The sequence below is a fragment of the Salmo salar genome, chromosome 28 (genome assembly GCF_965601325.2).
Source record: "Salmo salar chromosome 28, fSalSal1, whole genome shotgun sequence".
NCBI lineage: Eukaryota > Metazoa > Chordata > Actinopteri > Salmoniformes > Salmonidae > Salmo > Salmo salar.
In genome coordinates this window covers 44,006,748-44,114,799 of record NC_138318.1, presented here as the reverse complement: position 1 = coordinate 44,114,799, position 108,052 = coordinate 44,006,748, and the positions used below count along the sequence as shown (strand labels likewise).

The 108,052-nt window shown below is 40.2% G+C and overlaps 1 protein-coding gene across 1 annotated transcript; it reads left to right on the top strand.

The window, feature by feature from the left end:
• The first annotated feature begins 4,134 nt into the window (after nt 1-4,134).
• On the top strand, nt 4,135-99,845 carry LOC106610792 (pecanex-like protein 2). Its single transcript, XM_014210398.3, has 34 exons — nt 4,135-4,565; nt 9,657-9,859; nt 10,007-10,124; nt 11,086-11,122; nt 11,500-12,636; nt 16,393-16,522; nt 16,654-16,796; nt 16,985-17,063; nt 17,187-17,322; nt 18,173-18,315; nt 18,402-18,555; nt 18,842-18,874; nt 19,003-19,174; nt 19,722-19,832; nt 19,952-20,043; nt 20,507-20,616; nt 20,716-20,824; nt 20,964-21,056; nt 21,816-21,966; nt 22,371-22,512; nt 24,431-24,608; nt 24,898-25,006; nt 25,181-25,310; nt 26,074-26,132; nt 26,305-26,520; nt 29,777-30,030; nt 30,275-30,508; nt 30,767-30,870; nt 94,619-94,763; nt 96,939-97,169; nt 97,766-98,040; nt 98,461-98,636; nt 98,893-99,341; nt 99,577-99,845. The coding sequence occupies exons 1-34, from the start codon at nt 4,413-4,415 to the stop codon at nt 99,709-99,711; spliced, it is 6,141 nt and encodes a 2,046-aa protein (XP_014065873.3). The 5' UTR covers nt 4,135-4,412; the 3' UTR covers nt 99,712-99,845.
• Nucleotides 99,846-108,052: the final 8,207 nt, after the last annotated feature.

Here is a 108,052-nt window from a genome sequence, read left to right as displayed (position 1 = left end):
TAACCCCTTTAGACCATATTTTTCAACAATTGCATGTACTTTTTAGGCCCTGTAAGAATTTTTTTTTCGTGGGTTTTGAAGAATATGGCTAAGACCTGAAATAGCTTAGTTGGTTCTAATAGCCTAATAAAAAAATCAATTGAAGGAATGTCAAGTAGTTATATATTAGTGTTTTATAACCACCAAAAATGACCAGTTATAAATAGGGCCAAGAGCTAGGCTTTAGCTCAGCAAGCTAACACAGGCCTGTGGCACACATTTGCTGACAACACGGCGGTGGTAGGACTGATCACCGAAGGGCGATGAGGCAGTGTGGTGCCAGGACAACAACCTCTCCCTCAACATCAGCAAAACAAAGGACCTGATCGTTGACAACAGGAAACGGAGGGGAGAGCACGTCCCCATCCACATCGATGGGGCTGTAGTGGAGCGGGTTGAGAGCTTCAAGTTCCTTGGTATCAACATCACTAAGGAATTAACATGGTCCACATACACTGTACACCCACACAGTTGTGAAGAGGGCACGTCAGTTCCTCTTCCCCCTCAAGAGGCTGAAAAGATTTGGCATGGGCCCTCAGATATTCTATAAGCTCTACAGCTGCACTATTGAGAGCATCTTGTCAGCAGCTGCAAGCCACCCATCCACAAGGCGCCACAGAGGGTGGTGAGTATGGCCCAGTACATCACTGGGGCCAAGCTCCCTGCCATCCAAGACCTCTACACCAGGCGATGTCAGAGGAAGGCCCAAAAAATTGTCAAAGACTCCAGCCACCCTAGCCATAGACTGTTCTCTCTACTACTGCACAGCAAGCATTACCAGTGCACCAAGTTTGGAACCAACCGGACCCTGAACAGCTTCTACCCCCAAGCCATAAGACTACTAAACAAGACTGCTAAATAGCTAATCAAATGGCTACCCGGACTACCTGCATTGACCTTTTTTTGCACTAACTCTCTTGTACTGACTCTATTAACACACACTGGACTCTATCCACACACCTACACATAGTTACACTGACACCCCAACATACACATACACATACACATACACATACACATACACACACACACACACTACATATGCCCACACGTGCATAGCATGTGCAGACATGCATACTGACGCCATACTCACGCACACACAGACACATTCCCACTCATCACATATGCTGCTGCTACTCTCTATTATCTATCCTGTTGCCTAGTCACTTTACCCCTACCTATTTGTACATAGCTACCTCAATTATTCATTATTCACTGTGTATTTATTCCTTGTGCACATTTCTATTATATTTTATATCTTTATCTTAACCCTGTATTGTTGGGGGCCTCCTGAGTGGCGCAGTGGTCTAAGACACTGCATCGTAGTGCTTAAAGGCGTCACTGCAGACCCGGGTTTGATCCCAGGCTGTGTCACAACCGGCCGTTTCCGGAGATACATGAGGGGGCGAAATTTCCTTGCCCCGTCGTGCTCTAGCGAATCGTTGTGGCGGGTCAGGTGCCTGCAAGCTGATTTCGGTCGCCAGCTGGAAGGTGTTTCCTCCGACACATTGGTGCGGCTGGCTTCCGGGTTAAGCGAGCAGTGTGTCAAGAAGCACTGCGGCTTGACAGGGTCGTGTTTCGAAGGACGAATGGTTCTCGACCTTCGCCTCTCCCGAGTCCGTAGGAGAGTTGCAGCGATGGGACAAGACTATAACTACCAATTGGAGAGAAAAAAAGTGGTAAAAGTACAAAATAAAAAAAAATGCATTATTGGAAAAGGACCCATAAGTAAGCATTTCACTAGTCTACAACTGTTGTTTATGAAGCATGTGACAAATACAATTTTATTTGACATACTGTACCTGGAGTTGAACCCAGTCTTTCATACCTACAAATGGCTTCAAAACGGCATACATAAAAGTATATCTTGTAGGCATATCTCATGGGATTTGGGTGACTTGTCAAAGACTCCAGTCACCCAAGTCATAGACTGTTCTTTCGGCTACCGCACAGCAAGCGGTACCGGAGCACCAAGTCAAGGTCCAAAAGGCTCCTTAACAGCTTCTACCCCCAAGCCATAAGACTGCTGAACAATTAATCAAATGGACTGTTTACATTGACACCCCCTCCCCCTTTGTTTTTACACTGCTACTACTTGCTGTTTATTATCTATGCATAGTCACTTTACCCCTAACTACAAGTACAAATTACCTCGACTAACCTGTACCTGTGCCACATTGACTCGGTACCGGTACCCCCCCTGCATCTAGCCTTGGTATTGTTATTTTATTGTCTTACTTTTTATTTTATTTTTACTTTAGGATATTTAGTAAATATTTTCTTAACTCTATTTCTTGAACTGGATTGTTGGTTAAGTAAGCATTTCACGGTAAGGTCTACACCTGTTATATTCAGCGCATGTGACAAATAACATTTTATTTTATTATTTTACTTCGTAAATACATTACCAGTCAAAAGTTTGGAGACACCTACTCATTCAAGGGTTTTTCTTTATTTTTACTATTTTCTACATTGTAGAATAATAGTGAAGACATCAAAACTATGAAATAACACATTTGGAATCATATAGTAACCAAACAAGTGATAAACTAATTAAAATATATTTTAGATTTTAGATTCTTCAAAGTAGCCACCCTTTGCCTTGATGAAGGCTTTGCACACTCTTGGAAATCTCTCAACCAGCTTCATGAGGTAGTCACCTGAAATGCTTTTCCAACTGTCTTGAAGGAGTTCCCACAATGCTGAGCACTTGTTAGCTGCTTTTCCTTCACTTTGCTGTCCAACTCACCCCAAACCATCTCAACTGGGTTGAGGTTGGGTGAGGCCAGGTCATCTGATGCAGCACTCCATCACTTTCCTCGGTCAAATAGCCCTTACACAGCCTGGAGGTGTCTTTTTGGTCATTGTCCTGTTGAAAAACAAATGATAGGCCCACTAAGTGCAAACCAGATGGGAATTGCGTATCGCTGCAGAGTGCTGTGGTAGCTATGCTGGTTAAGTGCCTTCAATTCTAAATAAATCACAGACAGTGTCACCAGCAAAACACCCCCACACCATCACACCACCTTCTCAATGCTTTCCACCGGTCTAATGTCCATTGCTCATGTTTCTTGGCCCAAGCATGTCTCTTCTTATTATTGGTGTCCTTTAGTACTAATTTCTTTGCAGCAATTTGACCATAAAGGCCTGATTCATGCAGTCTCCTCTGAACAGTTGATGTTGAGATGTGTCTGTTACTTGAACTCTGCAAAGCATTTATTTTTGTACTGCAAGATGAGGTGCAGTTAACTCTAATGAACTTATCCTCTGCAGCAGAGGTAACTCTGGGTCTTCCTTTCCTGTTCTTGCCAAAATACGGACTTGGTATTTTACCAAATAGGGCTATCTTCTGTATACAACACTGATTGGCTCACATGCATTAAGAAGGAAATACATTCCACAAATTGACTTTTAAGTAGGCACACCTGTAAATTGAAATGCATTCCAGGTGACTACCTCATGAAGCTGGTTGAGAGAACGCCAAGTGTGTGCAAAGCTGTCATCAAGGCAAAGGGTGGCTACTTTGAAGAATCTCAAATATATCATATATTTGAATTAGTTTATCACTTTTTTGGTTACTACATGATTCCATATGTGTTATTTCATAGTTTTGATGTCTGACGCTATTATTCTACATTGTAGAAAATACTAAAAATAAAGAAAAACCCTTGAATGAGTAGGTGTGTCCAAGCTTTTCACTGGTAATGTATATTATAGACATTATGTAAGCCTATTATTATTATTATTATTATAAGAACTCATGCGTTAATTTTGATTTGCATCACTGCAAGGCTACTGTCATTGACACGTTCCACATTTTCTGAAATGCATTATGTACATATATGCACGAATTGAATGTGAGACTGTGTTGTCCATTGGGACATTGCGTGATTCATGGCCTATTTATGCTTTATATTCAATCATCAGGATAGTACTTTAAAAAAAAAATCAACATTGGTTATTTAAAATGTTCGTCCCAAAGAAGTGAAAAACATTTAATGTTGATTTACAGTCAATTTTAAAGGGGAAATTACGTCAATAACCATAAGGTCGATTCAATTCGGTTCAGGATCAGCTCATACACCGCATATGAGTGTTAGTAACGCAGCACGGTATAACTGCTCGCGCTCTCTCAGGATTAAAACAGCTCGTGCTCTCTCAGGATCTGCGCATCTTGGACCCACGAAGAGAGGATTAGAGACAGCCGTCCACCATGTAAGACCTGACATTCGGATGGAATGATGCGGCGAGTAAATCGCGAATGATAGTTTGATAGAACCTGAAGGCTTAGATTTTCAACATGGTAGAGGCGTAATAAATGGGCTACATATGCACTGGTACATCGTTTGTAGAATCCATCGCAGTTGAGGAGGATGGGCTCGCAACTGGTACAGACTTTGAGTCAAGGGGTTTGGGCATCATTGACCGGAGGATGGTACCATGACCCGGACCAGAACAAATTCAATAACTCCTGTCACCTCTATTTGTGGATGTTCCTTCTTATGTTGCCACTATTACTACATTTGGTGAGTAAATTAAATCGAAGGCCCAGATCTTGTGTAGTCTAGGCTATAAGGTTTTAGTGCGCTGCCGCATCACGGAGAGCCCTTTTAGTTTTAACAAACACGGTTCTCGTGGAGAAACATTCCAGTCTCATTTTTTATTTAGAGCGATATTTTTATCTTCAGCACTGAAACTTTTCCGCTTATTTATTAATTAATTGTATTGGCAGAAAATGGAATTGTCGCATTTGGGACGTATGTCTGCCACAGTGATGAAAAATCAGAGAATTCCAAGCATTGTAACACTGACTACACAGCGTTCGTAAAGACAAGCGGCAGCACAGCTAAACCGTTTCTCCCTTTTGGATGTGATATTAAGCCTACAGCAGGCACTCATTCGCATTTGAGCCAATTTGTATCTAGTAGACCTAGGTCATGAAGGCTGTTTGGTTTTGGTTTAATTTAGTCAAGATAGCCTATATAATTATTTCGGGCAACAGATGTGGGCTCTTTAATGTGTCCCTTTATTGCCATCGTAATGGAATTGCATCTATTATCTTGCAGGAATGCTATACACTTATCAGACCTACTATGTTTCAGAATAGTACCGCTTGTCTGCATAAATAAATGAGTGGTTTCAATTAGTAAAAAGCCCACAAAGTTTGTTTCATAGTTTATTTAGAATTCATTTGATAAAAAAAGGTCCAACAACATATGAACTGTTCTGAAGACCAAAAGCCTTCTGGTTATTTGTGCAGATGTTAAAGTGATGGGGTACTGTCATTGTTATGTAATGGTGTAATATTGTCCCACCACTAGCCATTTTCAAGCAGATTAGTTTTGTCCTCTATTTCAAGTTCTTATTTTATTCTCTATATCATAGAATGTGAGATTGTGTCACTTCATAAGGGCCAGCATTTCTATTCTCTTGATTTCTCAGAAAATAGTTGTAGAAGTTGATAGGTCGACTTGTCGAATGACTCTTCTCAGAATGTAGCTGAGCCAAATGACCACATTATATGGGTGGAGCATTGACTTGTCAATCAGATCATCATAGGCAATAGTTTTTCATTATCGCCTTTGGCTGTTTGAGCATAATGTTACATACAGTTGAAGTCGGAAGTTTACATACACTTAGGTTGGAGTCATTGAAACTCGTTTTTCAACCCCTCCACACATTTCTTGTTAACAAACTATGGTTTTGGCAAGTCGGTTAGGACATCTACTTTGTGCATGACACAAGTAATTTTTCCAACAATTGTTTACCGACAGATTATTTCACTTATAATTCACTGTATCACAAATCCAGTGGGTCAGAAGTTTACATACACTAAGTTGACTGTGCCTTTAAACAGCTTGGAAAACTCTTGAAAATTATGTCATGGCTTTAGAAGCTTCTGATAGGCTAATTGACATGATTTGAGTCAATTGGAGGTGTACCTGTGGATGTATTTCAAGGCCTACCTTCAAACTCAGTGCCTCTTTGCTTGACATCATGGGAAAACCTTCGGCGATGTCATCTACAAAATAGCCTCCAACACCCTACTCTGCAAACTGGATGCAGTCTATCACAGCTCACTGGTCACGATAACAACACCCACCCGTAGCACGCGCTCCAGCAGGTATATATATCTCACTGGTCATCCCCAAAGCCAACACCTGCTTTGGCCGCCTTTCTTTCCAGTTCTCTGCTGCCAATGACTGGAATGAATTGCAAAAATCACTGAAGCTGGAGACTTATATTTCCCTCAGTAACTTTAAACATCAGCTATCTGAGCAGCTAACCGATCGCTGCGGCTGTACATAGCCCATCTGTAAATAGCCCATCCAATCTACCTACCGCATCCCCATATTGTTTTTATTTACTTTTCTGCTCTTTTGTACACCAGTATTTCTACTTGCACATTATCATCTGCTCATCTATCACTCCAGTGTTAATTTGCTAAATTGTAATTACTTTGCTACTATGGCCTATTTATTGCCATACCACCTCATGCCATTTGCACACACTGTATATAGACTTTCTTTTTTTCTATTGTGTTATTGACTGTATGCTTGTTTATTCCATGTGTAACTCTTTGTTGTTGTTTGTGTCACACTGCTTTGCTTTATCTTGGCCAGGTCGCAGTTGTAAATGAGAACTTGTTCTCAACTAACCTACCTGGTTAAATAAAGGTGAAATAAAAAATAAATTAAAATAAAAAATAAAAATATATCAGCCAAGACCTCAGAAAAAAAATGGTCGACCTCCACAAGTCTGGTTCATCCTTTGGAGCAATTTCCAAACACCTGAAGGTACCACGTTCATCTGTACAAACAATAGTACGCAAGTATAAACACCATGGGACCACGCAGCTGTCATACTGCTCAGGAAGGAGACGCATTCTGTCTCCTAGAGATTAATGTACTTTGGTGCGAAAAGCGCAAATCTATCCCAGAACAACAGCAAAGGACCTTGTGAAGATGCTGGAGGAAACAGGTACAAAAGTATCTATATTCACAGTAAAATGAGTCCTATATCGACATAACCTGAAAGGCCGCTCAGCAAGGAAGAAGCCACTGCTCCAAAACCGGCATAAAAAAGCCAGACTACAATTTGCAACTGCACATGGGGACAAAGATCGTATGTTTTGGAGAAATGTCCTCTGGTCTGATGAAACAAAAATATAACTGTTTGGCCATAATGACCATCGTTATGTTTGGAGAAAAAAGGGGGAGGCTTGCAAGCCGAAGAACACCATCCCAACCGTGAAGCACGGTGGTTGCAGCATCATGTTGTGGGGGTTCTTTGCTGCAGGAGGCACTAGAGCACTTCACAAAATAGATGGCATCATGAGGCAGGAAAATTATGTGGATATATTGAAGCAACATCTCAAGACACTAGTCAGGAAGTTAAAGCTTGGTTGCAAATGGGTCTTCCAAATGGACAAAAAACCCACGCATACCCCAAGCATAAAGTTGTGGCAAAATGGCTTAAGGACAATAAAGTCAAGGTATTGGAGTGGCCATCATAAAGCCCTGACCTCAATCATATAGAAGATTAGTGGGCAGAACTGAAAAAGTGTGTGCGAGCAAGGAGGCCTACAAACCTGACTCAGTTACACCAGCTCTGTCAGGAGGAATGGGCCAAAATTCACCCAACTTATTGTGGGAAGCTAGTCGAAGGCTACCAGAAACGTTTGACCCAAGTTAAACAATTTAAAGGCAATACACTCAATTAGTATTTGGTAGCATGTAAACTTCTGACCAACTGGAAATGTGTTGAATGAAATAAAAACTGAAATAAATCATTCTCTCTACTATTATTCTGACATTTCACATTCTTAAAACTTCTTAAGGACAGACGTTCCGCTAGCGGAACGCCTCACCAATATCCAATGGTAGAGCGTGGCGCGAAATACAAATACCTAAAAAATGCTATGACTTCAATTTCTCAAACATATGACTATTTTACACCATTTTAAAGACAAGACTCTCGTTAATCTAAACACATTGTCCGATTTCAAAAAGGCTTTACAGCGAAAGCAAAACATTAGATTATGTCAGGAGAGTACCCTGCCAAAAATAATCACACAGCCATTTTCAAAGCAAGCATATATGTCACAAAAACCAAAACCACAGCTAAATGCAGCACTAACCTTTGATGATCTTCAACAGATGACACTCCTAGGACATTATGTTATACAATACATGCATGTTTTGTTCAATCAAGTTCATATTTATATCAAAAACCAGCTTTTTACATTAGCATGTGATGTTCAGAACTAGCATACCGGTGAATTTCCGGTGAATTTACTAAATTACTCATGATAAACGTTTACAAAATACATAACAATTATTTTAAGAATTATAGATACAGAACTCCTTTATGCAATCGCGGTGTCAGATTTTAAAATAGCTTTTCGGTGAAAGCACATTTTGAAATATTCTGAGTAGATAGCTCGGCCATCATAGGCTAGCTAATTTGACACCCACCAAGTTTGGTGCTCACTAAACTCTGATTTACTATTAGAAAAATTGGATTACCTTTGCTGTTCTTCATCAGAATGCACTCCCAGGACTTCTACTTCAACAACAAATGCTGTTTTGGTTCCAAATAATCCATAGTTATATTCAAATAGCTCAGTTTTTGTTCGTGCGTTCAGGTCACTATCCGAAGGGTGACGCGCGAGCGCATTTCATGACAAAAAATGTCAAAATATTCCATTACCGTACTTCAAAGCATGTCAAACGCTGTTTAAAATCAAGTTTTATGCTATTTTTCTCGTAAAATAGCAATAATATTCCAACCGGGCGACGTTGTATTCATTCAAAGGCTGAAAGAAAAAAATTGAGAATTTTCATGAACGGGCATCTCCAGTGTCACTGTTCCCAGGCTGACCACTAACAAAATCTCCTGCTGTTCTTCGCCCAGAGACAGCAGACACCTCATTCCACTTTCTGGCGCCTTCTGAGAGCCAATGGAAGCCTTAGAAAATGTCACGTTACAGCATAGATGCTGTATTTTTGATAGAGATGCAACAGAAGGAAAACAAATTGTCAGACAGGGCACTTCCTGTATGGAATATTCTCAGGTTTTGGCCTGCCATATGAGTTCTGTTATACTCACAGACACCATTCAAACAGTTTTAGAAACGTTAGAGTGTTTTCTATCCAAATCTACTTATTACATGCATATTCTAGTTTCTGGGCAGGAGTAGTAACCAGATTAAATCGGGTACATTTTTTATCCGGCCGTGAAAATACTGCTCCCTATACCATAACAGGTTAAAATATAGTGGTGATCCTAACTGACCTAAGACAGGGACTTTTTACTAGGATTAAATGTCAGGAATTGTGAAAAATTGAGTTTAAATGTATTTGGCTAAGGTGTATGTGAACTTCCGACTTCAACTGTACATTACATTACAGCCTCAAATAGCTCCTCTTGTGTTAAGTCTACACCCAAGATGAAGGGTTATGTTTCAGACTTCTTGTCATATTATTGAGGAAAGGGTGGGATGCACTCTGCCCAATGTGATGAAGAAGAATAAGAAGTCTTTTTGAATTATTATCATTATTTGGTCAAGATTGGTTTTATGAGATATTGAGGGAGTTGGTGTGTTCTTTCCTCAGGCTCTTCCGCCCACCACCATGGCACTTAGTATATACTGCACCTCAGTCACCATTTTCTTCATCACCATAAAGATGGTCAACTATCGCCTCCATGTGATGTTTGATGAAGGCAACGTTGTGACCCCAAGCAGTCTCTCTGATGTCATCCAAGGTGCAGAGAATAAAAGCAACACCTCAGATTCATGTCTTCCAGCTAAATTAAGGTGAGCATGTTTATAAAAACAAAATGTATAACCAATATATTCCAAAGTATATATAGTTTGAAGTAGTGCTTTTGTCTTGAAAAACGTCATCCTTTGATAAAGGAACTACCACAGATGACCAAATACTCTCTACATCTTTCCAAATAGGAAAAGCAGCACGGTTCCTGACAGTGTTGCCATGACAATGTTGACCAGAAACAGGCCGAATCCAGTCATCCAGGTTACAGTAAAACAGACAGAGACGGACCCTGGGTTGATTGGAGTGGTTAGTGTACCATTTTAACTACTCTTGAGCTACATTCTACCCCTTGTTATACTAAACTAAAATATAAATGCAACATGTAAAGTGTTAGTCCATGAGCTGAAATAAATATTTCATGAGCTGAAATAAAAGGTCCCAGAAATGTTTCATTCGCACAAAAAGCAAATTTCTTTCAAATTTTGTGCACAAATCCGTTTATATCCCTGTTAGTGAGCATTTCTCCTTTGCCTTGATAATCCATCCACCTGATGGCTATGGCATATCAAGAAGCTGATTAAACAGCATGATCATTACACAGGTGCTCCTTGTGCTGGGGACAATAAAATGGCCACTCTAAAATGTACAGTTTTGTCACACAACACAATGCCACAGATGTCTCAAGTTTTGAAGGAGTGTGCAATTGGCATGCTGACTGCCGGAATGTACACCAGAGCTGTTTCCAGAGAATTTAATGTTCATTCCTCTACCATAAGCGTCGTTTTAGAGAATTTGGCAGTACGCCCAACCAGCCTCACAACCGCAGACCACATGTAACCACGCCAGCCCAGGACCTCCACATCCGGCTTCTTTACCTGCGGAATCATCTGAGACCAGTCACCTGGGCAGCTGATGAAACTGAGGAGTATTTCTGTTCGTAATAAAGCCCTTTCGTGGGGAAAAACGAATTCTGATTGGCTGGGCCTGGCTCCCTAGTAGGTGGGCCAGGCTCCCAAGTGGGTGGCCCACCCATGGCTGCACCCCTGCCCAGTCATGTGAAATCCATAGATTAGGGCCTAATGAATGTACTTCAATTGACTGATTTCGTTATATGAACTGTTAACTCAGTAAAATCATTGAAATTGTTTCATGCTGTGTTTATATTTGTGTTCAGTATATATTATGGAATAGACATTTTTTGTTGTTTAATGAGCACCATTTCCCCCCTTTTTCTTTCCACCATCATCCATATCTCTTGCCCTTACAGGAGTGCCCAAAATCAGAAAACATAAAGAATTCTGAAGGTACTGTACTCTCATATGTTTTTAAAACTGGTCTGATTCCCTATAGCAGGAAATTGATTTTCTATTCTCAAATCTCACTGTGAGAATGAAATGTTCTTCCTGGAATGCATTGTATGGATGTAGTGATATATTGATTAGCACTCATTATGCTAGTCTAGGACATTATTCAAATTCAAATATGCTCAGATAAGCATGCCATCAGCTTCCAATAAATGTTGTCTCATCATGTTGGTTTTGCAAAGTGTTGCTGAGAAGACTAATATCCTTTATTGTTAGTTAAGAGCAGAAATTGTAACGACAGAGATGTCATTTTTTGGTATTTATGAGTCTAAATTCCTGCCAATATGCTCTTTGTAACGTTAGTGTATCTGTTGCAGCCCAGAGTGACATTATCCCTGAGGAGAAACAACCCACAGAGAGCCTGCAGCCTGAGGAGGAGCTCTCCCCAGAGGACCTGTCTAGCCCCAACCCTGACCAGGCCACCCCTCTCCTGCTGGGGGAGCAGAAGCATGTGGCTCATAGGGAGATTGCTGATGAGGGATTTCCCTCCTCCAAGGGGAGTGATGAAGAAAGAAGAGAGCAGAAGGAGCTGGAGAAACAGCCCCAACAGGACCCCAACAACAACTCTCTAGAGGTCATTCAGGAGCATGATGACCCCCTCCCACCTCCTCCTCAGAATGACCAGCCAGAGGAGACATACTGCTCGGACGAGATAGCTGTTGTCTTGGTTGACAACTCTGGCCCATCAGACCGCCTGGACGAGAACGACACAGTCAAGATCATCATCACAATGAGCTGTGATGCCCAGACGGCTGCGGAGCTGGAGGAGTCGGTCAAACAGAGCATCCTGGAGTCTGCCCAGGCACAGATGGTCATCGGCCACCATGGAGGGGCTGCTGGCGACTGCCTCATCAAAATTCCTGTTATCACCTTTGACTCGCCTGAGGATGATGAACATACTGGTGCAGAGAATGAAGGGGAACCGTTATCTGAGGTTGACCCTGCTCAGCTGCAGACTCCAAGCCCAGACGGCCAGATCACCAAAGAGTTGAGCTCTGACTCTGCCGCTCTGGACTGCCGGGACTTAGATTACAACGAGGCAGACCTGGAACACCCCACCCCCCTGTTGACCACAGCTGACAACAGCTCCTCTGGCATCGACGTTCACTCCCACCCTGATGAGAACGACCCTCCAGACCTCAATGTGGATGCAGATGGCTTCCTGCGAATCCCGTCTACGTTCAGGAAGTACGGCCCGGGGGGCAGGACACACGTGCGTGGCCTGAGCATGGACAGTGGGAAGGATGCAGTCCTCATTGCGGACAGATCACAGAACAGACAGACTACCATGACCTCGTCTAAGTCAGACCTGGAGGCCAAGGAGGGCCAGATCCCCAACGAGTCCAACTTTGTGGAGTTTGTGTCACTGCTGGAGTCCATTAACAGCACCAGGGGAGCCAGTGGAAACCCACCAGAGGAGGCGACAGAGGAGGGGGACAGAGCCGTGAAGGAAGGTGAGTTAAGCCATATGCATGGTTTCCTGTCTTTCCTGAAATGTATCTTCACGGGGGGTTCTTCATATACAGCGCATTCGGAAGTATTCAGATCCCTTGACTTTTCCCACATTTTGTTAGGTTACAGCCTTATTCTAAAATTGATTACATCGTTTTTTTACTCTCATCAATCTACACACTATACCCCATTATGACAAAGCAAAACAGGCTTTTAGACATTTTTGCAAATGTATTAAAAATAAAAAATACACAAGTCTGGTTCACACAGACCCTTTACGCAGTACTTTGTTGTAGCACCTTTGGCACCGATTATAGCCTCAAGTCTTCTTGGGTATGACGCTACAAGCTTGGCACACCTGTATTTGGAGAGTTTCTCCTATTCTTCTCTGCAGATCCTCTCAAGCTCTGTCAGGTTCGATGGGGAGTGTCACTGTGTAACACCTGTCTGGAAGAGGGAACCAAGGTGCACCAGAGGATGTGTTCATCATTAGAATTTTAATTCAAATAAACAAGAGAACACTACAAAATGAACAAAAACGACAGCAAACAGTCCTGTTAGGAAAATACTCAAAACAGAAACAATTACCCACAAAACCCAAAGGAAAAACATGCTCCTTATGTGTGACTCCCAATCAGCAACAACGAGCTTCAGCTGTGCCTGATTGGGAGCCACACACACACGGCCCAAAACAAAGAAATACCAAAACATAGAAAAAGGAACATAGAACGCCCACCCAATGTAACACCCTGGCCTAACCAAAATAAAGAACAAAAACCCCCTCTCTATGGCCAGGGCGTTACACACTGCACAGATATTTTCAGGTCTCTCCAGAGATGTTCGATCGGGTTCAAGTCCAGACTGTGGCTGGGCAACTCAAGGACATTCAGAGACTTGTCCCGAAGCCACTCCTGCTTTGTCTTGGCTGTGTGATTAAGGTCTTTGTCCTGTTGGAAGGTGAACCTTTGCCCCAGTCTGAGGTCCTGAGCACACTGGAGCAGGTTTTCATCAAGGATCTCTGTCTTTGCTCTGTTCATCTTTCCCTCGATCCTGACTAGTCTACCAGTCCCTGCCGATAAAAAAACATCCCCACAGCATGATGCTGCCATCACCATGCTTCACCGTAGGGATGGTATTGGTCAGGTTTAGAGGTCGACCGATTATGATTTTTCAACGCCGATACTGGTGCCGATTATTGGAGGGCCAAAAAAAGGGCCGATACCGATTAATCTGCCGTTTTTTTGTTGTTGTTGTAATAATGACAATTAAAACAATACTGAATGAACACTTATTTTAACTTAATATAATACATCAATCAAATAAATTTAGCCTCAAATAAATAATGAAACATGTTCAATTTGGTTTAAATAATGCAAAAACAATGTGTTGGAGAAGAAAGTAAAAGTGCAATATGTGCCATGTAAAAAAGCTAACGTTTAAGTTCCTTGCTCAGAACATGAGAACATATGAAAGCTGGTGGTTCCTTTTAACATGAGTCTTCAATATTCCCAGGTAAGAAGTTTTAGGTTGAGGTTATTATAGGACTATTTCACTATACCATTTGTATTTCCTATACCTTTGACTATTGGATGTTCTTATAGGCATTTTAGTATTGCCAGTGTAACAGTATAGCTTCCGTCCCTCTCCTCGCCCCTACCTGGGCTCGAACCAGGAACACATCGACAACAGCCACCCTCGAAGCATCGTTACCCATCGCTCCACAAAAGCCGCGGCCCTTGCAGAGCAAGGGGAACAACTACTCCAAGTCTCAGAGCGGGTGACGTTTGAAACGCTATTAGCGCACACCCCGCTAACTAGCTAGCCATTTCACATCGGTTACACCAGCCTATTCTCGGGAGTTGATAGGCTTGAAGTCATAAACAGCACAATGCTTGAAGCATTGAGATGAGCTGCTGGCAAACGCACGAAAGTGCTGTTTGAATTAATGCTTACGAGCCTGCTGCTGCCTACCATCGCTCAGTCAGACTGCTCTATCAAATCAAAGACTTAATTATAACATAATAACACACAGAAATACTAGCCTTTGGTCATTAATATGGTCGAATCTGGAAACTATCATTTCGAAAACAAAACGTTTATTCTTTCAGTGAAATACGTAACCGTTCCGTATTTTATCTAACGGGTGGCATCCCTAAGTCTAAATATTGCTGTTACATTGTACAACCTTCAATGTTATGCCATAATTATGTACAATTCTGGCAAATTAATTCTGGTCTTTGTTTGGAATAAATGGACTTCACACAGTTCGCAACGAGCCAGGCGGCCCAAACTGCTACATATACCCTGACTGCTTGCACAGAACGCAAGAGAAGTGACACAATTTCCCTAATTATAAGAAATTCATGTTAGCAGGCAATATTAACTAAATATGCAGGTTTAAAAAGATATACTTGTGTATTGATTTTAAAGAAAGGCATTGATGTTTATGGTTAGGTTTGGTGCAACGACAGTGCTAAATCATCACCCGTTTGGCGAAGTAGGCTGTGATTCGATGAGAAATTAATAGGCACCGCATCGATTATATGCAACGCGGGACACGCTAGATAAACTAGTAATATCATCAACCATGTGTAGTCAACTAGTGATTATGTGAAGATTGATTGATTTTTATAAGTTTAATGCTAGCTAGCAACTTACCTTGGCTTCTTGCTGCTCTCGCGTAAGAGGTAGTCAGCCTGCCACGCAGGCTCCTCGTGGAGTGCAATGTAAGGCAGGTGGTTAGAGCGTTGGACTAGTAACCGGAAGGTTGCAAAAACGAATCCCCGAACTGACAAGGTAAAAATCTGTCGTCTGCCCCTGAACAAGGCAGTTAACCCACCGTTCCTAGGCCTTCATTGAAAATAAGAATGTGTTCTTAACTGACTTGCCTAGTTAAATAAAGGTGTACATTTTTTTATTTTTTTATCTGCCAAATCGGTGTCCAAAAATACCAATTTCCGATTGTTATGAAAACTTGAAATCGGCCCTAATTAATCGGCCATTCCGATTAATCGGTCGACCTCTAGTCAGGTGATGAGCGGTGCCAAACTGAGGAGTGGCTTCCATCTGTCCACTCTACCATAAAGGCCTGCTTGGTGGAGTGATGCAGAGATGGTTGTCCTTCCGGAAGGTTCTCCCATCTCCACAGAGGAACTCTGGAGCTCTGTCAGAGTGACCATCGGGTTCTTGGTACCTCCCTGACCAAGGCCCTTCTCCCCCGATTGCTCAGTTTGGCGGGCAGCCAGCTCTAGGAAGAGTCTTGGTAGTTCCAAACTTATTTCATTTAAGAATTATGGAGGCCACTGTTTTCTTGGGGACCTTCAATGCTGCAGACATTTTTTGGTACCCCTCCCCAGATCTGTCCCTCGATACAATCCTGTCCTGGAGCTCTACGGACAATTCCTTCGACCTCATGGCTTGGTTTTTCCTCTGACATGCACTGTCAACTGTGTGACCTTATATAGACAGGTGTGGCCTTTCCAAATCATGTCCAATTAATCAAATTTGCCACAGGTATACTCCAATCAAATTGTAGAAACATCCCAAGGATGATCAACGGAAACAGGATGCACCTGAGCCCAATTTCGAGTCTCATAGCAAAGGGTCTGAATACTTATGTAAATAAGGTATTTCTGTTTTTTCTGTAAGTGGCTCTGGATAAGACTGTCTGCTAAAATGTAAACAACATTTTATCAGAGAAGCTATTGTCTCTGTTGTGTTTTTACTGGTAAAATTGAAAAGGGAAGTTGTTTTTTCAGAGGACGTCACTGACGCTAACACAGAGACAGAGAGCCAACAGGAGCATCCAATCCCTCCCAAAACTCTGGCCACAACAGAAACCCTCCACACCATCCCTGAAACACAGATCCCCATTGTGTCTCCAGACAGGTAAACCTTTTCAAATGTCTCTTAGATTTTAAGGCCATCATCACAATTGACATTCTTTTGTTCTTTAATCTGATCTTTATTGTAAATGAATAAATGTTTTGATCATTGTACAGTTTGTCCTCTACTCTCAGTCCCCAGACAGACCAGGATAAAGAGCCAGACTACGACTCCCTGCCCTCCCAAACATCTCAGTCAGAGAGCTCCATGCTCCAGGTCATATGCAGACCAGAGGCCACTAACAAGGAGGACACCTATACTTTCCATACAGTCCACAGTAAGTGCAAAATGTTGTGGTGTGACGTAAATTCACTGAAGACTACAAACTCGTTACAAACCCTGGATAATGTAGTAGTGAATTGTCTGTGCTATTATTGCCCAGCTATTGTATAACATAGTGCATATGACTTATGTCACATCAGGTAGGTGTTTTAAACTTGAAGTTCTCTCTGATCTCTATTCAAGGAGACAGACCTCATAAGCTGTATGCTGAGAGAGCGCTAAACCTACCCCTTGGAGCTGAACTTATCACAGGCAACATGTGGTACATTTTTTTATTTGATATGTAATATTTGTATAAAGTTCTTGTTGTGTTCTATCCATATTTGACATTTTAGTATTTTAAAACTTCAGGTACCTTTACATGTCGTCCTTGTCGTGTACCCAGTGATCTCCTGTCCACTTCCTCCACCTCGGAGTACCAGGACGAGCTGGCGGGCCCACACACAGACTGCCCCTTCCAGCGCCGCATCATCCCTGCACACAGGCTCCGGCCTCGGAGAACGCACCCCGAAATCTTTCAGGTGACCACACCCCTTTCTCCCCCTCCCTTCTTGCCCTCCACCCATTCCTCCTCCCCTTCCCCCTCACAAAATCTTCCAAGTGACGTTACCCATCCTCCACCCCTTCACCCCCCCCCCCCCCTCCCCTCTCCTTCCCACTCCACCCATAAACCAGTATTCGTCCCAGACAGTGGGCGCAGACAGCCAAGGCCAAGCAGTGGTCTGACTCAGCACTGCAAATCAGAGTGCTGGCCATTCATCACACTATAGCAGGGATTCAGCCACGGCAGATTGTTTCTTGAGTGGATGGTCAGCGGGCCGGAACATAATTACAAATCATTTGTAGACTGCAAATTGACCGCAAGAAGTCCAAACAGATATCATGTTTTACTAAAACATCATCATTTCAAACCTTGCTTCAAACCTAGTGACTCTGTGAGCTGAACAGTGTCTGTCTGCCTGGCTCAGACATCACATAGCTCACCGTCCCTCTCAGCAGCTAATTCACAGTATATGGTTCACAGAACATGCACACGCGCAAACATACACACGCACACACCAGGTTTGAGTTATCGGATGGCCGTTAAGGGATATAATGCCAGCTGCACATGGCTGGAAGTTGATTGATGGACAGGAAATACACTGGGTGAAATGCACTGATGATTATTACTGAAATGTTGTAGCTGTATGAGAACTGATCTAAACATTATCTGTGCCTTGACAGTGTGTAGTCAGTTGTCATAAGCTGAAACCAACAGTCATGACAGTTTCATCTATTATGTCAATGTTATGTAACCCTTATGACTAAAGATTAAATTCAAGTGTTATTGAGATCGCTTTTACACTGCAACCTGAATTGCACCTCTGACAGGAGGAGGACTCGATCGATGAGTCGTCAGAGACCTCCACACAGGAAAAGCCTTCTCCTAAGCTGTACTACAAGCTTAAGCTTTTTCCTGGGAAGTGGGTGAACATCTTGTATGACCGGCTGACCTTGTTGGCGCTATTGGACAGGTAAGATAGAATTTTATCTTTCCTTTTCCATCTCTCAGCGATTGATCAACTGGTTGACGGAGACTTTACTTAGATTTTGCCCTTAGGAACCAGGATGTGGTGGAGAACATAGTGGCTGTGTTCCTGGCCTTCCTGGTGGCCTTCCTGGGGTTTATCCTGCTCAACCACGGCTGCTTCAAAGACATCTGGGTTTTCCAGTTCTGCATGGTCATAGCTAGCTGCCAGTACTCGTTGTTAAAGGTAAGGAAGGTATCTATTTTTGTAACAAGGGATAAGGCCTAATCAACCGTAACAATTGCTTATCTGTGTTGACAGAATTCAGATTGGTGATAGGGTGTGATAATACCATGCCATTGTCACTGCCCCACCCATTTCACTGCCCCGCCCATTTCACTGCCCCACCCATTTCACTTTAGCTAAGTACTTCTTATCCGACACATTACTGATGGAAACATTTCTCTGTCAGTCATTGACTGTATCAGTTAGTCACATTAATAATGCTTGGAACAAATTGTTTGTCTTACAGAGTGTGCAACCTGATGCAGCCTCGCCAACACATGTGAGTTTAAGTGGAACATACTGTATTCTAAAAGTGTGAAGATACATTTTTTCTGGTTGTTTAGTATCCACGTTTTTTCCAAGTAGACGGTTCAAGGTTTCATTTCTGTCCCCTCTTGTGTTTTCCAGGGACACAATCAAATTGTTGCCTACAGCCGGGCAGCTTATTTCTGTATTTTCTGTGGCCTTATTTGGATTCTGGAACAGATGTTAAGAAGGAAGGACCTGCCTGTGTCCACTGTATATGGCATTCCGATAGTATTAGCAGATGCTCTCAAATTCCTGAGAGACATTTTAGTGGGTAAGTCATATACAGTAAATCCTTTCTATGACCATTTCCAGTCATCTCAAGGAAATTATTTGTATTATTTTTTTATTTTTTTATTTTTTCATGATAAAATCTTAGTGTCACGTCCTGACCAGTAAAAGGGGTTGTTTGTTATTGTAGTTTGGTCAGGGCGTGGCAGGGGGTGTTTGTTTAGTGTGTTTCGGTTTTTTTGGGGCTATGTTCTATGTTAGTATATTTCTATGTCTGTGTCTATTTAGTCTATTTCTATGTTCAGGGTTTTTGGTTTGGCCGTCAATTGGAAGCAGCTGTTCTTCGTTGCTTTTAATTGGAGGCCATATTTTAGTAAGGGGTTTTTGTCACTGTGTTTGTGGGTAGTTGTTCCGTGTATAGTGTTTAGCCTTACGGGACTGTCTTCGTCGGTGTTTGTTATTTTGTTCAGTGTTCACGGTCCTTCTCAATAAAAGAAGATGAGTATACACATTCACGCTGCGTTTTGGTCCCATTAATACGACAAACCTTACACTTAGTTGTAAAGTCCTGTCTGTTTCATGTTCCACAGGCCTCACCTTCTGCTTTCCTATCACATTTCTCCTTGGCCTGTTCCCACAAATCAACACTTTTATGATTTACCTGCTAGAACAAATAGACATTCATTTCTTTGGTGGAACAGGTGAGTAGCACTCTCTTCTCTGTTAACGTTGATCTTCATAATATCATGAACTAATGCATACTGTACCACCAAAGTCTTACGTCTCAACCTGATGCCTGTGTATCCACTTCCTGTGTCAGCTGCAACTGGACTCCACTCAGCAGTGTACAGCATATTCCGTAGTCTGACGGCATTATCTTTGCTGTACGGGTTCTGTTTTGGAGCTCTGAAGGTAGGATTGAATTCATTGTTGAGTAAAGACGTGTGTGTGTGTATATGATTACGTGCAGGATATGCTTTGCACTGCGACAGAACAGTTTCTTGCTGCAGAGGCAGCTAAGTCAAGCATGAGAAATCAAATAGCTTTTTGGGTAGCAGCTCTCTCTTCCTCCAGGCTAGTGAAAGCACTGTTCTGCTTGGGTGATGATTTAGTATTCCAAACTGCTGGTAAGACGGGTTTAAGTCAAACATTGTAAATAGCCTTAAGAAGGCTCTCTGATGGGAAAAGGTATGCCACTATGCCTGCAGGAAAGCAATGTGTCCATATTCATCCTTACAAATATTAGGCCTGAATGAGGCAACCATTTGCAGTTCTCTGTTTTTATGGAGGATGGTTGGCCATCAACATTTTTAAATAGATGTTCTGCCTAGGTGCCATTATCATAATTTCTATTTGATTCTATTCTATTCTGAAGGAGCCCTGGGATGAACAGCACACCCCAGCCTTGTTCTCTGGGTTCTGTGGCTTGCTGGTGGTTCTCTCCTACCATCTGAGTGGGCAGAACAGCGACCCGACTGTACTGATGTAAGCTGCCTAATCCTCCTCCTAATGTAATGCCTGCTAACATGCTGACTTTATGAGAGGTGGTGGTGCAAAGACATTCTCTTTTGTTGACCACGACAGGTCTCTGATCAAGTCCAAACTCATGCCCACTCTTGTGGACAGTGAGGAAGAGGGGGAAGACTCAGAAGACATCAAGGACCCTCTTCCTGAGAAGCTCATGAATTCAGTGGTAAGTCAAGAGACTTGCATTGTCTCCTATACTTCTAAATGGATTTGTTCCACTCAAACGCTGTCCCCCGTTTTAGTTTGACTTTAACACACTATTACATTCCGTTGTGATATTGGATGATTTGATTTGGCTTTTGCAGAAGGAGATTCTTCTTTCGGATCTTGTGGTCTGCTCCATTGCCTACATTTTAACCTTTGCTATTACTTCAAGCACTGTCTTCCTGTCCCTAAAGGTGGGTTTCCTACTGCCAAACACCATCCCTAAACTATGTGTCATAAATGTCTTGCGTCATAAAACAATGTTGTTTCATCAGGAAATAATTACTGTGCTGTCGTAAATAAAATGTTTTTGCATCGGTTTGGTATTCAGTCAACCACCCTGGCGCTCCTTCTCTCCCTCTCTCTCTCTCTCTCTCTCCCTTTCTCTCCCCCTCCTTTCTCTCCCCGCTCCGTTCTCTCCCCGCTCGCTCGCTCGCTCTCTCTCTCTCGCTCTGCCTCTCTCTTCCCCTTTCTCCCCCCTCTATCTCTCTCTCTCCCTCCCTCTCGCTTCCTCTCTCTCCTTCTCTCCCTCTCTCCCCCCTCTTTCGCTCCCTCTCGCTTCCTCTCTCTCCCCTCTCTCCCTTTCTCTCCCCATTTATTTCTCCCTCTCCCCCTTTCTCTCCCTCTGTCTCTCTCGCCCCTTTCTCTCCCTCTTTTTCTCCCCTCTCTCTCCACCTCTCTCTCCCCTCTCTCTTTTCTCTCGCTCCCTCTCTTCTCCCCATCTCCCCCTCTCTCGATCTTTCCCTCTCGCTTCCTCTCTCTTTCTCTCCCTCTCTCCCTTGCTCTCCCCATTTATGTTTCTCTCTCCCCCTTCTCTCTCTCTCCCCCTCCCTCTCTCCCTCTTTCCCCCCCTCTCTCTATCTCTCCCTCTCTCTTTCTCACCCACTTTCTCTCTCTCTCTTTTTCTCTCTCTCATTCCCCCTCTTTCTCCTTCTCTCCCTTTCTCTCCACAGCCCTTTGTGACCATAGTACTGTATGCTCTGGCAGGGACTGTGGGCTTTGTCATCCACTATCTCATACCTCAGTTACGGAAGCACCACCCTTGGCTCTGGATCTCTCACCCAGTACTAAAGAGCAATGAGTACTCCCAGTATGAGCCCAGAGGTCAGTCCTGGCTTATTTATTGGATGTTTGAAATGTTTTCTGACACAATGTGTCTTTCTTACAGTAGGCCTTTTGTGTCTCTCTAGCATATGTCTCTGTAGCATATTTTATAGAACATTTGATGAAACACTACATTTAATAGCCTATAGTTCTATACACATATGTGGGCCCAGTTATTTGGGCCACCTCCTGCCTGTGCCTTCATCTTGGTATAAGGTTGCCTTTAGGTTATTTCCCATTTTATATCAGTTTTCATTCCCCCTCTTAAAATCCAAAACTAAGGCATGCAGTGTAGTCATTGATCCATATTCACATGCCAAGAAGGACTATAAAGATGTGTCAAATGCTGCAAATATAATGAACAGCTCTTACGTTTTGTGATTAAAGTTGATTTCATTTTCCAGACACTGCTCAGTTGATGTGGTTCGAGCGTCTGTACATTGGCCTGCTGTGTTTTGAGAAATACGTTGTTTACCCAGCCATCATTCTGAGTGCTCTCACCAATGATGGCTTCTTACTCAGTCACCGCAAGAAGCTAGGCATCCAGTGAGTTCCTTTCTCCTATACACATACTGCCTCCTGTCCCTGTCCATGACACCCAGACCTGGGTCAAATTCAACACACACTCCCTCCTTTCATCAAGACCCAGACCTGGGTCAAATTCAACACATACTCCCTCCTTTGCCTGACACCAAGACCCAGACCTGGGTCAAACTGAAAGTAAAACAAATCCAAATCAAAGTTTATTGGTCACATGCACAGTTTGGCAGGTGTTACAGAGGGTTTATTGGTGACATACACAGTTTGGCAGGTGTTACAGAGGGTTTATTTGTCACGTACACAGTTTGGCAGGTGTTACAGAGGGTTTATTTGTCACGTACACAGTTTGGCAGGTGTTACAGAGGGTTTATTTGTCACGTACACAGTTTGGCAGGTGTTACAGAGGGTTTATTGGTGACGTACACAGTTTGGCAGGTGTTACAGAGTGTTTATTGGTCACGTACACAGTTTGGCAGATGTTACAGAGGGTTTATTGGTGACATACACAGTTTGGCAGGTGTTACAGAGGGTTTATTGGTCACGTACACAGTTTAGCAGATGTTACAGAGGGTTTATTGGTGACATACACAGTTTGGCAGGTGTTACAGAGGGTTTATTGAAAGCAGACACAGTTTGGCAGGTGTTACAGAGGGTTTATTGGTCACGTACACAGTTTGGCAGGTGTTACAGAGGGTTTATTGGTGACATACACAGTTTGGCAGATGTTACAGTGGGTTTTTTGGTTTCATACATGGTTTGGCAGATGAGGGTGCAGCGAAATGATTGTGTTACTTGCTCCTACAGTGCATAAAAAATTTCTAACATATATTATAATAATCAAACACTAGAAACAATAAATCACAAATGTCAGAACAAATCCAGTTTTTCAGGAGCTCTGGGTTTAGCTTGGGGTTTCCACTTTTGGAACTATTCCAGTGGTTCCATTGTACCGAGACTAAATCAAATATTTGACCCAGGTCTTCTAAGAACCATTTTCAGTTTAAAACCAGTTTGTTTAGACAATCTGTAGAGTTAATGTTTTTCCAGATAGACAGTGTGAAATACTTTAAACTTGCCTCTGTCCCACTTATTCGATTAACTTAAAATGCCAAACTTCATGTACTGTAGCACCTGGGGAAACCATTTTACAGAAACACAGTTCCACATAGGTTTATACTATATAGTCTTCACCAAGGTTATTATAGTTTTATTTCTCTTATTCTTTCATCCTGATTTACTAGTTTTTACTTAGTTTGAGTTGGATTAAAAGCTATTTTGTTTTGATATTATTTAGTTTCAGTTTTAGTGTTTAGAAAGTGGCAGATGTCTTCCCTGTTAACTAGTGATAGATAGTGATGCTTGGCCTATTTGAAACATCGCCACCTACTGGCAGCTTTTTTTCTGCCAGATTCAGAGGTTAAAAACCCCATTAGAAATAAGCTTGAAAAACCCATTAGATTTTTGCCCAAAGTAAAAAATAAAAAAAGGAAATAATTCATGATGGTTTTATTTCATTTGAGGTAGTTTTCGAGTCAAAGATAATAGTTTCAGTATCATTTTAGTTTTTCAAACAGGTTTGTTAATGATTTTATTTCCGTTGACAAAATGAGTTTTTTCATGATTCGTTTTCATTTTAATGTCAGTTTTCGTTTACTATAATAACCTTGGTCTCCACCACTCCCCTCTGTGCATGTTGGAGGTGCAACAAAACCCTGAGTACCTTCATCAATCAAAGAAATATCACTTTGTCAGTCACTATGCATGACCTTTGCTAGGGAAGAAAGTGTGATGTATATACAGTATTAGCTAGTATTGGTGCATTTGTTTCCCCTGCCTCCCTCCCCCTCCATGTCACCCCTTTGCTTTGCTCCGCTGTGTCCCGTCTGTGCGCCTGAGTTGCTCAGGTCTCTGTGTCTCGCTCCAGCTGTGATGTCTTGTTGATGACAGTTGCTGGGATGAAGCTCCTCCGCGCCTCCTTCTGCAATCCCAGCTTCCAGTTCGTCACTCTCATCTTCACTATCGTCTTCTTCGAGTTTGACTGCAGCAGAGCCTCTGAAACCTTTCTGCTGGACTTTTTTATTATGTCCATTGTCTTCCACAAGGTCAGTCTGTGATGTGACTAGAGACTGGTACACACTCTCCCGACCTCTGAATACCATAAAATAAGGAAATGAATGCAACTCACTATGTTTGCGGTTCCCAAACTTCCTACAATTGATTAAAAACATGTACAGTAGTATTATTCGGGGTCTGTGAAGCAGCAGACACAGCTGCTCCGTATGTAGAGTGGCCTTCTTTCTTTTGACTATCTTGGATTTATTTTTAGAATCTAAAAAAGAACTGTCTTTGTTGTCTGTCAGTGACTCACAGCAGGTGTTTGTTCCTCTACAGCTCAGCGATCTTCTTCACAAGCTCAACTTCATCATGGTTTACATCGCACCGTGGCAGATCGCATGGGGCAGTGCCTTCCACGCGTTCGCTCAGCCCTTCGCTGTGCCCCGTATCCTTTGGTTTTGACGTGTGTATGAACTACACATGCTTCCACATGTTTTGACGTTGCTCTGACTGAAACTGTGACAGCGAATTTGACAGCAGGTATGTGAGTATGGTAAATCTGTTGATACCTGATGGTTGTTCCTTGGTTGTGGGGGTTCTCCTTCATGATGCAGCTCAGACTCAGCCATGTTGCTGCTGCAGACGTTCATCACAACTCTTTTCTACACCCCCCTCAGCCCCTTCCTGGGCAGCGCTATCTTCATCACCTCCTACCCGCGGCCCGTCAAGTTCTGGGAGAGGAACTACAAGTAATGACCTTTCATCGCCCGCAGCATGAGAGAAAGCACCATTAAGCCCTTTAAAGCACTTACTTTAAAGGGATACTGTAAGATTATCTACTTCCCCAGAGTCAGATGAACCTGTGGATACCATTTTTATGTTTCTGCATGCAGTATGAAGGAAGTTAAAGGTAGTTTCGCTAGAAAATGCTAACTAGTGTTAGAGCAATGACTGAAAGTCTACAGGTACGGTAGCAAATGAGTTCATCTGACACTGGGTAAGTAGAAAAACGGCTTATTGTCTGAATCTCGCAATATTCCCTTAAACCACCACAGTATGTCGACGGCCACCCATCTATCCAGCCTCAGAAATGAGACAAGGGAAAGTCCATTATCAATAGAGAGGGGGATGAGGGACGTCCAAATCAGTTTGTCTATGACCAAACCATTGAGTGAGGTCACTGTCAATAATTAAATGTTAGTCCGTTTCTAATCTACTCAGAAAATATGCAAGTGGCCTCCTAGAGCCCCTGTTGACATCCATATAAGGACATTTCCGTCTCAGAGATGATGTCATACACTCAGCTGACAGCGAAGTGGTCTAGGCGTAGCCACATAGAGTTTAGCACCTCTACTCCAGTTACTGAGTTATTGTTGAGGATTTATATAACTATTTTAACTATAACTAACACAGGTCCTAAGAAGAAACCAGAATTCTCGTATGTTAGACTTTGTTTGTTGTATGTAAATGAATGTACTGTCTCCCTAATCTTGGTTTGGTACCATTTTGCAGCACCAAACGTATTGACAACTCCAATAGCAGACTGGTATCTCAGGTTGATAAAGAGACAGGTAAAATATTATTTATTTAATAAATATGATCATGCTGTCCTCCCTAATTGACATTAACCAGAGAAGCTGATTTCGAATTTCTCAACTCGACAATGATCTTCTCATGGTTAATACATGTTGTTTTGTTGGTCATGTCAATCAGTGTATTTTACATAAACTTTTATTCCTCCAGGATGTGACGACAACAACCTGAACTCCATCTTCTATGAGTATCTGACGCGCTCTCTGCAGCACTCTCTGTGTGGTGACCTGATGCTGGGCCGCTGGGGGAACTACAGCTCTGGGGACTGCTTCATCCTGGCCTCTGACTACCTCAACGCCTTCGTTCACCTCATCGAGATCGGCAATGGCCTGGTCACTTTCCAGCTCCGAGGCTTGGAGTTCAGAGGTCAGATACTGACTAATACACAATGAGGAGCACTATACCACACCCAGAGCCATATACACCTACACTGCCTTCGGAAAGTATTCAGACCCCTTGAGTGTTAGATTTTGTTACGTAACAAAATGGATAACATTTAAAAAAAATGCTCAGCAATCTACACACAATACAATATAATGACGAACTGGAAACAGGTTTTTCGAAATTTTTGCAAATGTATTACAAATATAATTTATTTATAATTTAAGTATTCAGACCCTTTGCTATGAGCTCAGGTACATCCTGTTTCCATTGATCATCCTTGAGATGTTTCTACAACTTGATTGGAGTCCACCTGTGGTAAATTCAATTGATTGGACATGATTTAGAAAGGCACACACCTGTCTATATAAGGTCCCACAGTTGACAGTGCATGTCAGAGCAAAAACCAAGCCATGAGGTCGAAGGAATTGTCCGTAGAGCTCCAAGACTGGATTGTGCCGAGGACAGATCTGGGTAAGGGTACCAAGACTTTGGAACCACCAAGACTTTTCCTAGAGCTGGCTGCCCGGCCAAACTGAGCAATCGGAGGAGGGCCTTGGTCAAGGAGGTGACCAAGAACCCGATGGTCATTCTGACAGAGCTCTAGAGTTCCTCTGTGGAGATGGGAGAACCTTCCAGAAGGACAACCATCTCTGCAACACTCCACCAATCAGGCCTTTATGGTAGAGTGGCCAGAAGGCACATGACGGCTTGCTTGGAGTTTGCTGAATGCCAAGCGTCACGTCTGAAGGAAACCTGGCACCATCCCTACGGTGTAGCATGGTGGTAGCAGCATCATGCTGTGGGGATGTTTTTTAGCGGCAAGGACTGGGAGACTCGTCAGGATCGAGGGAAAGATGAACGGAGCAATGTACAACGACCATAAGCACACAACCAAGACAACGCAGGAGTGGTTTTGGGACAAGTCTCTGAATGCCCTTGAGTGGCCCAGCCAGAGCTCGGACATCTGTGGAGAGACCTGGAAATAGCTGTGCAGCAATGCTCCCAATACAAACTGACAGCGCTTGAGAGGATCTGGATAGAAGAATGGGAGAAACTCCCCAATTACAGGTGTGCCAAGCTTGTAGCGTTGTACCCAAGAGAACTTGAGGCTGTAAAGCGCTGCCAAAAATGCTTCAACAAAGTACTGCGTAAAGGGTCTGAATACTTATGTAAATGTAATATTTCATTTTTTTTAAAATAAATTAGCAAACATTTCTCAAACTTGTTTGGCTTAGTCATTATGGGGTATTGTGTGTATATTAATGAGGGGGAAAAAACTATTTCATACATTTTAGAATAAGGCTGTAACCTAACAAAATGTGGAAAAAGTCAAGGGGTCTGAATATTTTCCGGTTGCACTATATATACCTGTAGGTACTCTGTGGCTATGATGACTCTACTGATATGGGGAATATCTTGACTGTGTTGAATGTTACAAGTTTCTTAAAAAAAAACAATATACACTGCTCAAAAAAATAAAGGGAACACTTAAACAACACAATGTAACTCCAACTCAATCACACTTCTGTGAAATCAAACTGTCCACTTAGGAAGCAACACTGATTGACAATACATTTCACATGCTGTTGTGCAAATGGAATAGACAACAGGTGGAAATTATAGGCAATTAGCAAGACACCCCCAATAAAGGAGTGGTTCGGCAGGTGGTGACCACAGACCACTTCTCAGTTCTTATGCTTCCTGGCTGATGTTTTGGTCACTTTTGAATGCTGGCAGTGCTTTCACTCTAGTGGTAGCATGAGACGGAGTCTACAACCCACACAAGTGGCTCAGGTTGTGCAGCTCATCCTGGATGGCACATCAATGTGAGCTGTGGCAAGAAGGTTTGCTGTGTCTGTCAGCGTAGTGTCCAGAGCATGGAGGCACTACCAGGAGACAGGCCAGTACATCAGGAGACGTGGAGGAGGCCGTAGGAGGGCAACAACCCAGCAGCACGACCACTACCTCCGCCTTTGTGCAAGGAGGAGCAGGAGGAGCACTGCCAGAGCCCCGCAAAATGACCTCCAGCAGGCCACAAATGTGCATATGTCTGCTCAAACGGTCAGAAAAAGACTCCATGAGGGCCCGACGTCCACAGGTGGGGGTTGTGCTTACAGCCCAACACTGTGCAGGATGTTTGGCATTTGCCAGAGAACACCAAGATTGGCAAATTCGCCAATGACACGCTGTGCTCTTTACAGATGAAGCAGGTTCACACTGAGCTCATGTGACAGACGTGACAGAGTCTGGAGACGCCGTGGAGAACGTTCTGCTGCCTGCAACATCTTCCAGCATGACCGGTTTGGCGGTGAGTCAGTCATGGTGTGGGGTGGCATTTCTTTGGGGGGCCGCACAGCCCTCCATGTGCTCGCCAGAGGTAGCCTGACTGCCATTAGGTACCGAGATGAGATCCTCAGACCCCTTGTGAGACCATATGCTGGCGCGGTTGGCCCTGGGTTCCTCCTAATGCAAGACAATGCTAGACCTCATGTGGCTGAAGTGTGTCAGCAGTTCCTGCAAGAGGAAGGCATTGATGCTATGGACTGGCCCACCCATTCCCCAGACCTGAATCCAATTGAGCACATCTGGGACATCATGTCTCGCTCCATCCACCAATGCCACGTTGCACCACAGACTGTCCAGGAGTTGGCGGATGCTTTAGTCCAGGTCTGGGAGGAGATCCCTCAGGAGACCATCCGCCACCTCATCAGGAGCATGCCCAGGCGTTGTAGGGAGGTCATACAGGCACGTGGAGGCCACACACACTACTGAGACTCATTTTGACTTGTTTTAAGGACATTACATCAAAGTTGGATCAGCCTGTAGTGTGGTTTTCCACTTTAATTTTGAGTGTGACTCCAAATCCAGAGCTCCATGGGTTGATAAATTGGATTTCCATTGATTATTTTTGTGATTCTGTTGTCAGCACATTCAACTATGTAAAGAAAAAAGTATTTAATACGATTATTTCCTTTATTCAGATCTAGGATGTGTTATTTTTGTGTTCCCTTTATTTTTTTGAGCAGTGTATATATATATTCAAATTTTCTTTGAAATTGTTTTCTAATAATCATAAGCCCCACATCTCGACCACAGATGTACAATCACCATTAACATGGTCTGTGGTCCTTCTCCTTCTGATTCAGAGGGGTTGGGTTAAATGCGGAAAACACCTTTCGGTTGAATGTATTCAGTTGTGCTACTGACTAGGTATCTCCTTTTCCCTTCTCCTCCCCAGGTACATACTGCCAGCAGAGGGAGGTAGAGGCCATCACTGAGGGGGTGGAGGAGGACGATTCCTGTTGCTGTTGTGAGCCGGGCCACCTGCCACACGTCCTGTCCTGCAATGCGGCCTTCAACCTGCGATGGCTGGCCTGGGAGGTCACCACCACCAAGTATCTGCTGGAGGGCTACAGCATCAGCGAGAACAACGCTGCCACCATGCTTCAGGTGTACGACCTGCGCAAACTGCTTATCAGCTACTATCTGAAGGTTGTATACCTTTTGACTTCTTATGGAAATGTAACAGACAAAGACTTGAGTTTAACCTATGATCTAAGCAGTTTAATATTAATTTATTTTTATACTTTTAACATCTTTGTAATTCATTACTGCTTTTATTTGAAAAGCAATTATGTCTGAGCTTAACTGCTGAGCTTCAAAACCTTTGCAAGGAGTAGGCCATAAAAATATATATTTCATCATCAATCCTTATTCCCTCTTGTTTCACCTCTAGAGCATAATCTACTACCTGATCCAGTCCCTGAAGCTGCAGACGTGGATAAAGGATCCCTCTATCACGAAGGCTCTGGTGTCCTACACCAAGTGGCACCACATAGAGAGAGACCCGGCCGTGTTCAGCGTTAAGATAGACGAGGACTATGTCCACTGCCTCCAGGGTGTCACCAGGGCCAGCTTCTGTAACGTCTATCTGGAGTGGATCCAGTACTGTGCCAACAAACTGGAGGAGGTGAGTGGAGATGTGAGATTGCAATGCACAGTACAATCATGCATGTAGTAAGGAAAACTCCAGGCCCTTGTCTAGTTCATTTTTCCTTGTCAGGAAAACTCTAGGAACTAGTTTATTCTTCCTGATAAGGTCATGGAAAAAACAGGGCCCTATCAAGACATGCAGTCTTGATGACCCCATGTTGTACCGTTTGGTTTCCTTGCTGCTGGTCATTTCAGAGGATGTGAACACTGACCTTTGACCCTTGTGTTTTGCCAGCCTGTGGACTGTGACGAGGACTCCCCTCTGATCACTCTGTGCTATGCCTTGTCTGTGCTGGGCAGGAGATCCTTGGGGACAGCATCTCATAACATGTCCAACAGGTGAACCTTCCATAACTGTCAAATAATCATTCCTTTCATGTTATGAGGTTTTACTACCCTCCAGGGATGTTGTGTTATATATGGGGTTTTATTGCCCTCCAGGGATATTTTCTTGTGTTATATATGGGGTTTTATTACCCTCCAGGGATGTTGTGTTATATATATGGGGTTTTATTACCCTCCAGGGATGTTGTGTGATATATATATGGGGTTTTATTACCCTCCAGGGATATTTTATTGTGTTATATATATGGGGTTTTATTACCCTCCAGGGATGTTGTGTTATATATATATATATATATATATATATGGGGTTTTATTACCCTCCAGGGAAGTTGTTATATATGGGGTTTTATTACCCTCCAGGGATATTTTATTGTGTTATATATGGGGTTTTATTACCCTCCAGGGATGTTGTTATATATATGGGGTTTTATTTCCCTCCAGGGATGTTGTGTGATATATATATGGGGTTTTATTACCCTCCAGGGATGTTGTGTTGTGTTATATATTGGCTTTTAATGACCTCCAGGGATGCTGTGTTATATATGGGGTTTTATTACCCTCCAGGGATGCTGTGTTGTTATATATGGGGTTTTACTACCCTCCAGGGATGTTGTATTGTGTTATATATGGGGTTTTATTGCCCTCCAGGGATGTTGTGTTGTGTTATATATGGGGTTTTACTACCCTCCAGGGATGTTGTGTTATATATGGGGTTTTATTACCCTCCAGGGATGCTGTGTTATATATGGGGTTTTATTACCCTCCAGGGATGCTGTGTTATATATGGGGTTTTATTACCCTCCAGGGATGTTGTGTTGTATATATGGGCTTTTATTACCCTCCAGGGATGTTGTTGTGTTATATATGGGGTTTTATTACCCTCCAGGGATGTTGTGTTATGTTTTACATGGGGTTTATTACCCTCCATGGATGTTGTGTTATATATGGGGTTTTATTACCCTCCAGACATGCTGTGTTATATGGGCTTTTATTACCCTCCAGGGATGTTGTGTTATATATATGGGGTTTTACTACCCTCCAGGGATGTTGTGTTATATATGGGGTTTTACTACCCTCCAGGGATGTTGTGTTTTGTTATATATGGGGTTTTATTACCCTCCAGGGATGTTGTGTTTTGTTATATATGGGGTTTTATTACCCTCCAGGGATGTTGTGTTATATATGGGATTTTATTACCCTCCAGGGATGTTGTATTGTGTTATATATCGGCTTTTATTGCCCTCCAGGGATGTTGTGTTGTTATATATGGGGTTTTATTACCCTCCAGGGATGTTGTGTTATATATGGGGTTTTACTACCCTCCAGGGATGTTGTATTTGGTTATATTTGGGGTTTTATTACCCTCCAGGGATGCTGTGTTATATATGGGGTTTTATTACCCTCCAGGGGTGTTATATTGTGTTTTATTACCCTCCAGGGATGCTGTGTTATATATGGGGTTTTATTACCCTCCAGGGATGTTGTGTTATATATATGGGGTTTTACTACCCTCCAGGGATGTTGTGTTGTGTTATATATGGGGTTTTACTACCCTCCACGGATGTTGTGTTTTGTTATATATGGGGTTTTATTACCCTCCAGGGATGTTGTGTTACATATGGGGTTTTATTACCCTCCAGGGATGTTGTGTTATATATGGGTTTTAATTGCCCTCCAGGGATGTTGTGTTATATATGGGATTTTATTGCCCTCCAGGGATGTTGTGTTGTGTTATATATGGGGTTTTATTACCCTCCAGGGATGTTGTGTTGTATTATATCTATATATATATATATATATGGGGTTGTATTTCCCTCCAGGGATGTTGTGTTGTTATATATGGGGTTTTACTACCCTCCAGGGATGTTGTATTTGGTTATATATGGGGTTTTATTGCCCTCCAGGGATGTTGTGTTATATATGGGGTTTTATTACCCTCCAAGGATGTTGTGTTAAATATGGAGTTTTATTACCCTCCAGGGGTGTTGTATTGTGTTTTTATATGGGGTTTTATTACCCTCCAGACATGCTGTGTTATATATGGGCTTTTATTACCCTCCAGGGATGTTGTGTTATATGGGGTTTTATTACCCTCCAGGGAAGTTGTAATATATATGGGGTTTTATTACCCTCCAGGGATGCTGTGTTATATATGGGGTTTTATTACCCTCCAGGGATGTTGTGTTATATATGGGTTTTATTACCCTCCAGGGAAGTTGTTATATATTGGGTTTTATTACCCTCCAGGGATGCTGTGTTATATATGGGGTTTTACTACCCTCCAGGGATGCTGTGTTTTGTTATATATGGGGTTTTATTACCCTCCAGGGATGTTGTGTTATATATGGGGTTTTATTACCCTCCAGGGATATTTTATTATGTTACATATAGGGTTATATTACCCTCCAGGGATGTTGCGTTACATATGGGGTTTTATTACCCTCCAGTGAAGTTGTGTTATATATGGGGTTTTACTACCCTCCAGGGATGGTGTATTTGGTTATATATGGGGTTTTATTGCCCTCCAGGGATGTTGTGTTATATATGGGGTTTTATTACCCTCCAAGGATGTTGTGTTATATATGGGGTTTTATTACCCTCCAGGGATGTTGTATTGTGTTTTATATGGGGTTTTATTACCCTCCAGGGATGCTGTGTTATATATGGGGTTTTATTACCCTCCAGGGATGCTGTGTTACATATGGGTTTTAATTGCCCTCCAGGGATGTTGTGTTATATATGGGATTTTATTGCCCTCCAGGGATGTTGTTGTGTTATATATGGGGTTTTACTACCCTCCAGGGATGTTGTATTTGGTTATATTTGGGGTTTTACTACCCTCCAGGGATGTTGTATTTGGTTATATATGGGCTTTTATTACCCTCCAGGGATGTTGTGTTATATATATATATGGGGTTGTATTCCCCTCCAGGGATGGTGTATTTGGTTATATATGGGGTTTTATTGCCCTCCAGGGATGTTGTGTTATATATGGGGTTTTATTACCCTCCAAGGATGTTGTGTTGTTATATATGGGGTTTTATTACCCTCCAGGGATGTTGTATTGTGTTTTATATGGGGTTTTATTACCCTCCAGGGATGCTGTGTTATATATGGGGTTTTATTACCCTCCAGGGGTGTTATATTGTGTTTTATATGGGGTTTTATTACCCTCCAGACATGCTGTGTTATATATGGGGTTTTATTACCCTCCAGGGATGTTGTGTTATATATGGGGTTTTATTACCCTCCAAGGATGTTGTGTTGTTATATATGGGGTTTTATTACCCTCCAGGGATGTTGTATTGTGTTTTATATGGTGTTTTATTACCCTCCAGGGATGCTGTGTTATATATGGGGTTTTATTACCCTCCAGGGATGTTGTGTTATATATGGGGTTTTATTACCCTCCAAGGGTGTTGTGTTATATATATATATATGGGGTTTTATTACCCTCCAGACATGCTGTGTTATGTTATATATATATATGTATATATGTGGTTTTATTACCCTCCAGGGATGTTGTGTTATATATGGGGTTTTATTACCCTCCAGGGATGCTGTGTTATATATGGGGTTTTATTACCCTCCAGGGAAGTTGTGTTATATATGGGGTGTTATTACCCTCCAGGGATGCTGTGTTATATATTGGGTTTTATTACCCTCCAGGGGTGTTGTGTTATATATATATATATATATGGGGTTTTATTTCCCTCCAGGGATGTTGTATTGTGTTTTATATGGGGTTTTATTTCCCTCCAGGGATGTTGTGTTATATATATATATATATATATATATGGGGTTTTATTACCCTCCAGGGATGTTGTGTTATATATATGGGGTTTTACTACCCTCCAGGGATGTTGTGTTGTGTTATATATGGGGTTTTACTACCCTCCAGGGATGTTGTATTGTGTTATATATTGTGTTTTATTGCCCTCCAGGGATGTTGTTATATATGGGGTTTTATTACCCTCCGATGCTGTTGTTATATATGGGGTTTTATTACCCTCCAGGGATGTCGTGTTGTGTTATATATTTATATGGGGTTTTATTTCCCTCCAGGGATGTTGTATTGTGTTATATATGGGCTTTTATTGCCCTCCAGGGATGTTGTGTTATATATGTTTTATTACCCTCCAGGGTTGTTGTGTTATATATGGGGTTTTATTACCCTCCAGGGATGTTGTGTTGTGTTATATATCGGCTTTTATTGCCCTCCAGCGATGTTGTGTTATATATGGGGTTTATTACCCTCCAGGGAAGTTGTGTTATATATGGGGTTTTATTACCCTCCAGGGATGTTGTTATAAATGGGGTTTTATTACCCTCCAGGGATGTTGTGTTATGTATGGGGTTTTATTACCCTCCAGGGATGTTGTGTTGTCATATATGGGGTTTTATTACCCTCCAGGGATGTTGTATTGTGTTTTATATGGGGTTTTATTACCCTCCAGGGATGCTGTGTTATGTATGGGGTTTTATTACCCTCCAGGGATGTTGTGTTATATATATATGGGGTTTTATTACCCTCCAGGGATGTTGTGTTATATATGGGGTTTTATTACCCTCCAGGGGTGTTGTGTTATATATGTTTTATTACCCTCCAGGGTTGTTGTGTTATATATGGGGTTTTATTACCCTCCAGGGATGTTGTGTTGTGTTATATATCGGCTTTTATTGCCCTCCAGCGATGTTGTGTTATATATGGGGTTTATTACCCTCCAGGGAAGTTGTGTTATATATGGGGTTTTATTACCCTCCAGGGATGTTGTTATAAATGGGGTTTTATTACCCTCCAGGGATGTTGTGTTATGTATGGGGTTTTATTACCCTCCAGGGATGTTGTGTTGTCATATATGGGGTTTTATTACCCTCCAGGGATGTTGTATTGTGTTTTATATGGGGTTTTATTACCCTCCAGGGATGCTGTGTTATGTATGGGGTTTTATTACCCTCCAGGGATGTTGTGTTATATATATATGGGGTTTTATTACCCTCCAGGGATGTTGTGTTATATATGGGGTTTTATTACCCTCCAGGGGTGTTGTGTTATATATATGGGGTTTTATTACCCTCCAGACATGTTGTGTTTTATATGGGGTTTTATTACCCTCCAGACATGTTGTGTTTTATATGGGGTTTTATTACCCTCCAGGGAAGTTGTGTTATATATGGGGTTTTATTACCCTCCAGGGATGCTGTGTTATATATGGGGTTTTATTTCCCTCCAGGGATGTTGTGTTGTGTTATATATGGGGTTGTATTGTGTTATATATTGTGTTTTATTGCCCTCCAGGGATGTTGTTATATATGGGGTTTTATTACCCTCCTATGCTGTTGTTATATATGGGGTTTTATTACCCTCCAGGGAGTTGTGTTTATATATGGGGTTTTATTACCCTCCAGGGAGGCTGTGTTATATATATGGGGATTTATTACCCTCCAGGGATGTTGTGTTATATATATGGGGTTTTACTACTCTCCAGGGATGTTGTGTTATATATGGGGTTTTATTGCCCTCCAGGGATGTTGTGTTATATATGGGATTGTATTACCCTCCAGGGATGTTGTATTGTGTTATATATCAGCTTTTATTGCCCTCCAGGGATGTTGTGTTATATATGGGGTTTTATTACCCTCCAGGGATGTTGTGTTATATATATGGGGTTTTATTACCCTCCAGGGATGTTGTGTTATATATGGGGTTTTATTACCCTCCAAGGGTGTTGTGTTATATATATATATATATATGGGGTTTTATTACCCTCCAGACATGCTGTGTTATGTTATATATATATATGTATATATGTGGTTTTATTACCCTCCAGGGATGTTGTGTTATATATGGGGTTTTATTACCCTCCAGGGATGCTGTGTTATATATGGGGTTTTATTACCCTCCAGGGAAGTTGTGTTATATATGGGGTGTTATTACCCTCCAGGGATGCTGTGTTATATATTGGGTTTTATTACCCTCCAGGGGTGTTGTGTTATATATATATATATATATGGGGTTTTATTTCCCTCCAGGGATGTTGTATTGTGTTTTATATGGGGTTTTATTTCCCTCCAGGGATGTTGTGTTATATATATATATATATATGGGGTTTTATTACCCTCCAGGGATGTTGTGTTATATATATGGGGTTTTACTACCCTCCAGGGATGTTGTGTTGTGTTATATATGGGGTTTTACTACCCTCCAGGGATGTTGTATTGTGTTATATATATATATATGGGGTTTTATTACCCTCCAGGGATGTTGTGTTATATATGGGGTTTTACTACCCTCCAGGGATGTTGTATTGTGTTATATATTGTGTTTTATTGCCCTCCAGGGATGTTGTTATATATGGGGTTTTATTACCCTCCGATGCTGTTGTTATATATGGGGTTTTATTACCCTCCAGGGAGTTGTGTTTATATATGGGGTTTTATTACCCTCCAGGGATGTCGTGTTGTGTTATATATTTATATGGGGTTTTATTTCCCTCCAGGGATGTTGTATTGTGTTATATATGGGCTTTTATTGCCCTCCAGGGATGTTGTGTTATATATGTTTTATTACCCTCCAGGGTTGTTGTGTTATATATGGGGTTTTATTACCCTCCAGGGATGTTGTGTTGTGTTATATATCGGCTTTTATTGCCCTCCAGCGATGTTGTGTTATATATGGGGTTTATTACCCTCCAGGGAAGTTGTGTTATATATGGGGTTTTATTACCCTCCAGGGATGTTGTTATAAATGGGGTTTTATTACCCTCCAGGGATGTTGTGTTATGTATGGGGTTTTATTACCCTCCAGGGATGTTGTGTTGTCATATATGGGGTTTTATTACCCTCCAGGGATGTTGTATTGTGTTTTATATGGGGTTTTATTACCCTCCAGGGATGCTGTGTTATGTATGGGGTTTTATTACCCTCCAGGGATGTTGTGTTATATATGGGGTTTTATTACCCTCCAGGGATGTTGTGTTATATATATGGGGTTTTACTACCCTCCAGGGATGTTGTGTTGTGTTATATATGGGGTTTTACTACCCTCCACGGATGTTGTGTTTTGTTATATATGGGGTTTTATTACCCTCCAGGGATGTTGTGTTACATATGGGGTTTTATTACCCTCCAGGGATGTTGTGTTATATATGGGTTTTAATTGCCCTCCAGGGATGTTGTGTTATATATGGGATTTTATTGCCCTCCAGGGATGTTGTGTTGTGTTATATATGGGGTTTTATTACCCTCCAGGGATGTTGTGTTGTGTTATATCTATATATATATATATATATATATATGGGGTTGTATTTCCCTCCAGGGATGTTGTGTTGTTATATATGGGGTTTTACTACCCTCCAGGGATGTTGTATTTGGTTATATATGGGGTTTTATTGCCCTCCAGGGATGTTGTGTTATATATGGGGTTTTATTACCCTCCAAGGATGTTGTGTTAAATATGGAGTTTTATTACCCTCCAGGGGTGTTGTATTGTGTTTTTATATGGGGTTTTATTACCCTCCAGACATGCTGTGTTATATATGGGCTTTTATTACCCTCCAGGGATGTTGTGTTATATGGGGTTTTATTACCCTCCAGGGAAGTTGTAATATATATGGGGTTTTATTACCCTCCAGGGATGCTGTGTTATATATGGGGTTTTATTACCCTCCAGGGATGTTGTGTTATATATGGGTTTTATTACCCTCCAGGGAAGTTGTTATATATTGGGTTTTATTACCCTCCAGGGATGCTGTGTTATATATATGGGGTTTTATTTCCCTCCAGGGAAGTTGTTATATATGGGGTTTTACTACCCTCCAGGGATGTTGTGTTTTGTTATATATGGGGTTTTATTACCCTCCAGGGATGTTGTGTTATATATGGGGTTTTATTACCCTCCAGGGATATTTTATTATGTTACATATAGGGTTATATTACCCTCCAGGGATGTTGCGTTACATATGGGGTTTTATTACCCTCCAGTGAAGTTGTGTTATATATGGGGTTTTACTACCCTCCAGGGATGGTGTATTTGGTTATATATGGGGTTTTATTGCCCTCCAGGGATGTTGTGTTATATATGGGGTTTTATTACCCTCCAAGGATGTTGTGTTATATATGGGGTTTTATTACCCTCCAGGGATGTTGTATTGTGTTTTATATGGGGTTTTATTACCCTCCAGGGATGCTGTGTTATATATGGGGTTTTATTACCCTCCAGGGATGCTGTGTTATATATGGGTTTTAATTGCCCTCCAGGGATGTTGTGTTATATATGGGATTTTATTGCCCTCCAGGGATGTTGTTGTGTTATATATGGGGTTTTACTACCCTCCAGGGATGTTGTATTTGGTTATATTTGGGGTTTTACTACCCTCCAGGGATGTTGTATTTGGTTATATATGAGCTTTTATTACCCTCCAGGGATGTTGTGTTATATATATATATGGGGTTGTATTCCCCTCCAGGGATGGTGTATTTGGTTATATATGGGGTTTTATTGCCCTCCAGGGATGTTGTGTTATATATGGGGTTTTATTACCCTCCAAGGATGTTGTGTTGTTATATATGGGGTTTTATTACCCTCCAGGGATGTTGTATTGTGTTTTATATGGGGTTTTATTACCCTCCAGGGATGCTGTGTTATATATGGGGTTTTATTACCCTCCAGGGGTGTTATATTGTGTTTTATATGGGGTTTTATTACCCTCCAGACATGCTGTGTTATATATGGGGTTTTATTACCCTCCAGGGATGTTGTGTTATATATGGGGTTTTATTACCCTCCAAGGATGTTGTGTTGTTATATATGGGGTTTTATTACCCTCCAGGGATGTTGTATTGTGTTTTATATGGGGTTTTATTACCCTCCAGGGATGCTGTGTTATATATGGGGTTTTATTACCCTCCAGGGATGTTGTGTTATATATGGGGTTTTATTACCCTCCAAGGGTGTTGTGTTATATATATATATATGGGGTTTTATTACCCTCCAGACATGCTGTGTTATGTTATATATATATATGTATATATGTGGTTTTATTACCCTCCAGGGATGTTGTGTTATATATGGGGTTTTATTACCCTCCAGGGATGCTGTGTTATATATGGGGTTTTATTACCCTCCAGGGAAGTTGTGTTATATATGGGGTGTTATTACCCTCCAGGGATGCTGTGTTATATATTGGGTTTTATTACCCTCCAGGGGTGTTGTGTTATATATATATATATATATGGGGTTTTATTTCCCTCCAGGGATGTTGTATTGTGTTTTATATGGGGTTTTATTTCCCTCCAGGGATGTTGTGTTATATATATATATATATATATGGGGTTTTATTACCCTCCAGGGATGTTGTGTTATATATATGGGGTTTTACTACCCTCCAGGGATGTTGTGTTGTGTTATATATGGGGTTTTACTACCCTCCAGGGATGTTGTATTGTGTTATATATTGTGTTTTATTGCCCTCCAGGGATGTTGTTATATATGGGGTTTTATTACCCTCCGATGCTGTTGTTATATATGGGGTTTTATTACCCTCCAGGGAGTTGTGTTTATATATGGGGTTTTATTACCCTCCAGGGATGTCGTGTTGTGTTATATATTTATATGGGGTTTTATTTCCCTCCAGGGATGTTGTATTGTGTTATATATGGGCTTTTATTGCCCTCCAGGGATGTTGTGTTATATATGTTTTATTACCCTCCAGGGTTGTTGTGTTATATATGGGGTTTTATTACCCTCCAGGGATGTTGTGTTGTGTTATATATCGGCTTTTATTGCCCTCCAGCGATGTTGTGTTATATATGGGGTTTATTACCCTCCAGGGAAGTTGTGTTATATATGGGGTTTTATTACCCTCCAGGGATGTTGTTATAAATGGGGTTTTATTACCCTCCAGGGATGTTGTGTTATGTATGGGGTTTTATTACCCTCCAGGGATGTTGTGTTGTCATATATGGGGTTTTATTACCCTCCAGGGATGTTGTATTGTGTTTTATATGGGGTTTTATTACCCTCCAGGGATGCTGTGTTATGTATGGGGTTTTATTACCCTCCAGGGATGTTGTGTTATATATATATGGGGTTTTATTACCCTCCAGGGATGTTGTGTTATATATGGGGTTTTATTACCCTCCAGGGGTGTTGTGTTATATATATGGGGTTTTATTACCCTCCAGACATGTTGTGTTTTATATGGGGTTTTATTACCCTCCAGACATGTTGTGTTTTATATGGGGTTTTATTACCCTCCAGGGAAGTTGTGTTATATATGGGGTTTTATTACCCTCCAGGGATGCTGTGTTATATATGGGGTTTTATTTCCCTCCAGGGATGTTGTGTTGTGTTATATATGGGGTTGTATTGTGTTATATATTGTGTTTTATTGCCCTCCAGGGATGTTGTTATATATGGGGTTTTATTACCCTCCTATGCTGTTGTTATATATGGGGTTTTATTACCCTCCAGGGAGTTGTGTTTATATATGGGGTTTTATTACCCTCCAGGGAGGCTGTGTTATATATATGGGGATTTATTACCCTCCAGGGATGTTGTGTTATATATATGGGGTTTTACTACTCTCCAGGGATGTTGTGTTATATATGGGGTTTTATTGCCCTCCAGGGATGTTGTGTTATATATGGGATTGTATTACCCTCCAGGGATGTTGTATTGTGTTATATATCAGCTTTTATTGCCCTCCAGGGATGTTGTGTTATATATGGGGTTTTATTACCCTCCAGGGATGTTGTGTTATATATATGGGGTTTTATTACCCTCCAGGGATGTTGTGTTATATATGGGGTTTTATTACCCTCCAAGGGTGTTGTGTTATATATATATATATATATGGGGTTTTATTACCCTCCAGACATGCTGTGTTATGTTATATATATATATGTATATATGTGGTTTTATTACCCTCCAGGGATGTTGTGTTATATATGGGGTTTTATTACCCTCCAGGGATGCTGTGTTATATATGGGGTTTTATTACCCTCCAGGGAAGTTGTGTTATATATGGGGTGTTATTACCCTCCAGGGATGCTGTGTTATATATTGGGTTTTATTACCCTCCAGGGGTGTTGTGTTATATATATATATATATGGGGTTTTATTTCCCTCCAGGGATGTTGTATTGTGTTTTATATGGGGTTTTATTTCCCTCCAGGGATGTTGTGTTATATATATATATATATATATGGGGTTTTATTACCCTCCAGGGATGTTGTGTTATATATATGGGGTTTTACTACCCTCCAGGGATGTTGTGTTGTGTTATATATGGGGTTTTACTACCCTCCAGGGATGTTGTATTGTGTTATATATTGTGTTTTATTGCCCTCCAGGGATGTTGTTATATATGGGGTTTTATTACCCTCCGATGCTGTTGTTATATATGGGGTTTTATTACCCTCCAGGGAGTTGTGTTTATATATGGGGTTTTATTACCCTCCAGGGATGTCGTGTTGTGTTATATATTTATATGGGGTTTTATTTCCCTCCAGGGATGTTGTATTGTGTTATATATGGGCTTTTATTGCCCTCCAGGGATGTTGTGTTATATATGTTTTATTACCCTCCAGGGTTGTTGTGTTATATATGGGGTTTTATTACCCTCCAGGGATGTTGTGTTGTGTTATATATCGGCTTTTATTGCCCTCCAGCGATGTTGTGTTATATATGGGGTTTATTACCCTCCAGGGAAGTTGTGTTATATATGGGGTTTTATTACCCTCCAGGGATGTTGTTATAAATGGGGTTTTATTACCCTCCAGGGATGTTGTGTTATGTATGGGGTTTTATTACCCTCCAGGGATGTTGTGTTGTCATATATGGGGTTTTATTACCCTCCAGGGATGTTGTATTGTGTTTTATATGGGGTTTTATTACCCTCCAGGGATGCTGTGTTATGTATGGGGTTTTATTACCCTCCAGGGATGTTGTGTTATATATATATATGGGGTTTTATTTCCCTCCAGGGATGTTGTGTTATATATATGGGGTTTTACTACCCTCCAGGGATGTTGTATTGTGTTATATATCGGCTTTTATTGCCCTCCAGGGATGTTGTGTTATATATGGGGTTTTATTACCCTCCAGGGGTGTTGTGTTATATATATATGGGGTTTTATTACCCTCCAGGGATGTTGTGTTATATATGGGGTTTTATTACCCTCCAGGGGTGTTGTGTTATATATATGGGGTTTTATTACCCTCCAGACATGTTGTGTTTTATATGGGGTTTTATTACCCTCCAGACATGTTGTGTTTTATATGGGGTTTTATTACCCTCCAGGGAAGTTGTGTTATATATGGGGTTTTATTACCCTCCAGGGATGCTGTGTTATATATGGGGTTTTATTTCCCTCCAGGGATGTTGTGTTGTGTTATATATGGGGTTGTATTGTGTTATATATTGTGTTTTATTGCCCTCCAGGGATGTTGTTATATATGGGGTTTTATTACCCTCCGATGCTGTTGTTATATATGGGGTTTTATTACCCTCCAGGGAGTTGTGTTTATATATGGGGTTTTATTACCCTCCAGGGAGGCTGTGTTATATATATGGGGATTTATTACCCTCCAGGGATGTTGTGTTATATATATGGGGTTTTACTACTCTCCAGGGATGTTGTGTTATATATGGGGTTTTATTGCCCTCCAGGGATGTTGTGTTATATATGGGATTGTATTACCCTCCAGGGATGTTGTATTGTGTTATATATCAGCTTTTATTGCCCTCCAGGGATGTTGTGTTATATATGGGGTTTTATTACCCTCCAGGGATGTTGTGTTATATATATGGGGTTTTATTACCCTCCAGGGATATTGTGTTATATATGGGGTTTTATTACCCTCCAGGGATGTTGTGTTATATATATGGGGTTTTATTACCCTCCAGACATGTTCTTTTACATATTGGGTTTTATTACCCTCCAGGGATGTTGTATTGTGTTATATATTGGGTTTTATTACCCTCCAGGGATGTTGTGTTATATATGGGGTTTTATTACCCTCCAAGGATGTTGTGTTATATATGGGGTTTTATTACCCTCCAAGGATGTTGTATTGTTTTATATATCGGCTTTTATTGCCCTCCAGGGATGTTGTTTTATATATGGGGTTTTAATACCCTCCAGGGATGTTGTATTGTTATATATGGGGTTTTATTGCCCTCCAGGGATGTTGTTATATATGGGGTTTTATTACCCTCCAAGGATGTTGTGTTATATATGGGGTTTTAATACCCTCCAGGGATGTTGTTATATATATGGGGTTTTACTACCCTCCAGGGATGATGTGTTATATATGGGGTTTTATTACCCTCCAGGGATGTTGTGTTATATATATATATGGGGTTTTACTACCCTCCAGGGATGTTGTGTTATATATGGGGTTTTATTGCCCTCCAGGGATGTTGTGTTATATATGGGGTTTTATTACCCTCCAGGGATATTTTATTGTGTTATATATGGGGTTTTATTACCCTCCAGAGATGTTGTGTTATATATATGGGGTTTTATTACCCTCCAGGGATGTTGTGTTGTTATATATGGGGTTTTATTACTGTCCAGGGATGTTGTGTTGTGTTATATATCGGCTTTTATTGCCCTCCAGGGATGTTGTTATATATGGGTTGTATTACCCTCCAAGGATGTTATATATGGGGTTTTATTACCCTCAAGGGATGTTGTATTGTGTTATATATCAGCTTTTATTGCCCTCCAGGGATGTTGTGTTATATATGGGGTTTTACTACCCTCCAAGGATGTTGTGTTAAATATGGGGATTTATTACCCTCCAGGGATGTTGTATTGTGTTTTATATGGGGTTTTATTACCCTCCAGACATGTTGTGTTTTATATGGGCTTTTATTACCCTCCAGGGAAGTTGTTATATATGGTGTTTTATTACTGTCCAGGGATGTTGTGTTATATATTGGCTTTTATTGCCCTCCAGGGATGTTGTTATATATGCGGTTTTATTACCCTCCAGGGAAGTTGTGTTATATATGGGGTTTTATTACCCTCCAGGGATGTTATGTTATATATGGGGTTTATTACCCTCCAGGGATGTTGTTATATATGGGGTTTTATTACCCTCCAGGGATGTTGTGTTATATATATATGGGGTTTTATTACCCCCCAGGGATGTTGTGTTATATATATATGGTTTTTTTTTTCCCTCCAGGGATGTTGTTATATATATATATATATATATATATGGGGTTTTATTTCCCTCCAGGGATGTTGTGTTGTTATATATGGGGTTTTATTACCCTCCAGGGATGTTTTATTGTGTTTTATATGGGGTTTTATTACCCTCCAGGGATGTTGCGTTATATATGGGCTTTTATTACCCTCCAGGGATATTGTGTTGTGTTGTGTTATATATATATATGGGGTTTTATTACCCTCCAGACATGTTGTGTTTTATATGGGATTTTATTACCCTCCAGGGAAGTTGTGTTATATATGGGGTTTTATTACCCTCCAGGGATGCTGTGTTATATATGGGGTTTTATTACCCTCCAGACATGTTGTGTTGTGTTATATATGGGGTTTTATTTCCCTCCAGGGATGTTGTGTTATATATATATATATATGGGGTTTTATTACCCTCCAGGGATGTTGTGTTGTGTTATATATGGGGTTTTACTACCCTCCAGGGATGGTGTATTGCTTTATATATTGTGTTTTATTGCCCTCCAGGGATGTTGTTATATATGGGGTTTTATTACCCTCCAGGGATGCTGTGTTATATATGGGGTTTTATTACCCTCCAGGGATGTTTTGTTATATATATGGGGTTTTATTTCCCTCCAGGGATGTTGTGTTATATATATGGGGTTTTATTTCCCTCCAGGGATGTTGTGTTATATATTTGGGGTTTTACTACCCTCCAGGGATGTTGTGTTGTGTTATATATATATATGGGGTTTTACTACCCTCCAGGGATGTTGTGTTGTGTTATATATGGGGTTTTATTGCCCTCCAAGGATGTTGTTATATATGGGGTTTTATTACCCTCCAAGGATGTTGTGTTATATATGGGGTTTTATTACCCTCCAGGGATGTTGTGTTATATATGGGGCTTTATTACCCTCCAGGGATATTTTATTATGTTATATAGGGGGTTTTATTACCCTCCAGACATGTTGTTATATATGGGGTTTTACTACCCTCCAGGGATGTTGTATTGTGTTATATATGGGGTTTTATTGCCCTCCAGGGATGTTGTGTTATATATGTTGTTTTATTACCCTCCAGGGATGTTGTGTTATATATGTTGTTTTATTACCCTCCAGGGATGTTGTGTTATATATGGGGTTGTATTACCCTCCAAGGATGTTGTTATATATGGGGTTGTATTACCCTCCAAGGATGTTGTGTTATATATTGGGTTTTATTACCCTCCAGGGAAGTTGTGTTATATATGGGGTTTTACTACCCTCCAGGGATGTTGTATTGTGTTATATATTGTGTTTATTGCCCTCCAGGGATGTTGTTATACATGGGGTTTTATTACCCTCCGATGCTGTTGTTATATATGGGGTTTTATTACCCTCCAGGGAAGTTGTGTTTATATATGGAGTTTTATTACCCTCCAGGGAAGTTGTGTTTATATATGGAGTTTTATTACCCTCCAGGGAAGTTGTGTTTATATATGGGTTTTTATTACCCTCCAGGGATGCTGTGTTATATATGGGGTTTTATTACCCTCCAGGGATGTTGTGTTATATATGGGGTTTTACTACCCTCCAGGGATGTTGTTATATATATGGGTTTTATTACCCTCCAGGGATGTTGTGTTATATATATGGGGTTTTATTACCCTCCAGGGATGTTGTGTTATATATATGGGGTTTTATTTCCCTCCAGGGATGTTGTGTTATATATATGGGGTTTTATTTCCCTCCAGGGATGTTGTGTTATATATATATATATATGGGGTTTTATTACCCTCCAGACATGTTGCGTTACATATGTGGTTTTATTACCCTCCAGGGATGTTGTATTGTGTTATATATTGGGTTTTATTACCCTCCAGGGATGTTGTGTTATGTATGGGGTTTTATTACCCTCCAGGGATGTTGTGTTGTTATATATGGGGTTTTATTACTCTCCAGGGATGTTGTGTTGTGTTATATATCGGCTTTTATTGCCCTCCAGGGATGTTGTGTTATATATGGGGTTTTATTACCCTCCAGGGATGTTGTTATATATGGGTTGTATTACCCTTCAAGGATGTTGTTATATATGGGGTTTTATTACCATCCAGGGATGTTGTGTTATATATTTGGGGTTTTACTACCCTCCAGGGATGTTGTGTTGTGTTATATATATGGGGTTTTACTACCCTCCAGGGATGTTGTATTGTGTTATATATGGGGTTTTATTGCCCTCCAGGGATGTTGTTATATATGGTGTTTTATTACCCTCCAAGGATGTTGTGTTATATATGGGGTTTTATTACCCTCCAGGGATGTTGTGTTATATATATATATATATATATATATATATGGGGTTTTACTACCCTCCAGGGATGTTGTGTTATATATGGGGTTTTATTGCCCTCTAGTGATGTTGTGTTATATATGTTGTTTTATTACCCTCCAGGGATGTTGTGTTATATATGGGGTTTTATTACCCTCCAGGGATATTTTATTGTGTTATATATATATGGGGTTTTATTACCCTCCAGGGATGTTGTTATATATGGGGTTTTATTACCCTCCAGGGATGTTGTGTTATATATATGGGTTTTTTTCCCCTCCAGGGATGTTGTGTTATATATGGGGTTTTATTACCCTCCAAGGATGTTGTATTGTTTTATATATCGGCTTTTATTGCCCTCCAGGGATGTTGTTTTATATATGGGGTTTTAATACCCTCCAGGGATGTTGTATTGTCTTATATATCAGCTTTTATTGCCCTCCAGGGATGTTGTGTTATATATTTGGGGTTTTACTACCCTCCAGGGATGTTGTATTGTTATATATGGGGTTTTATTGCCCTCCAGGGATGTTGTTATATATGGGGTTTTATTACCCTCCAAGGATGTTGTGTTATATATGGGGTTTTAATACCCTCCAGGGATATTGTGTTGTGTTGTGTTATATATATATATGGGGTTTTATTACCCTCCAGACATGTTGTGTTTTATATGGGATTTTATTACCCTCCAGGGAAGTTGTGTTATATATGGGGTTTTATTACCCTCCAGGGATGCTGTGTTATATATGGGGTTTTATTACCCCCCAGGGATGTTTTGTTATATATATGGGGTTTTATTTCCCTCCAGGGATGTTGTGTTATATATATGGGGTTTTATTTCCCTCCAGGGATGTTGTGTTATATATTTGGGGTTTTACTACCCTCCAGGGATGTTGTGTTGTGTTATATATATATATGGGGTTTTACTACCCTCCAGGGATGTTGTGTTGTGTTATATATGGGGTTTTATTGCCCTCCAAGGATGTTGTTATATATGGGGTTTTATTACCCTCCAAGGATGTTGTGTTATATATGGGGTTTTATTACCCTCCAGGGATGTTGTGTTATATATGGGGCTTTATTACCCTCCAGGGATATTTTATTATGTTATATAGGGGGTTTTATTACCCTCCAGACATGTTGTGTTATATATGGGGTTTTACTACCCTCCAGGGATGTTGTATTGTGTTATATATGGGGTTTTATTGCCCTCCAGGGATGTTGTGTTATATATGTTGTTTTATTACCCTCCAGGGATGTTGTGTTATATATGGGGTTGTATTACCCTCCAAGGATGTTGTTATATATGGGGTTGTATTACCCTCCAAGGATGTTGTTATATATGGGGTTGTATTACCCTCCAAGGATGTTGTGTTATATATGGGGTTTTACTACCCTCCAGGGATGTTGTATTGTGTTATATATTGTGTTTATTGCCCTCCAGGGATGTTGTTATACATGGGGTTTTATTACCCTCCGATGCTGTTGTTATATATGGGGTTTTATTACCCTCCAGGGATGTTGTATTGTGTTATATATGGGTTTTTATTACCCTCCAGGGATGCTGTGTTATATATGGGGTTTTATTACCCTCCAGGGATGTTGTGTTATATATGGGGTTTTACTACCCTCCAGGGATGTTGTTATATATATGGGTTTTATTACCCTCCAGGGATGATGTGTTATATATATGGGGTTTTATTACCCTCCAGGGATGTTGTGTTATATATGGGGTTTTATTACCCTCCAAGGATGTTGTGTTATATATGGGGTTTTATTACCCTCCAAGGATGTTGTATTGTTTTATATATCGGCTTTTATTGCCCTCCAGGGATGTTGTTTTATATATGGGGTTTTAATACCCTCCAGGGATGTTGTATTGTTATATATGGGGTTTTATTGCCCTCCAGGGATGTTGTTATATATGGGGTTTTATTACCCTCCAAGGATGTTGTGTTATATATGGGGTTTTAATACCCTCCAGGGATGTTGTTATTTATATGGGGTTTTACTACCCTCCAGGGATGATGTGTTATATATGGGGTTTTATTACCCTCCAGGGATGTTGTGTTATATATATATATGGGGTTTTACTACCCTCCAGGGATGTTGTGTTATATATGGGGTTTTATTGCCCTCCAGGGATGTTGTGTTATATATGGGGTTTTATTACCCTCCAGGGATATTTTATTGTGTTATATATGGGGTTTTATTACCCTCCAGAGATGTTGTGTTATATATATGGGGTTTTATTACCCTCCAGGGATGTTGTGTTGTTATATATGGGGTTTTATTACTGTCCAGGGATGTTGTGTTGTGTTATATATCGGCTTTTATTGCCCTCCAGGGATGTTGTTATATATGGGTTGTATTACCCTCCAAGGATGTTATATATGGGGTTTTACTACCCTCCAGGGATGGTGTATTGCTTTATATATTGTGTTTTATTGCCCTCCAGGGATGTTGTTATATATGGGGTTTTATTACCCTCCAGGGATGCTGTGTTATATATGGGGTTTTATTACCCTCCAGGGATGTTTTGTTATATATATGGGGTTTTATTTCCCTCCAGGGATGTTGTGTTATATATATGGGGTTTTATTTCCCTCCAGGGATGTTGTGTTATATATTTGGGGTTTTATTGCCCTCCAGGGATGTTGTTATATATGGGTTGTATTACCCTCCAAGGATGTTATATATGGGGTTTTATTACCCTCAAGGGATGTTGTATTGTGTTATATATCAGCTTTTATTGCCCTCCAGGGATGTTGTGTTATATATGGGGTTTTACTACCCTCCAAGGATGTTGTGTTAAATATGGGGATTTATTACCCTCCAGGGATGTTGTATTGTGTTTTATATGGGGTTTTATTACCCTCCAGACATGTTGTGTTTTATATGGGCTTTTATTACCCTCCAGGGAAGTTGTTATATATGGTGTTTTATTACTGTCCAGGGATGTTGTGTTATATATTGGCTTTTATTGCCCTCCAGGGATGTTGTTATATATGCGGTTTTATTACCCTCCAGGGAAGTTGTGTTATATATGGGGTTTTATTACCCTCCAGGGATGTTATGTTATATATGGGGTTTATTACCCTCCAGGGATGTTGTTATATATGGGGTTTTATTACCCTCCAGGGATGTTGTGTTATATATATATGGGGTTTTATTACCCCCCAGGGATGTTGTGTTATATATATATGGTTTTTTTTTTCCCTCCAGGGATGTTGTTATATATATATATATATATATATATATGGGGTTTTATTTCCCTCCAGGGATGTTGTGTTGTTATATATGGGGTTTTATTACCCTCCAGGGATGTTTTATTGTGTTTTATATGGGGTTTTATTACCCTCCAGGGATGTTGCGTTATATATGGGCTTTTATTACCCTCCAGGGATATTGTGTTGTGTTGTGTTATATATATATATGGGGTTTTATTACCCTCCAGACATGTTGTGTTTTATATGGGATTTTATTACCCTCCAGGGAAGTTGTGTTATATATGGGGTTTTATTACCCTCCAGGGATGCTGTGTTATATATGGGGTTTTATTACCCTCCAGACATGTTGTGTTGTGTTATATATGGGGTTTTATTTCCCTCCAGGGATGTTGTGTTATATATATATATATATGGGGTTTTATTACCCTCCAGGGATGTTGTGTTGTGTTATATATGGGGTTTTACTACCCTCCAGGGATGGTGTATTGCTTTATATATTGTGTTTTATTGCCCTCCAGGGATGTTGTTATATATGGGGTTTTATTACCCTCCAGGGATGCTGTGTTATATATGGGGTTTTATTACCCTCCAGGGATGTTTTGTTATATATATGGGGTTTTATTTCCCTCCAGGGATGTTGTGTTATATATATGGGGTTTTATTTCCCTCCAGGGATGTTGTGTTATATATTTGGGGTTTTACTACCCTCCAGGGATGTTGTGTTGTGTTATATATATATATGGGGTTTTACTACCCTCCAGGGATGTTGTGTTGTGTTATATATGGGGTTTTATTGCCCTCCAAGGATGTTGTTATATATGGGGTTTTATTACCCTCCAAGGATGTTGTGTTATATATGGGGTTTTATTACCCTCCAGGGATGTTGTGTTATATATGGGGCTTTATTACCCTCCAGGGATATTTTATTATGTTATATAGGGGGTTTTATTACCCTCCAGACATGTTGTTATATATGGGGTTTTACTACCCTCCAGGGATGTTGTATTGTGTTATATATGGGGTTTTATTGCCCTCCAGGGATGTTGTGTTATATATGTTGTTTTATTACCCTCCAGGGATGTTGTGTTATATATGTTGTTTTATTACCCTCCAGGGATGTTGTGTTATATATGGGGTTGTATTACCCTCCAAGGATGTTGTTATATATGGGGTTGTATTACCCTCCAAGGATGTTGTGTTATATATTGGGTTTTATTACCCTCCAGGGAAGTTGTGTTATATATGGGGTTTTACTACCCTCCAGGGATGTTGTATTGTGTTATATATTGTGTTTATTGCCCTCCAGGGATGTTGTTATACATGGGGTTTTATTACCCTCCGATGCTGTTGTTATATATGGGGTTTTATTACCCTCCAGGGAAGTTGTGTTTATATATGGAGTTTTATTACCCTCCAGGGAAGTTGTGTTTATATATGGAGTTTTATTACCCTCCAGGGAAGTTGTGTTTATATATGGGTTTTTATTACCCTCCAGGGATGCTGTGTTATATATGGGGTTTTATTACCCTCCAGGGATGTTGTGTTATATATGGGGTTTTACTACCCTCCAGGGATGTTGTTATATATATGGGTTTTATTACCCTCCAGGGATGTTGTGTTATATATATGGGGTTTTATTACCCTCCAGGGATGTTGTGTTATATATATGGGGTTTTATTTCCCTCCAGGGATGTTGTGTTATATATATGGGGTTTTATTTCCCTCCAGGGATGTTGTGTTATATATATATATATATATGGGGTTTTATTACCCTCCAGACATGTTGCGTTACATATGTGGTTTTATTACCCTCCAGGGATGTTGTATTGTGTTATATATTGGGTTTTATTACCCTCCAGGGATGTTGTGTTATGTATGGGGTTTTATTACCCTCCAGGGATGTTGTGTTGTTATATATGGGGTTTTATTACTCTCCAGGGATGTTGTGTTGTGTTATATATCGGCTTTTATTGCCCTCCAGGGATGTTGTGTTATATATGGGGTTTTATTACCCTCCAGGGATGTTGTTATATATGGGTTGTATTACCCTTCAAGGATGTTGTTATATATGGGGTTTTATTACCATCCAGGGATGTTGTGTTATATATTTGGGGTTTTACTACCCTCCAGGGATGTTGTGTTGTGTTATATATATGGGGTTTTACTACCCTCCAGGGATGTTGTATTGTGTTATATATGGGGTTTTATTGCCCTCCAGGGATGTTGTTATATATGGTGTTTTATTACCCTCCAAGGATGTTGTGTTATATATGGGGTTTTATTACCCTCCAGGGATGTTGTGTTATATATATATATATATATATATATATATGGGGTTTTACTACCCTCCAGGGATGTTGTGTTATATATGGGGTTTTATTGCCCTCTAGTGATGTTGTGTTATATATGTTGTTTTATTACCCTCCAGGGATGTTGTGTTATATATGGGGTTTTATTACCCTCCAGGGATATTTTATTGTGTTATATATATATGGGGTTTTATTACCCTCCAGGGATGTTGTTATATATGGGGTTTTATTACCCTCCAGGGATGTTGTGTTATATATATGGGGTTTTATTACCCCCCAGGGATGTTGTGTTATATATATGGGGTTTTATTACCCCCCAGGGATGTTGTGTTATATATATGGGTTTTTTTCCCCTCCAGGGATGTTGTGTTATATATGGGGTTTTATTACCCTCCAAGGATGTTGTATTGTTTTATATATCGGCTTTTATTGCCCTCCAGGGATGTTGTTTTATATATGGGGTTTTAATACCCTCCAGGGATGTTGTATTGTCTTATATATCAGCTTTTATTGCCCTCCAGGGATGTTGTGTTATATATTTGGGGTTTTACTACCCTCCAGGGATGTTGTATTGTTATATATGGGGTTTTATTGCCCTCCAGGGATGTTGTTATATATGGGGTTTTATTACCCTCCAAGGATGTTGTGTTATATATGGGGTTTTAATACCCTCCAGGGATATTGTGTTGTGTTGTGTTATATATATATATGGGGTTTTATTACCCTCCAGACATGTTGTGTTTTATATGGGATTTTATTACCCTCCAGGGAAGTTGTGTTATATATGGGGTTTTATTACCCTCCAGGGATGCTGTGTTATATATGGGGTTTTATTACCCCCCAGGGATGTTTTGTTATATATATGGGGTTTTATTTCCCTCCAGGGATGTTGTGTTATATATATGGGGTTTTATTTCCCTCCAGGGATGTTGTGTTATATATTTGGGGTTTTACTACCCTCCAGGGATGTTGTGTTGTGTTATATATATATATGGGGTTTTACTACCCTCCAGGGATGTTGTGTTGTGTTATATATGGGGTTTTATTGCCCTCCAAGGATGTTGTTATATATGGGGTTTTATTACCCTCCAAGGATGTTGTGTTATATATGGGGTTTTATTACCCTCCAGGGATGTTGTGTTATATATGGGGCTTTATTACCCTCCAGGGATATTTTATTATGTTATATAGGGGGTTTTATTACCCTCCAGACATGTTGTGTTATATATGGGGTTTTACTACCCTCCAGGGATGTTGTATTGTGTTATATATGGGGTTTTATTGCCCTCCAGGGATGTTGTGTTATATATGTTGTTTTATTACCCTCCAGGGATGTTGTGTTATATATGGGGTTGTATTACCCTCCAAGGATGTTGTTATATATGGGGTTGTATTACCCTCCAAGGATGTTGTTATATATGGGGTTGTATTACCCTCCAAGGATGTTGTGTTATATATGGGGTTTTACTACCCTCCAGGGATGTTGTATTGTGTTATATATTGTGTTTATTGCCCTCCAGGGATGTTGTTATACATGGGGTTTTATTACCCTCCGATGCTGTTGTTATATATGGGGTTTTATTACCCTCCAGGGATGTTGTATTGTGTTATATATGGGTTTTTATTACCCTCCAGGGATGCTGTGTTATATATGGGGTTTTATTACCCTCCAGGGATGTTGTGTTATATATGGGGTTTTACTACCCTCCAGGGATGTTGTTATATATATGGGTTTTATTACCCTCCAGGGATGTTGTGTTATATATATGGGGTTTTATTACCCTCCAGGGATGTTGTGTTATATATGGGGTTTTATTACCCTCCAAGGATGTTGTGTTATATATGGGGTTTTATTACCCTCCAAGGATGTTGTATTGTTTTATATATCGGCTTTTATTGCCCTCCAGGGATGTTGTTTTATATATGGGGTTTTAATACCCTCCAGGGATGTTGTGTTGTGTTATATATGGGGTTTTATTGCCCTCCAAGGATGTTGTTATATATGGGGTTTTATTACCCTCCAAGGATGTTGTGTTATATATGGGGTTTTATTACCCTCCAGGGATGTTGTGTTATATATGGGGCTTTATTACCCTCCAGGGATATTTTATTATGTTATATAGGGGGTTTTATTACCCTCCAGACATGTTGTGTTATATATGGGGTTTTACTACCCTCCAGGGATGTTGTATTGTGTTATATATGGGGTTTTATTGCCCTCCAGGGATGTTGTGTTATATATGTTGTTTTATTACCCTCCAGGGATGTTGTGTTATATATGGGGTTGTATTACCCTCCAAGGATGTTGTTATATATGGGGTTGTATTACCCTCCAAGGATGTTGTTATATATGGGGTTGTATTACCCTCCAAGGATGTTGTGTTATATATGGGGTTTTACTACCCTCCAGGGATGTTGTATTGTGTTATATATTGTGTTTATTGCCCTCCAGGGATGTTGTTATACATGGGGTTTTATTACCCTCCGATGCTGTTGTTATATATGGGGTTTTATTACCCTCCAGGGATGTTGTATTGTGTTATATATGGGTTTTTATTACCCTCCAGGGATGCTGTGTTATATATGGGGTTTTATTACCCTCCAGGGATGTTGTGTTATATATGGGGTTTTACTACCCTCCAGGGATGTTGTTATATATATGGGTTTTATTACCCTCCAGGGATGTTGTGTTATATATATGGGGTTTTATTACCCTCCAGGGATGTTGTGTTATATATGGGGTTTTATTACCCTCCAAGGATGTTGTGTTATATATGGGGTTTTATTACCCTCCAAGGATGTTGTATTGTTTTATATATCGGCTTTTATTGCCCTCCAGGGATGTTGTTTTATATATGGGGTTTTAATACCCTCCAGGGATGTTGTATTGTTATATATGGGGTTTTATTGCCCTCCAGGGATGTTGTTATATATGGGGTTTTATTACCCTCCAAGGATGTTGTGTTATATATGGGGTTTTAATACCCTCCAGGGATGTTGTTATTTATATGGGGTTTTACTACCCTCCAGGGATGATGTGTTATATATGGGGTTTTATTACCCTCCAGGGATGTTGTGTTATATATATATATGGGGTTTTACTACCCTCCAAGGATGTTGTTATATATGGGGTTGTATTACCCTCCAAGGATGTTGTGTTATATATGGGGTTTTACTACCCTCCAGGGATGTTGTATTGTGTTATATATTGTGTTTATTGCCCTCCAGGGATGTTGTTATACATGGGGTTTTATTACCCTCCGATGCTGTTGTTATATATGGGGTTTTATTACCCTCCAGGGATGTTGTATTGTGTTATATATGGGTTTTTATTACCCTCCAGGGATGCTGTGTTATATATGGGGTTTTATTACCCTCCAGGGATGTTGTGTTATATATGGGGTTTTACTACCCTCCAGGGATGTTGTTATATATATGGGTTTTATTACCCTCCAGGGATGTTGTGTTATATATATGGGGTTTTATTACCCTCCAGGGATGTTGTGTTATATATGGGGTTTTATTACCCTCCAAGGATGTTGTGTTATATATGGGGTTTTATTACCCTCCAAGGATGTTGTATTGTTTTATATATCGGCTTTTATTGCCCTCCAGGGATGTTGTTTTATATATGGGGTTTTAATACCCTCCAGGGATGTTGTATTGTTATATATGGGGTTTTATTGCCCTCCAGGGATGTTGTTATATATGGGGTTTTATTACCCTCCAAGGATGTTGTGTTATATATGGGGTTTTAATACCCTCCAGGGATGTTGTTATTTATATGGGGTTTTACTACCCTCCAGGGATGATGTGTTATATATGGGGTTTTATTACCCTCCAGGGATGTTGTGTTATATATATATATATGGGGTTTTACTACCCTCCAGGGATGTTGTGTTATATATGGGGTTTTATTGCCCTCCAGGGATGTTGTGTTATATATGGGGTTTTATTACCCTCCAGGGATATTTTATTGTGTTATATATGGGGTTTTATTACCCTCCAGAGATGTTGTGTTATATATATGGGGTTTTATTACCCTCCAGGGATGTTGTGTTGTTATATATGGGGTTTTATTACTGTCCAGGGATGTTGTGTTGTGTTATATATCGGCTTTTATTGCCCTCCAGGGATGTTGTTATATATGGGTTGTATTACCCTCCAAGGATGTTATATATGGGGTTTTATTACCCTCAAGGGATGTTGTATTGTGTTATATATCAGCTTTTATTGCCCTCCAGGGATGTTGTGTTATATATGGGGTTTTACTACCCTCCAAGGATGTTGTGTTAAATATGGGGATTTATTACCCTCCAGGGATGTTGTATTGTGTTTTATATGGGGTTTTATTACCCTCCAGACATGTTGTGTTTTATATGGGCTTTTATTACCCTCCAGGGAAGTTGTTATATATGGGGTTTTATTACTGTCCAGGGATGTTGTGTTATATATTGGCTTTTATTGCCCTCCAGGGATGTTATATATGCGGTTTTATTACCCTCCAGGGAAGTTGTGTTATATATGGGGTTTTATTACCCTCCAGGGATGTTATGTTATATATGGGGTTTATTACCCTCCAGGGATGTTGTTATATATGGGGTTTTATTACCCTCCAGGGATGTTGTGTTATATATATATGGGGTTTTATTACCCCCCAGGGATGTTGTGTTATATATATATATGGTTTTTTTTTTCCCTCCAGGGATGTTGTTATATATATATATATATATATATATATATATGGGGTTTTATTTCCCTCCAGGGATGTTGTGTTGTTATATATGGGGTTTTATTACCCTCCAGGGATGTTTTATTGTGTTTTATATGGGGTTTTATTACCTTCCAGGGATGTTGCGTTATATATGGGCTTTTATTACCCTCCAGGGATATTGTGTTGTGTTGTGTTATATATATATATGGGGTTTTATTACCCTCCAGACATGTTGTGTTTTATATGGGATTTTATTACCCTCCAGGGAAGTTGTGTTATATATGGGGTTTTATTACCCTCCAGGGATGCTGTGTTATATATGGGGTTTTATTACCCTCCAGACATGTTGTGTTGTGTTATATATGGGGTTTTATTTCCCTCCAGGGATGTTGTGTTATATATATATATATATGGGGTTTTATTACCCTCCAGGGATGTTGTGTTGTGTTATATATGGGGTTTTACTACCCTCCAGGGATGGTGTATTGCTTTATATATTGTGTTTTATTGCCCTCCAGGGATGTTGTTATATATGGGGTTTTATTACCCTCCAGGGATGCTGTGTTATATATGGGGTTTTATTACCCTCCAGGGATGTTTTGTTATATATATGGGGTTTTATTTCCCTCCAGGGATGTTGTGTTATATATATGGGGTTTTATTTCCCTCCAGGGATGTTGTGTTATATATTTGGGGTTTTATTGCCCTCCAGGGATGTTGTTATATATGGGTTGTATTACCCTCCAAGGATGTTATATATGGGGTTTTATTACCCTCAAGGGATGTTGTATTGTGTTATATATCAGCTTTTATTGCCCTCCAGGGATGTTGTGTTATATATGGGGTTTTACTACCCTCCAAGGATGTTGTGTTAAATATGGGGATTTATTACCCTCCAGGGATGTTGTATTGTGTTTTATATGGGGTTTTATTACCCTCCAGACATGTTGTGTTTTATATGGGCTTTTATTACCCTCCAGGGAAGTTGTTATATATGGTGTTTTATTACTGTCCAGGGATGTTGTGTTATATATTGGCTTTTATTGCCCTCCAGGGATGTTGTTATATATGCGGTTTTATTACCCTCCAGGGAAGTTGTGTTATATATGGGGTTTTATTACCCTCCAGGGATGTTATGTTATATATGGGGTTTATTACCCTCCAGGGATGTTGTTATATATGGGGTTTTATTTCCCTCCAGGGATGTTGTGTTATATATATATGGGGTTTTATTACCCCCCAGGGATGTTGTGTTATATATATATGGTTTTTTTTTTCCCTCCAGGGATGTTGTTATATATATATATATATATATATATATATATATATGGGGTTTTATTTCCCTCCAGGGATGTTGTGTTGTTATATATGGGGTTTTATTACCCTCCAGGGATGTTTTATTGTGTTTTATATGGGGTTTTATTACCCTCCAGGGATGTTGCGTTATATATGGGCTTTTATTACCCTCCAGGGATATTGTGTTGTGTTGTGTTATATATATATATGGGGTTTTATTACCCTCCAGACATGTTGTGTTTTATATGGGATTTTATTACCCTCCAGGGAAGTTGTGTTATATATGGGGTTTTATTACCCTCCAGGGATGCTGTGTTATATATGGGGTTTTATTACCCTCCAGACATGTTGTGTTGTGTTATATATGGGGTTTTATTTCCCTCCAGGGATGTTGTGTTATATATATATATATATGGGGTTTTATTACCCTCCAGGGATGTTGTGTTGTGTTATATATGGGGTTTTACTACCCTCCAGGGATGGTGTATTGCTTTATATATTGTGTTTTATTGCCCTCCAGGGATGTTGTTATATATGGGGTTTTATTACCCTCCAGGGATGCTGTGTTATATATGGGGTTTTATTACCCTCCAGGGATGTTTTGTTATATATATGGGGTTTTATTTCCCTCCAGGGATGTTGTGTTATATATATGGGGTTTTATTTCCCTCCAGGGATGTTGTGTTATATATTTGGGGTTTTACTACCCTCCAGGGATGTTGTGTTGTGTTATATATATATATGGGGTTTTACTACCCTCCAGGGATGTTGTGTTGTGTTATATATGGGGTTTTATTGCCCTCCAAGGATGTTGTTATATATGGGGTTTTATTACCCTCCAAGGATGTTGTGTTATATATGGGGTTTTATTACCCTCCAGGGATGTTGTGTTATATATGGGGCTTTATTACCCTCCAGGGATATTTTATTATGTTATATAGGGGGTTTTATTACCCTCCAGACATGTTGTGTTATATATGGGGTTTTACTACCCTCCAGGGATGTTGTATTGTGTTATATATGGGGTTTTATTGCCCTCCAGGGATGTTGTGTTATATATGTTGTTTTATTACCCTCCAGGGATGTTGTGTTATATATGTTGTTTTATTACCCTCCAGGGATGTTGTGTTATATATGGGGTTGTATTACCCTCCAAGGATGTTGTTATATATGGGGTTGTATTACCCTCCAAGGATGTTGTGTTATATATTGGGTTTTATTACCCTCCAGGGAAGTTGTGTTATATATGGGGTTTTACTACCCTCCAGGGATGTTGTATTGTGTTATATATTGTGTTTATTGCCCTCCAGGGATGTTGTTATACATGGGGTTTTATTACCCTCCGATGCTGTTGTTATATATGGGGTTTTATTACCCTCCAGGGAAGTTGTGTTTATATATGGAGTTTTATTACCCTCCAGGGAAGTTGTGTTTATATATGGAGTTTTATTACCCTCCAGGGAAGTTGTGTTTATATATGGGTTTTTATTACCCTCCAGGGATGCTGTGTTATATATGGGGTTTTATTACCCTCCAGGGATGTTGTGTTATATATGGGGTTTTACTACCCTCCAGGGATGTTGTTATATATATGGGTTTTATTACCCTCCAGGGATGTTGTGTTATATATATGGGGTTTTATTACCCTCCAGGGATGTTGTGTTATATATATGGGGTTTATTTCCCTCCAGGGATGTTGTGTTATATATATGGGGTTTTATTTCCCTCCAGGGATGTTGTGTTATATATATATATATGGGGTTTTATTACCCTCCAGACATGTTGCGTTACATATGTGGTTTTATTACCCTCCAGGGATGTTGTATTGTGTTATATATTGGGTTTTATTACCCTCCAGGGATGTTGTGTTATGTATGGGGTTTTATTACCCTCCAGGGATGTTGTGTTGTTATATATGGGGTTTTATTACTCTCCAGGGATGTTGTGTTGTGTTATATATCGGCTTTTATTGCCCTCCAGGGATGTTGTGTTATATATGGGGTTTTATTACCCTCCAGGGATGTTGTTATATATGGGTTGTATTACCCTTCAAGGATGTTGTTATATATGGGGTTTTATTACCATCCAGGGATGTTGTGTTATATATTTGGGGTTTTACTACCCTCCAGGGATGTTGTGTTGTGTTATATATATGGGGTTTTACTACCCTCCAGGGATGTTGTATTGTGTTATATATGGGGTTTTATTGCCCTCCAGGGATGTTGTTATATATGGTGTTTTATTACCCTCCAAGGATGTTGTGTTATATATGGGGTTTTATTACCCTCCAGGGATGTTGTGTTATATATATATATATATATATGGGGTTTTACTACCCTCCAGGGATGTTGTGTTATATATGGGGTTTTATTGCCCTCCAGTGATGTTGTGTTATATATGTTGTTTTATTACCCTCCAGGGATGTTGTGTTATATATGGGGTTTTATTACCCTCCAGGGATATTTTATTGTGTTATATATATATGGGGTTTTATTACCCTCCAGGGATGTTGTTATATATGGGGTTTTATTACCCTCCAGGGATGTTGTGTTATATATATGGGGTTTTATTACCCCCCAGGGATGTTGTGTTATATATATGGGGTTTTATTACCCCCCAGGGATGTTGTGTTATATATATGGGTTTTTTTCCCCTCCAGGGATGTTGTGTTATATATGGGGTTTTATTACCCTCCAAGGATGTTGTATTGTTTTATATATCGGCTTTTATTGCCCTCCAGGGATGTTGTTTTATATATGGGGTTTTAATACCCTCCAGGGATGTTGTATTGTCTTATATATCAGCTTTTATTGCCCTCCAGGGATGTTGTGTTATATATTTGGGGTTTTACTACCCTCCAGGGATGTTGTATTGTTATATATGGGGTTTTATTGCCCTCCAGGGATGTTGTTATATATGGGGTTTTATTACCCTCCAAGGATGTTGTGTTATATATGGGGTTTTAATACCCTCCAGGGATATTGTGTTGTGTTGTGTTATATATATATATGGGGTTTTATTACCCTCCAGACATGTTGTGTTTTATATGGGATTTTATTACCCTCCAGGGAAGTTGTGTTATATATGGGGTTTTATTACCCTCCAGGGATGCTGTGTTATATATGGGGTTTTATTACCCCCCAGGGATGTTTTGTTATATATATGGGGTTTTATTTCCCTCCAGGGATGTTGTGTTATATATATGGGGTTTTATTTCCCTCCAGGGATGTTGTGTTATATATTTGGGGTTTTACTACCCTCCAGGGATGTTGTGTTGTGTTATATATATATATGGGGTTTTACTACCCTCCAGGGATGTTGTGTTGTGTTATATATGGGGTTTTATTGCCCTCCAAGGATGTTGTTATATATGGGGTTTTATTACCCTCCAAGGATGTTGTGTTATATATGGGGTTTTATTACCCTCCAGGGATGTTGTGTTATATATGGGGCTTTATTACCCTCCAGGGATATTTTATTATGTTATATAGGGGGTTTTATTACCCTCCAGACATGTTGTGTTATATATGGGGTTTTACTACCCTCCAGGGATGTTGTATTGTGTTATATATGGGGTTTTATTGCCCTCCAGGGATGTTGTGTTATATATGTTGTTTTATTACCCTCCAGGGATGTTGTGTTATATATGGGGTTGTATTACCCTCCAAGGATGTTGTTATATATGGGGTTGTATTACCCTCCAAGGATGTTGTTATATATGGGGTTGTATTACCCTCCAAGGATGTTGTGTTATATATGGGGTTTTACTACCCTCCAGGGATGTTGTATTGTGTTATATATTGTGTTTATTGCCCTCCAGGGATGTTGTTATACATGGGGTTTTATTACCCTCCGATGCTGTTGTTATATATGGGGTTTTATTACCCTCCAGGGATGTTGTATTGTGTTATATATGGGTTTTTATTACCCTCCAGGGATGCTGTGTTATATATGGGGTTTTATTACCCTCCAGGGATGTTGTGTTATATATGGGGTTTTACTACCCTCCAGGGATGTTGTTATATATATGGGTTTTATTACCCTCCAGGGATGTTGTGTTATATATATGGGGTTTTATTACCCTCCAGGGATGTTGTGTTATATATATGGGGTTTTATTTCCCTCCGGGGATGTTGTGTTATATATATGGGGTTTTATTTCCCTCCAGGGATGTTGTGTTATATATATATATATATGGGGTTTTATTACCCTCCAGACATGTTGCGTTACATATGTGGTTTTATTACCCTCCAGGGATGTTGTATTGTGTTATATATTGGGTTTTATTACCCTCCAGGGATGTTGTGTTATATATGGGGTTTTATTACCCTCCAGGGATGTTGTGTTGTTATATATGGGGTTTTATTACTCTCCAGGGATGTTGTGTTGTGTTATATATCGGCTTTTATTGCCCTCCAGGGATGTTGTGTTATATATGGGGTTTTATTACCCTCCAGGGATGTTGTTATATATGGGTTGTATTACCCTCCAAGGATGTTGTTATATATGGGGTTTTATTACCATCCAGGGATGTTGTGTTATATATTTGGGGTTTTACTACCCTCCAGGGATGTTGTGTTGTGTTATATATATGGGGTTTTACTACCCTCCAGGGATGTTGTATTGTGTTATATATGGGGTTTTATTGCCCTCCAGGGAAGTTGTGTTATATATGGGGTTTTACTACCCTCCAGGGATGTTGTATTGTGTTATATATTGTGTTTATTGCCCTCCAGGGATGTTGTTATACATGGGGTTTTATTACCCTCCGATGCTGTTGTTATATATGGGGTTTTATTACCCTCCAGGGAAGTTGTGTTTATATATGGGGTTTTATTACCCTCCAGGGATGTTGTATTGTGTTATATATGGGGTTTTATTACCCTCCAGGGATGCTGTGTTATATATGGGGTTTTATTACCCTCCAGGGATGTTGTGTTATATATGGGGTTTTATTACCCTCCAGGGATGTTGTTATATATATGGGTTTTATTACCCTCCAGGGATGTTGTGTTATATATATGGGGTTTTATTACCCTCCAGGGATGCTGTGTTATATATGGGGTTTTATTACCCCCCAGGGATGTTCTTATATATATGGGGTTTTATTTCCCTCCAGGGATGTTGTGTTATATATATGGGGTTTTATTTCCCTCCAGGGATGTTGTGTTATATATATATATATATATGGGGTTTTATTACCCTCCAGACATGTTGCGTTACATATGGGGTTTTATTACCCTCCAGGGATGTTGTATTGTGTTATATATTGGGTTTTATTACCCTCCAGGTATGTTGTGTTATATATGGGGTTTTATTACCCTCCAGGGATGTTGTGTTGTTATATATGGGGTTTTATTACTCTCCAGGGATGTTGTGTTGTGTTATATATCGGCTTTTATTGCCCTCCAGGGATGTTGTGTTATATATGGGGTTTTATTACCCTCCAGGGATGTTGTTATATATGGGTTGTATTACCCTCCAAGGATGTTGTTATATATGGGGTTTTATTACCATCCAGGGATGTTGTGTTATATATTTGGGGTTTTACTACCCTCCAGGGATGTTGTGTTGTGTTATATATATGGGGTTTTACTACCCTCCAGGGATGTTGTATTGTGTTATATATGGGGTTTTATTGCCCTCCAGGGATGTTGTTATATATGGTGTTTTATTACCCTCCAAGGATGTTGTGTTATATATGGGGTTTTATTACCCTCCAGGGATGTTGTGTTATATATATGGGGTTTTATTACCCTCCAGGGATGTTGTGTTATATATATGGGGTTTTACTACCCTCCAGGGATGTTGTGTTATATATGGGGTTTTATTACCCTCCAGGGATGTTGTGTTATATATGGGGTTTTATTACCCTCCAGGGATGTTGTGTTATATATGGGGTTTTATTACCCTCCAGGGATATTTTATTGTGTTATATATATATATGGGGTTTTATTACCCTCCAGGGATGTTGCGTTATATATATGGGGTTTTATTACCCTCCAGGGATGTTGTATTGTGTTATATATTGGGTTTTATTACCCTCCAGGGATGTTGTGTTATATATGGGGTTTTATTACCCTCCAGTGATGTTGTGTTGTTATATATGGGGTTTTATTACTCTCCAGGGATGTTGTGTTGTGTTATATATCGGCTTTTATTGCCCTCCAGGGATGTTGTTTTATTACCCTCCAGGGATTTTGTTATATATAGGTTGTATTACCCTCCAAGGATGTTGTTATATATGGGGTTTTATTACCCTCCAGGGAAGTTGTGTTATATATGGGGTTTTATTACCCTCCAGGGATGTTGTGTTATATATGGGGTTTTATTACCCTCCAGGGATGTTGTGTTATATATGGGGTTTTATTACCCTCCAGGGATGTTGTGTTATATATGGGGTTTTATTACCCTCCAGTGATGTTGTTATATATATGGGATTTTATTAACCTCCAGGGATGTTGTGTTGTGTTATATATGGGGTTTTATTACCCTCCAAGGATGTTGTGTTATATATGGGGTATTTTTACACTCCAGGGATGTTGTATTGTGTTATATATCAGCTTTTATTGCCCTCCAAGGATGTTGTTTTATATATGGGGTTTTAATACCTTCCAGGGATGTTTTATTGTGTTATATATCAGCTTTTATTGCCCTCCAGGGATGTTGTTTTATTACCCTCCAGGGATTTTGTTATATATAGGTTGTATTACCCTCCAAGGATGTTGTTATATATGGGGTTTTATTACCCTCCAGGGAAGTTGTGTTATATATGGGGTTTTATTGCCCTCCAGGGATGTTGTGTTATATATGGGGTTTTATTACCCTCCAGGGATGTTGTTATATATGGGTTGTATTACCCTCCAAGGATGTTGTTATATATGGGGTTTTATTACCCTCCAGGGATATTTTATTGTGTTATATATATATATGGGGTTTTATTACCCTCCAGGGATGTTGCGTTATATATATGGGGTTTTATTACCCTCCAGGGATGTTGTATTGTGTTATATATTGGGTTTTATTACCCTCCAGGGATGTTGTGTTATATATGGGGTTTTATTACCCTCCAGTGATGTTGTGTTGTTATATATGGGGTTTTATTACTCTCCAGGGATGTTGTGTTATATATCGGCTTTTATTGCCCTCCAGGGATGTTGTGTTATATATGGGGTTTTATTACCCTCCAGGGATGTTGTGTTATATATGGGGTTTTATTACCCTCCAGGGATGCTGTGTTATATATGGGGTTTTATTACCCTCCAGGGATGTTGTGTTATATATATGGGGTTTTATTTCCCTCCAGGGATGTTGTGTTATATATATGGGGTTTTATTACCCTCCAGGGATGCTGTGTTATATATGGGGTTTTATTACCCCCCAGGGATGTTGTTATATATATGGGGTTTTATTTCCCTCCAGGGATGTTGTGTTATATATATGGGGTTGTGTTATATATATATGGGGTTTTACTACCCTCCAGGGATGTTGTATTTGGTTTTTATACTGGGTTTTATTACCCTCCAGGGATGTTGTATTGTGTTATATATCAGCTTTTATTGCCCTCCAGGGATGTTGTGTTATATATGGGGTTTTATTACCCTCCAGGGATGTTGTTGTGTTATATATGGGGTTTTACTACCCTCCAGGGATGTTGTATTTGGTTATATATGGGGTTTTATTGCCCTCCAGAGATGTTGTGTTATATATTGGGTTTTATTACCCTCCAAGTATGTTGTGTTAAATATGGGGATTTATTACCCTCCAGGGATGTTGTGTTATATATGGGGTTTTATTACCCTCCAGGGATATTGTGTTGTGTTGTGTTATATATATATATATATATATGTGGTTTTATTACCCTCTAGACATGTTGTGTTTTATATGGGCTTTTATTACCCTCCAGGGATGTTGTTATATATGGGGTTTTATTACCCTCCAGGGAAGTTGTGTTATATATGGGGTTTTATTACCCTCCAGGGATGCTGTGTTGTATATGGGGTTTTATTACCCTCCAGGGATGTTGTGTTATATATATGGGGTTTTATTTCCCTCCAGGGATGTTGTGTTATATATATGGGGTTTTATTACCCTCCAGGGATGTTGTGTTGTATTATATATATGGGATTTTATTACCCTCCAGGGGTGTTTTGTTATATATATGGGGTTGTATTACCCTCCAGGGATGTTGTGTTATATATATATATATGGGGTTTTACTACCCTCCAGGGATGTTGTGTTTTGTTATATATGGGGTTTTATAACCCTCCAGGGATGTTGTGTTATATATATGGGGTTATATTACCCTCCAGGGATGTTGCGTTACATATGGGGTTTTATTACCCTCCAGGGAAGTTGTGTTATATATGGGGATTTATTACCCTCCAGGGATGTTGTGTTATATATATGGGGTTTTACTACCCTCCAGGGATGTTGTGTTATATATGGGGTTTTACTACCCTCCAGGGATGTTGTATTGTGTTATATATGGGGTTTTATTACCCTCCAGGTATATTTTATTGTGTTATATATGGGGTTTTATTACCCTCCAGACATGTTGCGTTACTTATGGGGTTTTATTACCCTCCAGGGATGTTGTATTGTGTTATATCAGCTTTTATTGCCCTCCAGGGATGTTGTGTTATATATGGGGTTTTATTACCCTCCAGGGGTGTTGTTATAAATGGGGTTTTATTACCCTCCAGGGATGTTGTGTTATATATATGGGGTTTTACTACCCTCCAGGGATGTTGTGTTATATATTGGGTTTTACTACCCTCCAGGGATGTTGTATTGTGTTAAATATGGGGTTTTATTGCCCTCCAGGGATGTTGTGTTATATATGGGGTTTTATTACCCTCCAGGGGTGTTGTGTTATATATATGGGGTTTTACTACCCTCCAGGGATGTTGTGTTATATATGGGGTTTTATTACCCTCCAGGGATGTTGTGTTATATATGGGGTTTTAATACCCTCCAGGGATGTTGTGTTATATATGGGGTTTTATTTCCCTCCAGGGATATTTTATTGTGTTATATTTGGGGTTTTATTACCCTCCAGAGATGTTGTGTTATATATATGGGGTTTTATTACCCTCCAGACATGTTGCGTTACATATGGGGTTTTATTTCCCTCCAGGGATGTTGTATTGTGTTATATATTGGGTTTTATTACCCTCCAGGGATGTTGTGTTATATATGGGGTTTTATTACCCTCCAGGGATGTTGTGTTATATATGGGGTTTTATTACTGTCCAGGGATGTTGTGTTGTGTTATATGTTGGCTTTTTTTGCCCTCCAGGGATGTTGTTATATATGGGGTTTTATTACCCTCCAGGGATGTTGTTATATATGGGTTGTGTTACCCTCCAAGGATGTTATATATGGGGTTTTATTACCCTCCAGGGATGTTGTTATATATGGGGTTTTATTACCCTCCAGGGGTGTTGTGTTGTGTTATATATATATATATGGGGTTTTATTACCCTCCAAGGATGTTGTGTTATATATGGGGTTTTATTACCCTCCAGGGATGTTGTGTTATATATGGGGTTTTATTACCCTCCAGGGATGTTGTGTTATATATGGGGTTTTATTACCCTCCAGGGATGTTGTGTTATATATGGGGTTTTATTACCCTCCAGTGATGTTGTTATATATATGGGATTTTATTAACCTCCAGGGATGTTGTGTTGTGTTATATATGGGGTTTTATTACCCTCCAAGGATGTTGTGTTATATATGGGGTATTTTTACACTCCAGGGATGTTGTATTGTGTTATATATCAGCTTTTATTGCCCTCCAAGGATGTTGTTTTATATATGGGGTTTTAATACCTTCCAGGGATGTTTTATTGTGTTATATATCAGCTTTTATTGCCCTCCAGGGATGTTGTTTTATTACCCTCCAGGGATTTTGTTATATATAGGTTGTATTACCCTCCAAGGATGTTGTTATATATGGGGTTTTATTACCCTCCAGGGAAGTTGTGTTATATATGGGGTTTTATTGCCCTCCAGGGATGTTGTGTTATATATGGGGTTTTATTACCCTCCAGGGATGTTGTTATATATGGGTTGTATTACCCTCCAAGGATGTTGTTATATATGGGGTTTTATTACCCTCCAGGGATATTTTATTGTGTTATATATATATATGGGGTTTTATTACCCTCCAGGGATGTTGCGTTATATATATGGGGTTTTATTACCCTCCAGGGATGTTGTATTGTGTTATATATTGGGTTTTATTACCCTCCAGGGATGTTGTGTTATATATGGGGTTTTATTACCCTCCAGTGATGTTGTGTTGTTATATATGGGGTTTTATTACTCTCCAGGGATGTTGTGTTATATATCGGCTTTTATTGCCCTCCAGGGATGTTGTGTTATATATGGGGTTTTATTACCCTCCAGGGATTTTGTTATATATAGGTTGTATTACCCTCCAAGGATGTTGTTATATATGGGGTTTTATTACCCTCCAGGGAAGTTGTGTTATATATGGGGTTTTATTACCCTCCAGGGATGTTGTGTTATATATGGGGTTTTATTACCCTCCAGGGATGTTGTGTTATATATGGGGTTTTATTACCCTCCAGGGATGTTGTGTTATATATGGGGTTTATTTCCCTCCAGGGAAGTTGTGTTATATGGGGTTTTATTACCCTCCAGTGATGTTGTTATATATATGGGATTTTATTAACCTCCAGGGATGTTGTGTTATATATGGGGTTTTATTACCCTCCAGGGATGTTGTGTTATATATGGGGTTTATTTCCCTCCAGGGAAGTTGTGTTATATGGGGTTTTATTACCCTCCAGTGATGTTGTTATATATAAGGGGTTTTATTACCCTCCAAGGATGTTGTGTTATATATGGGGTATTTTTACACTCCAGGGATGTTGTATTGTGTTATATATCAGCTTTTATTGCCCTCCAAGGATGTTGTTTTATATATGGGGTTTTAATACCTTCCAGGGATGTTTTATTGTGTTATATATCAGCTTTTATTGCCCTCCAGGGATGTTGTGTTATATATGGGGTTTTATTACCCTCCAGGGATGTTGTGTTGTGTTATATATATATATATATGGGGTTTTATTTCCCTGCAGGGATGTTGTGTTATATATGGGGTATTATTATCCTCCAGGGATGTTGTGTTGTGTTATATATGGGGTTTTACTACCTCCAGGGATGTTGTATTGTGTTATATATTGTGTTTATTGCCCTCCAGGGATGTTGTTATATATGGGGTTTTATTACCCTCCGATGGTGTTGTTATATATGGGGTTTTATTACCCTCCAGGGAAGTTGTGTTTATATATGGGTTTTATTACCCTCCAGGGATGTTGTATTGTGTTATATATGGGGTTTTATTACCCTCCAGGGATGCTGTGTTATATATGGGGTTTTATTACCCTCCAGGGATGCTGTGTTATATATGGGGTTTTATTACCCTCCAGGGATGTTGTGTTATATATGGGGTTTTATTACCCTCCAGGGATGCTGTGTTATATATGGGGTTTTATTACCCTCCAGGGATGTTGTGTTATATATATGGGGTTTTATTTCCCTCCAGGGATGTTGTGTTATATATATGGGGTTTTATTACCCTCCAGGGATGCTGTGTTATATATGGGGTTTTATTACCCCCCAGGGATGTTGTTATATATATGGGGTTTTATTTCCCTCCAGGGATGTTGTGTTATATATATGGGGTTGTGTTATATATATATGGGGTTTTACTACCCTCCAGGGATGTTGTATTTGGTTTTTATACTGGGTTTTATTACCCTCCAGGGATGTTGTATTGTGTTATATATCAGCTTTTATTGCCCTCCAGGGATGTTGTGTTATATATGGGGTTTTATTACCCTCCAGGGATGTTGTTGTGTTATATATGGGGTTTTACTACTCTCCAGGGATGTTGTATTTGGTTATATATGGGGTTTTATTGCCCTCCAGAGATGTTGTGTTATATATTGGGTTTTATTACCCTCCAAGTATGTTGTGTTAAATATGGGGATTTATTACCCTCCAGGGATGTTGTGTTATATATGGGGTTTTATTACCCTCCAGGGATATTGTGTTGTGTTGTGTTATATATATATATATATATATATATGTGGTTTTATTACCCTCTAGACATGTTGTGTTTTATATGGGCTTTTATTACCCTCCAGGGATGTTGTTATATATGGGGTTTTATTACCCTCCAGGGAAGTTGTGTTATATATGGGGTTTTATTACCCTCCAGGGATGCTGTGTTGTATATGGGGTTTTATTACCCTCCAGGGATGTTGTGTTATATATATGGGGTTTTATTTCCCTCCAGGGATGTTGTGTTATATATATGGGGTTTTATTACCCTCCAGGGATGTTGTGTTGTATTATATATATGGGATTTTATTACCCTCCAGGGGTGTTTTGTTATATATATGGGGTTGTATTACCCTCCAGGGATGTTGTGTTATATATATATATATATATATATGGGGTTTTACTACCCTCCAGGGATGTTGTGTTTTGTTATATATGGGGTTTTATAACCCTCCAGGGATGTTGTGTTATATATATGGGGTTATATTACCCTCCAGGGATGTTGCGTTACATATGGGGTTTTATTACCCTCCAGGGAAGTTGTGTTATATATGGGGATTTATTACCCTCCAGGGATGTTGTGTTATATATATGGGGTTTTACTACCCTCCAGGGATGTTGTGTTATATATGGGGTTTTACTACCCTCCAGAGATGTTGTATTGTGTTATATATGGGGTTTTATTACCCTCCAGGTATATTTTATTGTGTTATATATGGGGTTTTATTACCCTCCAGACATGTTGCGTTACTTATGGGGTTTTATTACCCTCCAGGGATGTTGTATTGTGTTATATCAGCTTTTATTGCCCTCCAGGGATGTTGTGTTATATATGGGGTTTTATTACCCTCCAGGGGTGTTGTTATAAATGGGGTTTTATTACCCTCCAGGGATGTTGTGTTATATATATGGGGTTTTACTACCCTCCAGGGATGTTGTGTTATATATTGGGTTTTACTACCCTCCAGGGATGTTGTATTGTGTTAAATATGGGGTTTTATTGCCCTCCAGGGATGTTGTGTTATATATGGGGTTTTATTACCCTCCAGGGGTGTTGTGTTATATATATGGGGTTTTACTACCCTCCAGGGATGTTGTGTTATATATGGGGTTTTATTACCCTCCAGGGATGTTGTGTTATATATGGGGTTTTATTACCCTCCAGGGATGTTGTGTTATATATGGGGTTTTATTTCCCTCCAGGGATATTTTATTGTGTTATATTTGGGGTTTTATTACCCTCCAGAGATGTTGTGTTATATATATGGGGTTTTATTACCCTCCAGACATGTTGCGTTACATATGGGGTTTTATTTCCCTCCAGGGATGTTGTATTGTGTTATATATTGGGTTTTATTACCCTCCAGGGATGTTGTGTTATATATGGGGTTTTATTACCCTCCAGGGATGTTGTGTTATATATGGGGTTTTATTACTGTCCAGGGATGTTGTGTTGTGTTATATGTTGGCTTTTTTTGCCCTCCAGGGATGTTGTTATATATGGGGTTTTATTACCCTCCAGGGATGTTGTTATATATGGGTTGTGTTACCCTCCAAGGATGTTATATATGGGGTTTTATTACCCTCCAGGGAAGTTGTGTTATATATGGGGTTTTATTACCCTCCAGGGATGTTGTTATATATGGGGTTTTATTACCCTCCAGGGAAGTTGTGTTATATATGGGGTTTTATTACCCTCCAGGGATGTTGTTATATATGGGGTTTTATTACCCTCCAAGGATGTTGTGTTATATATGGGGTTTTATTACCCTCCAGGGATGTTGTATTGTGTTATATATCGGCTTTTATTGCCCTGCAGGGATGTTGTGTTAAATATGGGGTTTTATTACCCTCCAGGGATGTTGTATTGTGTTATATATCGGCTTTTATTGCCCTCCAGGGATGTTGTTTTATATATGGGGTTTTAATACCCTCCAGGGATGTTGTGTTATATATGGGGTTTTATTGCCCTCCAGGGATGTTGTATTGTGTTATATATCGGCTTTTATTGCCCTCCAGGGATGTTGTGTTATATATGGGGTTTTATTACCCTCCAAGGATGTTGTGTTATATATGGGGTATTTTTACACTCCAGGGATGTTGTATTGTGTTATATATCAGCTTTTATTGCCCTCCAGGGATGTTGTGTTATATATGGGGTTTTATTACCCTCCAGGGATGTTGTGTTGTGTTATATATATATATATAAATATATATGGGGTTTTAATTACCCTCCAGGGACGTTGTGTTATATATGGGGTTTTACTACCCTCCAGGGATGTTGTATTTGGTTATATATGGGGTTTTATTACCCTCCAGGGATGCTGTGTTATATATTGGGTTTTATTACCCTCCAGGGATGTTGTGTTATATATATGGGGTTATATTACCCTCCAGGGATGTTGCGTTACATATGGGGTTTTATTACCCTCCAGGGAAGTTGTGTTATATATGGGGATTTATTACCCTCCAGGGATGTTGTGTTATATATATGGGGTTTTACTACCCTCCAGGGATGTTGTGTTATATATGGGGTTTTACTACCCTCCAGGGATGTTGTATTGTGTTATATATGGGGTTTTATTACCCTCCAGGTATATTTTATTGTGTTATATATGGGGTTTTATTACCCTCCAGACATGTTGCGTTACTTATGGGGTTTTATTATCCTCCAGGGATGTTGTATTGTGTTATATCAGCTTTTATTGCCCTCCAGGGATGTTGTGTTATATATGGGGTTTTATTACCCTCCAGGGGTGTTGTTATAAATGGGGTTTTATTACCCTCCAGGGATGTTGTGTTATATATATGGGGTTTTACTACCCTCCAGGGATGTTGTGTTATATATTGGGTTTTACTACCCTCCAGGGATGTTGTATTGTGTTAAATATGGGGTTTTATTGCCCTCCAGGGATGTTGTGTTATATATGGGGTTTTATTACCCTCCAGGGGTGTTGTGTTATATATATGGGGTTTTACTACCCTCCAGGGATGTTGTGTTATATATGGGGTTTTATTACCCTCCAGGGATGTTGTGTTATATATGGGGTTTTATTACCCTCCAGGGATGTTGTGTTATATATGGGGTTTTATTTCCCTCCAGGGATATTTTATTGTGTTATATTTGGGGTTTTATTACCCTCCAGGGATGTTGTGTTATATATGGGGTTTTATTTCCCTCCAGGGATATTTTATTGTGTTATATTTGGGGTTTTATTACCCTCCAGAGATGTTGTGTTATATATATGGGGTTTTATTTCCCTCCAGGGATGTTGTGTTTTGTTATATATGGGGTTTTATTGCCCTCCAGGGATGTTGTGTTTTATATGGGCTTTTATTACCCTCCAGGGATGTGTTATATATGTGGTTTTATTACCATCCAGTGATGTTGTGTTATATATTTGTGGTTTTATTACCATCCAGTGATGTTGTGTTATATATTTGGGGTTTTACTACCCTCCAGGGATGTTGTCTTGTGTTATATATATGGGGTTTTACTACCCTCCAGGGATGTTGTGTTATATATGGGGTTTTATTGCCCTCCAGGGATGTTGTGTTATATGTTGTTTTATTACCCTCCAGGGATGTTGTGTTATATATGGGGTTTTATTACCCTCCAGACATGATGTGTTATATATGGGGTTTTATTACCCTCCAGGGATGTTGTGTTGTGTTATATATATATATATATATATATATATGGGGTTTTATTACCCTCCAGGGATGTTGTGTTATATATATATATATATATGGGGTTTTATTTCCCTCTATGGATGTTGTGTTGTTATATATGGGGTTTTACTACCCTCCAGGGATGTTGTATTTGGTTTTTATACTGTGTTTTATTACCCTCCAGGGATGTTGTATTGTGTTATATATCAGCTTTTATTGCCCTCCAGGGATTTTGTGTTATATATGGGGTTTTATTACCCTCCAGACATGTTGTGTTATATATGGGGTTTTATTACCCTCCAGGGATGTTGTGTTATATATATATATATGGGGTTTTATTTCCCTCTATGGATGTTGTGTTGTTATATATGGGGTTTTACTACCCTCCAGGGATGTTGTATTTGGTTTTTATACTGGGTTTTATTACCCTCCAGGGATGTTGTATTGTGTTATATATCAGCTTTTATTGCCCTCCAGGGATGTTGTGTTATATATGGGGTTTTATTACCCTCCAGGGATGTTGTGTTGTGTTATATATATATATGGGGTTTTAATTACCCTCCAGGGACGTTGTGTTGTTATATATGGGGATTTATTACCCTCCAGGGATGTTGTATTGTGTTTTATATGTGGTTTTATTACCCTCCAGACATGTTGTGTTATATATGGGGTTTTATTACCCTCCAGGGATGTTGTGTTATATATGGGGTTTTATTACCCTCCAGGGATATTGTGTTGTGTTGTGTTATATATATATATGGGGTTTTATTACCCTCCAGACATGTTGTGTTTTATATGGGCTTTTATTACCCTCCAGGGATGTTGTGTTATATATGGGGTTTAATTACCCTCCAGGGAAGTTGTGTTATATATGGGGTTTTATTACCTTCCAGGGATGCTGTGTTGTATATGGGGTTTTATTACCCTCCAGGGATGTTGTGTTGTATATATGGGGTTTTATTACCCTCCAGGGATGTTGTGTTGTATATATGGGGTTTTATTACCCTCCAGGGATGTTGTGTTGTATTATATATATGGGGTTTTATTACCCTCCAGGGATGTTGTGTTGTGTTGTATATGGGGTTTTACTACCCTCCAGGGATGTTGTGTTTTGTTATATATGGGGATTTATTACCCTCCAGGGATGTTGTGTTATATATGGGGTTTTATTACCCTCCAAGGATGTTGTGTTATATATGGGGTTTTATTTCCCTCCAGGGATGTTGTGTTATATATATGGGGTTTTATTACCCTCCAGGGATGTTGTGTTATATATATGGGGTTTTACTACTCTCCAGGGATGTTGTGTTATATATGGGGTTTTACTACCCTCCAGGGATGTTGTATTGTGTTATATATGGGGTTTTATTGCCCTCCAGGGATGTTGTGTCATATATGTTGTTTTATTACCCTCCAGGGATGTTGTGTTATATATGGGGTTTTATTACCCTCCAGGTATATTTTATTGTGTTATATATGGGGTTTTATTACCCTCCAGACATGTTGCGTAACTTATGGGGTTTTATTACCCTCCAGGGATGTTGTATTGTGTTATATATCGGCTTTTATTGCCCTCCAGGGATGTTGTGTTATATATATGGGGTTTTATTACCCTCCAGGGATGTTGTGTTATATATATGGGGTTTTATTACCCTCCAGGGATGTTGTGTTATATATGGGGTTTTATTACCCTCCAGACATGTTGTGTTATATATGGGGGTTTATTACCCTTCAGGGATGTTGTGTTGTTATTTATGGGGTTTTACTACCCTCCAGGGATGTTGTATTTGGTTTTTATACTGGGTTTTATTACCCTCCAGGGATGTTGTATTGTGTTATATATCAGCTTTTATTGCCCTCCAGGGATGTTGTGTTATATATGGGGTTTTATTACCCTCCAGGGATGTTGTGTTGTGTTGTGTTATATATATATATGGGGTTTTAATTACCCTCCAGGGACGTTGTGTTGTTATATATGGGGATTTATTACCCTCCAGGGATGTTGTATTGTGTTTTATATGTGGTTTTATTACCCTCCGTGGATGCTGTGTTATATATGGGGTTTTATTACCCTCCAGGGATGTTGTGTTATATATGGGGTTTTATTACCCTCCAGGGATATTGTGTTGTGTTGTGTTATATATATATATATATATGGGGTTTTATTACCCTCCAGACATGTTGTGTTTTATATGGGCTTTTATTACCCTCCAGGGATGTTGTGTTATATATGGGGTTTTATTACCCTCCAGGGATGCTGTGTTGTATATGGGGTTTTATTACCCTCCAGGGATGTTGTGTTGTATATATGGGGTTTTATTACCCTCCAGGGATGTTGTGTTGTATATATGGGGTTTTATTACCCTCCAGGGATGTTGTGTTGTATTATATATATGGGGTTTTATTACCCTCCAGGGATGTTGTGTTGTGTTGTATATGGGGTTTTACTACCCTCCAGGGATGTTGTGTTTTGTTATATATGGGGATTTATTACCCTCCAGGGATGTTGTGTTATATATGGGGTTTTATTACCCTCCAAGGATGTTGTGTTATATATGGGGTTTTATTTCCCTCCAGGGATGTTGTGTTATATATATGGGGTTTTATTACCCTCCAGGGATGTTGTGTTATATATATATATATGGGGTTTTATTACCCTCCAGGGATGTTGTGTTATATATATGGGGTTTTACTACTCTCCAGGGATGTTGTGTTATATATGGGGTTTTACTACCCTCCAGGGATGTTGTATTGTGTTATATATGGGGTTTTATTGCCCTCCAGGGATGTTGTGTTATATATGTTGTTTTATTACCCTCCAGGTATATTTTATTGTGTTTTATATGGGGTTTTATTACCCTCCAGGGATGTTGTGTTGTTATTTATGGGGTTTTACTACCCTCCAGGGATGTTGTATTTGGTTTTTATACTGGGTTTTATTACCCTCCAGGGATGTTGTATTGTGTTATATATCAGCTTTTATTGCCCTCCAGGGATGTTGTGTTATATATGGGGTTTTATTACCCTCCAGACATGTTGTGTTATATATGGGGTTTTATTACCCTTCAGGGATGTTGTGTTGTGTTATATATATATATATGGGGTTTTATTTCCCTCCAGGGACGTTGTGTTGTTATATATGGGGTTTTACTACCCTCCAGGGATGTTGTATTTGGTTATATATGGGGTTTTATTGCCCTCCAGGGATGTTGTGTTATATATTGGGTTTTATTACCCTCCAAGGATGTTGTGTTAAATATGGGGATTTATTACCCTCCAGGGATGTTGTATTGTGTTTTATATGTGGTTTTATTACCCTCCAGGGATGCTGTGTTATATATGGGGTTTTATTACCCTCCAGGGATGTGGTGTTATATATGGGGTTTTATTACCCTCCAGGGATATTGTGTTGTGTTATATATATATATATATATATGGGGTTTTATTACCCTCCAGACATGTTGTGTTTTATATGGGCTTTTATTACCCTCCAGGGATGTTGTGTTATATATGGGGTTTTATTACCCTCCAGGGAAGTTGTGTTATATATGGGGTTTTATTACCCTCCAGGGATGCTGTGTTGTGTTATATATTGGGTTTTACTACCCTCCAGGGATGTTGTATTGTGTTATATATGGGGTTTTATTGCCCTCCAAGGATGTTGTGTTATATATGGGGTTTTATTACCCTCCAAGGATGTTGTGTTATATATGGGGTTTTATTACCCTCCAGGGATGTTGTGTTATATATGGGCTTTTATTGCCCTCCAGGGATGTTGTGTTATATATGGGGTTTTATTACCCTTCAGGGATGTTGTATTGTGTTATATCAGCTTTTATTGCCCTCCAGACATGTTGTGTTATATATGGGGTTTTATTACCCTCCAGGGATGTTGTGTTATATATATATATATATATATATGGGGTTTTATTACCCTCCAGGGATGTTGTGTTATATATATATATGGGGTTTTATTTCCCTCTATGGATGTTGTGTTGTTATATATGGGGTTTTACTACCCTCCAGGGATGTTGTATTTGGTTTTTATACTGGGTTTTATTACCCTCCAGGGATGTTGTATTGTGTTATATATCAGCTTTTATTGCCCTCCAGCGATGTTGTGTTATATATGGGGTTTTATTACCCTCCAGGGATGTTGTGTTGTGTTATATATATATATATATATATATATATGGGGTTTTAATTACCCTCCAGGGACGTTGTGTTGTTATATATGGGGATTTATTACCCTCCAGGGATGTTGTATTGTGTTTTATATGTGGTTTTATTACCCTCCAGGGATGCTGTGTTATATATGGGGTTTTATTACCCTCCAGGGATGTTGTGTTATATATGGGGTTTTATTACCCTCCAGGGATATTGTGTTGTGTTGTGTTATATATATATATGGGGTTTTATTACCCTCCAGACATGTTGTGTTTTATATGGGCTTTTATTACCCTCCAGGGATGTTGTGTTATATATGGGGTTTAATTACCCTCCAGGGAAGTTGTGTTATATATGGGGTTTTATTACCCTCCAGGGATGCTGTGTTGTATATGGGGTTTTATTACCCTCCAGGGATGTTGTGTTGTATATATGGGGTTTTATTACCCTCCAGGGATGTTGTGTTGTATATATGGGGTTTTATTACCCTCCAGGGATGTTGTGTTGTATTATATATATGGGGTTTTATTACCCTCCAGGGATGTTGTGTTGTATATGGGGTTTTACTACCCTCCAGGGATGTTGTGTTTTGTTATATATGGGGATTTATTACCCTCCAGGGATGTTGTGTTATATATGGGGTTTTATTACCCTCCAAGGATGTTGTGTTATATATGGGGTTTTATTTCCCTCCAGGGATGTTGTGTTATATATATGGGGTTTTATTACCCTCCAGGGATGTTGTGTTATATATATGGGGTTTTACTACCCTCCAGGGATGTTGTATTGTGTTATATATGGGGTTTTATTGCCCTCCAGGGATGTTGTGTCATATATGTTGTTTTATTACCCTCCAGGGATGTTGTGTTATATATGGGGATTTATTACCCTCCAGGTATATTTTATTGTGTTATATATGGGGTTTTATTACCCTCCAGACATGTTGTATTGTGTTATATATCGGCTTTTATTGCCCTCCAGGGATGTTGTGTTATATATATGGGGTTTTATTACCCTCCAGGGATGTTGTGTTATGTATGGGGTTTTATTACCCTCCAGACATGTTGTGTTATATATGGGGGTTTATTACCCTTCAGGGATGTTGTGTTGTGTTATATATATATATATATGGGGTTTTATTTCCCTCTATGGATGTTGTGTTGTTATTTATGGGGTTTTACTACCCTCCAGGGATGTTGTATTTGGTTTTTATACTGGGTTTTAATACCCTCCAGGGATGTTGTATTGTGTTATATCAGCTTTTATTGCCCTCCAGGGATGTTGTGTTATATATGGGGTTTTATTACCCTCCAGGGATGTTGTGTTGTGTTATATATATATATATGGGGTTTTAATTACCCTCCAGGGACGTTGTGTTGTTATATATGGGGATTTATTACCCTCCAGGCATGTTGTATTGTGTTTTATATGTGGTTTTATTACCCTCCAGGGATGCTGTGTTATATATGGGGTTTTATTACCCTCCAGACATGTTGTTATATATGGGGGTTTATTACCCTTCAGGGATGTTGTGTTGTGTTATATATATATATATATGGGGTTTTATTTCCCTCTATGGATGTTGTGTTGTTATTTATGGGGTTTTACTACCCTCCAGGGATGTTGTATTTGGTTTTTATACTGGGTTTTAATACCCTCCAGGGATGTTGTATTGTGTTATATCAGCTTTTATTGCCCTCCAGGGATGTTGTGTTATATATGGGGTTTTATTACCCTCCAGGGATGTTGTGTTGTGTTATATATATATATATGGGGTTTTAATTACCCTCCAGGGACGTTGTGTTGTTATATATGGGGATGTATTACCCTCCAGGGATGTTGTATTGTGTTTTATATGTGGTTTTATTACCCTCCAGGGATGCTGTGTTATATATGGGGTTTTATTACCCTCCAGGGATGTTGTGTTATATATGGGGTTTTATTACACTCCAGGGATATTGTGTTGTGTTATATATATATATATATGGGGTTTTATTACCCTCCAGACATGTTGTGTTTTATATGGGCTTTTATTACCCTCCAGGGATGTTGTGTTATATATGGGGTTTGATTACCCTCCAGGGAAGTTGTGTTATATATGGGGTTTTATTACCCTCCAGGGATGCTGTGTTGTATATGGGGTTTTATTACCCTCCAGGGATGTTGTGTTGTATATATGGGGTTTTATTACCCTCCAGGGATGTTGTGTTATATATATATATATGGGGTTTTATTACCCTCCAGACATGTTGTGTTTTATATGGGCTTTTATTACCCTCCAGGGATGTTGTGTTATATATGGGGTTTGATTACCCTCCAGGGAAGTTGTGTTATATATGGGGTTTTATTACCCTCCAGGGATGCTGTGTTGTATATGGGGTTTTATTACCCTCCAGGGATGTTGTGTTGTATATATGGGGTTTTATTACCCTCCAGGGATGTTGTGTTGTATTATATATATGGGGTTTTATTACCCTCCAGGGATGTTGTGTTGTGTTGTATATGGGGTTTTTCTACCCTCCAGGGATGTTGTGTTTTGTTATATATGTGCTTTTATTACCCTCCAGGGATGTTGTGTTATATATGGGGTTTTATTACCCTCCAAGGATGTTGTGTTATATATGGGGTTTTATTTCCCTCCAGTGATGTTGTGTTATATATATGGGGTTTTATTACCCTCCAGGGATGTTGTGTTATATATATGGGGTTTTATTACCCTCCAGGGATGTTGTGTTATATATATGGGGTTTTACTACTCTCCAGGGATGTTGTGTTATATATGGGGTTTTACTACCCTCCAGGGATGTTGTATTGTGTTATATATGGGGTTTTATTGCCCTCCAGGGATGTTGTTATATATGTTGTTTTATTACCCTCCAGGGATGTTGTGTTATATATGGGGTTTTATTACCCTCCAGGTATATTTTATTGTGTTATATATGGGGTTTTATTACCCTCCAGGGATGTTGTATTGTGTTATATCGGCTTTTATTGCCCTCCAGGGATGTTGTGTTATATATATGGGGTTTTATTACCCTCCAGGGATGTTGTGTTATATATGGGGTTTTATTACCCTCCAGACATGTTGTTATATATGGGGGTTTATTACCCTTCAGGTATATTTTATTGTGTTATATATGGGGTTTTATTACCCTCTATGGATGTTGTGTTGTTATTTATGGGGTTTTACTACCCTCCAGGGATGTTGTATTTGGTTTTTATACTGGGTTTTATTACCCTCCAGGGATGTTGTATTGTGTTATATATCAGCTTTTATTGCCCTCCAGGGATGTTGTGTTATATATATGGGGTTTTATTACCCTCCAGGGATGTTGTGTTATATATGGGGTTTTATTACCCTCCAGACATGTTGTGTTATATATGGGGGTTTATTACCCTTCAGGGATGTTGTGTTGTGTTATATATATATATATATGGGGTTTTATTTCCCTCTATGGATGTTGTGTTGTTATTTATGGGGTTTTACTACCCTCCAGGGATGTTGTATTTGGTTTTTATACTGGGTTTTATTACCCTCCAGGGATGTTGTGTTATATATGGGGTTTTATTTCCCTCCAGGGACGTTGTGTTGTTATATATGGGGTTTTACTACCCTCCAGGGATGTTGTATTTGGTAATATATGGGGTTTTATTGCCCTCCAGGGATGTTGTGTTATATATTGGGTTTTATTACCCTCCAAGGATGTTGTGTTAAATATGGGGATTTATCACCCTCCAGGGATTTTGTATTGTGTTTTATATGTGGTTTTATTACCCTCCAGGGATGCTGTGTTATATATGGGGTTTTATTACCCTCCAGGGATGTGGTGTTATATATGGGGTTTTATTACCCTCCAGACATGTTGTGTTTTATATGGGCTTTTATTACCCTCCAGGGATGTTGTGTTATATATGGGGTTTTATTACCCTACAGGGAAGTTGTGTTATATATGGGGTTTTATTACCCTCCAGGGATGCTGTGTTGTGTTATATATTGGGTTTTACTACCCTCCAGGGATGTTGTATTGTGTTATATATGGGGTTTTATTGCCCTCCAGGGATGTTGTTTATATATGGGGTTTTATTACCCTCCAAGGATGTTGTGTTATATATGGGGTTTTATTACCCTCCAGGGATGTTGTGTTATATATGGGGTTTTATTGCCCTCCAGGGATGTTGTGTTATATATGGGGTTTATTACCCTCCAGGGATGTTGTATTGCGTTATATATCGGCTTTTATTGCCCTCCAGGGATGTTGTGTTATATATGGGGTTTTATTACCCTCCAGGGATGTTGTATTGTGTTATATCAGCTTTTATTGCCCTCCAGGGATGTTGTGTTATATATGGGGTTTTATTACCCTCCAGGGGTGTTGTGTTATATATATATATGGGGTTTTATTACCCTCCAGGGATGTTGTATTGCGTTATATATCGGCTTTTATTGCCCTCCAGGGATGTTGTGTTATATATGGGGTTTTATTACCCTCCAGGGATGTTGTATTGTGTTATATATGGGGTTTTATTACCCTCCAGGGATGTTGTTATATATGGGGTTTTATTACCCTCCAGGTATATTTTATTGTGTTATATATGGGGTTTTATTACCCTCCAGACATGTTGCGTTACTTATGGGGTTTTATTACCCTCCAGGGATGTTGTATTGTGTTATATATCGGCTTTTATTGCCCTCCAGGGATGTTGTGTTATATATATGGGGTTTTATTACCCTCCAGGGATGTTGTGTTATATATGGGGTTTTATTGCCCTCCAGGGATGTTGTGTTATATATGGGGTGTTATTACCCTCTAGGGATGTTGTATTGTGTTATATTAGCTTTTATTGCCCTCCAGGGATGTTGTGTTATATATGGGGTTTTATTACCCTCCAGGGTTGTTGTGTTATATATATATGGGGTTTTATTTCCCTCCAGGGATATTTTATTGTGTTATATATGGGGTTTTATTACCCTCCAGAGATGTTGCGTTACATATGGGGTTTTATTACCCTCCAGGGATGTTGTATTGTGTTATATATTGGGTTTTATTACCCTCCAGGTATGTTGTGTTATATATGGGGTTTTATTACTGTCCAGGGATGTTGTGTTGTGTTATATATCGGCTTTTATTGCCCTCCAGGGATGTTGTTATATATGGGGTTTTATTACCCTCCAAGGTAGTTGTTATATATGCGGTTTTATTACCCTCCAGGGAAGTTGTGTTATATATGGGGTTTTATTACCCTCCAAGGATGTTGTGTTATATATGGGGTTTATTACCCTCCTGGGAAGTTGTGTTATATGGGGTTTTATTACCCTCCAGGGATGTTATATATGGGGTTTTATTACCCTCCAGGGATGCTGTGTAATATATGGGGTTTTATTACCCTCCAGGGATGCTGTGTAATATATGGGGTTTTATTACCCTCCAGGGATGTTGTGTTATATATGGGGTTTTATTACCCTCCAGGGATGTTGTGTTATATATGGGGTTTATTACCCTCCTGGGAAGTTGTGTTATATGGGGTTTTATTACCCTCCAGGGATGTTATATATGGGGTTTTATTACCCTCCAGGGATGCTGTGTAATATATGGGGTTTTATTACCCTCCAGGGATGCTGTGTAATATATGGGGTTTTATTACCCTCCAGGGATGTTGTGTTATATATGGGGTTTTATTACCCTCCAGGGAAGTTGTGTTATATATGGGGTTTTATTACCCTCAGGGATGTTGTGTTATATATATGGGGTTTTATTACCCTCAGGGATGTTGTGTTATATATATGGGGTTTTATTACCCTCCAGGGATGTTGTGTTATATATATGGGGTTTTACTACTCTCCAGGGATGTTGTGTTATATATGGGGTTTTACTACCCTCCAGGGATGTTGTATTGTGTTATATATGGGGTTTTATTGCCCTCCAGGGATGTTGTGTTATATATGTTGTTTTATTACCCTCCAGGGATGTTGTGTTATATATGGGGTTTTATTACCCTCCAGGTATATTTTATTGTGTTATATATGGGGTTTTATTTCCCTCCAGGGATGTTGTGTTATATATATGGGGTTTTATTACCCTCCAGGGATGTTGTGTTATATATATGGGGTTTTATTACCCTCCAGGGATGTTGTGTTATATATATATGGGGTTTTACTACTCTCCAGGGATGTTGTGTTATATATGGGGTTTTACTACCCTCCAGGGATTTTGTATTGTGTTATATATGGGGTTTTATTGCCCTCCAGGGATGTTGTGTTATATATATGGGGTTTTATTACCCTCCAGGGATGTTGTGTTATATATGGGGTTTTATTACCCTCCAGACATGTTGTGTTATATATGGGGGTTTATTACCCTCCAGGGATGTTGTGTTATATATATGGGGTTTTATTACCCTCCAGACATGTTGTGTTATATATGTTGTTTTATTACCCTCCAGGGATGTTGTATTGTGTTATATATGGGGTTTTATTGCCCTCCAGGGATGTTGTGTTATATATATGGGTTTTTTTTACCCTCCAGGGATGTTGTGTTATATATTGGGTTTTATTACCCTCCAAGGATGTTGTGTTAAATATGGGGATTTATTACCCTCCAGGGATGTTGTATTGTGTTTTATATGTGGTTTTATTACCCTCCAGGGATGCTGTGTAATATATGGGGTTTTATTACCCTCCAGGGATGCTGTGTAATATATGGGGTTTTATTACCCTCCAGGGATGTTGTGTTATATATGGGGTTTTATTACCCTCCAGGGAAGTTGTGTTATATATGGGGTTTTATTACCCTCAGGGATGTTGTGTTATATATATGGGGTTTTATTACCCTCAGGGATGTTGTGTTATATATATGGGGTTTTATTACCCTCCAGGGATGTTGTGTTATATATATGGGGTTTTACTACTCTCCAGGGATGTTGTGTTATATATGGGGTTTTACTACCCTCCAGGGATGTTGTATTGTGTTATATATGGGGTTTTATTGCCCTCCAGGGATGTTGTGTTATATATGTTGTTTTATTACCCTCCAGGGATGTTGTGTTATATATGGGGTTTTATTACCCTCCAGGTATATTTTATTGTGTTTTATATGTGGTTTTATTACCCTCCAGGGATGCTGTGTTATATATGGGGTTTTATTACCCTCCAGGGATGTGGTGTTATATATGGGGTTTTATTACCCTCCAGGGATATTGTGTTGTGTTATATATATATGGGGTTTTATTACCCTCCAGACATGTTGTGTTTTATATGGGCTTTTATTACCCTCCAGGGATGTTGTGTTATATATGGGGTTTTATTACCCTCCAGGGAAGTTGTGTTATATATGGGGTTTTATTACCCTCCAGGGATGCTGTGTTGTGTTATATATTGGGTTTTACTACCCTCCAGGGATGTTGTATTGTGTTATATATGGGGTTTTATTGCCCTCCAGGGATGTTGTTATATATGGGGTTTTATTACCCTCCAAGGATGTTGTGTTATATATGGGGTTTTATTACCCTCCAGGGATGTTGTGTTATATATGGGGTTTTATTGCCCTCCAGGGATGTTGTGTTATATATGGGGTTTTATTACCCTCCAGGGATGTTGTATTGCGTTATATATCGGCTTTTATTGCCCTCCAGGGATGTTGTGTTATATATGGGGTTTTATTACCCTCCAGGGGTGTTGTGTTATATATATATATATATGGGGTTTTATTTCCCTCCAGGGATGTTGTATTTGGTTATATATAGGGTTTTATTGCCCTCCAGGGATGTTGTATTTGGTTATATATGGGGTTTTATTACCCTCCAGGGATGCTGTGTAATATATGGGGTTTTATTACCCTCCAGGGATGTTGCGTTACATATGGGGTTTTATTACCCTCCAGGGATGTTGTGTTATATATATGGGGTTTTACTACTCTCCAGGGATGTTGTGTTATATATGGGGTTTTACTACCCTCCAGGGATGTTGTATTGTGTTATATATGGGGTTTTATTGCCCTCCAGGGATGTTGTGTTATATATGTTGTTTTATTACCCTCCAGGGATGTTGTGTTATATATGGGGTTTTATTACCCTCCAGGGATGCTGTGTAATATATGGGGTTTTATTACCCTCCAGGGATGCTGTGTAATATATGGGGTTTTATTACCCTCCAGGGATGTTGTGTTATATATGGGGTTTTATTACCCTCCAGACATGTTGTTTTATATGGGGTTTTATTACCCTCCAGGGAAGTTGTGTTATATATGGGGTTTTATTACCCTCAGGGATGTTGTGTTATATATATGGGGTTTTATTACCCTCAGGGATGTTGTGTTATATATATGGGGTTTTACTACCCTCCAGGGATGTTGTGTTGTGTTATATATGGGGTTTTACTACCCTCCAGGGATGTTGCGTTACATATGGGGTTTTATTACCCTCCAGGGAAGTTGTGTTATATATGGGGATTTATTACCCTCCAGGGATGTGGTGTTATATATATGGGGTTTTACTACCCTCCAGGGATGTTGTGTTATATATGGGGTTTTACTACCCTCCAGGGATGTTGTGTTATATATGGGGTTTTATTACCCTCCAGGGATGTTGTATTGTGTTATATATGGGGTTTTATTGCCCTCCAGGGATGTTGTTATATATGGGGTTTTATTACCCTCCAAGGATGTTGTTATATATGGGGTTTTATTACCCTCCAGGGATGTTGTGTTATGTATGGGGTTTTATTACCCTCCAGGGATGTTGCGTTGCATATGGGGTTTTATTACCCTCCAGGGAAGTTGTGTTATATATGGGGATTTATTACCCTCCAGGGAAGTTGTGTTATATATATGGGGTTTTACTACCCTCCAGGGATGTTGTGTTGTGTTATATATCGGCTTTTATTGCCCTCCAGGGATGTTGTGTTATATATGGGGTTTTATTACCCTCCAGGGATGTTGTGTTATATATGGGGTTTTATTACCCTCCAGGGATGTTGTGTTATATATGGGGTTTTATTACCCTCCAGGGATGTTGTGTTATATATGGGGTTTTATTAACCTCCATTGATGTTGTTATATATGGGGTTTTATTACCCTCCAGGGAAGTTGTGTTATATATGGGATTTTATTACCCTCCAGGGAAGTTGTGTTATATATATGGAGTTTTATTACCCTCAGGGATGTTGTGTTATATATATATATATATATGTATGGGGTTTTATTACGCTCCAGGGATGTTGTTATATATATGGGGTTTTACTACCCTCCAGGGATGTTGTGTTGTGTTATATATGGGGTTTTACTACCCTCCAGGGATGTTGTATTGTGTTATATATATGGGGTTTTATTGCCCTCCAGGGATGTTGTTATATATGGGGTTTTATTACCCTCCAGGGATGTTGTGTTATGTATGGGGTTTTATTACCCTCCAGGGATGTTGCGTTACGTATGGGGTTTTATTACCCTCCAGGGAAGTTGTGTTATATATGGGGATTTATTACCCTCCAGGGATGTGGTGTTATATATATGGGGTTTTATTACCCTCCAAGGATGTTTTGTTATATATGGGGTTTTATTACCCTCCAGGGATGTTGTGTTATGTATGGGGTTTTATTACCCTCCAGGGATGTTGCGTTACATATGGGGTTTTATTACCCTCCAGGGAAGTTGTGTTATATATGGGGTTTTATTACCCTCCAGGGATGTTGTGTTGTATTATATATATGGGGTTTTATTACCCTCCAGGGATGTTGTGTTGTGTTGTATATGGGGTTTTACTACCCTCCAGGGATGTTGTGTTTTGTTATATATGGGGTTTTATTACCCTCCAGGGATGTTGTGTTATATATGGGGTTTTATTACCCTCCAAGGATGTTGTTATATATGGGGTTTTATTTCCCTCCAGGGATGTTGTGTTATATATATGGAGTTTTATTACCCTCAGGGATGTTGTGTTATATATATATATATATATGTATGGGGTTTTATTACGCTCCAGGGATGTTGTTATATATATGGGGTTTTACTACCCTCCAGGGATGTTGTGTTGTGTTATATATGGGGTTTTACTACCCTCCAGGGATGTTGTATTGTGTTATATATATGGGGTTTTATTGCCCTCCAGGGATGTTGTTATATATGGGGTTTTATTACCCTCCAGGGATGTTGTGTTATGTATGGGGTTTTATTACCCTCCAGGGATGTTGCGTTACGTATGGGGTTTTATTACCCTCCAAGGAAGTTGTGTTATATATGGGGATTTATTACCCTCCAGGGATGTGGTGTTATATATATGGGGTTTTATTACCCTCCAAGGATGTTGTGTTATATATGGGGTTTTATTACCCTCCAGGGATGTTGTGTTATGTATGGGGTTTTATTACCCTCCAGGGATGTTGCGTTACATATGGGGTTTTATTACCCTCCAGGGAAGTTGTGTTATATATGGGGTTTTATTTCCCTCCAGGGATGTTGTGTTATATATATGGGGTTTTATTACCCTCCAGGGATGTTGTGTTGTATTATATATATGGGGTTTTATTACCCTCCAGGGATGTTGTGTTGTGTTGTATATGGGGTTTTACTACCCTCCAGGGATGTTGTGTTTTGTTATATATGGGGTTTTATTACCCTCCAGGGATGTTGTGTTATATATGGGGTTTTATTACCCTCCAAGGATGTTGTTATATATGGGGTTTTATTTCCCTCCAGGGATGTTGTGTTATATATATATGGGGTTATATTACCCTCCAGGGATGTTGCGTTACATATGGGGTTTTATTACCCTCCAGGGATGTTGTGTTATATATGGGGTTTTACTACTCTCCAGGGATGTTGTGTTATATATGGGGTTTTACTACCCTCCAGGGATGTTGTATTGTGTTATATATGGGGTTTTATTGCCCTCCAGGGATGTTGTGTTATATATGTTGTTTTATTACCCTCCAGGGATGTTGTGTTATGTATGGGGTTTTATTACCCTCCAGGGATGTTGCGTTACGTATGGGGTTTTATTACCCTCCAGGGAAGTTGTGTTATATATGGGGATTTATTACCCTCCAGGGATGTGGTGTTATATATATGGGGTTTTATTACCCTCCAAGGATGTTGTGTTATATATGGGGTTTTATTACCCTCCAGGGATGTTGTGTTATGTATGGGGTTTTATTACCCTCCAGGGATGTTGCGTTACATATGGGGTTTTATTACCCTCCAGGGAAGTTGTGTTATATATGGGGTTTTATTTCCCTCCAGGGATGTTGTGTTATATATATGGGGTTTTATTACCCTCCAGGGATGTTGTGTTGTATTATATATATGGGGTTTTATTACCCTCCAGGGATGTTGTGTTGTGTTGTATATGGGGTTTTACTACCCTCCAGGGATGTTGTGTTTTGTTATATATGGGGTTTTATTACCCTCCAGGGATGTTGTGTTATATATGGGGTTTTATTACCCTCCAAGGATGTTGTTATATATGGGGTTTTATTTCCCTCCAGGGATTTTGTGTTATATATATGGGGTTATATTACCCTCCAGGGATGTTGCGTTACATATGGGGTTTTATTACCCTCCAGGGATGTTGTGTTATATATGGGGTTTTACTACTCTCCAGGGATGTTGTGTTATATATGGGGTTTTACTACCCTCCAGGGATGTTGTATTGTGTTATATATGGGGTTTTATTGCCCTCCAGGGATGTTGTGTTATATATGTTGTTTTATTACCCTCCAGGGATGTTGTGTTATATATGGGGTTTTATTACCCTCCAGACATGTTGCGTTACTTATGGGGTTTTATTACCCTCCAGGGATGTTGCATTGTGTTATATATCGGCTTTTATTGCCCTCCAGGGATGTTGTGTTATATATATGGGGTTTTATTACCCTCCAGGGATGTTGTGTTATATATGGGGTTTTATTGCCCTCCAGGGATGTTGTGTTATATATGGGGTTTATTACCCTCTAGGGATGTTGTATTGTGTTATATCAGCTTTTATTGCCCTCCAGGGATGTTGTGTTATATATGGGGTTTTATTACCCTCCAGGGGTGTTGTGTTATATATATATATGGGGTTTTATTACCCTCCAGGGATGTTGTATTGTGTTATATATTTGGTTTTATTACCCTCCAGGGATGTTGTGTTATATATGGGGTTTTATTACTGTCCAGGTATGTTGTGTTGTGTTATATATCGGCTTTTATTGCCCTCCAGGGATGTTGTTATATATGGGGTTTTATTACCCTCCAGGGATGTTGTTATATATGGGTTGTATTACCCTCCAAGGATGTTGTTATATATGGGGTTTTATTACCCTCCAGGGAAGTTGTGTTCTATATGGGGTTTTATTACCCTCCAGGGGTGTTGTGTTATATATGGGGTTTTATTACCCTCCAGGGATGTTGTGTTATATATGGGGTTTATTACCCTCCAGGGATGTTATATATGGGGTTTTATTACCCTCCAGGGATGTTGTGTTGTGTTATATATATATATATATATATATATGGGGTTTTATTACCCTCCAGGTAAGTTGTGTTATATATGAGGTTTTATTACCCTCCAGACATGTTGTGTTATATATATGGAGTTTTATTACCCTCAGGGATGTTGTTATATATATATATATGTATGGGGTTTTATTACCCTCCAGGGATGTTGTTATATATATGGGGTTTTACTACCCTCCAGGGATGTTGTGTTGTGTTATATATGGGGTTTTATTGCCCTCCAGGGATGTTGTTATATATGGGGTTTTATTACCCTCCAAGGATGTTGTGTTATATATGGGGTTTTATTACCCTCCAGGGATGTTGTGTTATGTATGGGGTTTTATTACCCTCCAGGGATGTTGCGTTACATATGGGGTTTTATCACCCTCCAGAGAAGTTGTGTTATATATGGGGATTTATTACCCTCCAGGGATGTGGTGTTATATATATGGGGTTTTACTACCCTCCAGGGATGTTGTGTTATATATGGGGTTTTATTACCCTCCAGGGATGTTGTATTGTGTTATATATGGGGTTTTATTGCCCTCCAGGGATGTTGTTATATATATATATATATATGTATGGGGTTTTATTACCCTCCAGGGATGTTGTTATATATATGGGGTTTTACTACCCTCCAGGGATGTTGTGTTGTGTTATATATGGGGTTTTATTGCCCTCCAGGGATGTTGTTATATATGGGGTTTTATTACCCTCCAAGGATGTTGTGTTATATATGGGGTTTTATTACCCTCCAGGGATGTTGTGTTATGTATGGGGTTTTATTACCCTCCAGGGATGTTGCGTTACATATGGGGTTTTATTACCCTCCAGGGAAGTTGTGTTATATATGGGGATTTATTACCCTCCAGGGATGTTGTGTTATATATATGGGGTTTTACTACCCTCCAGGGATGTTGTGTTGTGTTATATATCGGCTTTTATTGCCCTCCAGGGATGTTGTGTTATATATGGGGTTTTATTACCCTCCAGGGATGTTGTTATATATGGGGTTTTATTACCCTCCAAGGATGTTGTTATATATGGGGTTTTATTACCCTCCAGGGAAGTTGTGTTATATATGGGGTTTTATTACCCTCCAGGGATGTTGTGTTATATATATATGGGGTTTTACTACCCTCCAGGGATGTTGTGTTGTGTTATATATGGGGTTTTACTACCCTCCAGGGATGTTGTATTGTGTTATATATGGGGTTTTATTACCCTCCAGGGATGTTGTGTTATATATGGGGTTTTATTGCCCTCCAGGGATGTTGTTATATATGGGGTTTTATTACCCTCCAGGGATGTTGTGTTATATATATATGGGGTTTTATTACCCTCCAGGGATGTTGTGTTGTGTTATATATGGGGTTTTATTGCCCTCCAGGGATGCTGTGTTATATATGGGGTTTTATTACCCTCCAGGGATGTTGTGTTGTGTTATATATATATATATGGGGTTTTATTACCCTCCAGGGATGTTGTTGTTATATATGGGGTTTTATTGCCCTCCAGGGATGTTGTGTTGTGTTCTATATGGGGTTTTATTACTCTCCAGGGATGTTGTTATATATATGGGGTTTTACTACCCTCCAGGGATGTTGTATTGTGTTATATATCGGCTTTTATTGCCCTCCAGGGAAGTTGTGTTATATATAGGGTTTTATTGCCCTCCAGGGATGTTGTGTTATATATGGGGTTTTATTGCCCTCCAGGGATGTTGTTATATATGTGGTTTTATTACCCTCCAGGGATGTTGTATTGTGTTATATATTGGGTTTTATTACCCTCCAGGGATGTTGTATTGTGTTATATATCGGCTTTTATTGCCCTCCAGGGAAGTTGTGTTATATATGGGGTTTTATTGCCCTCCAGGGATGTTGTGTTATATGTGGTTTTATTACCCTCCAGGGATGTTGTATTGTGTTATATATTGGGTTTTATTACCCTCCAGGGATGTTGTATTGTGTTATATATCGGCTTTTATTGCCCTCCAGGGAAGTTGTTATATATGGGGTTTTATTGCCCTCCAGGGATGTTGTTATATATGGGTTTTTATTACCCTCCAGGGATGTTGTGTTATATATATATGGGGTTTTACTTCCCTCCAGGGATGTTGTGTTGTGTTATATATGGGGTTTTACTACCCTCCAGGGATGTTGTATTGTGTTATATATGGGGTTTTATTACCCTCGAGGGATGTTGTGTTATATATGGGGTTTTATTGCCCTCCAGGGAAGTTGTATTGTGTTATATATCGGCTTTTATTGCCCTCCAGGGATGTTGTGTTATATATGGGGTTTTATTACCCTCCAGGGATATTTTATTGTGTTATATAGGGTGTTTTATTACCCTCCAGGGATGTTGTATTGTGTTATATATCAGCTTTTATTGCCCTCCAGGGATGTTGTGTTATATATATATGGGTTTTATTACCCTCCAGGGATGTTGTGTTATATATATGGGGTTTTATTTCCCTCCAGGGATGTTGTGTTATATATATGGGGTTTTATTACCCTCCAGGGATGTGTTATATATATGCGGTTTTATTTCCCTCCAGGTATGTTGCGTTATATATATGGGGTTTTACTACCCCCCAGGGATGTTATGTTATATAGGGGTTTTTATTACCCTCCAGACATGTTGTTATATATGGGGTTTTATTACCCTCCAGACATGTTGCGTTACATATGGGGTTTTATTACCCTCCAGGGAAGTTGTGTTGTGTTATATATCGGCTTTTATTGCCCTCCAGGGATGTTGTGTTATATATGGGGTTTTATTACCCTCCAGACATGTTGCGTTACATATGGGGTTTTATTACCCTCCAGGGAAGTTGTGTTATATATATGGGGTTTAACTACCCGCCAGGGATGTTGTGTTATGTTATATATGGGGTTTTACTACCCTCCAGGGATGTTGTATTGTGTTACATATATGGGGTTTTATTACCCTCCAGGGATGTTGTATTGTGTTATATATGGGGTTTTACTACCCTCCAGGGATGTTATGTTTATTATTGGGTTTTATTACCCTCCAGGGATGTTATGTTTATTATGGGGTTTTATTACCCTCCAGGGATGTTGTATGATATAGGGGGTTTTATTACCCTCCAGGAGGGTAATAATGAGCTGTAGTTTCCTTGATTTTCCATCAGGGGGCAGCTAATGCTCTCTGTTGTACCACAGTGATACGCGATGTGAGTCTCTCCCCCTCTGTTGCTGTAATGTGATAAAAACGTTGACAATGCTCCCTTTCTCTGTGTCTCTAATTCAGTTTGGAGTCGTTCTTGTATGGGTTCAACACTCTGTTCAAAGGAGACTTCCGTATTGCTACTAAAGATGAGTGGGTGTTCACAGACATGGATCTGCTGCAGAAAGTGGTGGTCCCAGGCGTGAGGATGAGTCTCAAGCTCCATCAGGTATTCACAATATTCTACCTTGAAGACAATAGCATTTGCTCACTTTCTCCCTTATTGAAGTAGAATATGTACAGTGGGGGAAAAAATTATTTGATCCCCTGCTGATTTTGTACGTTTGCCCACTGACAAAGAAAGGATCAGTCTATCATTTTAATGGTAGGTTTATTTGAACAGTGAGAGACAGAATAACAACAAAAATATCCAGAAAAACGCTATGAATAAATTTGCATTTTAATGTGTGAAATAAGTATTTGACCCCCTCTCAATCAGAAAGATTTCTGTCTCCCAGGTGTCTTTTATACAGTTGACGAGCTGAGATTAGGAGCACACTCTTAAAGGGAGTGCTCCTAACCGCAGCTTGTTACCTGTAAAAAAGACACCTGTCCACAGAAGCAATCAATCAATCAGATTCCAAACTCTCCACCATGGCCAAGACCAAAGAGCTCTCCAAGGATGTCAGGGACAAGATTGTAGACCTACACAAGGCTGGAATGGGCTACAAGACCATCGCCAAGCAGCTTGGTGAGAAGGTGACAACATTTGGTGCGATTATTTGCAAATGTAAGAAACACAAAAGAACTGTCAATATCCCTCGGCCTGGGGCTCCATGCAAGATCTCACCTCGTGGAGTTGCAATGATCATAAGAACGGTGAGGAATCAGCCCAGAACTACACGGGAGGATCTTGTCAATGATCTCAAGGCAGCTGGGACCATAGTCACCAAGAAAACAATTGGTAACACACTACGCCGTGAAGGACTGAAATCCTGCAAGGTCCCCCTGCTCAAGAATACATATACAGGCCCGTCTGAAGTCTGCCAATGAACATCTGAATGACTCAGAGGACAACTGGTGAAAGTGTTGTGGTCAGATGAGACCAAAATGGAGCTCTTTGACATCAACTCGCCGTGTTGGGAGGAGGAGGAATGCTGCCTATGACCCCAAGAACACTATCTCCACCGTCAAACATGGAGGTGGAAACATTATGCTTTGGGGGTGTTTTTCTGCTAAGGGGACAGGACAACTTCACCGCATCAAAGGGACGATGGACGGGGCCATGTACCGTCAAATCTTGGGTGAGAACCTCCTTCCCTCAGCCAGGGCATTGAAAATGGGTCGTGGATGGGTATTCCAGCATGACAATGACCCAAAACACACGGCCAAGGCAACAAAGGAGTGGCTCAAGAAGAAGCACATTAAGGTCCTGGAGTGGCCTAGCCAGTCTCCAGACCTTAATCCCATAGAAAATCTGTAGAAGGAGCTGAAGGTTCGAGTTGCCAAACGTCAGCCTCGAAACCTTAATGACTTGGAGAAGATCTGCAAAGAGGAGTGGGACAAAATCCCTTCTGAGATGTGTGCAAACCTGGTGACCAACTACAAGAAACGTCTGACCTCTGTGATTGCCAACAAGGGTTTTGCCACCAAGTACTAAGTCATGTTTTGCATAGGGGTCAAATACTTATTTCCCTCATTAAAATGCAAATCATTTTCTAACATTTTTGGCATGTGTTTTTCTGGATTTTTTTGTTGTTTAAAATTATAGACTGATCATTTCTTTGTGAGTGGGCAAACGTACAAAATCAGCAGGGGATCAAATACTTTCCCCCCCCACTGTAGGTAACTGTACATTTAACCTTGAGCTCTTCCTGTGCTTTCTCAGTGGACTGCACGTGTACCTTGATGTACAGTGGAGCTGCAAATATAAGCCAGGTGGCAATCAATGGCACATTGTCGATAAGTGCACTGCACTTGACTTTTAAAGGTAATTTACCCTTGAGCTGCTTATATTATGAATACGATTCCCGCAAATATCTGGAAAAATTGCTTTTAAAAGGTGCAATTCACTGTAAACCGCAGGAGGCTGGTGAGGGGAGGACTGATTATATTTATGGCTGTAATGGAATAGTATCAAGCACATGGAAACTGTGTTTGATACTGTTCCATTTATGCCATTCCAGCCATTATTCTATTCCGGTCCTCTCATTATTAAGGCACCACCTGTGCTGTAAACGCTGCGGATATAGGCTCAAGTGTAAATGACATTTTAAAGGTCAATAAGTTGTTGACAATGCTCCATTAATTGAATCCCATCCTTAAAGTGGTTCAGTTAATCCCTGTAATAAAGCTTTTACTCACGGTGATATATTTACTGCTCTTGTTCCTTGGTTGCTCTCAGGACCACTTTACATGTCTGGAGGAGACAGAGGAGCCAGCCATCTTGTACGAGGCCATTAGTAACTACAAGACCAGTCTGGTGATCTGCCATGAGAGTGACCCAGCCTGGAGGAAGGCAGTTTTGTCCAGCCGGGACACTCTGCTCACACTGAGACACATGGTGGACGATGGCACGGATGAGTACAAGATCATCATGCTCTACAAACGCCACCTCAGCTTCAAGGTCATCAAGGTGCATGTGAGATGAATGGTGTAGGGTGAAGTTGCCCCTAGACACTGATCTTGGGTCAGTTTTGCATTTCCCCCCACCAATGTTTAAGCTTAGGATTGGGGAAGGGGAACCTGATCCTAGACCTGTACAGTTGTGCTGAACACATGCTGAATTCCGAGCCCCTACTCCGTAGCCACCTCTGTAGATCTGAGAGGAATGGATAAATATGACGTTATTACCATATTTTTTACATCTATCCGGAAGTTATTACCATATTTCTTGCATCTATCCAGTCATCTCAGATCTACAGAAGGGGCTGTGTTACTATAGGTCAAACTGGAATTATTCAGCATTGTTGTCAGTTCAAGCTGTCTGGAACATGAGATGAAGTTACTCTGATCAACTCTACATATTGATAGAGTTTAGCATGAGAAGTGTGGGGTGGATGAGTTGTTGGTTTGATTAATACATAAAGAAACTTGATCCAAATGGTTCTTCCATATCCAGTTGATTAAAATGGTGATTTAATCAGAGTAAAGAAATGTGGAGTTGGACGGTGTGTAATGTGTATTCAGATGTCAGTAATACTACCCTCTTCATCCTCTCCTCTCTTCTAGATCAATAAGGAGTGTGTAAGGGGCCTGTGGGCCGGCCAGCAGCAGGAGCTGGTGTTCTTGCGCAACCGCAACCCAGAGCGCGGCAGCATCCAGAACTCCAAGCAGGCCCTCCGAAACATGATCAACTCGTCGTGCGACCAGCCGCTGGGCTACCCCATGTACGTGTCCCCCCTCACCACCTCCTACATGGGCACCCACAAGCAGCTGAGGAGCATCTGGGGCGGCCCTCTCAGCCTGGACGGCATCAAGACCTGGCTCTTGTCCAAGTGGCTGCGGTGAGTTCTGGCTGCCGGAGGCAGGCCAAGGGGAAACAGAGGGTCTTCTTTATCAGTCAGTCTGCCTGTGCTCTGCTCCCCTATGGATGGAATCCAACCAGGGCCTTTCCTGCTGTGACAGCACCACTCTTCCCAAACCATATAGGGCTAAAGTGCTGCGACATGTTCAGCTGCATCCAGCGCATTTGAATACCTGCCATCTACTGTTAGGCTTATGGGCCTTTTTATGTTTAGTGTAAGGCGTGGCCTGCACTGTAAACCACTTATAGGGACATGTTTTCATTTGAGATCAGATTTAGATTTTTTTTTAATCCAGATTCATTGCCCTTCAGATATAGTTAAATGTTTTAACTCCATTTTAATAAAGCTGTCAAGGTGTTTAGAAAGGTAACATAGGCCTACTGGGTGTTTGTGTTGTAGGGTGCGGAAGGATAACCTGACCAGCTGTAACAGTGGTGTGAACATGGAGGATGTGGACTGTGCAGGGGGCGGCTCTTCTCTGAGCCACAACCCAAACTCCATCACCTCCCAGAGCCTGAGTCTGTACCAGGCCAGGCCCAACAGGACCTCTCAGGCCAATAGGCAGCACACTGCAGGTTTGGTCCTCTACAGGAGAGGCACACATGATACATTTAAAGGGATAGTTCACCCAAGTTACAACATTAAATTGGTTTCCTTACCAGGAAAGAATTACACGTCAAGTAGAGCCTTGCGCATGGTTCTGCCATGTTAGGTTCTGACAGCTATGTTCACGGTTCTGCCATGTTAGGTTCTGACAGCTATGTTCACGGTTCTGCCATGTTAGGTTCTGACACAGACTGGGTCGTTTTATCTGTATGTGCATCCATCCAGGGAGGAGAGAGTACCGGAGCCGCTCAGTGCAGCCCCAGAGCCAGCGGCCTCCAGTCACCAGCCAGTCAGGGCCCATCCTGGACAGTCAGCAGGTGTCAGCTTCGGCCAATGGCCTGGTGCAGCGCCTCTCCAACAGCCAGCTGTCCTTCAACACCTCCATCGCCTCTGTCTTCTCCCAGGTTCCACGACTCTCCACGGCCGGGGGCCAGCTGAGCTCCCAGCTCCAGGCTGCAGCCCACCACCGCTCAAGCCAGGTGTCCTCCTCCAGCTCCACCCTCAGTCTGCTGTTCGGCAAGAGGAGCTTCTCCAGTGGCCTTGTCATCTCTGGCCTGTCAGCAGCCGAGGGTGGTAACACCACGGACACGCAGTCGTCCAGCAGCGTCAACATCGCCATGGGTGGACCCTCCATGGGTGGACCCTCCTGCCGATCCACCAGCAGAGCCACACAGGTAGAAGCCAGAGCTCCCGCCCCAGAATATATTTAGTAGCATTTATTAAGCTTAATTCTTGAAATTATATTACCATTTAACAATGTTTTGGTTATCTATGTAGGCGTTTAATGTCAACAGTTGTTGAGGACACAATCAGACATGGGTCAGAACCTCTACAAAAATGTGCTTTTTAGCTGGTATAATGTATCAGATTTCAGATTGTAGTAATACATTATTTTCAATGTTTTTCCAGTGGACATCAGAGCCCTACGAGAGTGTAGATGCAACCTACTCCAACACTCCCAATGGCGTGAAAGACAACACACCGTCAAATGATAAAGGCTGCACACAAGAGCCAGGAGGACACAACAGCCTCTGCAACCCATAAACTTCCAGAGCAAATGACGATCTGAGAGCACCAACACCTGCCTCACTCCGCAGCATGTTCTGCCCCAGTGTTCTGAATGTAAACAACAATGTCCTTTGCTCCAGTGACAAAATAAAGAATTTTTATGAAAAACACATTGCTCATTATCCTACGCCGGGGAGGGTTGTCCAAACGGTTATGAATTATGTGGTGTTATACTTAACAAATTAATCACCAGTGGTGGAAAAAGTACCCAATTGTCATACTTGAGTAAAAGTAAAGATACCTTAATAGAAAATCACTCAAGTAAAAGTGAAGGTCACCCAGTAAAATACTACTTGAGTAAAAGTCTAAAAGTATTTGATTTTAAATATACTTAAGTATCAAAAGTAAAGGTATAAATAATTTCAAATTCCTTATTAGGCAAAGCAGAAAGCACGATTTTATTTTATGGATAGTCGGGCACACTCCAACACTTGACATAATTTACAAATGAAGCATTTGGGTTTAGTGAATCCGCCAGATCAGAGGCAATAAGGATGACCAGGGATGTTCTCTTGATAAGTGTGTGAATTGTACCATTTTCCTGCCCTGTTAAGCATTCAATATGTAACGAGTACTTCTGGGTGTCAGGGAAAATGTATGGAGTAAAAAGTACATTATTTTATTTAGGAATGTAGTGAAGTAAAAGTTGTCAAAAATATAAATAGTAAAGTACAGATACCCCAAAAACTACTTAAGTAAAAATATTTAGAATACTTCTTAAGTACCTTACACCACTGTTAAACACACTCAAAGATTCAATCATGTTCATGGTGGTGTTGGATCACTGGATTCATTCCATACTGGAGTGTGGACAAGAATCGCTTATGCTATTTGCACCACAAACAGATCACTTCAAGGATATCTGGTGCATGAGAGACACCTTTTATGGACTGATGTTCATTTTTCACATCACACAGTGTACCAATAAAAATAAAAAAAATCTAACAAGTAGGTGCTTGAAACAACATTTCTAGGGTTAATAAATTGGAGAATGTTTGGTAATTTTCTAAAGGTTGCATCTCTGGAGTAGAGACGGAAGAATGCAGACTTGGGGAAAGTAAAACACTTAGGCCTTTTCTCAATTGGCAAAAGTACCTCCTCTCCTCGATTCCTCTGTCCTCCCCTCCGTGACACGGAAACAAATATTTGGTCGCCATATGTAGGAGTGCCAATTTCGGTAATAGGTGAAAAGGAGTTTGCTTCTCTCCTTGATTGCCTACTCCAGCAGAGGATGCTCAGGTGTATCCTATCGTGGGAAAGTTTTGAAATCAGCCACACACCCTTAGAAACAGCTGTTGTTTTCTCAAAGAAGAAAAGCATGAACACATTTTAAAATCTGGTGGGAGGAGATATAGGACGGGCTCATTGTAATGGCTGGAATAGAATAAATGGAACGGAGTCAAACGTGGTGTTTGACTAAATGAAACGTGGTGTTTGACACCGTTCAATTTATTCCATTCCAGCCATGACAATGAGCCTGTCCTCCTAGAGCTCCTCCCACCAGCCTCCTCTGTTATATACAGAATGTCTAGCACAACTAGCTTCACCTCTTTGTGCCGCATTATTGAACTGGATGGCCGTCTGCGCTATTTAAAGGCCCTTTATATCATTATTGAACTGGATGGCTGTCTGCGCTATTTAAAGGCCCTTTATATCATTATTGAACTGGATGGCCGTCTGCGCTATTTAAAGGCCCTTTATATCATTATTGAACTGGATGGCCGTCTGCGCTATTTAAAGGCCCTTTATATCATTATTGAACTGGATGGCCGTCTGCGCTCTTTAAAGGCCCTTTATATCATTATTGAACTGGATGGCCGTCTGCGCTATTTAAAGGCCCTTTATATCATTATTGAACTGGATGGCCGTCTGCGCTATTTAAAGGCCCTTTATATCATTATTGAACTGGATGGCCGTCTGCGCTATTTAAAGGCCCTTTATATCATTATTGAACTGGATGGCCGTCTGCGCTATTTAAAGGCCCTTTATATCATTATTGAACTGGATGGCCGTCTGCGCTATTTAAAGGCCCTTTATATCAAATAGTGTCTGTTATAGGTGTGTAGGTTACAAAATAAGAATACTCAAGAGAAATGGAGACCCCTCAAACTGTCAATGAGAAAAAATCCTAAACTGAAGCTTAAATAAAAAAATAGAGCTGATTTATTGGGACATCATAATGAAAGAAAACACAAACCTTTTCGGCATCAAGCCATTGGCTTAGATTCAATCAGGACTGCAGAAGATTCGTGTTATAGCGCAATTGACATTTAAAGGTAATTTCCAATTGAGTAGACAAGCGAGCAGTGTGTCAAGAAGCAATGCGTCTTGGCAGGGTCGTGTTTTGGAAGACACATGACTCTCGACCTTCACCTCTCCCGAGTCCGTACGGTAGTTGCAGCGATGGGACAAGACTGTAACTACCAATTTGAGGAAAAGGGGTAAAAAATAAACTTTTTTTTTTGTATCTAGCACATCAGTGTAAATGGTAGACACCAGCTTCTAGTTCAGGTTAACTGTATATGTCACGATCTAGTTAGAATATACAGATAATCTATTAATTTAAATTATCTTTATTTACTCTAGTTCTGGCAGTGTTGATGCTTTCGGAGTTGAGGACAGGGAGGCATAAGCCTAAAAAACCCACCCCAAATTGCCCGCAGTCTGTCGATGGCGTAGTTGGTTTTCTGGTGTTGTGTCTTCACGGCTACCACTGTGAGCGGCCTTCGTTGGGTTCAGCTGTCAAGTCTCATGACGCCTTACTCGAGTGTTTGTGTGTGGGCACAGTCAGGTACCCCCCGGAACCCCTGGGCAGTCATTAGCAGGCCTGCCCTGCCCTCACCAAACTAACAAATCTGGGGGCATCGCATTAAAACAACACCTGCTTTGTACAGGGGACAGAAAAGACAGGCTGTGTGTATTAACACTCAACCTAGCTTCCACAGTCAGACCCAGGGTCATGCAATATACTGTAGGGCAATGTTCAGTAGAAGAAGTGACAGAGACGATATTGTCTTCAATATTACTGAGTCCAGTTATTTCAAATAATATAATTGACATCCCCTCCATATGTAGTGCAGTAAGTGAAACTCTGAATCAGAATTTTTCATTAGAATAAAGTGATTCTTTGGTGGCCTCCAACCCCACTGTCTTTATCTTTTTCCTCATGTGTTCTGAGGTGAATTGTTCATACGGTGAAGAACACTGAGACCCACCGTCCTTCCTGTCTGCCTCTGCAGAGTTATCAGTTGCAGGAGTGTAACATACAGGCTCCGTCTCGGCGTCCCGGCTTTCCCTACTCTTCTTTCTGCCCTCTCAGGACCACAGGAGAAGTCCCAGCTTTCCCTACTCTTCTTTCTGCCCTCTCAGGACCACAGGAGAAGTCCCAGCTTTCCCTACTCTTCTTTCTGCCCTCTCAGGACCACAGGAGAAGTCCCAGCTTTCCCTACTCTTCTTTCTGCCCTCTCAGGACCACAGGAGAAGTCCCAGCTTTCCCTACTCTTCTTTCTGCCCTCTCAGGACCACAGGAGAAGTCCCAGCTTTCCCTACTCTTCTTTCTGCCCTCTCAGGACCACAGGAGAAGTCCCAGCTTTCCCTACTCTTCTTTCTGCCCTCTCAGGACCACAGGAGAAGTCCCAGCTTTCCCTACTCTTCTTTCTGCCCTCTCAGGACCACAGGAGAAGTCCCGGCTTTCCCTACTCTTTTTTCTGCCCTCTCAGGACCAGTGGAAAGAGCATGGTCCCTGGCCATCTAGAACACTTGTTAGTGCAGACACAGAGGGGGCGATTTGCTAACATGTTATCAGTTTACAAGGGGCTACTGATCGCTAGTGATCGAGTTACTGGGCAAACAGGCCAGACAGTAAGCATTTTCAGGGGGAAATGGTTGTTTTAGCGGTAATAGGTGAGCAGATGGCCAAGAGTAACAACAAGTCTCTTGATGATGTTTCCTAGTAATACTATACCTCCCTTCCTCCTTGCCCAACCTGACCTCAGGGCAATTTGTATAATTTGGGATGTTTCTTTGCTATCCCTCCATTTAGTATGATATGTTACATAATGTTACCAATGAAATAGCAGTCTTACAATATCATACGAATTTGAGGACGTTTAGTAATGTACGTCTTGTGATGTACAGTATTAAACATCTTGCTCTGAGGCCTCTCTAGGAGCATTCATGTGCCCTATGGCCCATAGAGGTATCCAAAGGATCCCACCCTGGTCACCAATGTACGGTCCTGTGGTCCAGAGATGACAACTCCACCATCTACTGCAAAAGCCCAGGCTCCTGACAGAGAATAGAATTCTCATCACTGTATGTTACAATAGTAAAGACAATCATTTTGTCAACTTAGTAAACTGATTGTATATAGAAATAAGTATTTAAGATACTCAGATGGTCAGTGTAAGTTTTAACCGTTTTATTTTCCCGAGTTAAAACGGAGCAATAGGGAACAAGAAAACAGCAAAAGAAAAAATATCATTTTGGGATAGAAATAGAAAAATACTTTTCTAGGTGTTTTTAAAAACCAAAAAAACAACTTGATATATCGATTTTCTGGTGTGGGTGGGGTTAAATGTGGAATTCCTGTCATTGGCCAAATGACAACACTTCCTGTCCCTTCAAAATAGCTGTTCACCCTTCTAACTCCGTTCTATTAATTGCTGCCCATACCGTGTCGCAGTGCCAAGATAAGCTGGGCTTTCTACATTTCTGCTTTAGATTTAAGCTGAACTTTTTAAGCTAGCCACAACAATGATAGTGTGTATTGACTTATTAATTAACTGCTGTTACTGTAAATGGCTAGCTAAATTATATCCTCGCTACCTAGCTAACCATTGGTAATCTTATTCAATGATGCCATACAGCCAAAACAACAGTATTTATTACTAGACTAGAGACATACCCCTAGCTATAGTTAGTCAGTGGTTGCACATCGAACTAGCTGGAATGAGGGAAGTGTGTGAATACTAGACATGTAAATATCCTTTCACTGTTTACAGTCTCAAGCTATTCACAACCATACTGAGGCTAACCAGAACTCCCCCGCTGCACTATCAGCCTGACAGGGTGCCGTGGGTGTGTCCAGCTTACATCTGTCCAATCCGTGCGTGTCCAGCAATGGAATGAAACATCAAAAAAAGAGAGGCAAGGGAAAAAAAAAGAAGCAAAAAGAGAGGCAAGGCTGTAAAAGAGAGGCAAGGCTGTAAAAGAGAGGCAAGGCTGTAAAAGAGAGGCAAGGCTGTAAAAGAGAGGCAAGGCTGTAAAAGAGAGGCAACGCTGTAAAAGAGAGGCAAGGCTGTAAAAGAGAGGCAAGGCTGTAAAAGAGAGGCAAGGAATGGAAGAAACAAGGACAGAGGAGGCAAGGATTTGACATCTAGTTTTCAGACACGCACAAGATACCAACAGGGCTCAAATATACTCCAGGGTTAATTCCTGCTCATTAGTGCCATCTAGTAGAATGTATCAGGCTACAACACAGATGAAAGGGGAAACCCAGATGGGTCACATGGGGTGAAAACCAGAAGCATCTAGTTAGTACTTCCACTCACCACCAAATATGGTGATGAGAGGATGTCTAGTTGCAGGCATAGATGGAGCAAGATGAAATAGACATTCTGCTAGTTCTGATATACGAAACATCCCATCGCAATAGTTTTCGGTTGCCTAACTAAAATCTGTTACTTCTACAAAGTTTTGTCTACCTGACCCTTTGCCAAATGTTCTAACCATTGTGTTGTTTAGGAGTGCAAGACATTAGGCCAGGGGTTTGCAAACGCTTTTGACCCGTGACCACATTTTGAAAAAAATTATTGATGTAATCAACAGCCAATGTTGGGCTATGAACAGTCTATTACAAATCAGTCTGACAGTACTTTTGACAGTTTGCCAATCTGAAGACAGTATGGTTTGAAGTGACTGAAATGCATCAGAAAGGTATTGGGAATTTCAGAAGATTAGCATCCAATAACTGTGCATTATCTTATGTGTAGGAAATAACACCATTATTGCTTTCAATGATGATATTCATTTTCCCCCAGTCTGATTTGATGCCTAGTCATGTACACTCTGTTCTAACGAGTCCTGAGAGTCTTGACTTTCAGGAACAGGGTCATAATAGCTTAGAACTCCAACCGTTCAAAAGTTAGACACATTTGTTGGAAGAAAACAGCTGTTTGTCACAACCGCATTTAGCGGATTTCGGAGGTTACTTACATAACCACAGTTCTATGAACCATTTTCATTTTTTCCAGAGTTTCTCTCGCGACCCCATTTTTGGGAAACGCTGCAGTAGTGGTTCCCTAACAGAAATATGCAAAAACCTGTGAATAGGAACTCGCTAGCTTGTGCTTGACTCTGCCCACCTCCTTGCTTGTTCTGCACACCACAGGAGGTTGGTGACATCTTAATTGGGGAGGATGGGCTCATGGTAATGGCTGGAGCTGAATAGGTGGAATGGTATGAAATACATCAAACATGGTTTCTATGCGTTTGATGCCATTCCATTTGCTGCGTTCCAGCCATTATTATGAGCCGTCATCCCCTCAGCAGCCTCCACTGCTGCATCTTTGGCTCCCATCATAAACGACGCCGATGTGCTCATCCTCTTTAGACAACAGTTCGCTGATAAAGTGGAGAGAGGGTAGGTTACATAATGAGAAAAACTGCTGATGCACGACCAAATTTCTAAATTGCACCTTCTGTATTCTACTATTTCTAACAACAGTAAGTTGAGACCATGACGGCGCTCCTCAACAAATATATATATTTGAAAATTGGTCAGGGGCTCCCTAGCAGGCCTGGGGCCCTAAGTGGTCGCTTAGTGGCTAAGGCCGACTCCTTTCACAGTTTTTGTGTTTATTGGATTGGAGAGAGAGATAGTGCTAGAGCAGTGGGTCAGATTCAAACCCATGCTCGCAGCATACACAGTACACGTCACGGCCCGAAGGATCACAGCTCAAATCCATGAAAATAAACAGACAAATAGACAAACAGTGAGACAGATAGATTTAGTAAGTGTAGAATATGCCTACTTTACAGTACTGATTAGTCCACTAGCATGTCACACATACAGAAGGATACTACTCAGTCCTAGTAAGTGATACAATATACAGTATATTAGTGCTAGTGTACTACTCAGTCCTACAGTGGGGGAAAAAAGTATTTGATCCCCTGCTGATATTGTACGTTTGCCCACTGACAAAGAAATGATCAGACTATAATTTTAATGGTAGGTTTATTTGAACAGTGAGAGACAGAATAACAAAAAAATAATCCAGAAAAACGCATGTCAAAAATGTTATAAAATAATTAGCATTTTAATGAGGGAAATAAATATTTGACCCCTCTGCAAAATATGACTTAGTACTTGGTGGCAAAACCCTTGTAGTTGGCCACCAGGTTTGCACACATCTCAGGAGGGATTTTGTCCCACTCCTCTTTGCAGATAGACAAGACATTAAGGTTTCGAGGCTGACGTTTGGCAACTCGAACCTTCAGCTCCCTCCACAGATTTTCTATGGGATTAAGGTCTGGAGACTGGCTAGGCCACTCCATGACCTTAATGTGCTTCTTCTTGAGCCACTCCTTTTTTGCCTTGGCCGTGTGTTTTGGGTCATTATCATGCTGGAATACCCATCCATGACCAATTTTCAATGCCCTGGCTAAGGGAAGGAGGTTCTCACCCAGGATTTGACGGCACATGGCCCCGTCCATCGTCCCTTTGATGCGGTGAAGTTGTCCTGTCCCCTTAGCAGAAAAACACCCCCAAAGCATAATGTTTCCTCCTCCAAACACGGCGAGTTGAGTTGATGTCAAAGAGCTCCATTTTGGTCTCATCTGACCACAACACTTTCACCCAGTTGTCCTCTGAATCATTCAGATGTTCATTGGCAAACTTCAGACGGGCATGTATATGTATTCCTGAGCAGGGGGACCTTGCGGGCGCTGCAGGATTTCAGTCCTTCACGGTGTAGTGTGTTACCAATTGTTTTCTTGGTGACTATGGTCCCAGCTGCCTTTAGATCATTGACAAGATCCTCCCGTATAGGTCTGGGCTGATTCCTCACTGTTCTCATGATCATTGCAACTCCACGAGGTGAGATCTTGCATGGAGCCCCAGGCCAAGGGATATTGACAGTTCTTTTGTGTTTCTTCCATTTGCGAATAATCACACCAAATGTTGTCACCTTCTCACCAAGCTGCTTGGCGATGGTCTTGTAGCCCATTCCAGCCTTGTGTAGGTCTACAATCTTGTCCCTGACATCCTTGGAGAGCTCTTTGGTCTTGGCCATGGTGGAGAGTTTGGAATCTGATT

Coding starts and splice junctions, on each gene's coding strand:
- LOC106610792 (XM_014210398.3), top strand. CDS start 4,413: ATGGGCTCGCAACTGGTACAGACTTTGAGTCAAGGGGTTTGGGCATCA. Junction 4,566..9,656: donor TGCCACTATTACTACATTTG/GTGAGTAAATTA, acceptor TTCTTTCCTCAG/GCTCTTCCGCCCACCACCAT. Junction 26,133..26,304: donor TCAGGTTGATAAAGAGACAG/GTAAAATATTAT, acceptor TTATTCCTCCAG/GATGTGACGACAACAACCTG.